Source organism: Sorex araneus, chromosome 1 (assembly GCF_027595985.1).
Source record: "Sorex araneus isolate mSorAra2 chromosome 1, mSorAra2.pri, whole genome shotgun sequence".
Classification (NCBI taxonomy): Eukaryota; Metazoa; Chordata; class Mammalia; order Eulipotyphla; family Soricidae; genus Sorex; species Sorex araneus.
Window position 1 is genome coordinate 377,977,650 of NC_073302.1, and position 144,179 is coordinate 378,121,828.

The following is a 144,179-nucleotide window of genomic DNA, read 5'->3' on the forward strand; positions in this document are numbered from 1 at the left end:
CTAATGTTTTGCTGCTTTAATAGCTGAGGTTTGGGATCACCTTTTCCGTATGATCTGCCTAACAGGAAATTGCAGTGAATTTTCTGAAATGAAAAACATTCAAATCCATGACCTCTTTAGCAAAATATATTCTACATCAACTTTCAGATTTATTAAACAAAGAATTTTTTAAGGTCAACAAACAGGCCCAAGTATTTTGCAACTATGCATATGGAAAGCAGTACATTAATACTAGAGATCCAGAATTTACCTTAGGTAAGCAGAGACACTATGAAATTGCAACTGACAATCAAATCTGATCAGAAATTAATTCGATCTACTTTCAATGGCTGAAGTCTTATAATAAGATTGTTAAGAAACAATATATGGTAATATATACTTTGAGAGAAGAAACATTTCTTCCTTACTTTTTAAAAATGCTATCAGAGAGTCATCTGCCTCCACCATTTTCATTTTGCAAAAATATTAGCCATTTCCATAATAAATTATATTCTTTGAAATAATCCTATTCACCAGTTTAGATAGCTTGTGAGTTCCATACCCTTGTCTAAATCAGCAGATTCTTACATATATTTATCTTTTTAATGTTCAAACAGTAACAAGTCTCACAATGGAGACATTACTGGTGCCCGCTCAAGCAAATCAATGAACAGTGGGACAACAGTGCTACAGTGCTAAAGTTCAAATAATTCCTAAACAATGGGTTCAAAAAGATAACCACTGTGAGTGAAGCAAGTCAGCATCCCTTTTATATGCATAGTTTTGACTAAGAATCTAAACATTGGGGCCAAAGAAATAGCACAGAAGGTAGGAGGCTGACCTTGTATATGTTTGACCCAGGTTTGATCCCTGATCCCAAGTATGGTTCCCTGAACCCTGCCAGGAGTTATCTTTGAGTACAGAAGTAACCCCTGAACACTGCTAGCTATGGCCTAAAAACCTATTTAAAACAAACAAACAAACAAACAAACCCTTTATTTTACTCCTCTACTTAATATGAAAACTTGTATGAGAGTAGAGTTTACCTGGGGCTGGAGCAATAGTACAGTGGATAGGGAATTTTTCTTACATGCAGCAGACCCGGTTTCGATCCCCAGCATCCCATATGTTCCCACTGAGCACCTCCAGGAGTAAGTCCTGAGTGCTGTGCCAGGAGTAACCTCGGAGCATTGCTGGGTGTGACCCGAAAAGATTTAAAAAAAAAAAAAAGAATACATTTTACCTAAATCGCAATCTTGGTATTAAAATCTCTTATTTTAAGGGGCTGTGAGGAGTATCATAAATATGTGTTCAGAAAAAAAGATTACAGATTTAGAAAAAGAAAATTTCATATCAAAAACCTCAGTGTATATGGTGCTGGAGTGATAGCACAGCAGGTAGGGCATTTGCCTTGCACGAGGCCGACCTGGTTTGATCCCCAGTATCCCGTATGGTCCCCTGAGCACCACCAGGAGTAATTCCTGAGTGCAAAGTCAGGAGTAACCCCTGTGCATCGCCAGGTGTGACCCAAAAAGCAAAAAAAAAAAAAAAAACCAAAAACCAAAAAACCTCAGTGTATAGGGTCAAATACCCAAGGAATCCTAAAGTTAATTTGCAATAGGAGAAACTACTGAAAATCATTCCTCTATTTCTTAAACCTTAATGCTCTCGAGGTTGCACAATTCATTTAAAAAGTTTTACTAGTATTCCAATCATATGATTATTGGTTCACTTCAATTTGGTTCATTATATAAACAATCTTGCAGGATCTCATAATTGGGAAACCAAGGAGCTCAGGTTGAAAATTTTAATTAGCAGGACCAAGTATTTATTTTACTTTAAAAAAAATAAGTTATTTGAGTTAGATTGTTTAGATTCATAAGACCTACATTTATCAAACATCAAATAAAAAGTGTGATTTGACCCAGGTGTGCAGGATTCAGTTTTCTCTTCAGTGAAATATTATCAGTTTTTTTTGAACAGTAATCTATGAACCCTGAACCTGTTCATGGCCTTTCCTAAATGGCACAGCAATTCATTTCTAAAAAACACCAACCTTATTAAACAGTGATGAACAGAAATGTCAGCTTATAAATGTCACACACATTTCATTTTTCAGTGCTTAAATAGGTTTTACACAGGGAAATCTAAACCTAAACTCTTTTGTTTCCACACCTGGAAGTGCTCAGGATTCCTGGTTCTGTGTTTAGGAATGACTGCTGGCAGTACTAGGAGGACCATATGCCTAGTTAGAGAACCAGCCAGAAATCATACAAGCAAAACATTTTAACTCCTGTACAATCTCTATGGCCCCAAACCCGTATTCTTAAGCACCTACCTCTGTATGATTGCTTGCAGTATCTGAGCTAATTTTTCTTCAAAAACTCTAGGTCCTTACTTCAAAGAGAAAGGATGCAATCACAACCTTTCTCTTCCTACCTCACCCCCCCATGATTGAGAAACACTCTTTGGAGTTAGGAAATTTATTTTAAAAAAGAAATCCCTAAAGCTTGCAGAGTAGAGTTGTGAGAAGCCCCTCTGGGAGAAGCTGCCTGGTTGCAGTTTAATGGCTCTGATGCGGTCAGAGCTCAGTCTTAGATTGTTGTGCCTCAGAGGCCTCCAGAGCCCCTGACCGGGCATTACTGGCCAATAGAGACTGCAATAGTGGCCTTCTTAAACCCTAGTGTCCTTGCTCTTCACTGCCACACGAAGAAAAGAATACTACTAACTCATTTTTCCGTGACTTTCTATACATGTGATGTATGTTCATGGTATGTTAGCCAGTTATGCGTACTTACTATCCTCTGCCATGAATATGTATGAGTTTCCTAGAAAACTCTTAGAATATGTATAAGCTTATTATATCACTATCTTTGGTGGGCATAAAAGCAGACCCCTACTTGCTCATTTGGAAGCTGTTCCCCAGTCGTTATGGGCAAACATCCTTCCCAGCTTCTTGTTTCTTAATAAACAATTTGTTTATTAACAGTTGTTTCTATGCAGTTGTTTCTAAGTTCATATGATATTTATAAATACTCAGCACAGGGTATGTCAGAAGTTTCAGGCCACCAGAGAAGGTGAATATCCTACCTGGAATTTTATAGTTTTTTTTCTTAATAACTGTACTAAAATGCAATTTTGAACAATACTTCTCTTAATTAAATTAGTAAAACCCATAAATCTCAAAAGGCCTAGTAACACTGGCACAACTATCAACCATTTCTTACTACAAATGTCTATTTCCAACTTCTATGGTTCCCTTTACTTTCTAACCACAATTTCAACTGCCTGATGCCATTTCATCTTGGCTTTTTCTTCCCCACTTTTACATGGAAGATTTTTAAAACATCAAACAAAAGAAAGAAAATAACAGATTTTTTTCTATCAATTTTACCACTTTTATCCAAGACTCATCTTTTAAATGCCTACATATGAAAATAGCAGTTTATGGCCTCACATGCTAGGGAAAAAGACAGCTGAGATAGAGAAGGGAACACCAACTAGAGGATATTGGGAGGACCCATTTGGGTTGAAAGATGCGTGCCGGAAGTAGACTATAGACCGAACATGGTGGCCACTCAATACCTCTATTGCAAACTACCACACCCCAAAGGAGAGAGAACAAAAAGGAATGCCCTGCCACAGAGGCAGATGGGGGGTAGGGTGGGAGTGGTGGGAGGGATATTGGGAACATTGATGGAGGTGAAAGAGCACTGGTGGAGGGATGGGTAAATGATCACTGTATGGCTGAAATGCAAACATGAAAGTTCTTAAATTTGTAACTATACCTCACGGTGATTCACTAATAAAAAACTTTTAAAAAAGAAAATAGCAGTTTATTATTTTATCATATTGTTTCTCACATCCAAACCTTCTCTTCTAGTCCTATCACTTGGGTCCATGCTCTCATTTCACAATCCCAACCAACTTTTGCACATACTTACACAATCAGCTCATCATTGTTTCTTTCATAACCAATGCAGTACATTTTATGAAGAACGTAATTTAAAGAAAGCTAAAACTGATTCTAGGTGCCTACAGAAATGTCAGATACAGGAACATTAAACTACATCTTTCAAGCACTACCCTCAGTTTATTTCATACTTAATTCATGTGACTCAAAATTTACTCTAATTTGCTTGTATCCTATATCATTTAAACACGAATATTCCACAATATATTCCTGATCCTATAACTCTCTTTACATTTTCTTAAATAAACCACTGCTCCTAGCAGCAAATCCTGATTCTGATCAAAAGAAACTGTGTGCTATCACCATCTGCATTTTATTCTGAAGAGTGAGCTTATCATTGCTGCTAAACTTTCCCATCTGATTTTCAAAACCCCTTCTGAATAACAGCTGCTCTTGGAAACATAACATTTGCACAAATTGTATAAATACATACAATATGCTAGAAGCTGCCAGGTACCTCACCAGATGCAGAATTAAAAGCAGAATATATCTTCTTGAGCAGAGTTCACACTGTAAAATTCAGAAACAGGTAACATATCTACGAATTTACTATCAATTTTTTTTGTTTTTGTTTTGGGTTGGGGGAACCACACCCAATCGTGTTCAGGATTTATTTCTGAATCTGCACTAAGCAATCACTCCATTTGGTGATCACGCTATATGCAGAATAGGGTATCAAATCTGGGTCAGCTGCACTTAAAGCAAGTGCTCTGGCCACCATATGATCACTCTGACCCAACTACCAATCTCCATGGTAATGCAACTGGCAATTGATTATGACATGATTTTTTGCACATATGTCAGTTAATGTTTTCATTTGTTCAGTAAATATTTATGGAATCCTTGCTACACAACTGGCACTGTTAGAGGTAATAAAGACATACCCCATGACCAAAGTATGTATCTAAAATAGGGCTTGAGCAATAGCACAGCAGGTAGGGCGTTTGCCTTGCACGTGGTTTACCTGGGTTTGATTCCTCCACCCCTCTCAGAGAGCCCGGCAAGCTACCGAGAGTATCTCGCCCACGAGGCAGAGCCTGGCAAGCTACCCGTGGCGTATTCGATATGCCAAAAACAGTAACAAGTCTCACAATGGAGACGTTACTGGTGCCCACTCGAGCAAATCGATGAGCAACGGGATGACAGTGATGCAGTGATTATGAAGAGATAACTAGTAAATAATACATTCATACATATATATATATATATATACACGAGTTTATGTAAGTGATACAGGGAAAAATAGAGCAAGGAGACAAATCAGAAAATACATATTTTGTAAGGTCAAAGGAACCCCTCACAGATATCTCAGAAAGTTGCCAGTGTGAGTTTGATATTTTCAAGATGACAAAGCGATGAGTGGGAAGTGAGAAGGAACTGAGAATGTGAAGCAAGTAATGGTGAGTCTAGAGGATTGGTGATTTCATCCTGATCCTGGTAGTTTTCTGAGTACAGAAATGTCTTACACATGACTTTTAGATATTCCATGTAATATGTGGGATTTTGTAAAGTCAATTGGTTCAAAAGCACTATGAGAAAATTTCCATTATAAACAAAAAATAATAATGCTGTCAGTTTCCTGATGCTCTTAAATAGTAATTTACCCACAGAAAAAAATGAGTTGCAGCTACAGTAACTGATCCTGTCTGACACAATTAGGTCAAGGCAGAAATTTGTTAATGATTTCTCTTTGCCCTATTTTCACCCAAAATTATTGTATTAATCTAAAGTTACTAGTTGTATTATCTTCCTAATGCTGCTAAGGAAATAACTGTGATCATAAACATCTGGAGTCTTAAAAGCTAATTTTACAAACAAAATTCAAGGATACACTCAGGAACTTAACTATTTTCATAGAAGAATATCACTCATCTTTGAAATATATAGAGAGATGAAATCAGGAAATAAACAATATATAAACAATGAAGGACAAAACATTAACTCTGGATTATAAAACATAGATTACCAAGCATAAACTAGAGAGGGCTGGGGGGAATGAGGACTGAACTAAAGGTGACAAAAGGACATGGTAGGCAGTCTTAGACTCTTTGGTAGGGATGGGACATGGTAAATTTGTACATCTATACCATATACTTTTTGGGGGGCTGGGGGGAGGCAGAGGGCACAAAAATAGTAAGGCAAGCACCTTCCTCACTATACTATCTCCTTGGACCTAATTACATATTTTTAACACTATTGTAATGATCTCACCTAAACTTTAATAAAATTATAGAATTCTTGGTAAAGAAAAAACTTACTAACTGTATTTTTAAACTTTTAATCATTACGACTTGAATCAATATTGTGATCCTATGTTTTTCTTTCTTCAGACATGTGATTTGTAAGTTCAGACTGTCCTATGGCTGAAAGTAATAGTATACAATCCATTGTACAGGTACTGACTCAGTACTGACTATGTACAGATGTTTATCTAGCATTAAGATAGAGAGGCAAGGCAAGAAGTATACCGGTGACATTGTTGGTGGGAAATGTACACTGGTGGAGGAATGGGTGTTGGAACATTGCAATATTGAAATTCAAACATGAAAGCTTTGTAACTTTATATCTGTGGTGATTCAATAAAAAAAATTAAAGATGAGTGGCATGGTGAATATTTTAGAATAGATACTGAAATCGGGGAATTTAGTTTGATTTGGAATCCCCTTAGTACCTAGGAGATCCAATTTTATAGGCATAACAAACTACAACAGCTCTAGTGAGACTAAGAAGTTCACATAGTTACTTACATAGTAAAAATCCCATGCACATTGAATATCATTTCGCTTTACTCATTTAGAAAGCAAATGAGAGGCACAACGTAACCTTTACTCTCAGTCCCTACATGCCACCTGAACTTTCTCCCCAGTTACATATACATCCATTCCTATATTGATCCAGGGTCTATAATCAATGATTCTGCTTAACACAACTTTCACCAAGTTGATAGTCTCAGCCAGAGTTTGATATGATAGCTAGTGTTTCTATTATTATCCTGTATCTGCAAAGCACTCAGAACTAAAGCAGGTACAGAAATAACTTTCTAAATGAACATGTCAGCTCTGGCCTTGCTCCCTCCTCTGATGTAAAAAGATCATCTGACATAATCTTGCTCTTGTTGGGCATTCCCCACAGTTAAACAAATTATAGTGCAGCCTGGAGCAGACTATAGACTGCAAGCAATTTACTTGCCCAGATAAGTCCCCAAGGGAATGATAATATTCCCCCAGTAATGCAGAGCCTTTACTGGTAGCAGTCTAATCTTATTTGTTGTATGACTGAATTAAATTTTTTAAATGCTAAGAAAAGGCATGCATTAAAATGTCAGGATGACCTAAAAAAGGAAATACTACCATTTACAGCATCTTGAACTTTAAGGACTTTATAAGTGAAATAAGGCAGACAGAGAAAGACAAATACCACATGATCCCATGCATGTATGATATTTTTAAAAATTGAATAAATCAGAGGGCAGAATAGAGGTTGATCGTGTGGGAGAGGTACAAAATCTTAGTTATAACATGAATAAATTCTGGAGCTCTAACTGGTCCTTAAATACTCTAATAGATCATGGCAATCTGTTCAAACATTTTTTTTATTTTTTATTTTTGCCAATTCTATAAAAATAAAAACTGTCTTCTGTTTATTTGGAATGTTTTTCACCAAAAGATGACAGGGAATATTTTTGATCATTGGTTTTGTTTTCTGTGTAGGTATAGTCCTCAGTTGAGTAAAGAATTTTCAAAACAGTAAAGGAGACCAGCCCCTGGTAATAAAGGCAAAATCAGACACAGGGAACCAGACCAAGTTAAAAGTTCCTTCACAGAAAAGAAAAGACAATGAACAGTAAAAAAACAAAAAAACACCGCTATTTACAGAAAGGAAACAAGCATCCTTAAACTACTGAGTTTTAGGGATTTCTTTATTCCAAAGGGTCAAAGAAAGGAATAATATCCAGACAGTCAAAGAAACTCCTAAAACTTTAATTTAACAAAGAAACACAGAAAATGACATAATTTTTAAGTAAGCTAAATACTTGAATGAGTGTTTCTCTTAAATATGGCATTAGCGATGTGAGTTGTCTGAACCTTGGATGGTCTTGATAATGTTCATAGGCCATAGACCATCCAGAACCTTTACCCAGTGCCCAAAAATAGGGAGAAAATTGAACCACTGTACAGATGTTCCTAAAACCATGAGTGACCTGCACCCTGTCCTGCTGCTCCAGCAAGACTGGTCTCCCATCCCCAGGGTACTGTATACTGAGTATCAGTGTGCCCACGTCTCACTGGAGACAGAAAGACAAATCAAATAAATGCCAGATGTCTGAACTCAGATGATGAGTATAAAAAAAAAACAAAGGAATCAGAAAATCCCCATTGGAAAAAAACCATTAGATGTGGTCAATAAACTGATCTGAGAATGCCAAGGGAATAGCGGTAAAGGGACCGTGGGAGAATGGACCAGAGATAGTTATACTCTGGAGGGAGACACAGTAAAGCTACAGCAAGCACCAGATAATAACATTTGTATGATTAAACATTTTTAGAACAAAATATATAGGAAAATATTTGATACATATGTGTAGTCTTAATAATGGAAGAAAGTCTTACAGTTCGGATGGATCCTGCAAGCACTATAAGGAATAAGTGGGTTAAAGGAAAAAATACTGATTCAATATAAACAAAGCATCAATAAAGGTGATTTTTTAACTGAATTCAGGAAAGTCTTTAGAGTAAGAAAAAGAAAGTGAAAAGAATGCAGAGTCAAGCCAGCGCTTGCTATGCATGGAGCCTACCTGGATTCAAACTCTAGCATACCAAATGGTTCCACAGTAATGTAATGCTAGTAATGATTCCTGAGCTCAGACCCAGTAGTAATACCTGACCACCACTGAGTGTGGCACTATAGCACTGTCGTCCCATTGTTCACAGATTTGCTCGAGCGGGCACCAGTAACATCTCCATTGTGAGACTTGTTACTGTTTTTGGCATATTGAATACACCGCGGGTAGCTTGCTAGGCTCTGCCATGCAGGTAGGCTACTCATAGTAGCTTGGTGGGCTCTCTGAGAGGGATGGAGGAATCAAACCCGAGTTGGCCATGTGCAAGGCAAATGCCCTACCCTCTGTGCTATCACTCCAGTCCGAAAACAACAACAACAAAAAAGAATTCATGGAAAACTCCAGATTCTGGGAAGGGTCTCCTAAAGCAGGATTCTGGATAGTGCTAAAGCCCTCCCCTTTTATAAGTTTTTAGCAAAGATTTAACAAAGGTGAGAATTTCTTTAAATGTCTCAAGAATGTTTACCATTAACAGAGGGGAGGATGCTGTCGTGATTCTATTCTGAAGTAGAGCTGGGCCTGGGTCATCCATGTTATCAGGTACCACCTAGTCCCATCCTCTTGACATTCCATGCTAGATATTGTTTCACTTAGGGCCAGACCCTTGATCTTGCCCTATCTGTTCCCCTTGTCCCTATTATTCCCCCCCCTCTTCAGGAGGATGATCCCTGGCAATAATAATTAGGAAGACCACAATAACAAAAACACTTCGAACAAAATCTAACTAGCCAGAGCCAACCCATTGCATGCTTTACAAGGGTCTGGCTGGATTTATTTTGGATTTTAACTACTAATTTTTTTTAGCCTTACATAGGACTAGAATTTGGTTTTACACACAGAGACGTGTCTCTGAAATGAAGCCTGGTTTTCTCTCCACCGTTACAATTAAAGTAATAGCTTGGCTTTAGTAAAGTAGCAGTCATTTTTGCTTAGGCTTAGTTAAGAACAGGGTAACCATAAGTAGCTTTAAAGTAACTTATAACTTTAAATTTAGCTAAATTAGAGCAAAGTGGTGGACTGGAGCAATAGCACAGAGGGTAGGGCATTTGCCTTGCACACAGCCGACCTGGGTTCAATTCCTCCGTCCTGATTATCAGAGAGCCCAGCAAGCTACCGAGAGTATCCTGCCCAAATGGCAGAGCCTGGCAAGCTATCCATGGCATATTCAATATGCCAAAAACAGTAACAACTTTCACAATGGAGATGTTACTGGTGCCCACTTGTGCAAATCGATGAACAACAATGCTACAGTGCTATAGAGCAAAGTGGTTACTCCCTGGAAGCATTTAGTCATACTTTCCAACTCAGGCATCAGATTTGTTTCACCTAGAATCAGAGGGTCCTTTCTTCTAGGCCTGGAAGGAGACAGAAGAAATATTTTCACCAATTTTTTCTGATTAGGGGCTAGCTCTTTAAGACATTGCCCTTGACCAGTATGACTTTTGAGTCCTTGGCCTGTGCCAAGTCACTTCTGTAGCAGGGGTGACACACACCTGCCCCGGGTCCCCCATAAGGACCACTATTTGGAGGTATTTGGTACTAAAGCCAATCAGACGGCAACTGAGGCTTAAATTCAGGCAGTATGTCAAATGTCCAGGCGTCCATAAGACCTACATGAAACATACAGTTTTAAGAGTTCTCCAATATCTACTTGAGAGTATTTTGTTGACTATTGGCATATAAACCCCTCTACAACTTCAGTAAGATACCTCCCACATTGGACCTATGTCTACGCAAAAGTATTGCCATGAACTATTAAATATATTAAAGGTGTCATGAAGAGAAAAGCAAGTGCTTCATTCTTCTGGTAAGATACGCTTTACCTGTTTTTTACGGCCAAACAGGTAAAGAGATAATTATTGAATCTGGAGGAACAATTATGAAATCTGTAGGGTCGAAAATCTGTAAGAGAAAAATACATGCAGTCTAAGCAGTAAAATGTCCATGCTTAGTCTATATCATCCTATGTAGAAAATCTCTATTTTTTTCATGTCAAATTTTTCTAAGAACACTGTAATGTCCTTATATCTATGTTGTCTTTGCTCTGGAAAATCCGTCTATAATGCCTCTTCAGATTTTCTTAAAACACATGTATTATAATATTTATGCAGGTAAAATTTAAAAGATCTCCTTGTAATAATCTAATTTGACCATACAGTTTCTTTTCCCCAAAATACAACCCTCAAGCCCTAGTACCTCAGAGATTTGGAAATTATTTGCTAATTATTCTTTCTCAATTAGCAAGACAAAGCTGTAATCCATAATACTTTTAAAAAATATTTTTCTAAAGACCTCTGAACAGGAGACATTAGATCAATTCAAAACATATTTCAATATAATCAGGAAGATAGAAATTGTATCAACTATCTTTTCAGACCACAGTGCACTGAAGATAGAAGTTAATTACACACATATGTGTTGAATCAAATCAAATACCTGGAAATTAAGCAAGTCAATGTTGAAGAATGAGAGGATCAGGGAGAAAATCAAGGAAGAAAACAAAAGACACCTGGAAACAAATGAGAATGAAAACATGAGCTACCAGAACTTGTGGAACGCTGCTAAAGCAGTGTTAAGGGGAAATTTTATAGCACTGCAAGCATTTCTCAGGAAGGAATAAAGGGCCCACATAAATAACTTGACTTCACAGCTCAAGGTCTTAGAAAAGGAACAATAAAAGGAGCCCAAACCAGGCAGGAGGAAAGAAATAAAACTTAGAGCAGAAATTAATGACATGGAAAACAAAAAGAAAAAATTCCGAAAGATCAGTGAAACCAAGAGCTTGTTCTTTGAGAAAATAAACAAGATTGATAAACCATCAGGAAGACCCACAAAGAGAGAGAGAATCTTAATAAGCCAGATCAGAAATGAAAGGGGGATATCACAACAGAAACCAAGAAATTCAAAAGATCATCTGAGATTACTTTGAAAGTCTTTATGCTACAAAACAAAAGAACCTAGAGGAAATGGATAAATTCCTGGATTTCTATAACCTCCCAAGGCTGAGCCAAGACGATTTGGAATACCTGAGTAGACCTATTACTATCAAGGAAATTGAAATAGTAATCAAAAGTCTTCCAAAAATCAAAAGTCCAGATCCAGATGGATTCACTAGGGAATTCTTCTAAACATTTAAAAAGGAACTATTGCCAGTTCTTTTCAAGCTTTTCCAGGATATTCAAGAGATAAAAACACTTCCAAACAGTTTTTATGAGGCACATATCACCCTAATACCAAAAGCAAACAGATACCACAAAAAAAGAAAATTATAGGCCGATATCCCTGATGAACACAGATCCTAAAATCCTCAACAAGAAATTAGCAAATAGAATCCAGCAACTCATCAAAAGATCATACTCCATGATCAGGTGGGATTCATCCCGGGGATGTGAGGATGGTTTAACATTCGCAAGTCAATCAACATAATCCATCATAAAAGAAAAGATAAAAACCATATGACCATATCAACAGATGCAGTGAAGCATTTGACAAGATCCAGCACCCATTTATGATGAAAACTCTCACCAAATGGGAATTGAAGAAACTTTCTTCAATATAGTCAAAGCCATTTACCACAAACCTATGGCAAGCATTATCCTCAATGGGGAAAAACTGAAAAGTTTTCCCCCAAAGATCAGGGACAAGACAGGATGTCCACTCTCACCTCTTCAATTCAATATAGTACTGGAAGTACTTGCCATAGCAGTTAGGCAAGAAAAAGACATTAAGGACATCCAGATACGAAGAAATCAAGTTCTCACTATTCACAGATTATATGATACTATATTTAGAGAACACTAAAGCCTCTACAAAGAAGCTCCTAGAAACAATAGACTTGTATAGTCAAGTTGCAGGCTATAAAATCAATATGCAAAAGTCCATGGATTTCCTATATTCAAATAATGGGAAGAAAGTGATATAAAAAAAAACAATCCCATTCACAAACATGCCTCAGAAAACAAAGTACCTCACAATCAGCTTAACTAAGGAGGTAAAAGACCTGTACAAAGAAAACTACAAAACATTGCTTCAAGAAATAAAAGACATGAGGAAATGGAAACACATCTCCTGCTTATGGATTGGGAGAATTAATATTGTCAAAATGGCAATGCTCCCCAAAGCATTATATGAGTTCGATGTGATCCCTATAAGTGTACCCATGACATTCTTCAAAGAAATTGATCAAGCACTCCTGAAATTCATATGGAACAAGTACCCACGAATAGCTAAAGCAATTATTGGGGGGGGGGGAAGATGAGAGGCATCACCTTCCCCAACCTCAAAAGGTACTACAAAGCAGTAATAATTAAAACAGCATGGTATTAGAACAAAGACAGATCCACAGAGCAATGGAATAGGATTGAATTTTCTTACACACACCTTCAAATATATTATCATCTAATCTTTGATAAGAGAGCAAGAAATGTGAAGTGGAGCAAGGAAATCCTCCTTAACAAGTGGTGCTGGCAAAACTGGACAGCTACATGCAGAAAAAATGGGCTCAGACCTCTATCTAACACCATGAACAAAAGTCAGACCAAAATGGATTAAAGACCTCAACATCAGATCAGAATCCAAAAAGTACATTGAAAAAAGGTTCATTTGCCCTCCATGACATTGAATCTAAAAGTTTCTTCAAAGATGAAATGCCACTGACCAAGCAAGTGGAAACAGATTAAAAAAAAATGAGACTATCTTAAACTAAGAAGCTTCTGTACCTCAAAAACAAACATTGACCAGAATACAAAGACAGTCTACAGAATGGGAAAGAATATTCACCCAATACCCATCTAAAAGGAGTTAATATTAAGGATATACAAGGCACTGGTTGAACTCTACAAGAAGAAAACATCCAACCCCATCAGAAAATGGGGCTAGGAAATGAACAGAAGCTTTCTCAAAGATGAAATCCGAATGGCCAAAAGACACATGAAAAAATGGCTCATCACTAATTATCAGGGAGATGCAGATCATAACAACAATGAGATACCATCTTACATCAGAGACTGGCATGCCAAAAGAATAAAAGCAACTGGTGTTGGAGTGGTTGCGGGGAGAATGGGACTCTCCTTCACTGCTGGTGGGAATGCCAACTGGTTTAGCCCTTTTGGAAAACAATACGGACATTTCTCAAAAAATTAGAAAATAAACTCCCATTTGACCCAGCAATACCACTTCTGGAAATACATCTGGGAGATTCAAAAAATTACAGAAATGATATCTGCACTTGTATGTTTATTGAAGCATTATTTTCAATAGCCAGAACCTTGAAAAAACCCAAGTGCCACAGAACAGGTAACTAGTTGAAGAAGCCCTGGTACATCTACACAATGGAATACAATGCAGCTGTTAGAAAAGATAAAGTCATGAAATTTGCATATCTGTGGATCGACATGGAGAATATCATCCTAAGTACAATGAACCAGAGAGAGAGAGACATAGAATCACTGCTCTCATTTGTGGAATATAAAGTAACAGAATGGGAGACTAACACTTAAGGATAGTAGAGATAAGGGCCAGTAGGATCACTCCAAGTCTTGGAAGCTGGCCTCACATGCTGGGGGAAGAAACAGCTGGGATTGCGAAGGGACCACTAAGTGAATGATGCTTGGAGGGCTCGCTCAGGATGGGAGATGCATACTGAAAGTAGACTATAGACCAAACATGGTGGCCACTTACTACCTGTATTGCAAACCATAACACCAAAAAAGGAGAAAGATAGTAAAAGGGAATGTGCCTGCCACAGACGCAGGGGAGAGGGGGAGGGGACTGTGGGGGGTGGGAGGAATACAGGGAACATTGGAGGTAGAGAATGGGCACTGGTGAAGGAATGGGTACTCGATCATTGTATGACTGAAGCATAATCACAAAAGTTTGTATGTCTGTAACTGTATCTTATGGTGATTCACTAAAAATATTTTAAGAAAAAAAAAGTCACTACATTTTTCAGAGAAAAAGAACAATTCTGACTTTATGTAACCACAAATACCCAAATAGCATATTCAATCAGAAGAAATAACAAAACTAGAGGCATTATTCCCTCATTTGAAACTCTATGACATAGTATAAGCAATCAACACTATGGTAGTTGGTGTAAAAACAGACACACAAATCAATATAACATAATAGAGAATGCAGAAATAAACACATTTACTTATGTTCAGTTATGTTTTGACAAGAATATACAACAGGGACATATTGACTCACACACTGACCCTGCTCTACCAATTCCCAACTAAGTCCCTGAAGAGATGCAAGCCCAACAAATATAATTCATGAAAACACCAGGTCTAGTAGCTGAAAACTCTGGAGAAGACAGGCTGATTAATCACCCTGCTTAAGCCCTGAGAGATGTTCCCACACCCCACCATTTTGACAAAACAATGGCTAAACTCCAGAACTCCACTAAATTTCTCTACAGAGGCACCACAAAACTGCGAAAATTTTCAGGTACACTGGTGCAGAGATCATAGATCCTGAAGTCTTTTAATTATGCAATTGCAAGATACCTCCTGATTCTTCAATACTGAAATTCCAGTACGTGCACACCAAATTAGATGGGAAAGTAATATAGAAACCAACTAAGCTCAACAAACAAAAACAGTAATTTAATAATTTAACTAGCAACAAACAGCTTAAATTCTTAGACAAGGACTTAACAACCCCTTGATGAGACATAAAAATTATCAATAAAAATTGGCATTTTATACTTTTAGATTTTTATATTGGAGCTTGTTATCTAATCAGTTTCAATTCTAGAATTGTATCAACAGTTGTGGCTTTTGTCTACACTAAAATAAATTTATAAAAGTTTTTTTCCATGAAGAAAATCTTATAATGAGGGTGAATCTTGCAAGCATTATGCAGAGTAAAGTAAGCAAGTTACAGAAAAAGTACTAGATGATTCTACTTAGAAGAGGTATCAGTAATGGGCAAATTCATTTTTCTTTTAACCAGAATTAAGTAAAGTATTTAGACTAAAGAAGAGAAATGAACAAGAAAAAATGCAGGCCCGAGAGATAGTACAGCATGCAGAGTGAGTGCCGTGCACAACCCAACCTGGGTTCAAACTCTGGCATCCCAAGCACCACCAGGAGTAATCCTTGAGCTCCGAGCTGGAAGTAACCCCAGACCACCACTGTGTGTGGCCAACCCTTCCCTGCTCTACTAATTCCCAACTAAATCTCCAAGAAAGTGCAAGCCAAAATTCAGCTAAAATTTATAGAAAAGCCAGTCCCCATGGCTGAAGACCCTGGGGTATCCTCAGGAGGTGACTGGGCCAAGCAACTCTGTCAAAGTCCACGCGGGTACACCCATACCCCACCACTGCAGCCATGTAAAGGGCTCCATTTCTTCAATAATATTCTCTGCAGAGATGCCAAACTTCTAATAACTTCAGGTACTCCAGTGCCCAGACTGAGAAATCTGGTGTCCTCTCAGTGTCAGTTTGGGTACCTAGCCCTCTCTACCACTCCCTCCCCCCAATATTTTCAAAGCCCTGGTAGCTACACCTACCTTCCATAGCCACTGCCATGTCAATCCATAGGCCTAGGCCATAGAGCTTGAAGTCTCTGGACTTCGGGACACCCTCTAACTCCTCAATACTGAAATGCTAATAGGAGCACACCAAATTAGATGAGGAAGTAGCATAGAAGCCAACTAAATTTAACAAGCAAAACGAATAACACAAACACCTCAACTAACAACAAATAGCTTAGTAATTTCTTAGAAAAATACAACTGCCTTGGGATGAGATATAACAATTCACATGAAATTGATTTTTAATATTTATTGCTTTAGTATGGAAGTTTTGTTATCTAATTTGATATCTAGAACTGCATCAACAGTTGTTCCTTTCATTTGTCTACACTAAAGAATATTTTTTAAGTATATATAATGGGGATAGGAGCGTCTTTTCAATAAATGTGTTGGGCCAATTGGACAGTCACATGGAAATTAATGATTCTGAATTACTATTATACATATATAAAATGTTAATACAGATTAAAGATTTGAATGACCTTACAAAAAGAACTTACAGGCAAACATAAATGGCAAAGTTTGACATAAGTCTTGGTGAGGATCTTTTGGATCTCAGACCTAAGGCAAAGATAGAAAAATACAAAATAATAAAGAAGAGCTAAAAACTTAAAAGCAAAGCTGCACATTTATCATTATCAAAATCTAATCCAGTACATGCCTTCAAAAAGCTCATATGATTCTAAGTTGAAAAAAAAAGAAGCTAATGATTAAGAAGATAGAAGATTAGAGATGAGTTTTCTTAATACTGTAAGGGACTAAAGGAGTACTTATTTGTTAGGGATATATAAACACCTTGGACAAGAAAATAAGTGGATATGAATGCATAAAAAATGCTGGGAGGAAGATAATAGGTGAGGAGATGAGTCCTGAGGTCTTCCATGTTTTAAATTATACCCTACTCCCAAATAAGAGGATAGAAGTAGACAGGGGATATGAGAGGATGTAAGAACAACAGAACAGATACTTGAATCTGGATGCAAGAAATGACCACGTATAAAGAAAACAATAGGTTTAACGGGTCAATGATATTTCTTTGATCAGTATCTTCGTTCAGTTAAGGTAAGACAAGAATCTTTTATGACTATATTCAGATTTATTAAGAAATCTACTCAAACATGAAAGCTTTGTATGTAATACACATTGGTTTGTCCTTTCTGCCTTGCCGCAGGGAGCTTAGGTTTATTGGGTTACTCCCACCACAGTGCTCCCATTTCTGTTTATTTGTAATTTCTTTCTTTGTGCTCTCTTGACTTTTAAATATTTTTTTCTCTTCTCCTTAAGTCCTTTGCATAGTGAATTCAGAGCAATGTCCTTTTTGTATGGGCACAAGAAGACAGTTTGTGCCCATACAAATGCTATGCTTTTGTAACTTGGGAGTTAATGGACTCTCAATATTTTCCTCCTGGACATCTGTTGTCTCAACTTAAGCCTCAGTTGCCCTTACTTCCTAGCATCCCAAAAGCAGGGTCCCAATGAGGGACTGGATGGACCCGAGGCAAACGGTGAGCTATGTGCTACCCTGGCATCGAAATGGGTCTGGCCAAAGTGCCAAAATGCTTAACTATAAGTTAAGAGCATGTCATGCACAAATTCTGTCATGATCCAAAAAGTAATAACTAGATTTGGACTCTGTTAGGGATTGGAAAGATTAATCTGGCCTGAGCACTGTAGTCTGAGTCTTTGGCAAGATGTTGCCAGGTGGGCTGCCCTACAAGCCTCAATGTATCTCTTACTGTGTCCATACAAAAATAACAGTGATTAAGATGTCAATTAAGATGCTAATTAAGTTATTGGACAGAGGAGAAGAGGAACACCCCTATGTGCTGTTTCCACCCTTGAGCCTGATGGGCAGTCAGAAAGGGCTTTCTTATGTCAATTTTGCTACTGGACTGTGTGTAGCATCTACCTCCAGTGCAAGGGGATGGACAGATGAGAGAGTGGGAGGAGAGAGACTAGAGAGAGAACAGGGAGCAAGTTGGAGCTTGGAGAGATGAGCAGAAGTGACAGGAGGAGATGGAAATTAGGGGCAGTGTGAGACTAGAAGCGGGGCTCAGAGAGACTGGAACAGGCCAGTGGGGAGAATGGAATAGACAGAAACTGATCAACCAACCAGCTTAGCCCTCGTTTCCTCCTTTGTCTGCCCCATGGCACGGGTCGCCCCTGCTGGGTGAGCAGGCCCAAGACCACCCAACCTAGGCAGTGAGGGGGAGAGCCGTCGGGCTTCCCTAGCTGCCCCAAGATTATGCAATTGCATCTCATGGTGATTCAATTAAAAAGAAGAAGAAGAAACCTCGAGGGGCCAGAGTAGCACAGGAGGTAAGGCACTGACCTTCTTTGTGACTGTAATGACCAAAACCCTGGTTGAATCCCCAGCACAGCAACAATAGCTCCTGAGTATGAGCCAAAAGCCCACAAACCAGAAAAGAAAAGAAAAAGAAAATTCTTTGATACACTATTCAACATTGTTATTTATTTTGGACTGGGGATAATTTAACAGATTAGGGTAGGGAAAAGCAGTTCACATCAGAAAAAATATATTCTTTTCTCAAAAATCCATGAAAAAAAATAGGTTTGTGCAAAGAAATGCTTTGACCAGGAAGGCATTTCAAAGTGCAGTAGAATTGCCTGCAACCTAAATGAATTATATGACCTCTTACATCAGTAAGTCTGATTGGTTTTCTTGAAACCAGAAATTAGATGCTATAGTCATTTTTTAGCATGGTAGTCCCCCAAACTGATGCAACAACATAAACATCAGTAGGAACAGAGACTAGGACAAACAAATTAAACTCTGATTTCTGGGGCCGGAGCAATAGCACAGCGGGTAGGGCGTCTGCCTTGCACGCGGCCGACCCGGGTTCAATCCCCGGCATCCCATATGGTCCCCAAAGCACTGCCAGGAGTGGTTCCTGAGAGCAAAGCCAGGAGTAACCCCTGAGCATCGCTGGGTGTGGCCCAAAATGCAAAAAAAAAAAAAAGTTAAACTCTGATTTCTGTGCACCTAAAATGGTTTACTTCTAAGGACTTTCTATTTGCAATTATGGTTACTGTGTGACTCTTGCCTATGTTATCACTTTTAATTTTTCACACCAACCTAGTGATATTTGCTTACTTCTGATTGTGACATTTGAAGAGAATTTTCATTTCCTGTGTCTACATGGATAATTACTGCATCACTGTATCACTGCCATCCCGTTGCTCATCGATTTGCTTAAGCGGGCACCAGTAACATCTCTATTGTAAGACTTCGATTGTTCTTACTGTTTTTGGCATATCAAATACAGAATGGGTAGCTTACCAGGCTCTGCTGTGCGGGCGAGATTCTCTCGGTAGCTTGCCGGGCTCTCTGAAAAGGGCGGAGCAATCAAACCTAGGTCAACTACGTGCAAGGCAAACACCCTACCCCCTGCACTATTTCTCCAGCCCATGGATAATTACTAGTAGGAAGAATTATAAGTACTTCATATTACTCAATGATTTGGGATTTTTTGAGGGGGGGTGTGTACAGCTGTCAATACTTAGTGTTTATTCCTTGACTCTACGCTCAGGAACACTTCTGGCAGGGCTCAGGGGACAATAGGAGTGATGCATCTGCCACAAGCAAGGCATGTGCCCTACATGCTATTCCATCACTTCAGCCCCACTACTGTTTTTCTTTCTCATAGCAATACTTTGAAGAAAACACCATTATAATCTGCTGGAAAAACCAGGTATGCAAGATTTGCGATCAAAATCTATAGGTTCTCACAGAGTCAGCAATGGGCGACTACCCCCCACTTCCCTGTGCTTCCAGGAGCCTGGAAGTTATGCCCATGAGCTGCCTCTGGTGACACATAACCCATTAATAGCCATGGCCCAGAGACTCAAATAAATCTTGAAAGAGAGCCACAAGCTGCAGAGATGTCTCCAGACCCCAAAGTCACCATCCAATTAAAAATTTAACTCCAGCTGTGATACCCTATTTAAAATTTTAGAATTCCTAGAGCGACATCTCATTCTCTAATGTACCAGGAGTAGTACACCTCATTTGATGGAGTGTAATGTAGAAGGCAACCAATCTCAATCAACATATAGATAGTACACAAGGCTCAACCTATAATTATAAGTTAGTAATCTCTTACACAAAAGCTTAATGTCTCAAGGCTAAGATACAAAAACTTTCACACATTTTCCTTTAAGAAAATTATTTTTTGATCATTTTTAGCAGGTTATTCATAACAAGCAATACAAAATATATTTTTTAGGCTCTCCCTTTGGGGCAGATTTGGGTGGTGGTGGAAAAATTCAAATTAATGGTGGAAGGGGGTGTAATGGTGGTGGAATTGGTGCTGGAATATTGAAGGTAATAAATAATTATGAACAACTCTATGAAAATAAAATAAATTTTAAAAAATAAAGCCAAGGGCAACAAAACCTGAAAAAAATAAAAGCACCATCATATCCCTATTGTATAGCTATGGAAAGGAGTTAAAGGTGAAAATGCCAGAGGTCATTGAAATTCTGGTTTTCTTCCTATCTAAACTCTCACTCTTCTAGATATGCCTATATAGAGAGCACTACAATTTTTGCAGCTCTGTGCTCTGAGTTTGGGACCTGGACCAGATCACAGTACAAATTATCCTCTGATTTCTATCCCACATCATCCTACTTCAAAGAGTATAAACCAGAGTGTGTCTATTATGTAAAAAAATATATATGTGTGAAACCAAATTTTCATAGCTAGTCATTCTTAATCAGGAAAGAATTTTTCCCAAGATGGAGATTTTAACCTATTTGAGGACTGGGAGAGAAAGCTAACACATCTGAAAACCTGAAAAGTTGTAGTAGTTATCTAGTAAAAGATATATTTTGGAGAAAGTAGTCCAAGGTATCAGGTAGTAGAGCTAAGAGTCCATTGTCTAAGAAACCTCCCATAAATCACTTTTCAGAAAAGCCTATGTATCTGTCACATAAGCCCATAGCACACATTTCTTATGAACTTCATGGTATCTGTCATAATGATTGGTATGCTCCACCCAGTTATGCTGAATATATTCATGCTCCTGGGGAATACCCCAGATATTATAAGCTCAGTGGAATATTCTCTGCCTCATTTAGTCATTCCAAACATCCTGCTGACATCTGAAATTAGAAATAAAAGGGTTGAAGCACTTCAAAGAAAAGAAATGCCACTGATATTCTTATTTCCTCATGAAAAAGAAATAGTATTGCAGCATGTCAGCTGCTCCAGATTCCTAACAGGCCACATGTTTGTGACAGCTGCTGACACAGGCAATTTCCTCAGAGTAAATCTTCCAATCTGTATCATACAAAAGCAGCCAAATCTTGGCCAGAAGACTAAAGTTTAACTTAGAAACGGTTCCATTCTGTTATTTCTGTTATTTTCAAGTGTATTTTTTGGGGGGAAACAAGTTTTATTAATGCTCTTAAGCAACCCATAGAAGGTCAGTGAAATACATAATACAAGATGATGAGAAATTAAAAAAATAATTTTGACTAGTTATACTAGTCACACTCCTTAAAACTATAGAAAAATGATTTCTGAAAATCCAGGCTGAGCAGCTACAACAGTGTGAAGCTCATTAATTCAGATCTGCACATTCAATCCTAATAAGGGCTCATAACTCATAAATAAATCAAATAATTAAAATAAATTTGCTTCAGTTTTTAAAAGATATTGAAGACCTTTTCAAGAGCACTAAATTAGTTACTAAAACACATGTATATATTGATACGCTTTAAACAAATCTCTCTTGCTCTTGAATATTGGAATAAACATAAAGTTACTTGGGGGTGGGCATGCCATGGCTCAGACAGAAGCAAAATACAGACTCAAAGGGAATACGGGCATATTTTTTTAAAAAAAATTGACACTCCAAAGGACATTCCAGAAGAAAACAACAGAAACACTGTCAAATGGGCATTATGACCTAGACAGGGTCCAGACAAGCTCAGGTGGTTATCTCCTTGGAAGTAGCCCTTCCTGTTATTATGATAATGAGTCAAACTTAATAGATGGCTTCAAGCTGAGCTTGTACCAATGCCCTTCCTATATTAACCTATCTCCCTCTTATCGTTTTTCTAGAAAGTAATCAGTCTTGGTTAGTGATAGTACCGAGCTGTATATTCCAGCAGTCCAAGACATTTTCTCAATGAATTTATTCCCTAGTGTTCTCAAATGCATATAAGAAGGTCATATTTTATATCAATTTCATTCTAGAATAGTATTCCAACATGTCAAGGTAATGCCAAAATTTTATCCCAGAAGTATTTCTGCTTAGCTTATATATGTACTAGCTAAATGACTGGCCCAAATAACTACTTTTCTTAGAGAAAAGAAGGAACAACAAATATAACTAAAAAGACAAAAGGTCTGGCAAGAATGTATATGGACATTTCTGAATTGAGAATATACCTTATTTAGGGTAAGGTAAAGAAAAGGAAAGGAATGCAGGGAAGCTACCAAGTTATAGAAGTAGTCTCCTGGAAAGTTTCCAGTGAAAGACAGAAGCCCTTCTCTTTTAATAACTTTTCAACAAAGGTGAGTGGGTTTGTCTTTATTATGTTCCAAGAATGCTAGCTGTTAAAACAGGGGGGAAGATGCTGAGATAATTCTCTTGGGGCATCCAGACTGTGCAAGGTCCAGGTCATTCATGTTCTGAGCCCACCCTTGTAATATTCCAAAGGTTGATTCCCTTTAAGGCCATATCTCTAATTTGCCTTGCCTGTTCCCCTTGTCCCTATCATTTTTCACTCTTCAGCCCAGGAATAAGGGTGAGAAATTACCTGTTTCTTGCTAAAAGTGGTCAAAGTTATGGGCCAGAGGTGCAAACCCATAAACAAAGGACGTATTCTATGGGCCATCTGTAGAAGTCAGATGGAATGTCCAGTACAGGGTACATCAGCATCGGTATTTAAAGGATTCTGAACAAAAGACAAGTTTTATTAAGGTATTTGAGGTGTGGCCCAAATATTTCAATATGGGTAATAAATGAAAGACCCAAAAGCTTATTTAATATTTGCCCTGTCCTTGAAGTAGTTCTTCATTTGATGTTCTGGTTAGCAGTGTTCCAGATGCCCAAAGAGTAGCAGAAAACCCGCACCATGTTTATCTGAGTTCCTATAGGGACTCACAATTTTGGGAAGATTAGGAATTAAGTTCAATATTTGGGCAACTGAAGTTTAAGTTAAGCCAATATGACTAATGTCCAGGGTTCCACAAAACCCACCTAGTGTTTGGATTTGGGAAATTATATTGTCTTGTGGTTTCAAAGCATACAAGTCACTACTTTTTCACCTTGTTAGTGGACAAACCTCTTTACCACAGTTGAGTAAGATACCCCATTTGACCTGTGTCTTTGCAAAGATACTGCCATAAAATATTAACTATGCTATAAATGTGAGGAAGAGAAAAGTGCTTCATTTGTATAGTAAGGTGCAATTTGCCTGTTTGCTATGGGTCACAGGTCAGAGGAATAGTTATTAAGATCTGTAATAGCAACACATACATGTGTGTTTATGCAGTAAGTGTTCTACACTTAGTCTATTTAATTTCATACAGAAAATCTTCATCTATAAATTTTTAAGTGTCTAAATTTTCTTAGAGCATTGTCATTTTATCCTTTGGTCTCTGATGAATCTATTCTCTGAACATCTATCTAGGGCTCTTTTCAGACTTTCTCAAAACATAAGTATTGCAACAATTTTTTTAGATGTAAAAAAAAATCTCCTCATAACAATCTAGTTTGTATATGGTCAAAATATTATGTGAGGCCTCTTTTATTTGTACTACTGAGCTGGTAGATAGAAATTATACCCCGGAATAAATATCCTTAGTAGTAGAAATAAATTGCCTACTTAGAATTATATAAATTAAAATAAAATTTAGTCATATTGATAAACATCTGTGAACTATACTGTCCCAGTTTTTAAAATAACAGTTTTTAGTATAAAGATAGCTTGAGGGGGAGGTAATCATGTACAGAAACTTACGTTTATCTCATATTAGAATTCCCGTATTGAAAGGCATTCTAAGATCATCTCGTTTATCTTCAATTCCATAATATACATCTGTTTTCTTTTTGTCTGTTTGGAGCCACAGCTGGTGGTGCTTGGGGCTTACTGCTATCTCTAAGCACAGGGATCACTCCTGACAGTGCTCAGGGAACTGTAAGGGTGCCAGGGATAGAATGCAGGTCAGCTGGCAAGTATACTGCTGTACTATAACTCTGACCTACAATATAAATCTGTTTTCAAACTTGTCCTTCAGAGTACTACCAAGCATACTTTTAATATATCTATTGATATATGTTTTGATATGAGCTTCTTAAAATATACTAGAAACCCAACTTTAATTAACTATACTGACAAAGATATTGTTACATATTACTAAAATTCAGAAGCAGGTGGCACTCAAATTGTAGAAGCAAACAAATGGGATTTCATTAAACTAAGAAGCTTCTGCAACTCAAAAGAAACAGTGACCAAAATACAGAAAGAGCCCACAGAATGGGAAAGAATAATTATCCAATACCCATCTGATAAGGGATTAATATCCAGGATATACAAGACACTAGTAGAATTGTACAAGAAAAAAACCTCCAACCCCATCATAAAATGGGGAGAAGAAATGAACAGAATTTTCCTCAAAAAAGAAACACAAATGGTCAAAAGGCACATAAAAAATGCTCCACATTGTTAGTCATCAGGGAGATGTAAATCAAAACAACAATGAGATATCATCTCATACCACAGAGACTGGCACACATTTAAAAGAACAAAAGCAACCAGTGCTCACATGGGTGTGGGGAAAAGGGGATGCTCTTTCACTGTTAGTGGTAATGCTAACTGGTCCAACCTTTCTGGAAAACCATATGGACAGTCCTTCAAAAACTAGAAATTGAGCTTCCATATGACCCTGCAATACCACTTCTGGGAATATATCCCGAGGATGCAAAAAAGCACAGTAGAAATGACATCTGTACCTATATATTCATTGTAGCATTGTTCACAATAGCCAAAATCTGAAGACAACCCGAGTGCCCTAGAACAGATGACTGGTTAAAGAGACTTCGGTACATCTACAAAATGGAATACTATGCAGCTTTTAGGAGAGCTGAAGTCATAAAGTTTGCTTATAAATGGATAGACATGGAGAATATCATGCTAAGTGAAATGAGTTAAAAAGAGAGGGACAGACATAGAAGGACTGCACTCATTATTGGAGTATAGAATAACAGCACATGAGGCTGACAGTTGATACAAGGGCCAGGAGGATTGCCCCATAGCTGGAAGCCTGCTTCATGAGTGGAGGGGAGAAGGCAGCTGGAATAGAGAAGGGATCACTAAGAAAAATGATGGCTGGAGAAATCAGTTGAGATGGGAGATGCGTGCCGAAAGTAGATAATGGACCAAACATGATGGCCTCTCAGTGTCTGTGCTGCAAACCATAATACCCAAAAGTACAGAGAGAGTATGGGGAATATTGTCTACCATGGAGGCAGGGAGAGGATGGGAAAATGGGGGTATACCGGGGATATTGGTGATGGGGAATGTGCACTGGTGGAGGGATGGGTTTTTTGTTCATTGTGTGATGGTAACCAAACATGAAAGCTTATAACTATCTCACAGTGATTTAATAAAATTTAAAAAATAAATAAATAAGTGGATGGACATGGAAGAGTATCATGCTAAGTGAAATGAGTCAGAAAGAAAGGGACAGACATAGCATGCACTCATTTGTGAAATATAAATAACATGAGACTGACACCCAAGGACAGCAGACACAAGGGCCAGCAATATTGCTCCACGGTTGGAAGCCTGCCTCAGGAGCTGGAGGAGAAGGCAGCTGGAATACAGAAAGGATCACTAAGTCAACGATGATTGGAGAGATCGTTTGGGATGGGAGATGTGTGCTGAAAGTAGATAAAGTACCAAATGTGATAGCCTCTCAGTATTTATATTGCAAACCATAAAGCTCCAAAGTAGAGAGGGAGTATGGGGGATATTGTCTGCCATAGAGGCAGGGGGCAGGGTTGGGATGGGTTGGGGGGATATTGGGACATTGGTGGTGGAAAACGTCCACTGGTGGAAGGATAGGTATTCGATCATTATATGACTGAAAGTCAAACATGAAAGCTTTGTAACTATCTCACAGTGATTCAATGAAAAAAATTAAAAGAAAAGAAATTGTGGAAAGGAAGTAAATGGATGCAAGCTTGCCTCAAGTGTGTTGGGGTGAAGGGCAGTTAGGATAAAGGAGTCAGTATGTCAATAATCATTTGAAATGATCACTTTGGACAGAAACTGAATGTTGAAAGTTGGTAAAGAAATATACCTGATAATCTTTCAGTATGTGTGTTGCAAACTATAATGCCCAAAATGAAGTAGAGCGAAAATAAAAGTGCCTATACTGGGGGTGGGTGGCGTCAGGGAAACCAGGGACATTGTTGATGGCAAATGTATATTGGTGAAGGGATGGGTGTTAGAATATTATATGACTGAAACCCAGTCATGAGCAACTTTGTAAATGTACATCTCACTGTGATTCAATTTAAAAAATTAATAATTTTTTTTAAAAAAATTAATATTTAAAAGAATTGTGGCAAAATAAATCTATTTTATATCCACATCTCCCTATTGTCCCCCATGGCATTACATATTCCAAAAGGCACTTCCTCTTATGATTAAAAGAGCAGAGTCACGGGACTGGAGCGATAGCACAGCAGGTAGGGCATTTTCCTTGCATGCAGCCAGCCCAGGTTCAATTCCCAGCATCCCATATGGTTCCCCGAGCACCACCAGGAGTAATTCCTGAGTGCATGAGCCAGGAGTAACCCCTGTGTAACACCAGGTGTGACCCCCGCCCCCCCAAAAAGAAATAAAAGAGCAGAGTCAGTAGTTCCTTCAGTAACATGCTACCTGGTTAGTGTCTGGAAAGAGAACGCTACCTCTTTTTCCTCTGAAAAGAACTTTATCCAACTAATTGAGGGAAATTCTTGTTATTAAAAGGCAGTTTTAAGTCACATGTGCACACAACAGTCAATTACTGTGACCAAAGGATTAAACCAACTATTAGCTTTAGACTTGTCTAAACCTTGTGATCTACTGTCAAAGCCAGAACTAAAATTAGCTTTCCAAACACTGTATGAATCATCAATGACAACTCAGGAGCTCTTAGACAATGTCAGTAAAAAGACAAGGCCACAATACTGAATATGTCCAGTGAAAGTGATCTCATCATTTCCCAAATAATTTCTTCTATGTCTGGCTAATTATGAGAGATAGAAAATATGATCAGTATTTATACACACTGTAAATAAAACCAAATTTTCCTACTTCAACTTAAAGAACATGGAAATAGTTTCACATTTTTCAATTTCTGATAATGTAAAAGAATCCTATTAATATAGTTTTGGCATGTAACTTTTAAATATTATTTTGTTATCAGAGGGATATGGCTAAACAATTGAGACTAACTGGTTAATTTAGAAGGTGCAAGAATTGTTTTCTATGGTTTGTCTCTATTAGAGATGTTGGTGAAGGTGCAGCTGACACTTGCAACTTAGAAGCTAACAGCCGAGTTTTAGTGAAGGCATAACAGATATGGCTTTAGAAAATGTACACACCCTCATAATATTCAGAGAATGTCACACTTGTCCTTGTACATGGTTATTCCCACATACCTCCTTGAGAAACCCAGAACTTCAAAGATGTTTTTCACAAGTTCTTATCTTAGTGTGACTCAAATGTTATGAACAAATATATACTTCTATTTGTTGTCTTGGAAGCCAAGCTTTGTTTTTATGACTGGTTAAACTAAACAATACTCCAAATTATCTGAAAACCACAAAACTGAATCTTCTCCCTTTGTCTCCATATATTTGGAGAATCTATTGCCTACTTGACATGTATTTTTTACTTGAAATTGGAGGTTTGTTTGTAACATTAGGAGTCTTTCTAAAATATACTTTATGAGTAAACACTAGAAAAGAATATTATTGGGGAGAAAAAAAGCTAAAGAATTTTTAAAGTTATTAAGCTCTCTAGATGAAATTGTCTTTATAACTGGTACAGCCACAATAGCTTGATCGTTCCTGAAAAGAGTATTATTTCTATTGTATTTAGGATTTAGCATAGAGGCAAGCACAAGGTTTGTCTTAATGCATATTAAATTAATAAATAAATTTGTCGGGGCTGGAGTGATAGCATAGCGGGTAGGGCGTTTGCCTTGCACGCGGCCGACCCGGGTTCAAATCCCAGCATCCCATATGGTCCCCTGAGCACCGCCAGGAGTAATTCCTGAGTGCAGAGCCAGGAGTAACCCCTGTGCATCACCAGGTGTGACCCAAAAACAAAAAAACAAAAAACAAAAAAAAATAAATAAATTTGTCAATCTTTTTGAGTTCATTTGTTTAGGGGCCACACCTGGCTCTATGCTCACAGATAACTCCTGACGGTGCCCAGGGTACCATCTAGGATGCCAGAGATCAAAATCCAGTCAGACATGTGCAAGGCAAATGCCATATCCCCTTACTATTGTTCCAGCCCCAAATTTGAGTCTTGACATATTGACAGCATATTTTAGCATACTTCCTCTCTCAAACTTTCTATACAAAAATATTGATCTGTAACTATTTCATAACTACAAACACAAAGGGAATTAAATTAATTTTGATTATTAAAAATTATTTCTTTCTACTGTAAAAGTTTCTTGAGAACAGCAATTAGATGGTGGATCTGGTGGAAATGATTTATCTCCTCTCTGGGGGCTCATTATGATAGATTTGATGGCATCTTTTTGGGTTTGTTTTTGAACCACACTCATTAGTGCTGGGGGCTCACTCCAGGCTCTGTACTCAAGGATAATCCTGGCGGGTCCAGAAAGCCAAATAAGATACTGAGGATGTAGCCTAAGTGGATTCCATGCAAGGCAAGCACCTTACCAACTGTACTATCACTCCAGGCCCCTGGTTTGAGGACATCTTTAAAGGACTGCTTCCTATAAATATCATTTAAGCTCTGTTATTATGCTCACACACTCGGTGGCAGCACTTTTGCATTGCAATATCAAAATTTCTCCTATTTTTTACTTCTCCATATCCTACAACATGTGAAACAAATGGGAGGGTGTGGAGGGGACAGGGAGCACGGCTGAGGTATTAAGAAATAACAAAATACAGAATGAGAAATGCTTCTACCAAAGCTTCTACCAAACTAAAGGAACATTTGGTTTTGACAAGTTTATAGATGAAAATGACTATTCCAAAGTTTATTAAATTAACTTCTTTCCAATCCCATTCTTGTTTCAACATTATAAAATTTAATGTAAGGTCAATATTAAAAGAAGGGATGGTTGACTTAATATAATAAATAACTCGAAACCATGTTGGGTAAATTCTATAATTCATTGTTTAATCATGGAACCATAATAACTTATGGTAAAAACTTTTTTCTTTAGTGTACTTAACCATTTAATAGATCATCTTATAAATTACAGTAGTTAACAATCTAATACCAATGAAAAATGTTTAAGTGTAATGAGGAACACTAACTTTCATTGTCTACCACCACACCTTTAATGCATTTACATTAATGTCTTGATTATATTTTGAGCTTGAAATTACATAAAAATAATTACCTACATACCATTCTACCTTCTGTTTTACTTGATCAAATCACAGTATTGTGTCATTACCATAAACAATTTTGTGCGATTATGTGCTATCTTTTATAGGACTAACCAATGATCCCCAAAATATATCTCATAACCACAATTTATGTTTTTATTACCAGAGTTTAAGTTTAAAAATTCAGTTCATACAGATCTACCGAAAAATGTATCTCAAGGATAATATTTGATGCTATTCTCTATTAACCATTATCCTTTCTAGAAAAATAAGCAGTTTGGAGTTTCAGGGTTTGAAGACTAACAATATTCATATGCCATCTGTCATTCAACTTCAGGTTGCTAATTATAACCAGAAAATTCATTCTCAGACCCTTGCGCCTTTACAAACTTATAACTTGTTTGAGCCAACAAAATGGGTTAGTACTTGTAGTCCTATCATTAATCCTCTTATGAGAAAACAAAACAAGTTTGTCTGGCTACTGAGAAACTCAAAGACAAGATAGACTCATTTTGTAGTGGGTGCATATTTATAAAGCTGCAGTGCTCAAAAAAAATCCTAAAACACCAATATCTCTTAGTAATTTTTTGTTGGCACTTTATATTCAGTCAATTTGTTCTTGTCACATTCTTGATGAGCCATGCAGATTAGAATACAGAGAGAACAGGAGCTGATGAAGATAGTGAAGAGAAGTGGGAAGAAATAAAACTGAGTTTCCATGGACTAAATCAAGTCCTAGGGAAATTTTTACATATTATTTTCAAATAAAATAAGTGACCCACAGGACATGAGGTACCTGTACTTTTCTTAGATGCAAAGAACACTGTGTTAGTTGAGATGTTTCTCCAACAATTCCTAGCAATGCTTTTTCAGTCATTAACTGTCTTGATAGGACACCATTTGTGTTTTGAGAATATCTTTATATTGTTTTCCTGAAAAAATTTTACACAAGTTCCTCATCACTGATTTTCACATATTGTAAGCACTTTTATGAATTAGAATCTTCACAGCATTCACTGTTAATATAAAATAATCTTCCCAGGTAAATTTACGTTTGTAAATTTAAAGTTACAAATTTTTACAATTATTTCTGCTACTATTACAGAAAATACATGCTTGCCAAATTTTCCAACTCTGGCCAAATTCTTCTTTAATTTCTATAATTTATTTTGTATATATAACTTTAACTACTTATAATCTTTCTAAACATTTTTCTAGTTACAGAATATGCTTTAAGATTATTCAGGTGGAGGTGAATGGGCACTGGTGGAGGGATGGGTAAACAATCACTGTATGAGTAAAATGCAAACACAAAAGTTCATAAGTTTTTTTTTCTTTTTTGGGTCACACCCAGCGATGCTCAGGGGTTACTCCTGGCTTTGCACTCAGGAATTACTCCTGGCAGTGCTTGGGGGACCATATGGGATGCCAGGGATTGAACCCAGGTCGGCCGCGTGCAAGGCAAACGCCCTACCCGCTATGCTATTGCTCCGGCCCCAAAAGTTCATAAGTTTTTAACTGTACATCACAGTGATTCTCTAATAAATTTTTTTAAAAAAAGATTATTCAGAGACTGGAGTTATAGCACAGCGGGTAGGGCCTTTGCCTTGCACGCGGCCGACTCAGGTTCGAATCCTAGCATCCCATATGGTCCCTTGAGCACCACCAGGGATAATTCCTGAGTGCATGAGCCAGGAATGACTCCTGTGCATTGCCAGGTGTGACCCAAAAAGCAAAAAAAAAAAATATTCAATAAATATATCAGTCTTAATATATCAGTCACTATTTTTCCATCATATCCCAAAATCAGTTATAAATTTCATAAAATCATCTTTTTAGAGACATAATTTCGAACTGTAGCACATATATCTAGTCATTTAAGAAAAGTCGGGCGCTCCCCACCCAGACGAGAACCGGAACAGCCACACACACGAAACAGCTCCTCTGCTCCTTAAAGACTATGATCCTGGAGGGCTACTAATCACTTTTGGCACCCAGCGGCTTCTTACAGAAATGCATCTAGACTATGAACCGAGCTACAACCCCAGGCCGCCCAGGGAGGGGAAAAGTTTTTTTCTCTCGGCCTTGTCTTCCAGTAACTTCTGGCAGAAATCTCTCTGGACTTAATTACTAAAGTATCAGAAATCCAAAACCATGCAGCCACAATAGGGGCGACGCAAGCTCATATATTCTTCACTCTCAGCAATGGAAAACAAATTATCAAATGATGCCTTTTCAGCAGGTTGGGGAAAAATTCTAAATAATAATAGTGAGTTCTCTGTTGAAATATTGAATGTACTCAAAGTATAGAGAGTAAAGTAAAGATCATTAGCCACTTAGATGCGGGGGCAGTGGGAGGGGGATATATCGGGGCCCTTGGTGGTGGAACATGTGCACTGGTGAAGGGATGGGGGTTTGATCATTATATGACTGAGACTTAAACCTGAAAGCTTTGTAACTTTTTTCACAGTGATTTAATAAAACAAAAATTAAAACTCAAAAAAAATTAAAATCAATTTTTTTCAGTCTTACTATAGATATGAAATGAGTTACTTTACTTCCTAGTAAAAGGCTTCATTAAAATAAAAGACATTGAGGCTGGAGCGATAGCTGAGTGGGTAGGACGCTTGCCTTGCAAACAGGTTCAATTCCCATCATCTCGTATGGTACTCCGAGCACCACCAGGAGTAATTCCTAAGTGCATGAGCCACAAGTAACCCTTGTGCATCGCTGGGTGGGACCCCCCCAAAAAAGCAAAAAAAAAAGTAAGAGACATTCCAAAATAGAATATGCTTTTAAATATTAATGCCCTATTACAATGACTAAACCAAGAAAAATTGAAAAGCTGGTAACCAAAACTTCATTTAAATTATTAAGCTAAGCTTATTATTGGAGCCTAGCACTAAATTCAGAAAAATAAATTTAATCACTTAAAATATTTATTAAATAAATCATAGAGCATTAAATTTTAAGTTCTATTTTTTATTTGTTCTGGGGACACACCCAGGAAGTGCTCAGGGTTTACTTCTGGATCTGTGCTCAACGATTTCTTCCAGCTGGGTGTAGGGGACCGTATGGGTGCTGGCTACATGCAAGGCAAGTGCCCTACCCATCTTAGCTTCAAACTCATAAGTTCTATTTTTGCAGTTTATTTTCTCTCAGTGAATAAAGTTTTTTATAGTTGTGGATCATAAGTGATATTCATTATGCTATCATTTATATATAAGGTAATTATGACATATAACAGCACCATTCTAGCTTTCAAAATTCCTATTAGTATTCATATACTAAAGCATTCTAGCTTTCAAAATTCCTATTAGTATTCAATTAGAGTTAGATATATGAATATTAAACAAATAAAATATCAAGGAAAGGCTCAATATATACCCAAAATTCTCAATGTAATCCATAGCAGGATTACATAGATATAAAGCCCTAAAAACAAATTAAATATTCATGGATAATTGAATATTTATCTGAACTAGACCTCTTCTGCCCAGATTCCCCATTTTCCAGTAGCTAGACAGTCACACTCAGAAACTGCCCCCTGCACCGTATAATCCCATCAATGACCAATATCCAGAGACTATAAACCAAGCTCCTGGAAAAGAATGACACAGAGTGTCAATTGCCCCACGCCTGGCTGTCCTCATCAGGGCCCCTTGGAGGTGATGAGTTGAGTTTCCCTCCCCACCCCGAGCACAGCCCCAGCAGCTGTAGGAAGACCTCCGGAACCCAGCCACAGCCATGCTCAAGGCCCCTCTCCACAGGTTTGGACAAGCCTCACACATGAAGTAACCGGCAGAGGCACCCAGGTGTGTGGGACCTGGGCCTGAGACCTCCAAGCCTGCTCCTATTGGGACTGGGCCTCTTCTGCCCAGATACCCCATTTTCCAGTAGCTAGGTGGTCACACCCAGAAACTGCCCTCAGTGCCGTGTAATCCCATCAACGGCCAACATCCAGAGATTATAAAACCAAGCTCACAGAAGACATCTTATAGCCTAGTTCTCCTTCTCGGAGAACTTGGCAGCTACCAAGAGTTTCTTGCCCACATGGGAGAGCCTCAAAAACTCCACGTGGCGGATTCACATGCCAAAACCAGTAACAACGATGAGTCTCATTCCCTGACCCTGAAAGAGCCTCCAATGGGGCACCATTGGGAAGGACGAGTAAAGAGAGGCTTCTAAAATCCCAGGGCTAGGATGAATGGAGACATTGCTGAGACCACTTGAGAAATTCAATGATCAATGGGATGATGCTGCTGCTGCTGCTGCTGATGATGATGATGATGATGGATAACTGAATATTGTAAATACATATTGTTGTAGTCATACAATAGAATCTCCAAATTTAATAACAGAACATATTACTCTGTAAACTTTAAATTTGCAAAACTGAAAAATTTTGCAAATAAGATCATCTGATGCATACATTTATGTGTACATCATTATTGTATAGTTATGTATTACTTTAAAAGTGACTATAATAATTTATGTATTTCAACTAATGGAAAATTTTTTCTAAAATCAAGCAATGAAGCAAATTTACAGAAATTTAAATAATTATTGAGGAATAATTACCTTACCAGTAAGATAATGAATCGCATAAAGGAACAGAGACAGGCCAAAAGACTGAGTACATGATATACATGTAGAAGCCAAGGTTTGACCCCTGACACCACATGATTCACAGAACACAGTGTGCCCATAGATGGTCCCCAAACCAAAATTACTGTATTAGTAACATTAAATATTTTGTGTTTGCTATATAAGAGAATAAAAAGACTAAGAAAATACTTCAATATATGAGATAGTTATTAAACACCATTAAGCATCCTTCCATTTATTTGAGTTGTTGTTTTTTTTGGGTTTTGGGGGGTTTTTTTTGATGGAGGGGGCCATACTCAGCCATGCTCAAAATTCACTTCTGGTGCTGTGCTCAGGAGACCAGATGGGGTGTCAGGGACTGAACTTGAAACAGCTATGTGCCTGTCAAGTGCCCTGCCCTTTGTCCTATCTCTCCCACTACTTTAAGCATTTTAAATTTAGACTAATCCTAAACACTCCAATAAAGGTATTAAGAATCATCAGAAATATACAGTTAAGGAAGACCTATAAATTTTTTTCTTTTCATGACTTCTTAGTTTTAACTTTCCTAAGGTTACAATCAAAGAATCACACTGGTAGTAAATAGACTTAAAATGTATACATCATCTTAGTTATGTGGCTTCAGATTTTATCCATCCGTTAAGGAGAAAAGTCAGTAAATATCAACTGGCTCTTACTACTAATCCAGAGAGAAAATAGACCAATAATTTTGCTTAATATTATGTTTGCTTCTATTCCCTTTCTCTTGGCAAAGGGAAATATTCTTGTGAGAGGAGATGACCTCAAACATCACTATAATTCCATGATATATAAGAGAAACTTTCCATAGTTGTGTCATTAAATTGGATTACCAAAAAAAAAATCACAGTAGTGTTTTACTTTATTATCTCATGGATTATCCTGGGAGAAAACTACCACTCTGTCCTTCAGAGGCAAATTAAATTATGGTAATTGTGCAGAAAGAACTTCAAATTATACATCAGAATTCTGAACTCCTGAAGAAAACATTTGACTTTACTTTGAGTAAAAGATCTAGTGCTCAAAAATGAAGTTCAAGATGTGAAAACATTTAGATTTAACTTTGAGTAAAAGGTTTTTCCAGTGTTCAAAAAAGAATCTTTAAGTAGTGAAGGTAATTTAATAAGTGAAGTTTATAACTGCAGTTTATCAGAGAAAGTGTAGTGGAAGGATATTGACCTACCAACAATACCCTACCTTCTGGGTAGAGAAGAATTGGGGGTAAAAAAATCTTTTAATAAAAGAGGCCCTCCCTTTCCTCTGAGATCAGGCACAAGACAAGGATGCCCACTCTCACCACTCCTCTTCAATATAGTACTGGAAGTACTTGCGATAGCTATTAGACAAGAAAAAGAGATTAAGGGAATCCAGATAGGAAAGGAAGAAATCAAACTCTCACTATTTGCAGACGATATGATACTATATCTAGAGAAGCCTAAAGCCTCTACTAAGAAACTCTTAGAAACAATAGACTAATACAGAAAAGTTGCAGGCTACAAAATCAATACCCAAAAATCCATGGCCTTCATATATGCAAACAATGAGGCAGAGGAAAGGGACATGAAAAAAACAATCCCATTGACAATTGTGCCCCAGAAAATCAAGTACATCGGAATCAGCTTAACCAAGGAAGTAAAAGACCTCTACAAAGAAAACTACAAAACGCTACTCCATGAAATCAAAGAGGACATGAGGAAATGGAAACATATACCCTCCTCGTGGATAGGGAGAGTCAATGTTGTCAAAATGGTAATACTCCCCAAAGCATTATACAGATTCAACGCGATCCCTATAAGGATACCCATGACATTCTTCAAAGAAATGGATCAAGCAAGCTTAAAATTCATATGGAACAACAAACGTCCAAGGATAGCTAAAACAATTCTTGGGAAAAAGACGATGGGAGGCATCACCCTCCCCAACCTCAAACTTTACTACAAAGCAGTAACAATTAAAACAGCATGGTACTGGAACAAAGGCAGAGCCATAGACCAATGGAACAGGGTGGAATATCCTTACACACAACCCCAAATGTATGATCATCTAATCTTTGATAAGGGAGCAAGAGATGTGAAGTGGAGCAAGGAAAGCCTCTTTAACAAATGCTGCTGGCACAACTGGACAACCACATGCAAAAAAATGGGTTTAGACCTTGACCTGACACCATGCACAAAAGTCAGATCAAAATGGATTAAAGACCTCAACATCAGACCACAAGCCATAAGGTACATTGAAGACAAGGTCAGCGAAACCCTCCACGATATTGAAGATAAAGGTATCTTCAAAGGCAACACGGAACTAAGCAATCTAGTAAAAACAGAGATCAACAAATGGGACTACATTAAACTAAAAAGCTTCTGCACCGCAAGAGATACAGTGACCAGAATCCAAAGACTATACACAGAATGGGAAAGGATATTTACACAATACCCAGCAGATAAGGGGTTGATATCAATGGTATATAAAGCACTGGTTGAACTCTACAAGAAGAAAACATCCAACCCCATCAAAAAATGGGGCGAAGAAATGAACAGAACCTTTACCAAGGAAGAAATACGAATGGCCAAAAGGCACATGAAAAAGTGCTCTACATCACTAATCATCAGAGAGATGCAGATCAAAACAACCACGAGATACCACCTCACACCACAGAGACTAGCACACATCCAAAAGAACAAAAGCAACCGCTGTTGGAGAGGATGTGGGGCGAAAGGGACCCTTCTACACTGCTGGTGGGAATGCCGACTGGTTCAGCCCTTCTGGAAAACAATATGGACGATTCTCAAAAAATTAGAAATTGAGCTCCCATTTGACCCAGCAATACCACTGCTGGGAATATATCCCAGAGAGGCAAAAAAGTATAATCGAAATGGCATCTGCACATGTATGTTCATCGCAGCACTGTTTACAATAGCAAGAATCTGGAAAAAACCCGAATGTCCTAGAACGGATGACTGGTTGAGGAAACTTTGGTACATCTATACAATGGAATACTATGCAGCTGTTAGAAAAAAGGAGGTCACAAATTTTTTATTTAAGTGGATCGGCATGAAAAGTTCCATGCTAAGTGAAATGAGTCAGAAAGAGAGAGACAGACATAGAAAGATTGCACTCATCTGTGACATATAGAATAACAGAGTGGGAGACTAACACCCAAGAATTGTAGAAACAACTACCAGGAGGTTGACTCCATGGCTAGGAGGCTGGCCTCACATTCTGGGGAAAGGGCAACTCAGAGAAGGGATCACCAACTATAATGTAGTCGAAGTCCATGTGGGAGAAGGGAGTTGCGGGCTGAATGAGGGCTAGAGACTGAGCACAGTGGCCACTCAACACCTTTATTGCAAACCACAACAGCTAATTAGAGGGAGAGAACAGAAGGGAATGCCCTGTCACAGTGACAGGGTGGGGTGGGGGGAGATGGGATTGGGAGGATGGGAGGGATGCTGGGTTTACTGGTGGTGGAGTATGGGCACTGATGAAGGGATGGGTTCCCGAACTTTGTATGGGGGAAGCATAAGCACAGATGTGTACAAATCCATAACTGTACCCTCATGGTGATTCATTAATTAAAAATAAATGAATTTATTATTTAAAAAAACTATTTTAAAATTATTATTTTATTAAATTTATTAAAAATAAAATTTATTAATAAAATCAAATTTATTGATTTTGTGTTTTATAACGTTTATTAAAATTTATGAATTTTATATTTATATTTGTTGTATATTATATAAATTATGTAAAATTTTATGAATTCTACGTTTATATTTTAAAATTTAAAAATTAATAAAATTAAAAATTATTAAAAATAAAAAAATAAAATTTTTAAAAAGAGAACATCTAAGATGAGCATATTAATTAATATCTTGGAGTCACCTGGCTGCAGCAATTTCTGACCATTAAAGACTTGGCCTACATCTGCACTTATTTTATGATTCTTATTTTAAGTTCAGTCTTTTTACAGCCTATGTCAATTATTCTTTGGACCAGACCAACCAAACACTAATAAATCCAGATGAAGAAATAGAAACAAAACATTAACATAACTAATATTTATCTGCCTTTAAATGTATGTAGGACATAATCACTTGCCAACTGCTTTTACCTACATTAATTATTCACTTACCCTTGCATTCATCATTTAAGGTAGAAAGAAGTCAAGTCATTATACCCATACTAAAGACAAATGCAATAGAATCAATATTGAGTTGTCCCAAGTCAAACTGTATGATGAATAACAACTCAGTTATATTTATATTATTTGAAGGGAAAAAACTCTCCCAAGCAGTGCTCAGAAGGCCCAGAGTCACATCCCAGTGTTTCTTGACAAACTAGGCTAGTGGCTCAGTGTGGAGTCTTTAGAATGCTGTGTGCCAGGGATTACCCAGGCCACCCAGAGATGCTCAGGGACCTGCAGGGCTACACCCAGGTGCTCTAATCAGTAACATACTGATTTAAGTATGAGTTGTTTAAATTATTACTGCCCACATTGTATCTAAATGGCATCTACGTCCTGAAGTAATTGATATGCTTGTTTCAATAGGACATTGTTTACTAAATTCACTTAAAATTCTGGGCTTTGTTTTGTGTCACAACTGGCAGTATTCAGGGCTTACCCCTAGCTCTGCACTCAGAGATCATCCCTGGCAAGGCTCACGGGACCATATTTGGAATTCAGGTTGGCCACATGCAAGGCAAATACCTTACCCACTATACTATCTCTCAAGTACCATAAGCTTATTTAAAATTCTGTAATTTATTTTAGAGTATTTAAGGTAGTGAAAATTGTTTGGGGGAACAAATGCCAAAAAGTATTTTTAAATAATGGTCATGGTGTAACTTTCTTAGAGCTAAATCTTAAAATAACATATTTAATCTACTGCTTAAACAACTTGATCAATTTCAAGATATAATGCAAAGACAGTGACATTTTTATCATGGTCAAAAAATTGTATTGTTTTATACCTTTTCAAGAGAAAAGAGACCAAATATTTCCTTTACATTTGTCTTGAATGGAAAATGGTATGAACTTATATCTTAGTTGACATATTTATTGCTATATTTTCTAAACTATCAATTTTCTTGGGAAGCAAACACACTGAAAAACATATCTGACTTTTTGACTCATTAATGTTATCCAAGTGTCTAAGCAGATAAGGTGACTCTGGCTTTGGGCATATGCCCTCACAGATAATTTAGGACTGTGTCAAGGCTCTTGAGATATTAAGATTTTGGTGGATTAAACTTGAGCGGATGACTCTTATTTTCTTGTTCTTATGAGAACCCACAGGTAAATAACTCCCAGTTATGTGAAGATATTTTAAGTCAGGTTCACGTGGGACTAGGTGTATAGACTTGTTGAGCTCCTGGCTGAGCCTGCACGCATCCTTCATTAAGTGCGAGGATCAGCCTGAAGGGGATCCAGTTCTACTTGTGCAATTTGGTGTGTTTATATCTTTCTGCTTGACAATGGAAATGATTGTTGTCGATCTCTGCCTGTTCATACAAGTATAGAACAGATAGAATCTTTCAAACTCAAGCACACAGCCAAAAGAGAAAACAAAATCAGAATATCCAAATGTAGACTATGACTTCCCACCTTGAGTTTTCATGTAACTGCACTATATCTATTATTTAACAGAATCATAGAGATGTTATTAATATGTTTGTAGAAAGCAGCAATATATGCAAAATCATGCTGATGCACTCTCCTTACTTATGGTCTTCTTCAAATACTATGAAATATTTTTATTAGACAATTAAATAAACTTTTGAATATCCATATTTTAAAATGTCCTAATCATTCATATCAAATCATGGTGATTTTTTTTAACTTTTTTGGAAACATTTTCTATGCAAATATTTTGTCATTTTTTCATACTGTATCATGTTAAATTATCAAATATAATACATCCAGAGCCAAATTTCTCCTCACTGATCACTTAAATGCTAGATACTTTTATATCACTGTATCACTCTCATCCCATTGTTCATCGATTTGCTCAAGTGGGCACCAGTAACATCTCCACTGTGAGACTTGTTACTGTTTTTGGTATATCAAATACATCATGGATAGCTTGCCAGGCTCTGCCGTGTGGGTGAGATACTCTCAGTAGCTTGCCGGGCTCTCTGAGAGGGACGGAGGAGTCAAACGCGGGTTGGCCATGTGCAAATGTCTTACCCACTGTGCTATCGTTCCAGACACTAAATACTTAAATACTAAAGAGTCTCTAGAATATAGTGAGAACTAAGGAAACTTGAAATTCCTTACTTTAAAATGTTCTAATCTTATCACTTATATCAAATCATGGTGATATTTTTTAACTTTTCTTTCCAAACTTTTTCTATGCGAATATTTTGCAAATTGACTTTAAGTCAATTTACTATTTCACAATGCTTTACTCATCATGCAAAAATATTAATATATAAATTTTACAACTTCTAAAGTTAAAAAGCAAGAGAATTCTCAGAACAATTTTTATCTCACCCTTTACTCACAAAGATCATTTTAGTGTACCTGAAAAAAACTAATGCATTTTAATTATTATGACTACTATATTTTCACTTTTGCTCTTTTGACATTAATACTTGAATATACCATTATAAAATAATCACTAAAATGCTATATAAAGTAAAATATTAAGTACACTACTACAAATCATACTCATTTTCTTGAAAAAAATCAATGGCATAAATTTAGGATGTCTATACTATATGGTTAATATCATAGATATTATATTTCATGATATAGTTCATATTAGCTGCAAGCTATTATATATATTTTATTATAATTTCTAAAACTCAATCAATATTTTGAATACATTAAAAGATTAAAGCATAAAATTCACTTTTTATACCCACCCTTTTGCTTAAGCACTGAAACACTACTAATATACTTTAAAACTTGTGGAGCCCCATTTTAAAACACTAACTCTATTCACAAATCCTGATGTAATAACTCTTATGAAACTGTAATGTTTCATCTCTCTGCATTATTTATAGTTGTAGAAAGATTATTCATCACTAAAAATATGCATTTTCAAAGAGGACACACAGATGGCTGATAGGTATATTAGAAAAATGATCATCACTGATCATCAGATACATGCAAATTCAGAGCCCAAAAATATATCACCTCACACCTGTGAGGATGGCTTACATTTGCTGCATACACACACACACACACACACACACACACACACACACACACAAACAAACCACTTATTTCCACCAATTTTTAGAATTGGGAAGATCATTTGAAGAAAATACATCTTTAAAAACCTTAAAACGAACGGCCCCTATGGCTACTGATCAAGCTGTTTAATGGGCATGATCCCAGAGACTCAGAAACAAATCTTGGAACCCAGCAGCTTTTGGCAGAAATCCCTCCAGATTTAATTATTAAAATTTCAAAATTCAAAAATCGCACGGCCACAATGCTATTCATAATCAGCAATAGAAAACAAATTGTCTAATGTTGCCTTTTCAGCAGATCTGAGTGTTAGGGTAAAATCCCAAATAATAGTGGTGGTTCTGGTGTCGAAATACTGAATGTAATCAAAGTAGAGAGAGAGTAATGTGGAAATCATCTGCCACATAGGTAGGGAGAGGGTGTGGGATGGGGGTATATTGGGGTTTTTGGTGGTGGAAAATGTGCACTGGTGAAGGGATGGGTGTTTCATTATTGTATGACCAAGACTTAAACCCGAAAGCTTTGTAACTGGTCTCAGGGTGATTTAATAAATAAATTTATAAAAAATAAATAAAAACTAAAAAATTAAAAGCTTACAAACTAGAATTTTAGAAAAAGGCTTTTCTTTTGTTTATATATATATACATATATATATATATATATTTTAGAGGTAAGGGAGGCACACCCAATAATGCTCAGAGTTATGCTCAAAGATCACTACCGCTCTGGCCTCCAGGAAAAAAACACTCTAACGAGTGAATCAATTTCTACTATTAATGTTAGTTCACGTGCAAAGCTAAAATTCATAAATAAGCATGAATTGCTTTAGCTATTTTGCATTTTTGCATTGTTTTAGAAGTACTTTGATTTAAATTTATGAGCAGCTGCACTTTCAGGTACCTGTACGATGTTCTAATCAAATGATTTCTCACATACATACAGCATCATATTTTTAGTTTCAGTACTCCCTGTAAATAATTCACCAGTAATACTGAATAAACAACATTTAAATTTGTTTTCCAGACAGAAATTAGCATGGCACCATAATCCTACATACACTATAAATAATAATGCTTTGGTTAATAAGGTGAATCTCAGAATTAATTATACCTAAGTGAAAGAAAACTCTGGTTAGAGATTGTTTTAGCAAAACAAAATGCAGACCTTATTTTCTATTATTAATAGTGAGAAATACATTTTAAAATAAATACTGTTTTGTTATTACATTGGTGTGGAGGAATTTGGATCACAACAAGTTATGCTCAGGGCTTAATCCTGGCTCTGTGCTCAAGGTTCATTCCTCATTGTTTTTGGGTGACTGTATTTAGTGCCAGGGGAAAAAAACCAAGGTCTTCTGAGTCCAAGGTGAGCACCTTAACCCCTGTACTATCTCTTCATATCCCTATTACGACTTATTTTGAATACACTACAACTGAATTATTGTGCCATGCTAATTACTATGTGAATTTCAAGAAGCTCTGTATTTTATGTTTTATTATTTATATACATCAAGTGTTTTTCAAAAATCAAATTAGGCTGGAGCAATAGCACAGCGGGTAGTGCGTTGGCCTTGCATGCGGCAGACCCGGGTTCAAGTCTCAGCATCCCATATGGTCCCCCAAGCACCACCAGGAGTAATTCCTGAGTGCATAAGACAGGAGTAACCCCTGTGCATTGCTAGATGTGACCCAAAAAGCAAAAAAAAAAAGAAAGAAATCAAGCAATCAGCCAAATTATTAAAAATACTTTATCTTTTCCATGACAAAAATCATTGCATAAGCAAAATGTACTGGACATATTGTGTGTATGTACAGAGAGTATGTCTTATTTACCATTAAGTATAATTATCTCTATAAAGTCTTCTTTTATTAGAAAATTTCCTATATTTTAAAGCTTTTGTATCAAAGTGTCATAATTTCATAGGATATTAATTCTATGTATAAAAATACCCTTAAAATTAGTTAATGCAGATATAGAGAAATCCATTTTAATTTGCCTTCTCTATAAATACAACATGGCATACAGTAAAGCAAACCTTTACCCAGTGAACCAGGAACGCACACTTGAGATTTCTCCTACAGGAGAAATTTAGTACTTTCTTTTAAATTCATATCAGTGTCATTGCCATAAATGTTTTACCTCTTATTACAAGAATAACCTTCTATATATTTGTGACTTAGCAGTAATTTAAAAAAAGATAAGAATGTTTTGTGGGGCCAGAGAGATAGTACAGGTTTAGGATTCACGCCCTGTGTGCTTCTAACACCAGTTAGATTCTCAGCACCATATGGGCCCCCAAGGATCACCATGTGAGCCCCTGGACGCCCCCAAGCATCACCAGGTAATCCCCTGCAGACCAGATTGGAGCAGCATCACATACATAGGCCCTCAAGGTAAGCAACCCGTCCAGTTGGCCAAGTATTTCAAGGAGATACCTCCAAAGCTTTTGAAGAACTCATAGGAGTCCCCTAAAGAATGTTTTGGATAAAACTTCCCTCATTTTATTGAGAAAAAAAGCAAGAGGTAGAGAATTTTGGTGACTTTATCAAAATGGCCCACACAAATCACTTTCCTGTTCTATACCTCTATTCTTGTTACATTATGCAGATCTTTTTTTTTTTTTTGGCGGAAGAGAGGGGGGTCAAACCTGGCAATGCACAGGGGTTACTCCTGACTCTACACTCAGGAATTACTCCTGGAATTGCTCAGGGGACAATATGGGATGCTGGGAATCAAACCCGGGTCGGTCGCATGCAAGACAAATGCCCTCCCTGCTGTGCTATCACTTCAGCCCCAATATTTAAGTATGATCTTCCGACTCCCATTGATCCTAAATATTAATAAAAGCTCTATAAATCAACATACCTATAAGTTTTTATTTTAATCTTTTTCTAAGCTAATAATTAATAGGAAATTACATAATTTTCTCATCTGCAAGACAAATATTGGGCCTTGTTCCATTAATCCATTATTAATCAACTATTTCACATATAATCTATCAGAGATAACACTATAAAAAATATGCTAAATTTTTGAGACTCCATGGGAGAACTAGAAAAAATTATTAACTTATCATGTAGAACACATGAGCTAGATTCCCCCAAGTCTGTTTCTCTTTAAGAGATTTTACACATGAGAGATGAACATACTTTATTGATGAATTCTTTAAAAGCACTATAGCTTTATCCATCACATTAACCTCTGATACATTGTTGATAACAGCAAGCAACTGAACCACATACTTTGGTGTTTATTATTAAAGTCTTTGATGCTGAACTGACGCAGAGTTTTGTGAAGCAAACCTATCACCCTTATTTCTGGAAGATTTTTTGTGAAAAAAATCTACAAATCTTTTTTTATTAATCTATTTTTTCCTACTTTTGACCTTCCTTCCTAAGAAGAGTAAGACATCAAATAGGAATAGATGCCAAGTGAAAAAAAGACAGCAATTCACAATTTTATGAAAGTAAGTTGAAAATTGTGGATTGCTATTTAAATATCAAGGGTTATAAACCTGATCATAAGCATGTTTTTAAAAAAGTATCAATGCCATTCTTTTCCAGTGCACATGGAACATTTTCTAAAATAGACCATGTACTGGGCCCCAGAACATACCTCAATAGAATCGGAAAAATAGAAATTGTATCAACCATCTTTTCAGACCATGATGCGCTGAAGATAGAAGCTAACCACTCACAAACACGGAAAATCAAATCAAACACCTGGAAATTAAACAATTCAATGTTGAACAATGAGTGGGTCAGGAAGGAAATCAAGGAAGAAATCAAAAGATACTTAGAAACAAATGAGAATGAAGACACGAGCTACCAAAACCTATGGGACGCAGCTAAAGCCGTGTTAAGGGGAAAATTTATAGCTCTCCAAGCATTCCTCAGGAAGGAATAAAGGTCCCACATAGATAGCTTGACTTCACGACTCAAGACCTTAGAAAAGGACCAGAAAAAGGACTCCAAACCAGACCGAAGGAAAGAAATAATAAAAATTAGAGCAGAAATTAATGACATCGAAACCAAAAAAACAATCCGAAAGATCAATGAAACAAAGAGTTGGTTCTTTGAGAAAATAAATAAGATTGATAAACCGCTAGCAAGTCTCACAAAGAAAGAAAGAGAGAAAACTCTAATAAATCGAATCAGAAATGAAAAGGGGGACATCATAACAGAAACCAGTGAGATTCAAAAGATCATTAGAGACTACTTTGAAGGTCTTTACGCCACAAAAAAGGAGAACCTAAAAGAAATGGATGGATTCCTTGATTCCTACAATCTCCCAACACTGAAGAAAGAAGACCTGGAATACCTGAATAGACCCATCAATGTTAAGGAAATTGAAATGGTAATCAAAAACCTCCCCAAAAACAAAAGCCCAGGCCCAGATGGTTTCACTGGCGAATTCTTCCAAACATTTAAAGAAGACCTATTGCCTGTTTTCCTCAAACTTTTCCAGGAAATTGAAAAAACAGGAACTCTCCCACACAGTTTTTATGAAGCACATATCTCCCTAATACCAAAAGCAAACAAAGACACCACTAAGAAAGAAAATTACAGACCAATTTCCCTGATGAACACCGATGCGAAGATCCTCAACAAAATACTAGCAAATAGGATCCAACAACTCATCAAAAAGATCATACATCACGACCAAGTGGGATTCATCCCAGGGATGCAAGGATGGTTTAACATTCGGAAATCAATCAACATAATCCAGCATATCAACAAAAGTAAAGACAAAAACCATATGATCATATCAATAGATGCAGAGAAAGCATTTGACAAGATCCAACATCCTTTCATGATGAAAACCCTTGCCAAAATGGGGTTCGGAGGAACTTTCCTCAAGATAGTCGAAACCATCTATCACAAGCCTACGGCAAGCATTATCCTCAACGGGGAAAAACTAAGGGCCTTTCCTCTGAGATCGGGCACAAGACAAGGATGCCCACTCTCACCACTCCTCTTCAATATAGTACTGGAAATACTTGCGATAGCTATTAGACAAGAAAAAGAGATTAAGGGCATCCAGATAGGAAAGGAAGAAATCAAACTCTCACTATTTGCAGACGACATGATACTATATCTAGAGAAGCCTAAAACCTCTACTAAGAAACTCTTAGAAACAATAGACTTATACAGTAAAGTTGCAGGCTACAAAATCAATACCCAAAAATCCATGGCCTTCATATATGCAAACAATGAGGCAGAGGAAAGGGACATGAAAAGAGCAATCCCATTCACAATCGTGCCCCAGAAAATCAAGTACCTCGGAATCAGCTTAACCAAGGAAGTAAAAGACCTTTACAAAGAAAACTACAAAACGCTACTCCATGAAATCAAAGAGGACATGAGGAAATGGAAACATATACCCTGCTCGTGGATAGGGAGAATCAATGTTGTCAAAATGGCAATACTCCCTAAAGCATTATACAGATTCAATGCGATCCCTATAAGTATACCCATGACATTCTTCAAAGAAATGGATCAAGCAATCCTAAAATTCATATGGAATAACAAACGTCCAAGGATAGCTAAAACAATTCTTGGGAAAAAGATGATGGGAGGCATCACCCTCCCCAACCTCAAACTTTACTACAAAGCAGTAACAATTAAAACAGCATGGTACTGGAACAAAGGCAGAGCCATAGACCAATGGAACAGGGTGGAATATCCCTACACACAACCCCAAATGTATGATCATCTAATCTTTGATAAGGGAGCAAGAGATGTGAAGTGGAGCAAGGAAAGCCTCTTTAACAAATGCTGCTGGCACAACTGGACAACCACATGCAAAAAAATGGGTTTAGACCTTGACCTGACACCATGCACAAAAGTCAGATCAAAATGGATTAAAGACCTCAACATTAGACCACAAACCATAAGGTACATTGAAGACAAGGTCGGCGAAACCCTCCACGATATTGAAGATAAAGGTATCTTCAAAGGTGACACGGAACTAAGCAATCTAGTAAAAACAGAGATCAACAAATGGGACTACATTAAACTAAAAAGCTTCTGCACCGCAAGAGATACAGTGACCAGAATCCAAAGACTATCCACAGAATGGGAAAGGATATTTACACAATACCCAGCAGATAAGGGGTTGATATCAATGGTATATAAAGCACTGGTTGAACTCTACAAGAAGAAAACATCCAACCCCATCAAAAAATGGGGCGAAGAAATGAACAGAAACTTTACCAAGGAAGAAATACGAATGGCCAAAAGGCACATGAAAAAGTGCTCTGCATCACTAATCATCAGAGAGATGCAGATCAAAACAACCATGAGATACCACCTCACACCTCAGAGACTAGCACACATCCAAAAGAACAAAAGCAACCGCTGTTGGAGAGGATGTGGGGAGAAAGGGACCCTTCTTCACTGCTGGTGGGAATGCCGACTGGTTCAGCCCTTCTGGAAAACAATTTGGACGACTCTCAAAAAATTAGATATTGAATTCCCATTTGACCCAGCAATACCACTGCTGGGAATATATCCCAGAGAGGCAAAAAAGTATAATCGAAATGGCATCTGCACATGTATGTTCATCACAGCACTGTTTACAATAGCCAGAATCTGGAAAAAACCCGAATGCCCCAGAACGGATGACTGGTTGAGGAAACTTTGGTACATCTATACAATGGAATACTATGCAGCTGTTAGAAAAAAGGAGGTCAAGAATTTTGTAATTAAGTGGATGGGCATGAAAAGTTTCATGCTGAGTGAAATGAGTCAGAAAGAGAGAGACAGACATAGAAAGATTGCACTCATCTATGGTATATAGAATAACAGAGTGGGAGACTAACACCCAAGAACTGTAGAAATAAGTACCAGGAGGTTGATTCCATGGCTTCGAGGCTGGCCTCACGTTCCGGGGAAAGGTCAACTCAGAGAAGCGATCACCAACTACATTGTAGTTGAAGGCCATGTGGGGGAAGGGAGTTGCGGGCTGAATGAGGGCTAGAGACTGAGCACAGCGGCCACTGAACACCTTTATTGCAAACCACAACAGCTAATTAGAGAGAGAGAACAGAAGGGAATGCCTTGCCACAGTGGCAGGGTGGGGTGGGGGGGAGATGGGATTGGGGAGGGTGGGAGGGACGCTGGGTTTACGGGTGGTGGAGAATGGGCACAGGTGAAGGGATGAGTTCCCGAACTTTGTATGAGGGAAGTATAAGCACAAAAGTGTATAAATCTGTAACTGTACCCTCACGGTGATTCTCTAATTAAAAATAAATAAATTTAAAAAAATAATAAAAATAAAAATAAAAATAAAATAAAATAAATGTCAAAAAAAAAGTATCAATGCTTTGATTCCTCAACACTCACAAACTTCCAACTACATTCACCATTACATAAATCACAAATTTATTTAAATTATTTCAATCCTTTCCAAACAGTCATATTTCCTGAAATTGAAAAAAAATGGCTTCAAAGCTACCTTCCTAACACCACATAATATCTACTAAAATATAAACATAAAACAAAAACAGTAAGATCCAACTCTGATACACAAAGATATTCATAGGGCTGCATCAAATATTGTAGTCAAAGAAGCTGGCCAAGGACCTCAGATATGACAAGGTGCCTGGGAAGGTGTCTTGAGTATCTATCTTCTGTGTCCACAAGCCATGACTTCTCAGCACTGAATCTAGATCTATCCTGGTAGGTATTTTGTTTAAAAGCTCATATGATAAATTTTGGGGTCAGATCTAGCCAGTTATCTTGCTGATCCTCCTCCAGGCCCTATTTCTATCCAAGGTCAGATATAGAAGCCAATAGGTTAAAGGCCATTGTATAATTTTATCTTCAATTAAAAGTAATGAAAGTTTAGAATAGCCTTTGACCAGAGATTTTTCAGGTTCCACAAGATACATTTGTTATCAGAAGCCTCTGGGAATCTACAAGTCTACAGTCTTGCATTTGTGACTTACTTCAGCTTACCTCCATGTCAATAGATATCTCCTTTCTGGAGATCAGGGACTGCATTAAATTATTAACCTCCATGAGGAAAAAAAAATAACATTAATGGTGGAAAAATACAGAAAAGTAAAATTAAGAAAAATATTCCATGGAAATTTAGGCAATAATTCCAAATAGTATAGAAAGTTTAATATTCATTTGTTGGATTCTAAAACAAGAATATCTGCCTCTATACTCTAATAAGAGTCCCAGTTTTCATCATGTCTCAGTTTCTTTGGGAGAGGTAAGGGGTGTGTGAGCACCGCATGGTTATGGGCAAGGACCATTCTCTGGGGACCATAGGTGGTGTCAGAAATCATGATTGACAAAGTTCAAGGCAAGTACCCTGCCCACTGTACTATCCCTCCTGCTGCTCACATAGGTTTTTTGTTGGTTTTGTTGTTCTTCTTCTTCTGTTTTTTGTGTGTGCACTACACTGCGGTGATGCTCAGCACTTACTCCTGGCTCTGTGCTCTGGGATAACTACTGGCAGGCTAAGAGATCATAGGAGGTGGCAGGGATCAAACCTGGGTCAGTTGCCTGCTGTACTATTTTTCCAGCCATCTTGTCTCAGCGTTTCTCTGCTATATTCCTCCTCATCTTTTATTGCTTTCTAGCTTTATCTTTGTATCACTGTTTTTGTTTATAAGTTATAATCTCCTTTAAGATGGACTTCTAGCAGCAAACTCAGTATAATTCCTGAGATACCAAACTGACCACTGTGGAGAATGCAACAAGTGAAGAGAAAGGACTGATTTACTTTTGCTTCCATTTTCGGTATAAAGCCAGGGACTTCAGAAATCTTACCACCTTATGCTTAATTTTTTTTATTATATCATGCTCATATTTCTGTATGACTTGTTTTATGTGTCAAGCAACTTTAAGTCCTACAATGCTTATCTTTCAGAAAACAAGTTAATGGCCCTTTGAGGCTGCAGAGGAAGAAAGCCTGAGACGGGAAGGAAGGGCAAAAGGTGGTGTGAGAAATGCTGGTGTAGGGGCTGGAGCGATAGCACAGCGGGTAGGGCATTTGCCTTGTATGCGGCTGACCTGGGTTCGATTCCCAGCATTCCATATGGTCCCCTGAGCACTGCTAGGAGTTAATTCCTGAGCGCATGAGCCAGGAGTAGCCCCTGTGCATTGCCGGGTGTGACCCAAAAAGGAAAAAGAAAAAGAAAGAAATGCTGGTGTAGTAAGGAGGTAGAGCATTGTCTTAAACACAGACCACCCTTGACCTTTACAATTCAGACACATATCCTTTGTCCAAGATTCATCAATATGATAAAATTCTCTTATTTTATATATGTATTGTATAGTACAGTGTATAAAGCACTTGCCTCGCATGCAGTCAACCTTAGTCCTATCTCTGGTACCATACATAGTTCCCTGAGCATTGCAAAGAGTGATCCCTGCACTCAGAGACAGGAATAAGGCAATGTGACCCAAAATACAGAAAAGTAAATAATGATATCATCAACTATAATATTGGAAGAAGTAATTTTGAAGTGAGATATTTGCAAGTAAACAGACCTAAGTAAATGATTCTTAGCAAAAAGTAAACAAATGGAAATTAGAGGATAGTCTACTTTATCATTCAAAATGCAAAGAAAGTTGGCAGTCACTTTTTTTGGGGGGGAAGGGAGAAGGTTATGGTAGAAAGAATACAAGATAAATTTCAGAATGGACACAGCTCACTAACCAGTAATGAAAAATGATAAAGCAACATAGGAAGTTCTAATTTCGCCCGAGCCTTGGCAGTAGCCCTTCACCTATTGGCTAGTGATTATTTAATTTCATCTAACTTTATGTCAACCTTTCCCAACCTCTCTTTAGAAAAATGCTTCTCTAACTGTTGTGTTTGTAATGGGAGTACCAGCCTTTCAACTCTGAAACCTGAGAGACTACTATAATTGTTAAGCTCTGCTGAATTTATTAATTCCTGCCCCTACACACAAACACACAGACACACATAAATGATGGTTCAGACACTGGCAAAGAATCAAAACAGTTGGAATACTCCACTTATTTCCAGTCTGGATGTGTGTATGTGTGGGGAGGGGGGCGGGAGAGGGCTGTCTATTTCTTTTCTAACAGCAAGCCTGTAAAAGTGAGCTTTAGAGATGCAAACAAAGATAACAATCACTTCATAGAAACACAGAGAGAAAGAAAAGGGAGGAAAAAAAGAAAGCACAGATATAAAGATAGTCTGCCAGGGTTTTGACATCTAAGTGACCTATAATTCTAGGGTTAAATAAAAGCAACTCAACACTTTTCTTCCTACAGTTTGGTCATGTGAGTCAACAATTACCCTTTTCTTCATTTTGATTTTCAGTCCTTTATTTACAAATATATGTGGAACATCTCATTCAGTCCTCACTACTTTAAACTTCAGTCTTATCTATGAAGAAATGACAACTGTGTGTTTGCCATTTTGTTTTGCTTTTGTCTTTGAGTCCTCCCAGTAGTGCTCAGAGAAATATGAAGTGTGGGAAATTGAACCCCAGACTCTTCCTGCACCTAAACATGCACATCAGTTCATCGAACCATCTCACCAGTCCTAGAAATAGCAACTCTATAAGGGTCACTGTCACTGTCACTGACATCCTGCTGCTCATCGATTTGCTCGAGCGGGCACCAGTAACGTCTCCATTTTGAGACTTGTTACTGTTTTTGGCATATTGAATATACCACGGGTAGCTTGCCAGGCTCTGCCATGTGGGCAAGATACTCTTGGTAGCTTGCCAGGCTCTCCGAGAGGGGCACTATCAGAGTAAATATCTAAATAACTTTCTGAATTATGCAAGTAGTAAATTATAGCCAAGGTCAACTTGCACGCCCTCAGCTCCTAACTAGTTTTATCCATAAGAATCCTTCACCATCCCGAGACTTTGCTTTTTATAGTCAATTTCATTGACCTTTTTAATCTGAGGGTGATCAAATGAGATAACCTAAGGAAAATTACTTTGACAACTGCAAGATGCAAAATGCCATAAGCAAAAGCATTTTCCTAGCAGTGGAGGCTGACTTGAAACTCAGTCTATTATTTAAATTAGTTTTGCTGTATTGTTTAGCAATTTTAACACATATCTTGCTTGCTTAAAGGCTTAATTTATTTATAATTGACATAATATGTATTTTAGATAATAAAAACTACAATATTGATTTAAACTACAGCAGAAAGAGAATATTCTTAGGTCAGGGCACATACATTTAAACCTTTGTAATCAATATAAAAGATATGAGCAATCTACAAAGGGTTTCAGAATACCCTACAAAATTAATGACAACTCTCATAATTCTCAGGGTAAAAAAATTAACACTGTTATTCCAAGAAAAATATAAAATGTGTCAAATAATACCAATAGCAATGTGAAATGATAAAAGAGACAACATATCTAACAAATGTTTAATTCAAGAGAAGAATACTGTTTCATAACACTTGTGTCTGATAATATTCTGAAGCAGTTTATTGTTCACCGGAATGTCAGCAATTTTAGATCACTAAAATACTAGTTCATATTCTACCCAATAAAACAAAGTTATTGCACATGCAAATTTCTGATGGACTCAAATCATATACAACATGGCTAGGCTCTGCTCACTTTAACCATGGTGTATGATTGATTAATCATATTCCCTTACCAAAAAGAAGTGTTTTTGTATTTGTAATCTCTAAGCAGATCAAATCAAAGCTAAATTTTATTGCAAATTTAAGCATAATCATAAAGTGTAAAATAATGTAATCATTAGAAGCAAAGTTTACCTTAGATTTGTGAAAAATCAAACTTGACCTGAATAAATAAATAAGCAAACTTCCTCTAATTGTAACTGAAAATGCCAGCCTTTCTTGGGCCCACATGCCTCTTATCTGTAAAATCCAGAATAGTGTAATGAAATCCTCTTATTCTTTCTCAGCCAGGTACAAGTTAAAGGTAACATCAGACAGCTATAATATAGTTTCCAGAGGGAGGAATTCAATGCCTTCAACTCCTCTGGAAAGCCGATAACTTTTCATCAGAGACAGCAGGGGATCCTGCCCAGATTCCTTTCTCTTTGGGTTACATGCAAAGATGCTGCTAGGTTGAATAAAGGTACTCAGGTTAGGAAAGTAGGGCAGCATTCTCTAATGAGAAACTATACAAAAAGGAAAGTCTCTCTGTATTTCTATTTCAGTGTCTCCCTTATTTGACTGTTTTAAATCAGTATGGTTAATGACATATGTGTGGCTTATGTCACTCTTATTGTCATAGTAAAATTTAAAACATTAAATGTAATAATTTTTTTCATTTTTCAGAATTGAAACTATTTTTGAAATGAAAACAAAATGTTTCAAAGATACAATCACTTATTTTTCTGATATCTCTGTCTTATTAGTCCTGGGTATTACTTAAAGTTGGAAATCTCAGATTTTAAGATATTCTGTGTTTACCTGGGGAAACATATAAGGCAAGCTCTTCACAAAATCAAGCTAGTTTAGTGACCCAAGCATAGAGTCAAAAATAGTATCTGTATTTTAGGAATTTGTTAGCTTTTGATAAATTTATGCTCTGTTGAAACCTTTTATTTTTTTCCCTTTTTGGGTCACACCCAGCAATGCACAGGGGTTACTCCTGGCTCATGCACTCAGGAATTACTCCTGGCAGTGCTCAGGGGACCATATGGGATGCTGGGAATCGAACTCAGGTCGGCTGCGTGCAAGGCAAACGCCCTACCCGCTGTGCTATCCCTCCAGCCCCATCTGTTGAAATCTTAATACATGTTCAAGGAAGTTTAAGAAACAATCTATTTCACTCATATTCAAGGCCAAAGTCTTGAAATCTGTTCACATAAGCACACACATATACAAACACTGGAAATCGAAAACAAACAGGGGCTGGAGCGATAGGACAGCAGGTAGGGTGTTTGCCTTGCAAGCGGCCGACCAGGGTTCGATTCCCAGCATCCCACATGGTCCCCTGAGCACCACCAGCGTTGATTCCTGAGTGCAGAGCCAGGAGTAACCCCTGTGCATTGCCAGGTGTGACCCAAAAAGCAAAAAAACAAACAAACAAGCAAGTAAGCAAACAAAAATATGCTTTTCTGGGACGCCACAGAGTTTCATCCAGAGAACTGAAATCTTCACTTTCAATAGGTATCATGATGCAGAGGATCACACTTGAACAACCAGTGCTGGTTTTCTTAAGCTTCCATTCATTTATAAATCATATCAGAGAAACTTAATAAGGATTCATTATTGTAATTTGCTTAAGAAATGCCTTCCAAAATTTTAATTTGCTTTCCTGATTTCTGATAAAGCTTATTATGTGAAATGACGACATGAGAAAAATTTGTATTCTGTGAACTCAGATTGACAACACTATGCAATTTGGCCCAGTGTATTTTTTATATAAGTAGTGATATATTTCTCCTAGCATTTGATTTCAGAATGTACTTTTCTACTCTCTCAGAGTTATATGATTTGTCATAACAGTATTAGCTTTCCCTGACTACAAACAGGAATACATTAATCTTAATATTTGTGTTTGTTCCTGAGTATATCAAATACCTACGTGAAATTATTAAACTTATTTTAAAAAAGTAAAATGGCAAAGTCACACTATCAAGTTGCAATAAATTTATTTTTATTAGGACAGTACGGGGTTTCAAATAAACTTGTTGGTCCACTCATTTATAGAGGTACTCAAAAACCACAAATTAAAGAAGGAAGAATGCAAAATGAAGACAACCACTAGAGCTAGTATTAGGCTTCAAATATTTATAAAGGGGCTGGAGCGATAGCACTGTGGGTAGGGCATTTGCCTTGCATGCTGCCAACTGGATTTGAATCCCAGAATCCCATATATTCCCCTAAGCACCACCAGGGGTAATTCCTGAGTACATGAGCCAGGAGTGAACCCTGTGCATCACCGAATGTGACCCAAAAAGCAAAAACAAAAAAGCAAGTATTTGTAAAATTTGGTGCACTAACTCTAATAATGCCATGACTATAATTCCCTGCTTAACTCTTGTAATATATTTTATTAAGTCAAATAAGTAATTGTTTGTCACTCAGTCCTTTAATTCAAATTGAATTTTATACCACTTTTCAGTATGTCATCAATTGTATCTAAGGTGTGTTACAAGTTAGTATCTTCACTGAAATGTCAAGCTCATACCATTTTTTCCTAACCCAAAACTATTTATATACTACCTAGAGATTAATCTTCCTAAATACTAATTCCAAAAACTTTAAATGATATTGCCTAGAATCCAAGGTCTTTGATGGTACTGATACAACTAATCTTTCAAAGTCAATTTCCCACTACACCTCTCATAAGCATTTTTCACTCTAGCTAAACTAGTTTTCTGTGTTATTCCCCTTTTATGATCCCATTCCTGGGTAGAGTATCATTTAGGTGGTCATCGAAGCTCTTTGCCAAAAACCTGTCTGCAGCAAAATCAATTTCTTCCCCTCTAATAACTGTAAAGACCTTTTATAGTTTTCCTTAAAATGCATCCCTTATCATCATTACTAAGGGATAGTTATTTTTCCTTGCATAATACTAAACATTGAATTTGTTATTACCATAAGACAGTCTCAAGATATTCTATATCACATGGTTACCAGAGATTCAACCACTTGTAGAATTGGATAAGTTACTTCATTATTGAGATTATTTAGCATCTATATCTGTCACAGCAACACAACATAAAAGGTGTGAAGTAATCTAAATAACATTACACAAATAAATCAGTAGAGAAGAGGATATATATACATAGATATATATGTATATATACATATATCTGATGTGTATATACATATATCTGACCTGTTGAAGAATTTTTCACTGAATTATCAGTAGCTCTGATGTATTCATGGATTTATGAGTAGTAGCAAGTATGACAGTTTACTTTGTCCCAGCACACTCTAGAAGCGTATGCTGCTGCTAACATCGGACTGCAAGATCTATGCCTCGCAGCATTGTTGTGCTGAGAGGCTTTTAAGAATCGTATGCCTTAGAAGAATATTTGTCTGCCAGCTCTAACATGCTACATAAGTAAACATGGTGCTAGGTCAAAACATTAGGCACTAAAAGATTAGTCGCCAAAGCCTTAAAATTAAAATTATAGAACAACTGTGCATGCAGTAGGATTCATTATATCAGGAAACCTGATGTGATGGCATGATTATCATGTCATGTCAGGGCACTAGCAGTGTGTGTGGAGGAGGGGAGTGGGGGGTGGACAATGGGGAGAGGGTGCCATTGTATTATTGCCCAAGCCAGGTGACTGGCCAGAGCCATCAAAGTGAGTCATAACAGATTTCTATAGGATTTTTCAGGTGTCAGTTCTTTCAGTTCAGTCTTTGACAAATTCATCCTTACTTGTATAGATACTTAAAAGAAATCTTAATGTTATTTGTTATCCAAAGTATACTATTTAGGAAGTGGTCCAAGTGTATACCATGTAATCTCTGTGTGTGTGTGTGTGTGTGTGTGTGTGTAAAACACTAGATATTCTGCATGAATCTCTTAACTAAAGTTGACAGATGCATTAGTGAGCAAAAAACCAAATAGGATTAATACCCCAGGAATTCTGGCACTCCATTTCCAAGGTCTCCTGGGTGACATTTCTCAACAGTCTTCCTTAAGAATTAACTGAAGGAGACTATCTTCTACATAGGTGTATAACTCAGAAAAATAGTAATATTTTCCTAGGCAAGAGAACATATAAGTCCAAAGGATTCCATTAAGTATGGAAAAGCATGATTCTTGTTTTCACTTTATGGAGTAAAGATCAAGGTGAAAACCAAACTAAGTCCACCACATATCAACTGGTTTAGTGAGGAAAAAGAAAATAACAAAAAGGATATAGATTATTAATCAAAGAGATGGAGTAAGGAGCTCAAAAATATTGTGTAAGTTCATCTTTTATCAAATCCTTTCCTCAAAAATGAATGGCTCTGAAGACCAAGAAGAATTGCTCTATCATTTCATAGCTAGGAGGTACATGCAAAACAACCACCCCCTCCAGGCCTCCTAGAGGCAAGATTGAAAAGGCAAGACAAAAAATTACTTTTCAGCCTGAAGTGGAGTGGAGCATAGGGGTTAGAAATGCAAGTCACCAAAGGGCAGAAGCATTACCCCTGCTCTTCAAGACCTGGACTGCTTCTCACTGAGGGAGGAGAAGACTCGGGAGAAAAGGAGGACAACACATCTGAATCAATTTCTTTGACATGAACGGGGGAGGGTAGAGGAAAAGATTTAGGGTAGGGAGAGAGACCTCAATTTAGACACCTTCCCCCCACCCACCCAATCTGGATGATAGGCTGAAGGATGTGCTCGTACAGAGTTCTACTTCAGCCGAGAGATAGGGTTAACACTACAGTAGCTGAAAGGCTATCCCACCTCAGTCCCAGGAACAGCTGGTTCTACACAGAACCTTTGCTCTGCATAGCTATTCAGTAGATTTGGAAAATGTGAGTTTTCAAAACCCACTTATTGTTTAAGTTCCTACATCTGAAAAAAATGAAATTATTAGTAACGATTTAGAATATAGTTTTCATAGAGATCATAGGTTCAATAAATATTCTACAAAACTATGTTACAGAGCTCACGGCAGGGGCTATGAAGGTAATTTTAAGGAAGAAGTAAAAGGGAATTTTTATTTAAGGTATGATTTTTTAATAAAATCACTGGCTCCACATTAGCCATAATTCATGTAGTACAAATTTTGTTATATATGATCCTGAAAAAACTAAGTTTATAAAATGGAAGCATATAGTCTAGTGCTATTACTGAATACAGTACTTTTTTTCCTTGATAAACAGATTCTGTAAAATTGTACAGCTTGACCACAGTAGAATACAAATTATTAAGATAACCTACATCCCAGATTGATGTTTTGTTACTTCTGAGAAGGTAATAAATGCCATCATATTATTGTGGTTTACCAAGTTTTTCTTCCAGGATTTGGGGGTTCATTACACTATTATTTTAAAGTCCATGTTCTGTGTAAACTGACAATATTTCATTTTAAAAGAGGAAGACATATTCCTTAACTGATTTACTAGCTGTCAGGAATTTTTTTAAAAAACCTATTACCAAACATCTCCACCACTTAGTCACAGTAGTCTGAGACTTCATTTATATATTTTTCTTAACAGAAAAGATCGTTTACTAATAAAATCTTGAGAATTATAAGACAAATCAAAGATGTCTGAGCACCGAGGCCAACAATTTCTCTGGTCTTTAACAAATAGGCTATTTGAGATTATATAGGAAACTTCTCCTTGACAGTTACTCAAGAACTGAAAACACCCTAATGAATAAATTATTTACTTTCTACCAGATTATACTTACTTTACAAAAATAATAATAACCAGTGAATTAATTAACCAAGCTATTTAATGCTTCCTTTATAAAATTTAAATCAATCCATAGGTTTGAATATTTGATATTGTGCTCTCCTTGCCATTTTACCATTCCTCATAGTGCCTGTTAATGTGGTTTCACAGTGACAGCAATTAATATGAATGAGCATAAGACAAAAAAAAGGAGATGAAATATTAAGATAATGGATATACAGAATAAACAGGAACACAGACGGAAGGATGGACCGGAAGATGGCCAAAAGGACAAGATTTGCAGTATGAACACAGCTATTCATGCTCAGTTGCCTAGCAACTTCAAATGGTCTCAACCTTTTGACAATTCCTCATACTGTGAATCTCAACTTCACAAAATAGAAGTAATAATAGAACTTTTGGTATGTTACAAGCTCTATGAGCAAGCTTGCAAGGCCAGAGATAATTGCACACCCAACTCTGGACCATTTCTCTAGGTCAGTCTGCTTCACCTATGAGTTCACTTTGCCAAAACAAAGATCCTGACTTTCAAACATTGTTCATTTACAGTTCTCATATGTATTTTGTTTAGTATTTCTGTAGGCCATTTTATCCAGGCCAAAAATAAAAAGATCTAGCCTTTGGGGGTGGGGGAGGGAGTTTAGTTTGTGCCACACCCACTTACTACTTTGTGCTCTGGGTTTACTAGCTCTGTCCTCCAGGGATTACTCTTGGAAGGCTCAGTGGTCCTGGGGATCGAAGCAGGTCAACTGTGTCCAAAGCTAACACTCTATCCACTGTATTATCTCTCTGGACCAATGATCTGAACTCTTAATGCACAACAATTACTTTGGAAATATCAATTCAGACGAGACAGTCTCCCAACTATTGCAAATTTTAATGCCAATCTTTTTCATAACTTCATGCAGGAATAAACACAGAAGGAATGACTGTGATAAATCAAATGAGCTTTTAGACTAACAGCCATAAATAATTAATGTCCTCTTTTCAGGCAGCTGATGGTGTATTTACACAGTTTGAAATCATTGTCCTTTCTCAATTATTCTTTTTTATCACTACCAGGGCCCAAACAAAATTGGAATAAAAAATATGCAGTAAACATGTGTCATATGAATATATTTGCACTAAAATATACTGAGTATCACATATAACATCAGTATTTTGTCATATTAGATAGCAACCATTTGAGCAGTTCAAATGATTTAAGGGGAAAGTTCAATCATTAAAGTGAAGAGGAGACCCTTTTACTTTCATGATCCTTAATTAGGTGGATCAATCGAATAGCTGACACATTATGGAAGGTCATTAAAATCTGCTAATTATTCAAGAGCAAAGCTCATCAAAGCTCGGAGTACATTTATTGTACTTCATTTTCTACCATTAGCAGTTAGGAAACTGAAGAGCTTTCATTTCTAATTATACTCTTGTCTAATTAACTCAATGATGCCACAGTCTTGTTTTTATCACAAAGCAGTTACACACAATACCTCTAACCACTAACACCGAGAAGGCACCAGGGTCTGGTGCTTCAGACTAAATTAAGACCTGTCTCCTTGGATCTGGGCCCATTATTCATCCCTGACCTCAGTTTTTTTCTGCACTGAGGAGAGTGGAAGTTAATTAGCAGTTTAGAAAGCCCTCTGAAAGCAAGAATCTGCTGAGTAGTATCTTGAGATTGTGGGAGATTATGGTGATAAAGTATTCGAGAATCAACCAACTGGAAGGATAACTAGAAGGCAAAAGGCATTTTTTGAAGAATACATGGAAGAATATTGCTAATTCCTTATATTTGTTTTGTTAACTTTTTCTCTGACCCCTGTCCCTTAAAAAATGATAATAAACTCTATATAAACTCTAAATGTTCAAGTTCTAGGAGAAAATGTATCCATGCAAGAAATACTTAACAGCTTTATATCAAATAAAACCGTGGATACTAATTCAGAAACACCTTGAGTATAACCTTTTGCCTAACGCCTGCCATAATACATACCTTACTTAGTCCATAAAAATCTTTAAGCACAAGCTAGGTCTGAGTATATAAATAGTTATTAAAGAACTTTGTCCCTATTTTCAAGTAACAGAGAGGCCATCAAGGAAGCAGTGAGATAAGAATGGTAATAATGTAAAAGGGTAGTATGATGATAAGGAAAGACACACTTAACTTGAATGGTTTCATGAAAGGCATTTCTTACATCTTAAGATAAAGAATTGTGGGGCTCTTTTCAGAGTCAGGATGGGATGGGCAACCTCCCTGTGCTTCCCAGAAGACCTGATAGCCACATCCAACGCCCCACCCTGCTCCCATGTAAACTCATACCAGTCTTGTTTCAGAGATTCATAAATAAATCTAGACAGAGATCAACATCAGCTACCCACAAAAATTTCTTAGGGACCTTGACCCTACTGAGACCTCCAGGGCAATCCCAGGAGGGAAGGAGGCCGAGTTCCCACCCTACCTGGCAGATGTACTCATGCACCAAAGCCAGAACCATGCCTCCAGTCTGAATGCCTAGTTTAATATTCTGGATTTTCTGAGCAAAATCTCCCAACTCTAAAACACAGACCTCCCAGTAGAAGTATACCAGATTGGATGAGATTGTAACATAGAAGCCAACCAATCTTACACAGCACAGTAGCACACTCGTCCCATTGTTCATCGATTTGCTTAAGCATAAAATCAGTAACGACTCCATTGTGAGACTTGTTGTTACTGTTTTTGGCATATCCAATACGCCATGGGTAGCTTGCCAGGCTCTGCCATGCCGGTGGATACTCTCGGTAGCTTGCTGGGCTCTCCAAGAAGGACAGAGGAATCAAATCTGGGTCTGCTGTGTGCAAGGCAAACGCCCAACCCACTATACTATCTTTCCAGTCCAATCTTGACTAACAAAAATAGTAATACAGAAGGCTTAACTTTCAACAATGTAGTAAAACCTTACAATCAAGTACATAATGTCCAAATGATGAAATATAGAAATTTTCACTTATCTTCTTTTAAGAAAATATTATTTGATGACTCCATTAGCCATTTAGAGGTATTAAGCAATATTAATATATATAGAAATATATATATGTAATACATATATGGTCTGCTATGGGGGCAGGGTTGAGGGGTGGTTGGGAAGATGGACACGATGGTGGAGGAAAGGTGACAGTGGTGGTGGTGTTGGTCGTTGAATACTGACCAACAAATTATCATGAACAACTTTGTAAAACAGTGTTAAAACAGTGTTTAAAAATGGGAAAACAAATTCCTGGCTCTGTTGGTTAGAGCATGGTGCTGATAAAATGAGAAAAAATATTTTGGTACCCAAAAATAATGTTAGAATCAAAAATAAATAATTTAATGGGAAGCTCCATTAGTGTTAATATGCATCTTATGTGAAAAAAATTTGTAGAATCACTGAAAGTCATTCCTTATGACTGTTAATATTAACCTGGTGAGGAAGTTAAAATTTATGTTTTGGAAAATTCATGAATTACATTGGATCAATCAAGTTTTCAACTGAAAAATTTATGTCAATTGGACCTAAATTGTATACAAAGCTGATATTTTTTATTAAAAATTTTGACCTGTGGCCTGGTGCAATAGCACAGCGGTTAGGGCATTTGCCCTGCACATAGACCCGCAGTCGATTCCTAGCATCCCATATGGTCCCCTGAGCATAGAGCCAGGAGTAACCCCTGAGTATCACTGGTGTGACCCAAAACGCAAAAATTTAAAAAAAAAATTGACCTGTTTGTATGCAAATAAAAAAAGAATTACAGGGCCTAAACAATAGTACAGAGGTTATGGCACATCCTTGCCTTGGTTGTGGTGTTGCCTGGATTGATCCCTAGTACCACTGTTGGGAGTGGTCCCAGAGGGCCCATGCGCACAACTGGGGTGGCCTGGGTGCACTGCAGTGCTCAAGAAACACTGCATTCTCAGCCTCCTATTTGAACCACCAGCCTACTTGGCCAAGAAGCCCTTGGAGGGGCTCCAGGGCCTCCTGAGCACTTCTTGGGAGGCCTTTGAAAGGAAGAATTAGCCATGCAAACACCTAAGATGGGGGTTGCAAAAGGTAAGAAGGTCATTCCAGGAGGCAGGGTCACCTGATGAAAATGCTCAAAGGCTTGCCAAAGAGAAGCGATTGCATGATACCCTGTAGATGGATAAAGCCATCTTTATCCATGGTGGGGGGTCGGGGAGTAAAGCAGTGGGGTTGAATTTGTGTCTCATATTTCAAGCAACTTTGTGTCCAAAATAGCTTATGCTTTATGAAAAAAATTTTAAAAGAATGTTACTTTTATCACTACACTATGGATCTATTTCTGACTTACAGCTTGGGAGAATCACTGTCACTGTATCACTGTCATCCCGTTGTCAAGCGGGCACCAGGAATGTCTCCATTTTGAGACTTGTTGTTACTGTCTTTGGCATATTGAATACGCCACCGGTAGCTTGCCATGCTCTGCCGTGAGGGCGAGATACTCTCAGTAGCTTGCTGGGCTCTCCAAGAGGGGCAAAGGAATCAAACCCAGGCCAGCTGTGTGCAAGGCAAATGTCCTACAGCTGCGATATTGCTCTAGCCCAAGGCTTGGGAGAATATGAAGAAAATTAATTTGAATGCTGACTATGTTCCAGGCAGGAGGTCCCATCCACAGTGCATTTGTTATGAATGAGTATCTTTATATATACCATTGTTACCTCATTTAGGTGATCCTTGGATCTGATTTTATGCAAATCTTTGCTTACTCTATTATCATAGCTTCCATAGGAAACTTCACATTGAAATTGTTTTGTTTCCTAATGAGTTCAGAAATCTAATAAATCACACTTCATGTATTAAAAGTTTTTAATTCAATGATAGAACTCAAAGGTATTCAGCCTATACCTTTGAGCTAAACTGTGTTTCTCTTTTATGTTTGGGGGCTGGGACACACCTAGCTATGCTCAGGGATCACTCCTCAACTCCTCGAGGGGCTGAAGGAACCATATGTGGTGCTAGCAATTGAACCTATAGCATAGGCATGTGTGGAAAGTACCACATACTCTTCAGCACAGTGAGGTTTTTCCACGTGCTCAGAGCGCCATTCTGAGTCCTATTTTGTTGTTAATTATGGGACTCTCCCACAGTCATGCTCAGAAGCCAGCAAAGTCATTGTAGATAATACCTAGAGGGCCGTTATGAGATATTTTGAAGAATGCAAGACATGAGGTTAAGCAGGGGGGATTTCCAAGGAGTGGCAGTTTTAGCATAATTACTCTATTTATCATCACATATTACTACAATGCCAAAAATAGAAGAACAAAGTGTCTATCATGGAAAAGAAAATGCACTGTGTGTCTCTTCACTATCATCCTGTGGTCATTTTTTTCTTAAAGTTTTTAATGCAAATCCCACATCTAAAAACCATTAACAATTTGCTGAATAAGTACTATGATCTAACTCTGGGAATGAGGCAATATAAAAAGAAAGCCAGAAAGACATGCCAAGGACTGAAGATGTAAAAAAAGAAAGGACAGAAGAAATGATACCTTTGAGAAGAAAAAATCCAAGGCTTTTTTTTTCTGGTCGTGAAATCAGCAGGCTGCATACATTATCAGAATATGCTATTTAGTGCTGTACGAGGTCAGAAGAAAAAGTGGCTTCATTAAAATCTAAATGTTTGTAAACATTTACTTATTCAGAATATCAATTTTGAAGAGAATATTGTCAAATGACATTCTGTTACTTTTTGTTTTTGAAAACTTTGCTATTTTAAATATATCACTTGAAAACAACTAATCAGAAAAAGCAATTCACTCTGGGCATGGGCACTGACAAGGTTAGAGGCCAGAATTCAACTAAATAAGTCAATTAGCTCTTAAGATTCTCTGTGACAACCTCCCAAAGAGCAACTTACCAGAACCTATACTCCCTTAGCACTGTCTTATAAATAATGGGGGGGGGGGGGGGAGGAAAGTGTGGGAGACACATACCTTATAAATGTTTTGGGGATTAAGGACTGTGAAAACCATGACCAGGAATAGCTGAATCAATATCGATATAGTGATGGTCTCTAGGATTAAAAAAAAAAAGTAGCCTTGAATCTTACCTCTGATCACATCTAAAACATATATCATCTAAAACGAAATAATATTTTTGAGGAACAAAAGAAATAAAGTCCTATCTGGAGGTGCTCAGAGGCTACTCCCAGCTCTGTGACCCAGGACCTATTTTTGCAGTGGGGTCAGGAACTTTACCATCTCTGCAGCATCCTGGATTTCTTCAGGGATACCATGTGCTCTCCTACCTCTTATCAAGAAGATATAATCAAATATCTCCTGTATCTGTTACAGAAGCTTTTTCTGTTTCTTTGAATGTAGCCTATCTAGAAGTCATGAACTTTGTATATAAGTGGATCAACATGGAAAGTATCATGCTAAGTGAAATGAGCCAGAAAGAGGGGCCGGAGCGATAGCACAGCGGGTAGGGCGTTTGTCTTGCACGCGGCCGACCTGGGTTCGATCCCCGGCATCCCATATGGTCCCCCAAGCACCGCCAGGAGTAGTTCCTGAGTGCAAAGCCAGGAGTAACCCCTGAGCATCGCTGGGTGTGACCCAAAAAGCAAAAAAAAAAAAAAAAGAAAGAAATGAGCCAGAAAGAGAGGGACAGACATACAAAGATTGCACTCACCTGTGGAATAAAAAATAACAGAGTAGGAGACTAACACCCAAGAATAATTGTATATAATACCAGGAGGTTGGCTCCATAGCTTGGAAACTGGCCTCACGTGCTGGGGGAAAGGCATCCCGGATAGAGAAGGGAACATCAAGTAAAATGTGATAGGAGATCCCACACAGGAAGGGAGATGCGTGCTGAAAGTAGACTAGAAACTGAACAGTATAACCACAACATCCAAAAGGAGAGAGAGAGAGAACAAATTGGAATGCCCTGCCACAGAGGCGGGGTGGGGTGGGGGAATGGGATTGGGGGGTGGGAGGGATACTGGGTTCATTGCTGGTGGAGAATGGACACTGGTGGAGGGATGGGCTTTCGAACATTGTATGAGGGAAACACAAGCACAAAAATGGGTAAATCTGTAACTGTACCCTCACGGTAACTCACTAATTAAAAAATAAATATTTTTTTTTAAAAAAAGAATGTAGCCTATCTAACAAAATATTATACAAGATGTAAATAAATCTCTTATAATGTAGAAATCACACTCAACAAAATTGAAGACTGTCTCCCCAGGACAAGATCCTAAGATTGATATGTTAAACTCTTTAATAAATTTCTCTTTGAAATGCTTCACAATGCTGCTTATTTCAGTAAATAGAACATTCTTGATTCCTTTGTCTTAATATTCCATGTGTATGTGGTTTTATTTATTGTGTCTTTTTCTCTACTAATCTACACATCTATTCTTATGTCAATACCTTATATTGGTCATTGTAATTTACAACAGATTGAAATAAAAAAACAGTGATGCTTCTGGTTTTGTTCTTTTTGTTTTGTTTTGGGGGCTATACCTGGACTACTCAGAGGCTCCTCCTGGCTCTGTACTTGGGATTGACCACTGGTGATGCTAGAGATTGAACTGTAGTAAATAGTGTGGAAAATAACAACCTTACCTCCTCTACTGGACTGGAGTGATAGCACAGTGGGTTGGGTGTTTGCCTACCTAGGTTTGATTCCTCCATCCCTCTCGGAGAGCCCAGTAAGCTACTGAGAGTATCCCGCCTGCCCAGCAGAGGCTGGCAGGCTACCTGTGGTGTATTCAATATGCCAAAAATAGTAACAAGTCTCACAATGGAGACATTACTGGTGCCAACTCAAGCAAATCAATGAACAATGGGAGGCAGTGCTACAGTGCTCCTCTACTATCTCTCTGGTCCTACATGTTTGTCCTATTTCAATACTACTTTGCCTATTTAGTCTCTTGTGGTTCCAAATAAGTTTCAGAATCAAATTACTTTATTTCTGTGTAAAATTTCCATCAAGTTTTTGATAAGCATTGCATTATGTTATGATATGGACATTTTAGCAATACAAATCCTTTTAATTCATGAACATGGAATATTTATTTTATTCTGCTCTACTTAGTCAAATGTTACTTTTCAAAAGTCATAAGACTTTTTTTTTTAAACAACTTGTGAGTTTTATTTATTTATTTTATTTGCTTTTTGGGTCACACCCAGCGATGCTCAGGGGTTACTCCTGGCTTTGTACTCAGAAATTACTCCTGGCAGTGCTTGGGGGACCATATGGGATGCCGGGGATCGAACCCGGGTCAGCCGCGTGCAAGGCAAACGCCCTACCCGCTGTGCTATCGCTCCGGCCCCAGTCATAAGACTTTTTTAAAGCAACATCTAATCAACTCACTGGCTTTGCAAAATTGGGTTTTCAGCCATTGATATTGAACCAATGATACCTTGATTCAAATATATTCAAGCTAATTGATAAAATAATAACATAGTTTTTAAATTACAAAAAGATACATCTAACCTTGATACCTTGGTTTCCTCTTACAAGTTAACAGTGATTTAACTAGGACTAACTTTCCATCGGAGCATTGAGAGACTAACTTAACTTAATAAATGCCAAATATTTTCAGTTTCATGTTCCTTCCTTTGTCAGAAAAATTTGTGACTAGTTATTTCTGAAGTATTTTAATAAAAACTCTACTAAATTTTTTATTCATTTTTTCAAAATCCCTGATGTTTACTTATTTACTTATTTTCATTGTAATTTATAAACTCAAATAGAAAACAGAAAATTCTTATATTTACCTCACCTAACATTGCATCTATAAACATAAACTACCAAGCATATAGTCCTTTTCACAGTTTTTCTCTCTCTATTTTCTTCAAAATGTCAACTTTCCATGGACATTTTTATCTAACATTTGTCATACTTTCCAATAATTTCATTAAAAAATAACATACATATAATGACTTCTCTCTGTACAAAAAAAGATAGAAATATAGAAAGCTGCATTTCTTAGTTCTTTAGAACAAGGGAATTTAAATATGACTTTTAGAAGAAAATTTAGCAATAAAGTTCAGCTGACTCCACTGTGTTCCTTGTGTAAAGACAGTTTAATTCTTAATTTAACAAAAAATTATTAGGAAAAAGTCAGAAAAAGAACTTATAATTCTTTCCCTCTCATTACAACTTTCAGGGTCAGCTAAAAATCATTAATTTGAATAGTAATGAAAAGTGAGGTCAGACCTCTCGCAGGATTCTTTTAATGTCTGCTCAACTTTTGTGAGTAAATTTTTTTCTTAGGCTTTTTAAAGCAGAAGACCAAGTTGCTAATTTTCCCCTTACTTTCAGATGAAGGCCTTAAATCATTTCATGAACATCACACTATTATTGTTATGCTAATTTATACATGATTGAAAATTGGATAAAAGCTTAAAATATCTAATACCTATTTAACATATAGCATGTTTGACATGTATTCTAATATAAACCTTTGTCTTAATTCTCAATTTCAGAAGGCTTCAAAAGAATAAAAAAGGAAAGAAAAGGGATAAATGGAGAGACGATGATCTCCAGGACTAAGATGCATAATACTGTTTCTTAAAATATAATCATGCTTGGGGCTAGAGCCATAGCACAGCGAGTAGGGCGTTTGCCTTGCACGCGGCCGACCCGGGTTCGATTCCCAGCATCCCATATGGTCCCCTGAGCACCGCCAGTGCAGAGCCAGGAGTGACCCCTATGTATTGCCAGGTGTGACCCAAAAAGCTATATATATATATATATATATATGTATATATATATATATATATATATATATATATATATATATATAAAATCATGCTAGAACAGTCAGAAGGAAAGGGACGGATACAGAATGATCTCTTATATGTGGGATGTAAAGAAACTGAGGGCCAAAGTGGAAAAATTCAATACATACAACTACAGGACTGAGCTTACCTGGGGGTAGAGGGGAGTGATGAATAGAGTGCCTGGGATACTGGTGGATGGAGCAGGCAGTCTGGTTGTGGGTAATGTTGGAAGGATAGATGCATGAGTTGATCATTTATTAGTATTATAAACTATAAACCATGGTGTCTCAATTAAAATGGGGAAAAAATAATCTTGGGGGCACTTCAATTGTGTGCTTTCTGAAGAAAAACCTGAAAATAACTCTTCACTGAGAGCTAATTATTCTATTTCTTACTTGTCAGTAAGAAGTAGAACACTTTGTAAGAAATGTCTCCAACTTCCTTCTAGGCTTGCTCTAGTTTCAGGATTTGGGCCCCATTCATGCCTTAGATAACATTTGTAAGATAGGGCTTTCCAACGATTAGGACCTCATGCTCTCGTGCACTAAATTGCTTATGAAATTCAGGCTAGATACTGTAAACTTGGCCAAGTATCTCTCTGGTTGAAAATACACATACACATATTTACACCATTAGAAAGCCTGTAATTTTGAATATGTGTGCAATTTCCATGAGCCTTGACATAACTGGTTCAGTGCCTGGGGCGAAATCAAAGTCAAAAGAATAGTCTGTGAAAATGTCATAACTTTCATCATTTAGTTGCATTCATTGAGTGTCATATAGTAGACAACTCCCTACAGCAGTATCTTGTAATATTTCCCCTGCTATTCTTCTCTTCCACTAACCACAAATGCTCTAGTATCGAATCTCCATTCCTTCAAACATATTTGAAACTCTATTCTAAATGTGTTATGATAGTCCCTCTTTTCTCCTATTTTTGGTATTCTATTCTCTTCCCCTTTACTCCTAGGAAATTTCTATCCCTTTATCTATCTTGCAATTTTTTTTTTCTTTTTGGGTTACACGTGGTGATGCACAGGGGTTACTCCTGGCTCTGCACTCAGGAGTTACTCCTGGCGGTGCTCGGGGGACCATATGGGATGTTGGGAATCGAACCCAGGTTGGCTGCATGCAAGGCAACTGCCCTACCTGTCGTGCTATTGCTCCAGCCCCATCTTGCAACTCTTATTACCTATCTATCTCTGGCATTCTCAGCCTGCCCTCTGATTCACTATCACAAAATTACAAAAGCCTGTGTGATGAAGAAAACTAATAGAAAATCGTGGGGGTCAGATTAGGGGGAAATTGTTAATTTTAGATAACTAAGGAAAGTCAGGAAACATGTAAATATTTTTATCCTTCCATATAAGATCAATTTTTACTGTAAACTTAACAGGTTAAGAAAGTGAGTAGTAAATGAAGTCATAAAATTTTCTTATACGTGGATGTACATGGGTAGTGTCATGCTGAGTGAAAGTCAGGAGAGAGACAGATATAGAATGATTGCACTCAACTATAACACCCAAAAGGAGAGAGAACAAAAGGAAATGCCCTGACGCAGAGGTAGGGTGGGGTGGTGGGGGATGGAGTGACGGTGCTGGGAGGGATACTGGGATCATTGGTGGAGGAGAATGGGCACTGATGGAGGGATGAGTAAATGATCACTGTATGAGTAAAATGCAAACACGAAAGTTCTTAAGTTTGTAACTGTCCTTCATGGTGATTCACTAATAAAAAAAAATTTGAATCCAAAGAAACAAACAAACAAAAAGAATGATTGCACTCATTTGTGGAATATAAAAATATCTATATTATGTACTAATATCCAAGGCCAGGAATAACAGGGGCTAGGAGGACTGGTCAAAGTTTGGAAGCTTGCCCCAAGTGTGTGTGTGTGTGTGTGTGTGTGTGTGTGTGTGTGTGTGTGTGTGTTGGGGGGAGTGGGTAAAAAAGAGGGGTAAGGGCAGTTAGGATAGAGAAGGGACCAGTATGACTATGATAGTTAAATATGATCACTCTCCACAAGAACTGAATGTTGAAAGTAGGCAAAGGAATATACACAGGAACGTTTCAGTATCTGTGCTGCAAACCAAATGAGCAAAAGAGAGAAAGAGACAGAGAAGAAAAGTGCCTGTCATAAAAGTAGGAGGGGCAGCAGGAGGGAAACTGGGAGGGAGGGACATTGGTGGTGGGAAATATACCCTGGTGAAGGGATGGGTGTTGGAACTGAAAACCAACCAAACAATTCTAACTGTGAAAAAACAAAAAAAGCCATGCATACACACACACAAAAAAAATAAAGAATGCTACATTATCAATTTGTACAGGTCAAGCTTTGGATTTAGAGAAGAAAAGATGAACTACATATACAGTGAACGGGAATTTTCATTTGGGCATGAGGAATCTTTTTAAACATCACTGTCTTTAGAAAGATATGCATTTTCCCTCATTATGAATTTTAATTTCACTTCTTTGGAAGCTATCTTTTTATCTAAAAGTAGGCATATGCATTTTTCCTAATTATAGAAATACCGAATATGCATAAGCTGCTAATAAATAGCTGAGGAAAAAAGCAATGCTGATAAAAACTCAAGGACTGAAGTATCTGAACTCTACATTGTGAGCTATATGTAATCTTGTAGATTTTATTTAGCCTCTTTATTATTCACATTCTATTTTTAATAGCTGCCTTAAGAGAATTAAAAGTAATATGTATAAAATGTTAAGAACTTTTTTAAAAAAGTAATCCTAAGGAAAATAAAATTTAGGATGTAGTACTGTTGTCCTGTTGTTCATCAGTTTGCTCGAGCAGGCACCAGTAACATCTCCATTGTGAGACTTGTTATTACTATTTTTGGCATCTCGAATACAACATGGGTAGCTTGCCAGGCTCTGCTGTGCAAGCAGGATACTCTCGGTAGGTTGCCAGGTTCTGCGAGAGGGACAGAGAATCGAACCCGGGTTGGCCACATGCAATGCTAATGCCCTACCCACTATGCTATTGCTCCGGTACCAAAAAAATCCACAATAAGTCTTGGTGGTTATACTTGTTTCAGACAAAATTTAGGATATGTGGGGAAAAAAACCTTTTCAAAAATATCAGAGTAACTTGAAATAAAGCTAGAGAAAATGTTCCACAAACTGGCTAAAAGACACATGAGAAAATGCTCTACATCACTAATCATCAGGGAGATGCATATCAAAACAACAGTGAGATATCATTTCACACCACAGAGACTGGTATACATCCAAAAGAACAGAAGCAACCGGTGTTGGCACGGATGTAAGGAGAAAGGGATTCTCCTTCACTGCTGGTGGAAATGCCGACTGGTTCAGCTTTTTTGGAAAACAATATGGACAATTCTCAAAAAGTTAGAAATTCAGCTCCCATTTGAGTCAGCAATACCACTCCTGGGAATATATCCCAGACAGGCAAAAAGGTATAGTAGAAATGACATCTGCATTTGTATATTCATTGCTTCACTGTTTAAATAGCCAAAATCTGGTGGGGGGAGGAAACGGAGTGCCCAAAAACAGGGGCTGGAGCGATAGCACAGCGTGTAGGTCATTTGCCTTGCACGCGGCCGACCCAGGTTCGGATCCCAGCATCCCATATGGTCCCCTGAGTACCGCCAGGAGTAATTCCTGAGTGCAGAGCCAGGAGTAACCCCTGTGCATCGCCGGGTGTGACCCAAGAAAAAAAGCAAAAAACAAAAACAGATAACTGGTTAAAGAAACTTTGATACATCTACACAATAGAATACTATGCACCTGCTAGAAAAGATGAAGTCATGAAATTTGCATATAGGTGGGTCAACATGGAAAGTATCATGTAAAGTGAAATGAGTCAGAAAGAGAGACATAGAAAAATTGCACTCATCTGTGGAATATAAAGTAACAGAATGGGAGACTAACACCCAAGATTAGTAGAGATAAGGACCAGGAGGTCTGCTCTATGGCTTGGAAACTGGCCTCACATGCTGGGCGAAAAGACAGCAGGGATGAAGGGAACACCAAGTAGAGGATGTTGGGAAGACCCATTCAGGTTGGAAGATGCGTGACAAAAGTAGATTATAGACCAAACACTATGGCTACTCAATACCTCTATTGCAAACTACAGCACCCCAAAGGAGAGAGAACAAAAGGGAATGCCTTGCTGCAGAAGCAGCGTGGCTCCCAAGTACAGGAATATGCCCTGAGCACAGCCTTATATGGCACAAAACAAAACCAAGTGTTAGCAATCGGTAATAATTTTTTTTTTTGCTTTTTGGGTCACACCTGGCGATGCACAGGGGTTACTCCTGGCTCTGCACTCAGGAATTACTCCTGGCGGTGCTCAGGGGACCATATGGGATGCTGGGAATCAAACCCAGGTTGGCCACGTGCAAGCCTTACCCGCTGTGCTATCGCTTCAGCCCCGCATTCGGTAATAAAATTTTAACATTAGATATTGGTGAATTTTTTCTGTAATGGGGATACAGAACTATAAATCAAATAGCTACTTTATGTATCCATGTGATTCCTATAAATTCTAAAGAACATTTTTCTAAGTGTCAAGAATTTGATTTGATAATAAAATTTTTTGATTATCCACATAATTTTCAGACTCAAGATATCCAGAGATAGATTCAGTGCTAGTTATTTGCAGTTTTAACCTTTCTATGTAATGAAAGTTTGATATTTAAATGATATTTTATAATGAAAAGTTGATTTCTATGTATGAAATCTATAACACTTAAGTTTCTTTTATTCTTTCTATAATAATAGAATATCATTGTCCATGCTTCTAATAAGAGGTGGGACTACAAAAAATGGTTGCAATTATGTCCAATTCCAGTCTTAAGAACTATCAGGAAGTTCATAATACAGTGAATAGAAATGAACCCTGGAATCACCTAAGCTCTCTCTTTTGAGAAGCCCTGAGAAATTGAGCCAGTTGGTTAAATTATTTACGAAACAGAAGGGCTGACATGGATGAGATGATCCATTCTGTGTCTAGGGATAATAATGGCTCTTAATTTGCCCCAACCATCCTGATTCTGCTTAATATTCTATATATTAGGAATTACGTCAGTATCTGGAAATGGGAAATCTGATAAATAAATCTTAGGTTAAATTTTTTCAAAAACCATAAAAAAAAATCTTCCTCCCTCCAGCCCACCCCCTCCCCCAAAAAACCCACTATTTTATTTGCCCTTTAGACCCTCGGCTATTATTTCTTCCACCAATTATTCCCTTTTCCTTCCTCTCCTAGAATTTCTCCAATACAGAGGATGTTGCTCTCTAAATTCTGTCCTATAAATCTTCAGTTTTATTCTTTGGGTGTGGGGAATGTGGGGAATTTCTGGGCCATACTCGGCAGTGCTCAGAGTTACTCCCTACTCTGCTCTGGGGTCACTTCTGTGGGTGCTCAGGGAACTAGGTGGGGCCCAGAGTAAACAGGGCCTCCAGAATGCAAAGCATGGGTTCCAGCCCATTCAGCTGTCTCTCCTACACTGGATTATTGGGTGGAGGGGGAGGAGGTTGGCCACCAAGCAATGCTTATGCCCAGGGACCTTTACTGGGAATTGTTGGCCAACTGCTCTGGTGTTTCAGTGCTCCTGCCTGAGGGTGCAGTTCTGTGGTGCCAAAGATCACCTGACCCACTGTGGCAGTGCTTAGGGTCTTCCAGGACTGGACCCAAGGACTCTCAGGGGCCTTGCAGAGAAGGAGAATTGAACTGAAGTCAATCACCTGTAAGACCTGTATCCTAACACTTGTACTATTGTTATAGCAGATCCTGGATGTTCAAGGTGATATGGCTATAGATTATTATAGCAGATACTGGCCCTCAGATTCTTGTCTTCAAGCAGTTAAGATTGGAAGCAAGTGGCAGCAGATTGTAAGGTCAAATCTTGAAAAAAGTTGGAAGAGGGGAGGGATTTTTTTTTCCCTCTCCACCCCATTTTTCTGAGCGAAAATGGCGGCAGCGGCAGCAGCCACGCGGTGAGAGCCACCCTCTAAGACCCCTCCACCAGGAGGTAGGACTCTCTTTAGTGACGTAGCCCGTAGGTGATCCTGGGAGGGGAGGTGTTCCCGGCGCGCCTTCCGCCCAGAGATGAACCAAGAGCCGCGGCACGAGAAGCAGAGCCTCCGCGCCTACTGACTGTGATCCTGAGGTCTCCTAACCCATTTTGGCACCAGAGCAGATTCTTGCAGCCATGCATTTTGACTGTGAACTGAGCTAAAATATTAGAAACCCAAAACCCAAGACTCAAAGTCTTCACTCTTACCAAGGAAGAGAAATTATTAGATGATGCTTATTCAGCAGGCCTGATTGTTGGGGAAAATTTCCAATCAACAATAGTGAGTTCTGTATGGAAATATGAAATGTACTCAATATATAGAGATAATAATGGAATATCATTAGCTACTTAGATGGGGGGTGGGGTGGGAGGGGGGTGTATTGGGGTTCTTGGTGGTGGAACGGGTGCACTGGTGAAGGGATGGTGGTTTAATCAGTATTTGACTGTGACTTAAACCTGAAAAAAAAAAAAAGCAAAACCTTTCTTTATAAAAGACTCAATTTGAGCAAGAATTAGTTGATTAATAAAAAGAAATAAAAGGAAAAAAAAAGTTGGAAGAGGTTGAAGGGGATTTGGAGTCACATAGGTAGTGCATAGAGATTACTCTTGATTCTGTGCTGAGGGATCACTCCCACGGGGACAAGGGGGATCAAACCCTGTTCGCTGTGTGATAGGAAAATGCCCTACATGCTGTACTATATCTCTGGCTTCCAGAAAAGATTTTAAGGTAAGGAAAAGGAAGCAAAAGGAAGACATGACTAATTAGAGTGTTAGGGGGAAGTCTTGGGTCTAGATTACCAAAATCCAAACACCACTGCATTTTTTTTTTGCTTTTTGGGTCACACCCAGCGATGCTCAGGGGTTACTCCTGGCTTTGCACTCAGGACTTACTCCTGGCGGTGCTTGGGGGACCATATGGGATGCCGGGGATCGAACCCAGGTCGGCCGCGTGCAAGGCAAACGCCCTACCCGCTGTGCTATTGCTCCGGCCCCAACACCACTGCACTTTAATGTAATTCTTGACTAACACTGTCACTCTTGACATGTATGAGTCACCAGGCTGACCAGAGAGGCAAGCCATGGCAGCTCTCCTGCTGCTTTTGTTGCACAGCATCCGTGAAGGAGCGCAGCAGCCTTTTAGAGGGAGGATGAGTATGCAAAGGCACAAGAAAGATAAGCACAGAGAGAGTAAGAGGGATTGTGCCTGCCACAGAGGCAGGAGGTGGAAAGGGGTGGTGGTGGTGGGAGGGACGCTGAGACATTGGTGGTGGAGAATGGGCACTGGTGGAGGGATGGGTACTCGAGCATTATTTGACTGAAACACAATCATGAAAGTCTGTAAGTCTGTAAAAGTATCTCACTATCATCCTGTTTATCATCCAATTTCTTGAGCGGTCTCAGTAATGTCTCCATTCGTCCTAGCCCTGAGATTTTAGAAGCCACTCTTTACTCGTCCTTTCCAATGGTGCCACATTGGAGGCTCTTTCAGGGTCGGGGTAGCAGTATCTCTCGATAATTCATTAAAATAAAAAAAAAGACAAGCACTTTGGGAGTGCTTCGAAGGGACAGCTCATTCATTTGTTGCAAGCAGGGTCAACCTTATATACTATCAGGTGCAAAAAAACAAACATCTTAGGAAGACTTCCAAAACATACTTAAACAACGTAAAGCAAGCACTTGCACAAATTAAGAACAAGGTAAGACAGGATGTTGGTTCCTTTTGTTGGGGCCTGTTTGCTCAACCGTCCCCTGCCTTGTTCTACTAAGGACACATTTACCAGAAGGGAGAGAGACCATGGCTGGGAAGTCAGAAGAGGAGTGTCCAGGGAGGGCCTACCTACTGGTTGTCCTGTTTGGGTCAAGTCTCCAGGGCTTGATCCTCAGCCCTATCTGCTACCCAACTATGCCTCGCAAACTGTCCCACATACCACCAACTTTATATTCTTTTATAAGCAAATACATATTATATACTTATCTACTGATGGTGCTTTAACCTGAGAGTGAAAATTCATTTTTTTACTAACACTCAAGAAATCACCCGTTTCCTTAATCAAACAGTTTTCCTGTCTTTGAATCTGATTATTCACCAATAGATGACTCTGAAAGTTATTGCTATTATATGTTTTTGAAGAAATATTATTTTGTCCTCCACCAAGGTTAAGGGCTATTGGGGCTGAGCCCACTCAAAGAAGAATTGTGTATAATTATGCACATAACACAAGAAAATTAGTGTGATTAATCTGCCCTTGCTTCCTAGTAGCCAAGAGAAATAAAGATGATTTCAATGAAGACTCAGTGACACAGGACAACTAGTTTATTATTCATTCACCTTGTAAAATTAGGTCAAGTTATCTGACTTCCTGCTTTTTGAAATGTCAAACTTTTCTTCTAAAATGCAGCCAATTTGTAATTGTGTGTGTGTGGGGGGGGGGTGTCAGTGGAGGTAATAGTAATTGGGCTTGATTTTCCCTAAGGCAAGTCAGATCAGCTCATAAGATTCCAGGAACTGTACTTTGATTCCTTTCCTACCTCCTAAATGTTCATCTGGAGATACCCTCTAGCAGAAGAAATCAGAAAGCTCACCTCATTTTTCCCAAGGACCCGGGGACCTTCTCAACCTGCATCCCTTTCAGAAATTACACTTTGGAATCTGAGATGCAACTCCATCATATAGAGTACTTACCTTTGGTGTGTGAGGCACTGGGTCCAGTCTCCAGCACTGGAAAAGAGCGAAACTTTAATTTTGAATCCAGAAATATTTTATGTATCATTGTTTATAGATACCATTCTCCATACATCAGTCCTTCTCTTGAAAGGGGACACTTACCTGTTTCATTCAGCTCTAACAGATTTATTTCCTGCATTTTTCATTTTCTATCTCTAAATTAACTGAGGAAGTCCCCTATTTTCTTCAAAGACCACATGGATTTTCTCCTTGGAACTTTTTACATTCACTCCATTTTGTTATTTTCTCTTACAACTCTGTAGCTTTTTCTGTTCAAGATGAATTACCCCCTGCCTCTAAGGCAGACCCAAGACAACAAACTATGGAAAACTTATTTTTCTCTTCCCTGGATCGTTGACAAATTTGCACTAAAACTTACATCACTGTACACAGAGGATGACCTGAAACCACAATATAGAGCTTCCATGGCAAGAGATGAAAGGATAGCCCCTTGGGGGACTAGAAACAAGCTCACCTTAGCTTGACAGTCACACCCACAAACTGCCCCGAGTGCCATATAATCTCATCAACCGCCAAAATCCGGACTATGAAATTAAGCTCCTGGAAGAGAGCAACACGGAACGTCCTGGAGTGAGGGAGTGAGCAGCAAGGACCTCTTATACTCTAGCCCGCTGATGTGCCAAAAGTAGCACACATTTGTTTGGTTTTAACATATATGCTTGTATTCTCTTATATAAGCACCTAAATGGTTCCAGGATTAAATACAACAATCTTCACACACTTTTCTCTTACGGTGGTGGGAAGGTGCATGGTTGGTTGTGGGATTAGTGTCTGGATGAATATTATCTGTAATGAACTATTGTGAACAACTTTATAAAAATGTTATGTATATATATGTGTGTGTGTATATATATATATACACACACACATATATTTATATATATGTGTATATATGTGTGTGTGTGTATATATATATATATGAAAAAAAATTTTAAAGGCTCACCTAGAAGAAAAGCCCACTTTCCACTATGGAGCAGCAAGATATGATAAGGAACAGTTTCTAAGATGTGGAACTTGATCCTGGAGAATGGTGGGGTGTGACACCCAACAGCCAATATCCCAATCCTGAATTCTTATACAACACTGGAATGGGAGGGAAGAAACTATTAGCGTAAAATGAAGACCAGAGATGACAGCAAGTGCCATGTTGACAAACTCGCTAATGCTATGCTGTATGCCCTGTATGAATCTCAGTCTCCCTAGTCTCAGTCTCGTAGGCAAACCCGAGGAGAAAATCCCAGAGAAGAGCTTTGCCAATCATCAGCAAAAAACTAGGCTGTGAGAACTTCAAGAGTGCTTTATTCTTAGTGGACAAATACCTGGGCTCTGCATGTTCATATTTGATTACTGGAAAGTATTCCGGCCTTTACAATCTAAAAATGTAGATTATAAAGCTGTAGAGCTCCCAAAGCTTAACCAAGTACCAAGTGAGGCACACTCTGTGCCCAGCCCCAGTTTCCAACCCCTCCCCTCAGCCAACTCAGCAGTGCATTGAAACAGCCTTGTACATGCCCAGCGCCATGACCAGCTAAATCAATCCAAATTTAGTCATCATATAAGATTTATATTTTCTTTTTCCTTTTTTTTTTTTTGCTTTTTGGGTCACACCCAGCGATGCTCAGGGGTTACTCCTGGCTTTGCACTCAGGAATTACTCCTGGCAGTGCTTGGGGGACCATATGGGATGCTGGGGATCAAACCTGGGTCTGCCGCGTGCAAGCCAAACGCCCTACCCGCTGTGCTATCGCTCTGACCCCAAGATTTATATTTTCTATGAAAAAAAAAGTTTCTATTTATATATCCTCAGCCATCAGAAACCACTAGCATCAAACCAACGTTAGACAAGTTTGAGGCTCGGAAAATACCATATTGTTACAAGTTCTCAAAACCACATTTCCCAAAGTGAGACTGCCCTTCACTGGGTAGCAGTAGTATCCCCAAGGTACAATTTGGAGGCTCTTTTCTTTCTTTAATAAATTCAATTTTCAAAGGCAGTAGGCCAGATTAGTTTGGCCTACTCTACCTCTGTTTTGGATAGACACAGGCAGCCCCAGGCAGGTACAGGAGGCCACTTTCAATGAGCTGCTGAGTTTGCTGAGGGGAAAAGGAAGGAAACTGCCAGCTTATCTGATATTACCACTATTGTTTCCATCTAGCTTCCAGAGATCATTTACATGAGAGCACTTTCTCTGACAGAAGCATCAGTGAGAGAATAATGAAAACTTTTATCACTGGCTTTCATACTTCCAGTTCTCTCTTCTGGAGTTTGTCTCCGCCACGCCCTCCCGCCCCGCCCCCAATCCTTACACATTCTGTAGTCATTGATTAAAGCATTTGATATCTATTATGTAATTATAACATTGAAATTGTAGGAACATGGCAAAGGAAGAAACTTTTACTTTAACTGCACTAATGGAAACATCTGTAATTTCTACAATTAGAGGGAAATGTTGATCAGAGCAAAGAGGAAAAGGATTTCAAGTATCAGAAAAAGAGACTAGCATTGAAAAAGGGATCGAGGGCTGGAGCGATAGCACAGCAGGTAGGGCGTTTGCCTTGCATGCAGCCGACCCGGGTTCAATTCCCAGCATCCCATATGGTCCTCTGAGCACCGCCATGAGTAAGTCCTGAGTGCAAAGTCAGGAGTAAGTCCTGAGTGCAAAGCCAGGAGTAAACCCTGTGTGTCGTCAAGTGTGACCCAAAAAAGAGAAAGAAAAAAGAAAGAAAAGAAAAAGGGAGTGAGGTCAAGCAATGAGCAATCGCTGCTGTGATACACATATTCAGAATTTATAAAATGATCGTGAAGAAAATAAAGTTTTTGGAAAAGGTAGATTTTTCAGTAAGTAAAAATTAAGTTAGTTCAAGGATTAGGAAATATGGACTTTAAGGCTGGATGTAGCTCAGCAAAAATTTACCTTGCACATGGAAGATCATGGGTAAAACCTCTGCCATCCCATAATAATAATAATAATAAGCCTGTTAAAAGTATGTATTTTAAGTGAGGCATAAAATGGCATTTTGCTTCAATTTAGCCTTCTTTTAATCAGAGTAGTAGAGACTATATTTAACTGAATATAAATTATCCAATATCTAGTTAAATTACACCATGGAAAATGAAAGTGTGACTGTAAAGTATAACTATTTATCAGCTACTTAAGGGACATTTCTTAAAATTGACTGCAGCTGTTTTAAATAGTTATAAACCTATTTTAAAAGACACATTTCATGTTCCTTTGACTGTGAGAGTCATTTATGAAACAAAGAATTCCTTAGAGTCAGATAAAAGAATGTTTCCAAAAGCCAATTTCAGAATTCTGGAGAAGACACATTGGTTCATCATAAAATTTTTTGAGCACTTGAATCACAGTCAATGGTCAGCTAGAATTTTGACAATTTAATTTTGAACAGTTTGTTCTACTGAGAAAGAAGAGCATACTAAATGATAATTAAATTTGTTAGAAAAGTCAGCCAAGAAATAGAACTCTTCAACTAATAATGCTCAAGGCCATGGGATCCCAGACTTTGCCATATTTGGGTCCAGGAGGATGATTTCCTCTCAGATGAACTATGGGATTATTCCCATTTAAAGATCTGTGAAGACACAGCGGGTAGGGCGTTTGCCTTGCACGTGGCCGACCCGGGTTCGATCCCCGGCATCCCATATGGTCCCCCAAGCACTACCAGGAGTAATTCCTGAGTGCAAAACCAGGAGTAACCCCTGAGCATCGCTGGGTGTGACCCAAAAAGCAAGAAAAATAAATAAAATAAATAAATAAATAAAGATCTGTGAAGAACTCTCCTAAAGTTCATGTGCATCATGTTATTTAATACATCTTTCTAAAGCAGAATATACAGCACGTTCCAGGTTTCTAGAGAATATAAACTTCAATTAAAGTTTACAAAGTACAAAACTGAAGAAAAATTATATAATCGAGATTTTTCCGCCCCCACCAAACAATCCATTACTACTTTCTACTTTCTTATTCAGTTCTTGGACATTTCTAAATTTATCATAACTTTGGGGATATTTCCCTATGAGATCACTCATTCAAAAGAATCTGAAATAATTCATCATACAGAGCAAAAGATAGAAAAAGTTACATGAGTCATTCTATGCATCACATAGACATACTTTGAATATATAAATGAAAATGGCTAATCTACAATTTTTCTTTGCGTTTACACACATTTATTAAATTCATGGATCACAGGTATACATAGCAACACCAATCTATTATTTTGTCTTTAGTATCTATAAACAGTAATGTTATACTCTGCATGTTTGAGGATTTCATGTTATCTTTTATTATCTCATGAAAGATGGCCAATATTGCATAACTTAGCTTTCCCTAGATTGAGGACAACATGTTCTGAGCACAAATCTCAATATTCTACAAGCTCAGACCTGAAACAAAAGCATGAGTAAAAGAAAATATGTAAGAGAAATTCTATGTGTTCTATATAAATACCAGCTCATTACAGGGTAAATACACTCTCTATTAGGAAAATTAGCATTCAATTTCAAGTAGATTTGATTAAAAAACCATACTGTATGCTTTTATATTGTATGGACAATATAGTTGTTGTCATTGAGAAAGAAAAAAAGGTAGAGAAATTGAAAAGTTTCAACTGTATAAGGGATCTTTATGTGCATTTTATAGCATTGATACTTACATATCAACTTTTTGTTAGGCATCTTATTTGATTTAAATCAAATCCACCCTAACTTTAGGTCTTAAGTAGCTAAGCATTTAAAATTCACAGTTAAGAATAGATAGCATGTAACTGATTTTATATGAGATGGTCATTTTTAACCTCCATTGTGATGATCACTTAATATACTAGTATCTTGAGTCTACAGCATATGAATTATCTTGATTTTTTTCACCAACTTTGTCTTGTGAGATTTTCAGGTAGCCTGAGAACGCTGTTATCACTGATCAGAGTTGTTTCTTAATGAGAGTCATGATGTCTAGCCAACTAGAGATATTTCACTTAGATGAACTAATGTCAATTTAAAATCACATCAATTATTAGGATTAGAATTCCCAATAAGTCACTACACACTTCATTAACTCAATTACACAGAAGTTTACAACATAGTTAAGTTACAGCATGCTCTACGAGGAAAGATATCAAAGGTTTTCCCACTAGCAAGTCATGTATAATATTACTGTTCTAAATGAGAAGACAGTTTCAAAGTTTACTAATCAAGTGTATAATTTACTAGCTCACATTTACATGTGAGAAGAGATCCAGAGTGAAAAATCTAAGTTCTCTAACTACAAATGAGGGCATTATTTGGTCAGATACACCAGCAGCCTGACAATGAAGAGGAGATTCCTTCCACTCCTTTGAGATCTTTGCAATATCACAATCTCATATGGATTCTGCTCAACATCACAATCTTATACAGATTCTGCTGACATTTGGAACTCCAATACCCCAAATTTACACTAGAAAGTAGAATAAGCATTCTACCCTACTAAGTAATTCTGGCACCACCCATAATTCCTGAGAAACTAAAACTTCATTTTCAGGTTTTTTTCCAGAGGAAGTGGGAGTGGAGGGGGAGTGAGAAAGAGAAATACTGATTTTAGTATTTTCTTTAAATATAAAAAACAATGGGCTCATTATCATCACAAATTCATACTTTATTTTGATTATTTCAAACCAGGAAATGAGAAATGACAAAATTCAAATGTACTGTTTGAAAAACTATTTCGACAACCAATTTTTTTTCTTTTTGGGTCACACCCAGTGATGGACAGGGGCTACTCCTGGCTCTGCACTCAGGAATTACTCCTGGTGGTGCTCAGAGGACCATATGGGATCCTGGGAATTGGACCCGGATCGGCCTCGAGCCAGGCAAATGCCCCACCCGCTGTGCTATGACTCCAGCCCTCGCTCCCTTTTTAAAAGCCAAAATATATATTTTCCAAAAAGTCAAAAATTAGTAACAGCACGTTACTAGTTACTCTTAGAAAAAACAAAACAAAAAAATTTATTTTCTAATAGTACAATATAGTACTTATTTGCAGTAAGTGAAGATAAAGTAACAGCTTTTTAGAAGCAAATCACACAACTGTCATTCTTTCATAGTAATCTATTAACCACTTATTGAGGGAAGGTGGCTAGAGGAGAGTGGGGTCATTGATGGTGAGAAATGTACACTGGAGGAGAGATAGGTGTTGGAACATCCTATGACTAAAACTCAATCAACAGCTTTGTAATTGTGTATCTCATAGTGGCTCAAAAAATAAATTAAAAGAAGAAAAACAAACATATCAACCACTTATCAGAATATTGGCTAGGTCATCTGTAAGACTCAAATAAGGAATGATTTCAATAAATCCTCATCAGCTTCCAATTTACTTCATTCTCTCTGATGCAGTTATTGTCCCCTTCCTACCCTTACCCAACAATTGAAGTACCAATAGCTATAGATATAAGGGATCTAAATAACTGTTAAACGTTGTTCAAAGGGGCTGAAGCAATAGCGGGTAGGGCGTTTGCCTTGCACACCGCCAACCCGGGTTCAATTCCCAGCATCCCATATGGTCCCCTGAGCACCGCCAGGAGTAGTTCTTGAGTGCAGAGCTAGGAGTAACCCCTGAGTATTGCTGGGTGTGACCCAAAAAGCAAAAAAAAAAAAAAAGCTGTTCAAAGCTTATTTGTCAGTTTTTTTCAGTAGAGTGGTTTTATTTCAAAAGCCATTTGTGCAAAACCATTTCATAAGTCATGGAAATCTAAACACCATGGTAAATAAAAATAGAACTCTTCCACATATGTTAAATTCAAAATATACTGTAAGAAATACTCACTGAGATGACTATAAGAATTGCACCTTATATAGTAGAAATGACATCTGCATTTCTATGTTCATTGCAGCACTGTTTACAATAGCCACAATCTGGAAAAAAACAGAGTGCTCAAAAACAGATGACTGGTTAAAGAAACTTTGGTACATCTACACAATGGAATACTATGCAGCTGTCAGAAAATATGAAGTCATGAAATTTGCATAAGTGGATCAACACGGAAAGTATCATGTGGAGTGAAATGAGTCAGAAAGAAAGAGACAAACATAGAAAGATTACACTCATATGTGGAATATAAAGTAGCTGAGAGGTACAAGCTTGTAATTATGCAATTTCTGGCAGATATTTCTCTGGACTTAGTTACTAAAATACTAAAATACAGAAACCCAAAACCGTAAGGCTGCTAGTGTGGCTGCTTGACCTCATATCTCTTCATTCTCAGCAATAGAAAACAAATTATCAGATGCTTCCTTTTCAGTAGGTCCAACTTTAGTGGAGAGAAACTCCAAACAATAATAGTGAGGTTTTTGTTGAAATACTGAATGTAATCAAAGTAAAGTGAAAGTAAAGTGAAATTTATCAGTTACACAGGCAGGGTGGGGGGCTGGGGAGGTGGGGAGCTGGGGGGAGGTATACTGTGATTCTTGGTGGTGGAATATGTGCACTGGTGAAGGGATGGGTGTTCAAGCATTGTATTACTGAGACTTAAATCTGAAAGCTTTGTAACTTTCCACATGGTGATTCAATAAAAGAATAAATTAAAAATTAAAAAATTAAGAAAAAAGAATTGTACCTTAAAAGATATAAGTGATACAATTATATGTTCTATTCAAATGATCATTGACCAGCACTTTCCCAAAGAACATTCACATCAGGTTCAGAAACTGTTGTTTGTAAATCACTAAGGAATACCATTTGTGAAACTAAGATTACTCTTTGGTTCTACTGAATGTCCTAGGAAATGTCCCTACATGACATTTCTCCCTACATGACACTTCATTCTCGTAAATATATTTCAGAAATCCTTGCAATTTCCCTTATAAATTTCTTTCAAATGGAACTGAGTCCATTAAAAAGTCTTTTCAGTAAACATGCAAAATTTAAAATTTTAACAAATTGCAGCATATTTGTTCCCTAAAGTGATCTATATTGGATTTCCCAATTAAACCATGATTTAAAAAAATAGGTACAGAGTGGCTAAGATTATTTAAAATAGTAAAATAATTAACTCTACAAGTAAATTGGCTTTGTTCTCTATGTTTATTAAATATATTGCATTTACTGTCAATTTCAATTTCTATACTCTTCAGATAAAGTAAATTCATCTCTGGTATTTCCATCACAGAACTCTGAAATCTAAGAATAATAGCAATATCAGAATAACTAGTGTAATAAAAATGCATCTCAAAAAAATAGCATCTCGAGATAATAACAAAAGTTATTTTTTGTTTTAAAAAAAGAAATTTTTGAAAGAATTCTGAGAATTGCTAACAATCTATATGGCAATAAAACTGGGGAGTGAAACCCAGGCACTATGTACTCATTTGGTATAATATCAGAGACCTAGGAATGTTAGCATTCCTTCTTTTTTTTTTTTTGACTCTTTGGGTAACACCTTGCAATGATTTTGGGGTTTCTCCTGGTTCTGCACTCAGAAATTAATCCTGGTGGTGCTATGAGAACCATAAAGGATGCTAGGGATAGAACGCAGACTGGCCACATATCTGCTGTATTGTTACTCCAGCTTCAGAATTATTCTTCTTAATCAGAAAGCCTAGAAAGAGTTTTTCTGTTTGTAGACTATGTTTAAAAGAGACCTTTTATCTTAGTTGTTAAAATGACCTAATAACTAGGTACTACGTTATGGTTTTCAGTCCCCAAATTATAATTTAGTCCTCTTTATCTAAAACTTCTAGCCCAAATGTACATATTGGAATATTGCTCTGCCCATGATAACTTGTCAATGATAGGCTATTCACAAATTTCTGGAGATCACTAAACTGTAGTGAATTGATTTGTTATGCTGATCCTATACTGAGCAACTAGTTACCTATTTTTTTATGGACATGATGAGAAAGGCAAAATATACATATATATTTTTATAGATTATATATATACACATATATATCTTATTCTTGGGGTCACACCTGGAAGTGCCCAGGGGTTATCACTGGCTCTAGATTCAAAAATCACCCTGGTGATGCTTGGTGGACCAAATGGGATGCCCGGGATCAAACCTGAGACAGGCACACATAAGTGCCTTACTCATTGTACTACCTATCCAGCCCAAGGAAAATAAAAAAGAAATCTAGTTCTCATACTTTCTGGGTATCCATAATGGCATGCCAGCTTCACAAACTTGATGACTGTCCTTGAAGGAGAGTGGTTGCCAAGGAAGTCAAGATGAGAAACATTTCCAACCGTACCTAAGGTTAGCCAAAATGAGAACCCTGGATACTTAAGCAATTTTGACTATTATCTAGGAAGCAGTGGCTCCCATGTCAGGTCCTTGATGAGCCTGTATTTATCTGCATTACAATTTTAAAAATTGTTTAATTTGGCCTCAGTACCAGGAAAAACAAATCAAAATGACAATGAGGAACCACCTCACACTACTGACAATGGCAATTGTCACCCAAAAAAAGGGGGGGGGGGAGGTGGAAGGAGGCAGGAGGAAAAGAAACTGAAAACAACAACATTGGTGGGGATGTGGTGAAAAAGGGCCCCTAAATTATAGCTGGTAGGAATGTCACCTGGCTCTGTGTCTACAGCAAACAATTATTAAAAAAAAAAAAAAGCAGAAATGGAACTCCCATTTGACCCAGCTATACCACTTCTAGGTTATCTACCTTACAAATACAGAAGCATTAATATGAAAAGATAAATTCATATCTCTGTTCATTGCACCTCTTAGTGAAATAGCCAAGATATGGAAGCAACATATATGTCCAGCAACAGACGAGTGAATAAGGAATTTGTGGTACATATGCACAATGGAATATTAAGCAGCTCCTAGGAAAAAAATTAAGCCATGCAATAAAATTGGGGAGTATCCAAGCTGTGTCAAGTGAATTAGAGGAAGGAAGACAAATACAGGATGATCTCACTCATCCATGGCATATAAGCAATAAAAGGTATGAAAATATCAATTGATACTAAGCCTTGAAGTCTAGAATGCTAGGTTAAGGAGGCAAGGGGAAGCAGAACGGACAGGCTGAGAACATAAACAGGTCTCAAGAACATGAGTGGTGCTAAGTAGCAGTCCACTAAAACCATAACTGTCAATTCAAGAAAAGAATGGGAGCACGGGTGGGAGGGATGGAAATGCCGGACCCTTGTAGACACGGGATTAGTTGGCAGAAACATCATGAGCACTTTTTTTGACACAAATGGGCAGTATCTTTTGCATCAATAGTAGAAACTTTAGGGGCTGGAGCGATAGCACAGCGGGTAGGGCATTTGCCTTGCATGCGGCCAACCCGGGTTCGATTCGCAGCATCCCATATGGTCCCCCGAGCACCGCCAGGAGTAATTCCTGAGTGCAGAGCCAAGAGTAACCCCTGAGTATCACCGGGTGTGAACCAAAAAAGCAAAACAAAAAAATAGTAGAAACTTGAGCACGACTGTAACCCTGTCACCTAAGTTATGTGCATATATAAGGAATTGTGATTTGGTGACAATTACCTTACTATGTTAAAACATAAGGAAAAACAGTTGAATTTTAAAGCTCTAATACATTTTAAATGTTCTACTCATTATTCCATTTTTTACATTGTTATAAATCTTAAGGCCAGTTTACATTCTACCATGATCTAAGATCACAGCCCACTCATGTATATTAATAACCACAGTCCTGGCATAGATTTCATATGTATGATGCAAGTATTAGCTATAGAGAAACTAAATATAAATAAACATCAAATCCACAGTACCTTTTGTACCAAAGAACAATTTTTATTTAGGAACATTTGTCTCAACATATGATTTTAGGAATAGATGTAGAAATGGGTCCAATTTTCCCCAGTCACTTTCCTTTGTGCTGTTTTGCTTCTTGCAAGAGTTTTCATAGCACTAAACATCATGCTCTAAGTACCAAAGATGAGGAGGGGGAAATTCTATGCTTTCTATTTAAGGGCTACCACTAAAGAAATGGTGTAGATAGTGAGGTATGTATGTAGCTTAATGGGCTGGATGCACACTTTGCATGCAGGAGGTCTGGGTATGATCCCACCACCACCCCGTGCACTCCCAAGAGTGACTCCTGAGCACCAAGCCAAAGTGGCCCAAACTAAAGAAATTTCAGAAACAGTAATTAGCTTTACTCTTCTCTATGTAATTAATACAAATTTAATTACAAATTCTTTACTGTATGGAACCTTCAATTAAACACTGCAAGTTCAGGGGGTTGGAGAGGTAGCTTCTGGGGTCACATCCAGTGATTCTCAGAGGTTCCTCCTGGAAGTGTTCAGGGGACCATATGGGATGCTGTGGATTGAACCCAGGTCAGCGACGTGTAAGACAAATGTCCTCCACACTTTAATATCACTCCAGCCCACTGCTTTTTTTAAAAAAAAAAATAACTATTCACTTTAAATTTATCCCAGAGGAGGAATTCAAATGGCACCCATTATATTACCATTTAAAAAATATGAACCCATAGATAACTGTAGTAACTAAATTAGACATATAGTATGTACATATAGTATAATGTTTTTTTAGAATGGTATCTTTCTTTATATGTGCCATTTTAAGTTAAATTTTAGTGGCACAATAAAAAAGATTTGTCATACATTTCTGAATCTTCTGCATTTGTTATGAAGAATGATGTTTCCATAGTCAATGAAATTTGATAAATTTTGGTATTTCAAACAGATTTTGGTTATTCAATACTATTGACATTGTCTTTGTACTTTATGGAAAAATAGTATTTTAGGGGCCAGAAAAATAGTACAATATGTAGGATGCTTTCCTTGCATGCAGCCCACTTTGGTTCAATCCCTGCTACCCGATATGGCCCCCCCCAAGTCTCTTCAAAAATAATCCCTGATCAAAGAGTCAGGAGTAAGCCCCAAACAATGTCAGGTGTGGTTCAAAATCAAAAATTAAATAACAACAAAAAGAAATTTTATTTTTTTAATATAAAAGGAATTTATTACTTCCCACTCCATTACCAGCATGTTGGGGAATATTATACATGTTCATTTTAGCAATTTGGAAAGCATTTTCTACATTTAAAAAAAGCTTAATTTTCATTCTTTCTAGATCCAGAGCATTAGTACAGCAGGTAGGGCACTTGCCTTGCACACAGCCCACCTGGGTTAGATCCCCAGCACCCCATATTGCCCCTCAAGCATTGCCAGGAGTAATTCCTGAGTGTAGGGCCAGGGGCAACCCCTGAGCATTGCCCAGTGTACCTCAAAACAAAAAAACAAGCAAACAAAAAGGAACAATTATTTCTTAGTATCCTAACCAGAAAATTATAATTTATCAATTCGTTGTTACTGAAAGTGGTTTGGAATAGTGTGTCTCATATCTCATCTTTTAAATATGCAGGTAAAATGAACATGATGCTCTAATTCATATACTTAGTAACATAGTTTCCATATTTAAGTGACAGTGATATACTTTTGAGGGGAGTTGGGGACACACTGGGTGTTGGTTGGGTCATTCTTGTGTCTATGTGTGTTGAGTGGAGGAACTATATCTGGAGCTGGGGATAGAATGGGGTCAGCCACATGCAAGGCAAGTGCCCTGTGCCCTGTACTATCTCTCTGGGCCCAATGACACACATTTTAATTTATTTCCATTTTTATTGAGTAATACTGAGTAAGACTGGAGCGATAGCATTAGCAGGTAGGGCGTTTGCCTTGCACTCGGCCAACCCGGGTTTGATTCCTCCATCCGTCTCAGAGAGCCCAGCAAGCTACTGGGAGTATCCTGCCCACACGGTAGAGCCTGGCAAGCTACCCATGGCTCGAGCGGGCACCAGTAATGTCTCCATTGTGAGGCTTGTTACTGTTTTTGGCATATACAAAAAGAAATTTTAGCTATGCCTTTCCTTTTCTACTTATTCCAACAAAATTTCCAGAGGTTTTTTTTTAATTTTAATTTTATTTTTTAAATTTATTTATTTTTAATTAGTGAATCACCATGAGGGTACAGTTACAGATTTATACATTTTTGTGCTCATGTTTCCCCCATACAAAGCTCAAGAACCCATCCCTTCACCAGTGCCCGTTCTCCACCACCAGTAAACCCAGCATCCCTCCCACCCTCCCCAATCCCATCTCCCCCCACCCCACACTGCCACTATGGTAGGGTATTCCCTTTTGTTCTCTCTCTCTGATTAGGTGTTGTGGTTTGCAATAAAGGTGTTGAGTGGCCATTGTGTTCAGTCTCTAGTCTACATTCGGCACGCATCACCCTTCCCTCGCATGACCTCTGACCACATTTTACTTGGTATTCCCTTCTCTGAGTTGCCCAGAATGAGAGACCAGCCTCCAAGCCATGGAGACAACCTCCTGGTACTTATTTCTACTATTCTTGGGTGTTAGTCTCCTAGTCTATTATTCTATATTCCACAGATGAGTGCGATCTTTCTATGTCTGTCTCTCTCTTTCTGACTCATTTCACTTAGCATGATACTTTCCATGCCAATCCACCTATACGCAAATTTCATGACTTCCTTTTTTCTAACAGCTGCATAGTATTCCATTGTATAGATGTATCAAAGTTTCTTCAATCAGTCATCTGTTCTAAGGCACTTGGTTTTTTTCCAGATTCTGGCTATTGTAAACAGTGCTGTGATGAACATGTAAGTGCAGATGTCATTTCGACTATACTTTTTTGCTCCTTTGGGATATATTCCCAGAAGTGGTATTGCCGGGTCAAATGGGAGCTCAATTTCTAGTTTTTTGAGAATCGTCCATATTGTTTTCCAAAAGGACTGAACCAGTCAGCATTCTCACCAGCAGTGTAGAAGGGTCCCTTTCTCCCCACATCCTCTCCAACAGCGGTTGCTTTTGTTCTTTTGGATGTGTGCTAGACTCTGTGATGTGAGGTGGTATCTCATGGTTGTTTTGATCTGCATCTCTCTGATGATTAGTGATGTAGAGTACTTTTTCATGTGCCTTTTGGCCATTTGTATCTCTTCCTTGGAAAAGTTTCTGTTCATTTCTTCGCCCCATTTTCTGATGGGGTTGGATGGTTTCTTCTTGTAGAGTTCAACCAGTGCTTTATATACCCTTGATATTAACCCCTTATCTGATGGGTATTGTGTAAATATCCTTTCCCATTCTGTAGATAGTCTGTATTCTGGTCACTGTATCTTTTGCGGTGCAGAAGCTTTTTAGTTTAATGTAGTCCCATTTGTTGATCTCTGTTTCCACTTGGTTGGCCAGTTGCATGTCATCTTTGAAGATAACTTTATCTTCAATATCCTGGAGGGTTTTGCCGACCTTGTCTTCAATGTACCTTATGGTTTGTGGTCTGATGTTGAGGTCTTTAATCCATTTTGACCTGACTTTTGTGCATGGTGCCAGGTCAAGGTCTAAGCCCATTCTTTGCATGCGGTTGTCCAGTTGTGCCAGCACCATTTGTTAAAGAGGCTTTCCTTGCTCCACTTCACATCTCTTGCTCCCTTATCAAAGAATAGATGATCATACATTTGAGGTTGTGTGTAGGGATATTCCACCCTGTTCCATTGGTCTGCGGCTCTGCCTTTGTTCCAGTACCATGCTGTTTTAATTGTTACTGCTTTGTAATAAAGTTTGAGGTTGGGGAGGGTGATGCCTCCCATCTTCTTTTTCCCAAGAATTGTTTTAGCTATCGGTGGGCGATTGTTGTTCCATGTGAATTTTAGGATTGTTTGATCCATTTCTTTGAAGAATGTCATGGGTATCCTTATAGGGATCGCATTGAATCTGTATAATGCTTTGGGAAGTATTGCCATTTTGACAACATTGATTCTCCCTATCCACAAGCAGGGTATATGTTTCCATTTCCTCATGTCCTCTTTGATTTCATGGAGTAGCGTTTTATAGTTTTCTTTGTAGAGGTCTTTTACTTCCTTGGTTAAGCTGATTCCGAGGTACTTGATTTTCTGGGGCACGATTGTGAATGGGATTGCTTTTTTCATGTCCCTTTCCTCTGCCTCATTGTTTGTGTATAGGAAGGCCATGGATTTTTGGGTATTGATTTTGTAGACTGCAACTTTACTGTATAAGTCTATTGTTTCTAAGAGTTTCTTTGTAGAGGCTTTAGGTTTCTCTAGATATCGTATCATATCATCTGCAAATAGTGAGATTGATTTCTTCCTTTCCTATCTGGATGCCCTTTATCTCTTTTTCTTGTCTAATGTCTATCGCAAGTACTTCCAGTACTATATTGAAGAGAAGTGGTTAGAGTGGGCATCCTTGTCTTGTGCCTGATCTTAGAGAAAAGGCCCATAGTTTTTCCCCATTGAGAATAATGCTTGCCGTAGGCTTGTGGTTCCTCCAAACTCCATTTTGGTGAGGGTTTTCATCTTGAACGAATGTTGGATCTTATCAAATGCTTTCTCTGCATCTATTGATATGATCATATGGTTTTTATCTTTACTTTTGTTGATATGATGGATTATGTTGATTGATTTCCGAATGTTAAACCATCCTTACATCCCCGGGATGAATCCCACTTAGTCATGATATATGATCTTTTTGATGAGTTTTTGGATCCTATTTGCTAATATTTTGTTGAGGGGCTGGTCTAAGTACCTGGTGAGAAGGCTGGTATTGGGGAGCCAGGCGGGAAGACTGGGGATGCTGGACGCGGGCGGGAAGGCTACAGGACTCAGGGAGCCAGGGCGGCCGAGGTAAGCAGGGACCCGAGGAGGCGTGGTCGGCGTGGTACCTGATGAGAAGGCCAGTATTGGGTAGCCAGGCGGGAAGACGGGGGACGCTGGGCACGAGGCGGGGTGGCTACAGGACTTCTGGGAGCCCGAGCTGCCGTGGGAATCGTGGACCCGAGGAGGCATGGTGGGGGGCTGGTCTCAGTACCTGGTGAGAAGGCCGGTATTTGAGAGCCAGGCGGAAAGATAGGGGACTCTGGATGCAGGGCAGGATGGCTACAGGACTTCGGGGAGCCAGAAGTCTGTGGGAAGCAGGGACCCGAGGAGGCATAGCGAGGGGCTGGTCTCAGTACCTGGTGAGAAGGTCAGTATTGGGGAGCCAGGGAGAAAGACAGGGAACGCTGGACGTAGGACGGGTAGCTACGGGACTTCTGGGAGCCCAGGAGGCCGCGGGAAGCGGGGACCCAAGGAGATGTAGCCGGGGGCTGGTCTCAACCTGGTGCGAAGGCCGGTATTGGGGAGCCGGTATTGGGCAGCCAGGAGGAAAGATGGGGGACGCTGCACGCAGGGCGGGACGGCTACAGGACGTCTGGGAGCCTGGGCGGCCGCGGAAAGCTTGACCCAAGGAGGCATGGCCGGGGGCTGGTCTCAGTACCTGGAGAGAAGGCCGGTATTGGGGAGCCAGGCGGGAAGACGGGGGATGCTGGACGTGGGGCGGCTGCAGGACATGGGGGAGCGGGGCCGGGGGGCAGGAATTGGGGACCCGAGGAAGCGTGGTCGGGGGCTGGTCTCAGTACCTGGTGCGAAGGCCGGGTTTTGGGAGCCAGTCGGGAAGACGGGGACGCTGGACCCGGGGCGGCTGAAAAATTTCCAGAGGTTTTAGGAAGGTAATTCTGTGAAAGACTTATGAAATCTCAATTTATTAATCTTGATTTACATAGACTTAAAATTTAAATGTTCTAGTTATTATTCCATATTTTTACATTGTTATAAATCTCTAGCCCAGTTTACATTCTACCATGATCTAAGATCAGAGCCCACTCATGTATATTAATAAGCATACTCTTGGCATAGATTTCATATATATGATGCAAGTATTAGCTATAGAAAAACTAAATATAAATAAACATGAAGTCCACATAATTCCACAATGGTGCTTCATGAGTTTTATTAATGTTCCATTCGAATTTTTTAATTATTGACTTGTTAAGGGCTAGAGCACATGCCTGGCATGCATGAGGCCCCAAGTTTTATCTTGTACCACATTGATCCCTACCCCTTTCCCCGCCGTGGTTTCAATACAGCCAGCCTAAGCAGCACATCATTGGGCTAAATTCCAAAATACATTATGCCTGCAGGATTGAACTGTTTATCACAGAAAAGTGGTCCTTGGTATTGGGGACAATACCACTGACGAGTGCCCTCCAAAAATGCATCTCTATTTTGAACTTGTAAGTTATTGAAAGCATTAGAAAACTTCACCATTATTCAGTGGTTTATATTAACTTACTAGACTTATTCTGCAGTAGGAAAATGTTGTAAATTACTTGTGATTTCCTACATATATGTGAGAGTCATGTAAATATTTCCTTTATTGAAAAGACTGTCAATGTGCAACAACTTTTTTTACACTTAAACTTGAGTTTGTACCCTTACACTTGACATGCCAAATTTTTTACAATGTTTGGTTAAATATTTTCCTAATTGAAAAGACTGTCAGCGTGCAACAGCTTTTTTCCTTTTAATTCAAACCTGAGTTTGCAACCTACACTTAACATGCCAAAATTTTTTTTTATTAGTGAATCACCGTGAGGTACAGTTACAAACTTATGAACTTTCATTTTTGGATTTGGTTTACATTCCTCCACCAGTGCCCATTCTACTCCACTAATGTTCCCAGTATCCCACCCACCACCCCAACCCCCACCACCCCACCCTGCTTCTGCAGCAGGGCATTCCCTTTTGTTCTCTCTCCTGTTGGATGTTGCAGTTTGCAATAGAGTTATTAAGCGAACATGCCAAAATTTTTACAGTGTTTGGCTAAATACCAAACACAACTCAATGTAAAACTGTTAAAACTTTTCCAGTGGGGGACTAAACAAAGGCTTGCAGGGGAGGGTTGTAGTGGGGAGGTCGAGAAGGGTGCACTGGTGGAGTCACTCTGAAGACTGAAAGCTGAAAGGAAGTACAAAGTGCCTGCCATAGAGACAGACTTGGTGAAGGGAGGGAAACTGGGGACGTTGGTGGAGGGAAGTGGCCTCTGGTGAAAGGATTGGTGTCAGAACACTTTCCAACTGAAATTAAATCATAAAGAACTTTGTAATTTTCTAATTCATGGTGATTCAATAAAATAAATTTTGAAAAGTTTTTTTATTGAATCACCATGAGCTACAGTTACAAAGCTTTATTGTTGAGTTTCCGTCATACAATGATAGAACACAAATTTTAAAAATGTTTTCACATATTCAACACATACAATAATACCAAACATTAAAATGTGTCTTATCCTGAGATAACACATGAGCAGTTTTGTTCTTACAAGATTATGATTTTTCTTCAGTTACACTTATTTTTGTGAGATGTATTGTATTCCTTGAAATCAACCACTATTACTGAAATCAAATAGAAAAGTCATGTTTTATATAAAAAATCAGTTATACTAAAGAAAAGTATGAATGATGAGCTTTTAAAATATCAACTTTTGAGGTAATTATTTGTAATGAGTTCCATAATTCACTTTACTGAGTTCACTCCTCATTGGTTATCTGAAAGATGCCAGTTGAAATTTTTCAAATGTTATCAATGATCACTCTTGTATTCTGTTAAAGCACCACATATTAGTTAATTTTCTCATTACTGCATAGCTATATTAGCTTGATGTGCATAATTATGCTTCTGAAAAATAAAATTGGCTACAGAGATCATACAGGCGTTAAAGGCCAGCAACATATATGGCTCCCTGAGAACCATCAGGAGTAGTTTCTGAATGCAGAACCAGGAGCAAGTCCTCAGGACAACCAGCTGTGGCTCAAATTCCGGGGTGCATGTTTGTGTTTGTGTATATACATATATGTATATGTATGTATGTCTATACATACACATATATATGCACACACAAGTATTTGCAGATTGAGAAGGCAGACATTTAACTAAGTTAAATCCACTAACAAGATTTAACTGACATGCCTCCCCAAATGGATAGTGGTCAGAGAACACTAAGATATTACTCAAGACTCTTTCCTTAGATATTTTATGAGCATATTAACATGTAACAAATAGAAATATATATTCACTATATATAGTTTACTAAGTATACTTAACTTTTTTACTATTTATGTGCACAACATATATCCATTTAACAACATGTTATATAGTATTATACACTGTAATATAATATAAAAACAAAATATAGGAGGTATACTGTGATTCTTGGTGGTGGAATATGTGCTCTGGTGAAGGGATGGATGTTCGGGCATCGTATAACTGAGACTTAAACCTGAAAGCTTTGTAACTTTCCACATGGTGATTCAATAAAAGAATAAATTAATTTAAAATATATATAACAGCTATTAAACCAGTTATACATGGTGTACAGCATGAATTAAGTAAAATATTGTGGCTGAAAATTCAGGTTTGGCTAGAGAAATTGTACAGAGGGCAAGGCTGATTGCCTAGCATACAGTTGACATGGCTGTGATCCCCAGCATCCCAAATGGTCCCTTGAGTACCACCAGGAATCATTCCTAAGCAGAGAAAGGAGTAACCTCTGAGAGTTGTCAGAGGTGACCCCCCTCAAAAAAAATAAAAGATAATTCAGGTAGATCTTGCATAACTTGAAAGGAAAGTTTCCCATAATATGACTAGCTGCTTGATACACAGAATAAATGACATTCCATAATATTTCCTCATATTAAAGGTTCTGTGTAAATCCTAAATTTGTGGGGGTCCTTAGAAACAACACACTGTATAGCTGACATTTAAAGACTCCACATGACAAGCTCATGTGACATTTAGGCCTGTCATTCTTATTTCACAGCAAATTTTTCCTCAGAAATGAGCCCACTGACTTAACACCAAGAAAATACTATGAACTCATTAATTCCAAGAAGATCTAAAAGGAAAAAAATCAGTAATACCTTAAAATATTTTGCTTCCCAGAAATATCCTGTTCCAAGTTACTTTGATGAAAGATCACCCAGAATTATTTTCAGTAAGGCTACTCCAAAAAATCTAATATTATTAAAGCAGTTTTAAAGCTTATTAAAGCTGTGTTCTGAAACAGCCATAAAATATGATGAATAGATTAAGTTAGAGAGAAATATATTTAAAACATAATTGAAAACAAACTACATCTCTCATGTAAACTTGTGGCATTATTGGAGAACATCTGATTAACCCAAAATGAAGGGGCGAGAGCAATTGTACAGCAGGCATGGTGTTTGCCTTGTACAAGGATGGTCCGGGTTTGATCAGTCACCCCATAGTGTCTCCAGAGTCCACCAGGAGTGATCCCTGAATATAGAGCCAGGAGTAAGCCCCGAGGGCACCAGACATGCCCTCCCACAAAAAAGAAATCTCAAAATGAAGCACTTGAGAGAACTCAATGATTAAACCCAGGGTCTTCCGTATATGAGTCATTTTCTTTTACCCCGAGAAATACATCTAGTCACTCTTCTGCATTTTGAATGAATTTTTGTAAAACTGCTCATCCCAACAGTTTTTGTGAGTTCCATCATCAGGCAAAGAAACATCCACACAGTTACCCAAGTCTGCGTGCAGTGACCAAAGTCCCCCCTCCCCCTCCCTCTGCTATTAACCAGACACTGAACCCCACTGATGGGAGAAAGCACAGCCTGAAAACAAACCTTCCACCAAAGCCAGGAATGTGGCTCCAAATGATGTGGCCTTGCACAAGACTTGGTTTCAATCCCTGGCACTGGAAAAAGTTCTCCAGGACAGTTCAATAAAAGATGGTAATGAAAAGCATGTACTTTGTAGGAAGCATCCTAGTTTATTAACAAGTTTGGACTCTAAATTAAAGCAATATTAGTGATATGGAAATTAGAAAAAAACTTTAAGGGATTAAATCAGGAAATTATTTTTCAAAATAATAAAAGAAAAATCCTTGGTTAGACTCATGAAGGAAAAAAACTAGAAACTAAATCAGATCAGAGATAAAAGGGGAAAAATTACAAATGATATCTTAGAAATATAAAAGATCATAATAAGTTTCTATTAGTGATTCTAAGCCAAGAATCTGGAAAACCTAGAAAAAAATGCATAAATTTGTTGAATCATACAGCTTTTCTAAATTGAATTAGCAGAAAGAAGAATACCTGAACAGAACAATCACAATTAAGGAAACTGAAACCAGGGCCCGAGTGATAGTACAGCAGGTAGGGCTTGCATTTCCTTGCAGGCGGCTGACCTGGGTTCGATCCTGGCCATCCCATATAGTCTCCCAAGCACTGCCAGGAGTAATTCCTGAGTGCAGAGCCAGGAGTAGCCCCTGAGCATTGCTGGGTGTGACCCAAAAAGCAAAACTAAATAAGAAAACTGAAACAGTAATTAATAATCTCCCCAGGAACAGAAGCCTAGGTCCAGGTGAGTTGACCAGTTGACCAGTGACTTCTAGAAGCTAGTCAACTGGGAACTTCAAAGATTTTCTATCTATACTCAATGTCTTCCAAAATCTCAAAGAAACTGGAATACTTTTTAATAATTTCTATGAAATCAACATTACCCTATTTTCAAAAGCAGGCATATATAACTTAAGAAAAATTAAAAGCCAATATCCTTCATGAACACTATAAAATTTATCATAGAAATTTAAATAAATGCAGTTTTTATTTTTTCCCTTTTCATGCTTAGTGTTAATGAAAAAGTAACTCCTTGAATATGGGAGGGGGAAATATATAATATTCTAAAATTGCATCATTTTCTATACTTTCCCAATTCATTCCAATAAACATCTTATTCTTTCACAGATCAAGGTTTATATGCAAACCAAAATCTGCTATAGCATTGTCCTAGTATCACAGTATTATCCATAAAGATGATGGCAACCAAAATTTCTCATGTTTACTTCAAAGGCACGTATGCTAAACTTAGAACTTTTAACTGGAGGTGGTAATGGAAACTTGAAAAAGAATAAGGAAAAAATAAATGTACTTACAGCCAAAGTCAGAACATTTCAGACAATTATCTCTCACATTATGCACACCTAACCACAGAATTGGCTTTCTATGGCTCCTATAACAAATTGTCACGAAATTAGGACACAAAATATAAATTGATTAGCTTACAGTTCTGAAGTTAGCATTCCAAAATGGATTTCTTCGCACAAAGGTGAGGCCCAATTCCTTCTGGCCAATGTAAAGGCATTTTGTTAGTTTGGTTTACTTTTTCTGGCTTTTAAAATCTTTCGATGCCAGAAAGTTCGTTTTTAGGTATCACAAACCCCTTATCTCCATTTCCAAGATCTGCAGCCATGGGTGGAATCTTTCTCTAAAGGCTTCTCCCGAAGGCTCCACCCTCCATCTTATTTATAAACTCTGGTGGTTCTATTGGGCCCACCTGGAAAACCCAGGCTGCCTGCATCTCAGAATCAGTTGTAATTAATAACCTTAATTAACTTAACCTGCAACCTCAATGGCCTTTTGTCTTACAAAATCTAGTTTCAAAAACTGTGTGTCACAGCCCCAGGAGGGGTGCCAGGATTCATGAAAATATGTTTTGAAATAAATTGTGATATTAGGAAATGTTTGACTGAGAAGCTATTTGATATATCCAGAATCATGTAAAAAATTATCTAACAAAAAGGGGTCATGAAAAGAAAAGATTTAGGAAATCCAATTATAATATAAAGTATACACAGGTTCTGGTAATTAGGATGTGGCGTCTTTGGGGGAGAGATAGTAATGTTCTGTCCAATAGTATTTGTTTAGAAGCTGTTTTGTTATTGTCACTTTCAAATAACAAAAATTAAGTAATAGAAGCCTATAGATTTTCCTTTTCTCCGTACACTGTAAGATTTCAGCTTGCTCAGTACTTTTCTGGAGTATCCCAAAATCCAAACTCTATCTTTATTTCTCTTTCTCTAAGAAAAAATTTACAAGAAATGTTATAGAATTACTAGTAGGTTTTTCATTAATTGGTAAAACAAAAATTAATGATTAAGAGAAACGACTGACTTTAAAATTAAATGTTTTATTCATTTGTATTCATATGCATTTTAAATCATGTAAGATATGGGAGAATAATTACAGATAAAGAAAAATAATAAAACTAAATTCATATTTACCCTATTATAATGAAAGGCAATTATAACACAGGTCATAATATCATTGAAATGTTAATGCTTTTAAGTATGAATACCTATGGGTTTAAAATATGACTGAATAATATTTCATCATGTACTGTATGTTTATGGAGTTTGAGGTGACTTGCAAAAGATTTGATAAATATCATGATATGACTATATTTTATTCTTTAAATTGTTAAGTATAGCTGCTAGATTTCAGATTATTCTTTTTTAGTTGTGATTATTCACATGTTTCGCTATGTATTATGCTTGTTTATGGGTGTAGTTTGTTTTAAATAAGGGACCTCCACTAATTCCTTAGTTTAATTTTAAAGAATTAAAGTTTTCTAACATTGGAGGCCAGTGAGACAGTCCAGTAGCTAAGACACTCCCCTTGCAAGTGGCAAACCCAGAATTGAGCCTAGACCCCTCCCAACTTCCCCAGGACTGATCCCTGAGCACCCTGGATGTGCATTTCTTCAGAAACTCCTATTTTAAAATAAAATAAAATTTCTCTAATTTGTGATTTCAATAAACATTTTAAGTGGCAGCACTATAAACGTGTTCAATGTTGAGTAAAGAATGCAGCATACAGTGAATAGTCAATAAGTGTTTTATTCTGAGAACACAGATGAATAACCATGTTTGCTTAGAGTTAAGCAGAGCTGCAAAACTTAATCAGCCCCGATGGTCTGAGCAATCTGACTTGCATACACTGTGCGGTGCCAAATATCTGCGTGCTTCCTTAATATTTTGTCTGAGAGATTATATTGCTGGAGCAATGATTCTCAGCTGCAAAACCACATCTTTTTGAGAAGTGTCAAGAACTATTTTAGTTAGGGTATTGATTTTTTAAAACTCCAGGTAATTGTACTGTAAAGTTTAGGCTTTATAGTCTACTGCTCAAACTTTGCTCCAGACCATTTCGTTAAATTAAAATCTCCAAAAGCTGAGGATGGGCAACACCACTCTCTAAAGGTTTCCAGTTGAATGCCATGTGCAGACAATACTGAGAACCACTAAAAGGATTTTAAGGATTAATTTGCCAAAGCATTCTCTTTACAGGTGAAAAATCATTGAAACCTGAGTGCTCACTATCCTTTCCCAGAGTGAACTCACTCATTTGCAGTGCCTGTTACAAGGACATTTAGCATAGAGATTCAAAGTAACGAAGTGATCATTTTTAAATATATACATTTCAGAAGGGCTGGAGCAATAGCACAGCCATAGGGAGTTTGCCTTTCACGCAGCTGACCCGTGTTCGATTCCTCCACCCCTCTGGGAGAATCCGGCAAGCTACCAAGAGTATCGCGCCCGCACGGCAGAGCCTGGCAAGCTACCCGTGGTGTATTCAATATGCCAAAAACAGTAACAATAAGTCTCACAATGAGAGACGTTACTGGTACCCACTCGAACAAATCGATGAGCAACGGGATGACAGTGACGGTGACATTTCAGAACTGAAAAGCTAGTCCAGCATGTAAGGTGCTTGCCTTGCACACAGCCAAACATGACTCTGTCCCCAGAACCACATTTGTCTCCTGAACTCCACCACAAGTGATCACTGACGGCAGAGCTAGGAATAAGCCCTTGCACAGCTGGGTGTGGTACCAAAACAAAATACCAATAATAATAATCACTGTATCACTGTCATCTTGTTGCTCATCGATTTGCTCGAGCAAGCACCAGTAATGTCTCCATTGTGAGACTTGCTGTTACTGTTTTTGGTATATTGAATACGCCAAGGGAAGATATGCCAAGGGAAGCTTGCCAGGTTCTGCCATGTGGGTGGGATACTCTCGATAGCTTGCCGGGCTCTCCGAGAGGGGCAGAGGAATCGAACCCAGGTCGACTTCATGCAAGACAAATGCCCTACCCACTGTGCTATTGCTCCAGCCTAATAATAATAACAATAATAATACTACACATTTCAGACTACAAAAAATTGATAAAAGTATGGAATCACTTAGAATTTTGAGACTATTCTGTTGCCATCCAGGCCTAATGGAAGGGATCCTGAAGGGCCTCTGGTTTGGGGGACTTTAATTTTGTTTTTGTGGTACCAAATTCAGTATCACACATACAAAGCGGGCGCTCTACCAGTAAGTTATCTCTCCAGCCCAAATTTTGAAGGTCCTTTGAATGTGACTTGGGGAGAGTCTTGGGACAATGGGTATAAATCTCTAAAGGGTTCCAGGTCCCAGTAATTGGTCCATTAATGTGTTAATGGGGCTGCAGGGATAGCAAAGCGGGTAGGGCATTTGCCTTTAACACGGCCGACCCAGGTTTGATTTCTCCGCCCCTCTCGGAGAGCCCTGCAAGCTCCTGAGAGTATCTCACCCGAGCAGCAGAACCTGGCAAGCTACCCATGGCGTATTCGATATGCCAAAAACAGTAACAAGTCTCACAATGGAGACATTACTGGTGCCCGCTCGAGCAAATCTATGAGCAGTGGGATGACAGTGATACAGTGAATGTGTTAATGGTTGGAGTGTAACCGAATGAAAACAATAGGAAAAGAGAAGATACATCTACAGAGAACTGACTGTTCTGTATTGAGTTTCCTGTGTGGAAAATCAAACGACTTGGAGCTAATTGTTTGTGTGCAAAGTCTTTGGTATGGATGCCAACAAAAGCACTGGCTAGTGTGTCTGCTCAAAGCAAAACAAGTTGAATTATGTATTCAGCAAATCCTTATTATCAGAATTCTGCTCATGTGAACTCTGCTTTTTAGTTAGGCTTCAGGAGGCCTTTCCTGTGAACAGAACTCCTGGCTGATTAAACCCAGAGCTGCCAAGATAGAGCCACAGGTGGCCATGACTTGGCAAGTGATGAAACACCAGTCATACTGAAGATAATAAAAACTGGACAGAATTTTCCGTCTGATTTTCAATATGCATATATAATGCAAAAGTCTTCTTAAAGAAAATAGAGATTTACTCTTTAACATTATGCCCAGTATATTTTCTTACATTACATGTAAGATTTGGGTCTTTTTATTTTCCAATTCAAAAGTAACTGATTTAAAATTCAGATTTAAAGCTTACTGTCTCAAAGAACAGTATTTTAGCTGAATAATAAGCAGCTATATTTTTTCATGTTTTCTTTTAAAGAATTCACTGTTGATGTTTACACTTTGTAAGGAACCCTTAAGAAGAGGCATGTGGACTGTGTGGGCTAAGAATTTTTACAAGTACATGGTCAAACTTCACTTGTTTTCCACCTGGTCACAACACACAACGTCAGAGTTGCCAACAATATGTTATTCATCTAACAATCTAGAGCTTTGTGTTCATTTTCTCTTCACAATATGTTTGTTATGCTTATTAGTCTGATCCTTCCCAAGCTCCTGAGTGTTATTGCTGCTATCATTTTAATTTCATCCTACATTTTGCTCTAAATATGATCCCATTTTGATACATTTCTCTCTTGTGGTTTCTCCAAATTCATATATTTATACATAAAATGAAAGACAGGAACAAGCCTTTGCCATCTGTGTCTGGATGTTTATTTGCCACTATAACTCTCCAGGGCTATAGACATCAGTCCCTGAGAAATAATGAATGAAAACCAGCAACAATGTCAAGAAAACTATACCTAGTCCAGGCTCTGCCACTTTGTTAACTAGTCAGATACCATAAATCAGTTCTTATCTTCTTTATTCATAAAATTAAAATTTTATAAGTATTTTTCCAAGTGGTTGTTGGCATCAGTAAATCCCATGAAAATATTATCTTAATTGGCATATGATTTATTTTTTGATATGTAGTATAATATCTATGATTCTAAATTGAAATAACTTATCCCTAGAGAAAAATTTAAAATACAACACTCTATCATATTTTAACACAAGAAATGCATTCTGAATCTCTAGTAGAAAGACAACTTCTGTTTGAATACATCTTGTGATATAAACTTGTTACATCTGAAAGTATCTTATGCCAAACTTAATAATATGTATTTTACAATAATAGTGATTTGATAACTCTACTTACAATTAATAAATAATAATTTTAACAATTAGCATGGGCTGGAGCGATAGCACAGCGAGTAGGGCGTTTGCCTTACACTCAGCTGACCCGGGTTCAATTCCTCCATCCTTCTCGGAGAGCCCGGCAAGCTACCAAGAATATCTGGCTTGCATGGCAGAGCCAGGCAAGCTACCTATGGCATATTTGATATACCCAAAACAATAATAACAAGTCTCACAGTTGAGACATTACTAGTGCCCGCTCGAGCAAATCAATGAACAATGAGACAACAGTGCTACAGTGCTACAATTAGCACATTGGGGCCTAAAGATAGCTCAGTGAACTGGAGTGTGGACTGCAGGCAGGAGATCAGTTCTCAGCACCACAGGGTCCTCTGAGCACTACCAGGACCAACTCTCTAAGCAAGAGGTTGGAAGGCCCCAGTGCAGCACAGGGGTGGCCTCCAAAACAAAAAAATAAATGACCATATCTAATAAAGATTATGATTTCACTATCTCTTACCACAAAAAAAAACTAGGAAAACAAAAGAAGGTAATTTATTTTCTTCATTTGAGATGTGAGAGGATTGTCTCTAATTTTTTTCAGAATGGGAATTAATTCTAGTTTCCCATTTTTTAAAAAATTGGTAATGTCAGACCATAAGCATGACAATCATTTTCTGTTAATAGTTTTCATTTTTTCCTCTCTCAGGTATTAGAAGGTTCTGTGCTTTCTAAATTTAGCAAATTTAAATTTATCTTGAAAGCAATTAATTAAAAGCTAACGTGACAAGAATATAAGTAGTAAGATAATAAAGACAAATAAAGGTAAGGGTGAGTAATCATGGCTACCTAAAGCACCTAAAGCAACAATATCCCAGCTGAGCATAAAGGGTTCTCAACACACCAGTTTTCAGGGGAAAGAAAATTAATAGTAAAATAATGTATCAAAACACACAGCAAATTGTTCAACATGTTCATTGACAATATAAAATGACAGTGTGTTAAGGAAACTCTTATCCCCAGAACCCTGACACGAGACATTGCACACCGGTACGGGCAGGAACCTGTTCGTGGGCAAAGGAGGACGGGCTCGGGAGAACCACGCCCTGGAGCAGATTCAGTGACACAGCTTAACTTTCTTGCCAAATACACACCTTCTTATGAGAGTCTTGGCTTACAGGACGTTCAATCACATAGAACTTAGCCCTATTGCCCTATCACTTTTTCCTCTCTGCTTCATCTCTGGTTCAATCTCCTTCATGGCTATATGTCATGGTTAGGATGACTTGCTTAAAGTGTATGTGATGGTCTCTGGGCTTTCGGCCTTACTTGACGAGGGTGGAATGAGGCTCAAGGCCAGACACAAGATGCAGGCACCCTGTTTGCTTATCTCTGTCCTGTTACTCCGCTTTTCGAGGTTTCACTTCAGGGCCATGTGTTTTCCCTGTTCCAGCGCCTGTCGCCCTGCTCCACAACAATGAAAATATGGGGTGACTAAGAACTGTTAAACATTGTTGGTGTGTGTACAAATTGATACAACTTTAAAAAAAAATGGACCCTCGGGGCTAGAGAGTTAGGACAACAGGGAAGTCTCTTACATTGTTCATAGCCACCCATGTCCCATCCCCAGCTACACAGACGGTTCCCAGGGCACCACCAGGGTGATCCTTCAGCAGATCCAGGAGTAAGCCCTGAGAACCACTGGCCAAAAAACATTTTTAAAAAGTGAATCCTTTAGTGTAATTCTGTGTGTATGTGTGTTCCTGCAAGTCTGAACCTGAAAACGTATCAACAATAATGAGTCCTTATATATCTTTATATTCTCAACTAAGAAACAAGCAGGCTATAATACAGTCATTTTGAAAAAAAAAGTCTTGATTTAGATCAGAGCTTCTCAGACTTAATTGATCTGCCAGCCCCTTTCAGGAAAAATTACCCAGTGCCCCCTTGGAAATTTACCTTCATTCATCAAACAAGTAGATATTGGCCCCCAGTTGCACCTGATGGTCCAGTATGAATGTCCCACAGCAGGTAAATTGTCCCTACTGAGAAACACTGATTTAGATACACAAGAGAGGGAAATATCCCAATGTATGATCCAGAGTAGTCAGGGCATAAAGGAGAGTTAAAGGGTTCGGGAGATTAGGTGAAGAAATGATACACAGTCCAGCCATCTGTGAACTGCGTATTATATCAATCAAAACTTTTGAAGTAATTCTTCGATCCATTTGTCTATCTCTAATTAGTGGAGCCAGGGAATTGCCTCAAGTAATAACAATTAAGTCACTGAATAGATGATCAGACTGTTTAATTTTTGCTTAGAAGTCTCAATGTGTCAGTTAAAGGCAAGATGAAATCTCTTTGGGGCTGGAGCGATAGCATTGCAGGTAGGACATTTGCCTTGCACGCGGCTGACCCTGGTTTGATTCCCAGGATCCCATATGGTCCCCCGAGCTCTACCACGAGTAATTCCTCAGTTCATGAGCCAGAAGTAACCTCTGTGTATCACTGGGTGTGACCCAAAAAATAAAGATAAAATCTCTTCAATTCAAAACAGACTTCACAGTCTCCATCAGAAGCCAATTACAAAATTTGGGGTCCTTTATTTATAATTCTTAAACAATAAGTTTAACTAAAAAATGTATCAATACTAGAATGGATAATAAATTGAAAAGAATAATTAAATATAACTATGTACCACTTGAGTTATTACTACACACAACAATTTAAGTGGCTCTGCTAAGCAGAATGTTCAGCCAAAGAAGATAGGCACAGAGGAGGAAATAGGAAATAGCTTGTGATTCCACTTATGTGAAGTACAAGAATAGGAAAACTAACTCTTAAGAAATAAGGGCAGAGGCTCTCCGCTGAGATGTGACCTGGGTGGCCACACTTTTGTGCGGCTGCTCTGCTGCTGATCGACCACGATCTGGAGGCCAGCTAGGCTACTTTTGGTACCAGCCACTTGCAGCAATGTCTCTTGACTGTGAACTAAGCCTTAGCCCCACACCGACCGAGGAGGGGAAAGGTCTTCCTTTCTCGGTTTTTTTTTTCCTTTTTCAGGGAAAAATGGTGTGGTGTCCGCCATTTTATAAGGACCATTAAGGAGGTACGAACTTGGTGGCAAGGGAAGGAAAAAAAAAAGGGATGAACTTGTAACAGCGGGACACATGGGCAATCTCATGCCGGCGTGCTCTTCGCCAAGATTCAACCCGGGTGGCCACTCATTTGTGTGGTTACTCTGCTGCTGATCTACCACGATCTGGAGGCCAGCTAGAGGACTTTTGGTACCAGCAGCTGCTTGCAGAAATGTCTCCAGACTGTGAACTAAGCCATAGCCCCATGCTGCCCCAGGAAGGGAAATGATGCAATTTCTAACATAAATCTCCCAGGACTTAGTAAAATACTAAAATCCAGAACTCCTAAACCATGCTATCGCAGCCGCTCAACTTCATATCTCTTTATTCTCAGCAATGGAAAACTAATTATCAAATGCTTCCTTGTCAGCAGGGCTGTTTTGGGGAGGGAAACTCCAACAACAATAGTGAGTTTTGTGTTGAAATATGGAATGTAATCAAGGTAAAGAGAAAGTGAAGTGAAATTTATCAGCTATGTGGGAGGGGGGGTGTGGGGGGGTAGGAGTTATATTGGGGTTTTTGGTGGTGGAATATGTGCACTGGTGAAGGGACGGGTGTTTGAGCATTGTATAACTGAGACATAAGCCTGAAAGCTTTGTAACTTTCCAGATGGTGATTCAATAAAATAAAATAAAATAAAATAAAATAAATTATTAAGTCAGAGTAATTAAGTTTAAAGATTACTTATCTAAACCATCAAACAAAGAAATAAGGGCAGAGACTCAGCAGTGAATCCTGGAAGACAGTAGCTCGCGGGAGATCTCTCCAGACCCCATACCAAGCCAATTCCACAAGGGCACCTCAGATGGAGCAAGGGTCCCCTCTCCACCCACTCCAGATGAAATTCCGGTAGCCATGAGCTTTCAGAAGAAAAACCCAAGTACACGGCATCAGTTTCTAAGACTCCAGGCCACAAGGCAGCAGGGGAGAAGGGCTGGTCCTTTCCATCTCCCTGCTTGCTCGCTTGGGGTCCGGGCTGTCACACCCACAAACTGCCTCTGGGTGCCATCTCAGCTTATCAACAGACTTGACCCAGAGATTCACAAATGAATCTCAAAATGGATTAACTCCCTACAGAGATGTCTCTGGGCTGCAGTCATTTAAAATTTTAGAATCCCAGAAGTGCATGGCTGCTTGCAACCTCTCAGGATATTCATAATAAGCAATATAAAATAAATTGTCTAGCCCATGGCAGGCAGATTTGAATAGTGGTGGGAAAATTCAAATTAATGATAGTGCAAAGGTGAAATGGTGGTGGGATTTGTGTTGAAATATTGAATGTAATCAATTGTGAAGAAACTTATGAAAATAAAATTAAGAACAAAAAGAAATAAGGGATATAGCAATGGTTACCATTGTAGGCTGGCAAGGAGAGGAACTTGTGGAGGTCCTGTGAATAACTAAATTTTCATTACATAGGCAATCCATATGTAAAAATAATTTTCATATTTAAGAACTGTTCACCGAAAACTACAATATAGGCTTGAGAGAAGCAATGACATATTCAAAACACTATTATCTTTCTTTTTCCATCTTGACTAGTTTAGAATAAACCAAAAATTGGTGACAATGTCAAGCTGGAAAGGTGTGCTAAGAGTTTAATTTGAATTTATCGTATTGTTTCTTTAAAAGGGCTGGAACAATAGCACAGCGGGTAGGGCATTTGCCTTGCATGAGGCCAACCCTGGTTCAATTCCTCCATCCCTCTCAGAGAGCCCAGCAAGCTGCCGAGAATATCTTGCCTGCACAGCAGAGCCTTGCAAGCTACCCGTGGCATATTCGGTATACCAAAAACATTAACAACAAGTCTCACAATGGAGATATTACTGGTGCCCGCTCGAGCAAATTGATGAGCAACGGGATGACAGTGACAATGATACAGTTTCTTTTTTTTAAAAAAAGTGCTCTATGATTGTATATCTTGTATATCTTGACAGGATTAAAATATATTTAGCTTTCTGGAAATGTCCTCTATTTACATAACATAGCAGTTTATTAAAATGAGTTGCAAAGTCCCATTGACAAAAAGCATTCTTTTCAAGAATTAGTGTATTTTAAGTAACAGTTACTTTATTCACTACTAAAGCAAATTAGGTATGAGCTAGATGAACAAATTTAATAGAGAAAGAATGTCTTGTAATTTTTAGAATTGCATAACCAATTGAATTAAAACGTCTTCTACCATGCAACTCTCAAAAAAGTACATTTTTACTAAGAAATCAGTGACATAGAATTCTAATACTGTGTGCCTGTGTAACATAAACATAAGAACCTAACATTTCTAACCACTAATCCCCAAGACAAACACTCTGAGAGGAAGGGAGTGGTTCATCCTTCTCATAACTGCCCTACTTTGAAAACTAAATTGCCTGTGCACCCAGGTGCACTGAAAACATTCATTTATTCAAAAGTATTCTAATACCATCTACCTCCATTAGAGAGGGATATAAAAACAAAATTTGCCTTAATCTCCTTATGTTAATAAGATAAAAAATAAAGAAAAATAGACTGACTACTTAAAATATATAGTATGTTTTAAATCACACAAACACAGACACACACACACCCGTACTCACAAAACGGATAGAGAAAAAACACAAAAACAACCTCTAATGCCTTCCGTGAGAATTTTTTTCAGCTGAGGAAGGAGAAATAAATCAAAGAAAGGAGAACGGATCTGTTACAGAATTAAATATCAAATGCTTACATTTTACATTATGACTTTACCTAAGTTGAGTATATGAGAAAAAGGGAATTATTTCTGAGACGGGTGCAGAAACCCAACTCCATGGGAAAGCAAGTAACTTAAGTCATCATGTCTTAGAGTGAAGCCCAAGTCCTATCGGAAAGAAAACTTGTGGAATTTTCACTAATAGGGTTTTCTCAATTTTATTATTTCTATTTACCGCTACTCTAGTGCCCTTTCACTTCACATTCCCAGGTTATCTCAGGATTGTTATATATGTCATATATATATGTAACTATATATATGTATATATATATATATATATCACTGTCACTGTCACTGTCATCCCATTGTTCATCAATTTACTCGAGCAGGCACCAATTCCTCCCAGCCCTGAGATTTTAGCAGTCTCTCCTTACTCATCTTTCCCAATGATTAGAGGCTCTTTCAGGGTCAGGGGAATGAGACCTATCGTTACTATTTTTGGCATATAGAATATGCCACAGGTAGATTGGCAGGCTCTACCCGTGTGGGCAGGATACTCTCAGTAGCTTGCCACGCTCTCAGAGAGGTATGTATATATATGTATATATACATATATATGTCTATGATTTGTTGCCTACTGTCTGAACTCCATCAAATATGGTGTGGTAATTATGGAAATGGAAATGTCTTGTAATGTGTCCAGAAAGTGGCCTGGAGCGAGGCGGCATTTGGGTAGTGATTGGTTGGCTGCCAGGGCTGGGCCCCTTGGGGCAGGGAGGTTTCTACCCCCGCCCCGTCACCCCAAGTGAAAACAGCTTGGCACGGTGTCCCCGAGTTATATATATACATATACATGTATATAATATATAATATAATATAATAATTTATAAATATATATAATATATGAAGTAGAAGGTACATTCTGCAGAATCTCACATGGCAGACCCTGGCAAGCTACCCCCCATGACATATTCCATATGCCAAAAACAGTAACAATAATGGGTTTCATTCCCTGACAAGGACAAATGAGACATTACTGGTGCCCACTCGAGCAAATCGATGAGCAATGGGACAACAGTGATACAATGATACTGAAGGTACATCCTAAGATGAAAGGAAATTCTATCAATTCAGAAGAACAGTTCAGGGGCCAGAGTGCTATCACTCCAGTCCACTGTGTACGTATCAATTCTAAAACTAAAAGTCACTCATTTCTGTATGTTTTTGTTATCACCAGTTTTTTTAATGATTTGAATTTGAACTTAAAGGGATAGGGGCCACACCTGGCAGTGCTCAGGATCCACATGTAGCTTTTGTGCTGAGGGGACACTCCTGACTGTACCAAGGGCCTCTTGACTGAGGACCGCATGGTGCCAGTATCCCAATCAGGGTCATGGCGCCACCCACACTTTAGGTAAGTGTCTTAATCTTTCTACTCTTTCTTTAGCTCATAACAGTGATTTTTTTTTTAAAGCAAAATAGATGTTTTACTTTTTTTTTTTTGCTTTTTTGGGGGGTCACACCTGGTGATGCACAGGAGTTACTCCTGGCTCTGCACTCAGGAATCACTCCTGGCGATGCTCAGGGGACCATATGGGATGCTGGAATCGAACCCGGGCCAGCCGAGTGCAAGGCAAACGCCCTACCCGCTGTGCCATCGCTCCAGCCCTGATCTTTTTCTTGAAGACTCAAGTATTCATTAAATAAAATTTTTGACTCTGGAGTCTAAATTCGAAGTGTGTAAATTGTCTTTACATGCCATGGAATTTGATTGTCAGATAATTTTAATTGAAGAAAATTATAAAAGCAAAGTAGACTTCCATTCAATTGACAGTCTATAAATTTAAAAATAGAAAAACCATAATAGCATAATGTTCAAATAAAAAACTTATTTTAAAAACGTCTATCAGACATACAAATGCAAACATGAGAACTAGTATAAAAATGAAAATACTTGGGGCTGGAGTGATAGCACAGCGGGTAAGCGTTTGCCTTGCATGCGGCTGACCCGGGTTCAATTCCCAGCATCCCATATGGTCCCCCTGAGCACCGCCAGGAGTAATTCCTGAGTGCAGAGCCAGGAGTAACCCCTTTGCATCGCCGGGAGTGACACAAAAAGCAAAAAAAAAAAAAAAAAAAAACCACTTTCATTCAAATATCTTGCATTCAAATATTTCTTTCAAAACAAATAGAGATATACACTAAAATTAATTCAAATATTTTTATTATTTATTTATTTATTTATATTATTATACAAGTACTGCAATTCCTTTTTTAAAATTAGCTCTTGGTGCCACAGAAAGAGTATAGGAATGAGAGGTTTACCTTGCACATGGCTGACCCTGGTTTGATATCCAGCACCACATAAGGTCTTCAAGTACTAATTGGAATGACCTCTGAGCACAGCTGGATGTGACCCAGACTTCCCAAATAAATAATTTTTCAAATTTTAAGTAAAGGTAAAAATATCTCTTGAAAATAACCATAGACTAAGAAAAGCAAATTATTAGTGTTTAATGAAATGTTGCTCCATATTTCTTTTGAGAATTAATAGTAAAAGTAGTAAAAAAATTAGGTTGGAGGGGGAATTCAATAGCCAGAGTGCATCCTTTGCATGTAGAGAGGCCTCAGTTTGATCCTGCGTACCACATGGTCTTCCAAACACCACCAGAAGTAACCCCTAAGCACAGAACCAGGGCTATCCTGAATATCAACTGGTATGGTCTAAAAGTTAACATAAGTTGATAGTATATGAATATGCATACATATAACAGATACAGAATTTTAATTTCCATTAAACCAGACAAGTAACAGATAAATACTAGAGATCGATAATGATGGATAAATCAGAGAACAAAGAGACCATACAGCAGATAAGGTGCTTGCCTTGCAAGGAGCTGACTGGTTTAATTCCTAGCACTGCATTTGATCTCTGAACACCATCAGGAGTGATCTCTGAACCCAAAAGAGCCAAGAGTAAGTCCTGAGCACAATCTCATGTGCCCCTCCACCAGCAAAAAAAAAAAAATGATAAATCATGTCTTTATTTTAAGAGTCTTGAGGAGGTGACATAAAGATGATAGAAAGAGAGCAAAATGAGTCAAGACCCTGGGTAGCACTGTAGCTCTGTCATCTCGTTGTTCATTGATTTGCCGAGCGGGCATCAGTAACATCTCCATTGTGAGACTTGCTGTTATGGTTTTTTGCATATCGAATGTGTCATGGGTAGCTTGCCAGGCTCTGCTGTGTGGGCAGGATACTCTCGGTAGCTTGCCAGGCTCTCCGAGAGGGACAGAGGAATCAAACCTGGGTCGGCCATGTGCAAGGCAAATGCCCTACCTGCTGTGATATCGCTCTTACAACTAAAAAACAATCTTATGTGGGGTCTGGAGAGATACTTTAGAAGGTGAAACACTTGTTTTTGAATGAAACTGATCCCTGTTGCATTTCCGGCACTGTGTGTGATCCACTGAGCACAGCAAGGTGTAAACCAGGACATACAGCAGGGACTGTATTCCACCACCAAGAATCACAGTATACTTCCCTCCACCACCTCCCCAGCCCCTCACCCTGCCTGTGTGTAACTGATAAATTTCACTGAGAATTATAAAGAATTTTTTAAAGGACTTTCAGTTAGGTGAATTGGTTGATAAATTTTTAAAAATCTGCCGCATATACCAGTCCTGCAGTGTGACAAGGTCCATGCATGGTGGAAAAACATGCAAGGAATGTCACATTTGTTTGTTCGCTTTGCTTTGCTCTTTAGGCTAGATCCAGCGATGCACAGGGGTTATGCCTGACTTTGCACTCAGGAATCACTCTTGGTGGTGCTCGGGGGACTGTACGGGATGCTGGGAATAGAAGCCAGGTTGGCCGTGTGCAAGGCAAACACCCTACCTGGTGTGCTATTGCTCCAGTCCCTCAAGGAATGTTTCTTCCTGGAATTAGACAACAACCTCTCTCCCCTCCCCCCAATTCTTGAAATCAATGTACTTACATATGTGCGTTGTAGCTGATCCATAAGTTTAGTCCTGGGAGTTCCAGAAAAATGATGATTGGAGACTCGGCCCTTACAAAATGTGTGACAGGATGTAAACTAGATGGACCAGTAAGGAAATTTATGAATGGCTAACAGAAATATGAATTAACATTTACACAAATATCAATGTGTTAGGCACCCTGAAAGTGGAAGATAAATTAGAAACTAAAAAGCCCCCTACAGACCCCAAATTAGGAGTGTAGTGCCCACCATCATATATGACACATTGAACCTTTGGCAAATAGTAAGGCGCAGTGGGCCGTTGTGGCATTTGTTAAGTATAAAACAAAAGGCTGATTTTATAAGGCAAATTAGATCCTGAAATCATCGGTGGGGAAAGAATTTGTTACAATTAAACGAAAAAGAACATAGGGACCGGGATATCCTAAAAGCCTTAAAAAGCATCCTAGGATATGAAATGAAAAATATTATTGAAAATATAGTTAGATATAAATCAATGTCTAATGAATCTTTGTACTAATTTGACGCAATATATGAGTTGTATTTGTGAACCCTGCATGCTATGCTTGAGCAATTTATTTTTAATTCTGTGCAACCGCAACAAGTGAGGCAGAAAGCTTCTTGCTTATCTGCTGTAATGAAGTTGTAAGTTAGATGCATACGCAGAAAATGAATATAAATATAGACACAATATAGGAATAAAGAGAGATCTCCTTCAACACCTGAAAAAGTTTGTGTTCTTTTGCCAACTCCACCAACCCACATTCAAGGGTCCTGAACATTTGCTGCAGCTGGACTGCAGCATAAATCCTTGGGTTTGAGTGGCTGGAGAGGTAGTACAGAGTGTAAGGTGTTTGCCCAGCACACACCCAATCCAGGTTCAGTCCCTGGCATCCGGTATGGTCCCCCAAGCAGCCCAAGTGTGGTGTAATTCCTCATAAGAATTACATGAAATAAATAAAGTCTTTGGTTTAGGAAGATGAAAGGTACTCATTAAGGATATATATTTTTTATAAAACTGTACTCGAACTCAGATTATTTTGATATAGAATCTAATCCTGCATCTTAATGATTTCCATTCTTGAACAAACTATCCCACTTGTTAACTTAAGATTGCCAATTAATTAATAGTCTCGAAGGATACACACTGTAGAAAGATGCTTTGTGGTCTGTTTTGTTTTTCTGAAATATTGTTAACAATTTCAAAGCCCTGAGTTGTGAAGCTATTGAAGAAGAAGAACTAGGAAACAGCTTATTCACCCTCAATTCTCTGGGTTTGAGTTGGACAGGTTGGTGAGGGAGTACAAGAGGGGGACTCATTGTTTACAGATCATGAGCTGAACTGCTCTGGCTGTGAGCTGCCTTTGCCCTTGATGTACTACATAAATAAGACTCAGTCTACGTGTGCTTCCAGAACATAGTTAAGGACCAATATTTCTTTAATGGGAGTCCTTCCCACGGCCCTACTAATGAAAGGGGGTATTCTAGTTGTCAGGACTTGATCGGTTGCAGTAACACATAGAGTTCCAGGAAGGTAATCATAGTCCATAAACTACTGAATATATATGTAGAGATGTGGAGCTAACCAAACCCAGGGAAATCTCCTGACAGCAGCAAAGACATCCTTCCAGTTCAGTCTGTGGCAGCTGGGTAATCATGAAGTTTTCTTAATTATGCACAAGGTCCTTTTTTTTTCAAATTTCCTCGGAAATTTTGGCATGTTCTGTTTTTATTGTTTTTACAGTAAAATGCCAATGTAATATGAGGGAAAGAAGATAGTCAAAGGTATTCCATCTGAGTTTAAAAGTGTAATAAAATGAATGTAACTTTATTAGACTCTACAAAAAGGCCTTTGGAACCTTCAAGTCACCTGCAGAGGAGGTCAAACTTCTGATATTACAAATCAGGCAAAACTTAGAAAAGCGAGATTCCATTTCTTTGAGGAATTCAGCAGGTAGTCTCAGCTAAGAACAGGACAGTAAGTTCCATACAATTCCACTTCAGAGATGGAAGTTGCTTTCTGGAAGGTCATAGTCACTCAAAGAGACATCACAGTCACTCCAGTTCCAAGTGACTGGCGCCAAATTATTTTTAAGACAATATACAAAACTATAGGATGATAATAGAGGAAAATACTTAATGATTTTGAAGAAAACATTCTTTTTCAGAAAGCTAGAACTGTGTGCCTGAGGATTGACTAAATAAGAGGAAAAGGTGTTGGATGCAAAAGACAGAGAACACATCAAGACACAAGAGAGCAGATTGTGGAAGACAACACGGACGTTGACATCCATGGCTGAATCTGTGATCACTAAAGTAAACTTACCTCCTCTTTTCTTTCCTGGATTACATAATGATGAGCAATTGGGAAAATGAATGAGTGAGAAAATGAAGACCAAGATTACACGAAGTGATCTGGTGAAGCTCTTTGATGATGTAAAGATAAATGCTTCCTCAAAGAAACCAAAAAGTAAAAAGACATGAGAAGGTTTACACATCGTATAAAGGATAGTATGCACGAAAAGCTTCTAGTTCAAATCAACGTCTCCAAACAGAGCAATGTGAACATTCACAATTTTAAACTGAGATTCATAGGCTTTGGCTATAATTCCAGGCACAGATATACTGAACTATATCTTGAACACCAAATGTTCATTTTGCAGATAATCAGCAGAGGGAATTAGCAGCTTAGAAATAGATGACAAACTTCTACAGAAAGACAACAAAAAACATAGAGAGAAAAATAAGGGCATATTCTTCAAACAAAGGTGGATCAGCTCTTATAAGGTTAAAATTAAGGAAAGTTGCTTGCAATCTGTTGATCAAGAAGCCAAAGTACTTACAAAAAGGAAAGCTAACTGCACAGTAATAAACCAAAATAGAATTTGAAGTTTAATTTTTTTCCAAAGGGCTCATTAGTAGCTGTTATGCCACAAGAGCCCTCACAGGGCCAATGCAGCCTCAAGTACCTGTGGGATCATGGGTGTGGTTAGACTCTGAAGTCCCCTGAGTGCAAAGAGACCCTCCAGGTTTGATTCTTGCTTAGGACAGGAGGTGTCTTCCTCTACTCCCTTCCCACATTCATAAATGTGGCTGGATATCAGCTGTTTTCTTTTTTTTTAATTCTGTGTGATGCCCTTTCTTTTTTGTTACTTAACTGATGTTATGTTTGGTCTCATGGACACTGTTTATAATGTATTTCTAGCATATTTCCAGGCTTTAAGATAATATTTAAATTTTTTTTGTATAAGGGACTCAAACCCAGATCTTTATACATGTAAGTTAAGGGCTTTATCACTGAACTATGTACCTAGTGTTTAGTACGATTATTAACATAATTTATAACTCATTTGACTCTGTAATAAGCATAGTATTCTAATGAATTGATTCACCAGTACTTAAATTTAATCAAAATATGGCTTGACTAGGTAGAGAAGAGTAAATAAAACATACAACACATATTTTATCTACTCTAAGTTATGACAAGAAATCTGTCACAAAATTAGTCATCTCATACTCATTTTAACAATGTTGTTTACTCTTAAAAACAAAAACAAATCAATGATTACCACATCCCTTGCTAATTTACTAACAGTTATATTCGTTTAGTCCTAAATTCATGCATTATTCTTGTCGAATTCACATTTGACAAGCCTTTCCCCACATACACAAGCTCTATCCTACCCCCACTGTTTAAATATTTTGTTATAGTAATTGTAGAACTGGTGCTCTTACATTTTCTTAACTGTATACTGTAAAAATAAAATCTAAGGAGATTGCTTCTAGTATTTTTGTTGTTGTTGTTTTAACTTGGACATAATCTCCTGTAACATCTTATTTCCTCTTTAATATCTTGGAGAATTCAAGTAGGTACATTTAAAAATTTGATGCCACTGTGTTTACATAAGGAAGAAAGTAGAAAAATCCATTGCCCTTTTCCAACATCACCTGCCAATTTTCAATTAAATTTATGAGATAATTTATGTTTTCTAATTATTTGAAGTGGTACTTCAACTAGTTATTATTTTCCCCATAAATAGCTCTATTTCCTCTATTCATCATTGATCATAAGTATTTTGAAAAATAATATAAATTGGCTTTTATATTTTTCTCTTTCCCAATGTTTCATACATAATTAACATTTTAATTGACTTTAATAGCATTTGATCAAGGTATTGGCACAACCTAGAATACAAAAATGCATAAGTTCACTTAAGGGAAATGGACTTTCCTTAAAATCTTCATATCCAGGAAAAAAGAATACGTTTATATTTATGTGTGTTCTCATTCAAATTTTAGAGTTTTTCCAGACATGTAGTACATACTTATTTGTAGGGGATTTGGTGTGTGGGAAGGAAGTGTTGTTTTGGTTTGGTTTTTGGGTCACGCCTGAATGTGTTCAGGGCTTACTCACTCGTGGTTCTGTGCTGAGGGATCTCTCCTGGTGGTGCTTAGAGGACCACGGAGGGGCCAAGAATGCAAGACAAGTGCCAACCTGCTGCACTATCTGTCCCGGTTTTATTTTCAGACTTGTCTTAGACATTTAAAACCTGCTACAATTATGATAAGATGTGATAATGATATTTTAGATCTGAATTTTGACTTTATCCTTTATCTTCTGCGTTCTGTTCTTTCATTATGTGCTGAGTGTGCTGCCTTAGAAAAGGAATATACAAACCGAAACATGCAGGATATTTTTGCCTTTCATTTGGAAAAAACTCACATACTCGGAGAATAATTTCTTTTTAAAAAATATTTATTTATTTATTTTGCATTTTGGGTCACACCCAGCGATGCTCAGCGGTTACTCCTGGCTCTGCACTCAGGAATTAACACCTGGCGGTACTTGGTGGACTATTTGGGATGCCGAAGATTGTACCCAGGTCGGCTGAGTGCAAGGCAAACGCCCAACCTACTGTATTATCACTCTGAGCCCCAAGAATAATTTCTGAGTACAGAGTGAGGAGCAAACCCTGACCATCACTGGGTGTGGCCCAAAAACAAAAACAAAAGAAATTTAAACTCAAAATCCCACATAAACAGTAATTTTGTGGTTGATGTTGTTTCCATTATTATTTAGGCACCCTGATTTACAGTACTGTTAAAAACTGAATTTCAAGCATTTGATGTTCTAACACCACACCCTTCACCAGCATGTCAGTGTCCCATAACCAGTCACTCAAGGTCTGACCCACCCTATACTACCCACCCACCTTGGCAGACTCGCTCTCAAGATAACAGTTTATGTTTTGAAAGAAATAGTTCTAAATTAGAGAGCGTATGTTTATGTTTAAAAGCACACGTCTTCCATCATAGTTCATCACATTAAAAAAATGTAAATCAAAGTTTTATGGGGCTTATTGCATTTATTTAAAATAAAGTAAAATATATCCTGACAGCTATATAAGAATACTTTAATGTTGGGGCCGGAGCGATAGCACAGCGGGTAGGGCGTTTGCCTTGCACTCGGCCGACCCGGGTTCGATCCTCGGCATCCCATATGGTCCCCCAAGCACCGCCAGGAGTAATTCCTCAATGCAAAGCCAGGAGTAACCCCTGAGCATCGCTGGGTGTGACCCAAAAAGCAAAAAAAAAAAAAAAAAAGAATACTTTAATGTTAAAAGAATTCTATGTCAATAAGTTTAGTACAATTTATGTTTTATATATATATCATTACATATTAAATTAGACTATAGTATATTACATATATATCATACTGTTCAATATCAGGCAAAATAATTAAAGAATAAGACACCACAGTAAAGTTAATTAATTGCCCTGCAATTATTTCAAGAAATATTTAATGTTTTTACCTTTCATTTTATTAGTTCTATCAAACATTTTTTAAAAACCTTATAATTGGGGGCTGGAGTGATAGCATAGCGGGTGGGGCGTTTGCCTTGCATGCGGCCTACCCGGGTTCAAATCCCAGCATCCCATATGGTCCCCTGAGCACCGCCAGGAGTAATTCCTGAGTGCAGAGCCAGGAGTAACCCCTGTGCATCGCCAGGTGTGACCCAAAAACCAAAAAAAAAAAAAAAAAACCTTATAATTGTTTGATTCATAAGCTATTATACCCATCAGGATTCTATACATTGTAAATGGAAGATGCTAAACTAAAATTGGATTAGGCAATATGGGGACCTCAGTGAATTATTAATCAAATTAATCAAACTGTAGGTCTTGGGATAAGTACACTATAAACATACTGATCAGAACCACAGCATCAATGGGTCTGCCTGGTCAATTGCCTTTACAGGTGTGAACATGGAGCAAAATAAAAATATTACTAATAAAAATGACACTGAGAAATGAGAAACATACTGACAAGAACCATGCTTACCCTACCTTCCAACTCGTACTGCCTAGCCAAAAGAGAAAAAAAACATCAAGAGGTAGTGAGGTATGGGGAGAGAGAAGAGGAGGAAGAAGGGAAAGTGACATACACAAATAAACAAAAATTACATCATACATACAATAAACTTTCAAGACTTTGATCGTTATCTTGGAAGTTATAACCCATTAACTGCTCACTTTGCCTATTTTGTTAAAAGGAGGCACTGACTTTTCCCAAAAAAGTAAGCAGGGATGAAAGGAATAACAATAGTCAGCATTTGTTCAAGTATTTACTCCGTGCCAGTTACATGGATTACCCCATTTGAAATACACAACAATGTAGGGTGATTGGTGACATTAAATACCTGGATTTTCTGGCTGAGGAAATAAAAACTTGGAGAGGTTAGATTACTCGCCCTGAATATGAATCTGGTTGTTTTATTCAAAGTCCTATGTTAATGAGAAGCTCTTTCAACTCAGTACAGTGCTGCCTTCTCAAATAAAAGGAATTAAACTGCTTTCATAATAACTATAAAACCTAGAAAATAGGTTACAATAATTACACATCCCTGGGAAAGTATCTTACTGAAGATGATTCACAACTAACATCCCCCCAGATGGAATTGGCAATTCAGTGGAGGAAATTTCTTTCATTCTTTTATGCTTCATGAAACATTAGCAAAATAAGTAAACTTATCTCTTCCTTCATATATTAGTTCATCTTTAGTGTGAATGTCTAAAATATACTCAAGTTCCCAGTTTTTTGTTATAAATATTATGCATATTTGTATATATATTTTATGTGTTACGCATCTCAACCTACTTTCGAGAATCATGAACTTAAAACGTCTTCACTTAGAAAGCTATAAATAATAGCAACAGAAATATTTTTGGTATTCATCAAAACTGAATAACTTACAAAAAGTATTTCATCGCTAAATAGATTGAGATTTTCAACATTGTTTTATATTTCTACTTTTTTTTTCAGCTTTGTAAATCACACCAGGAGGTACTCAGGGCTTACTCCGGGCTCTGCACTCAGAAATTACTCCTGATGGTGCATGGGGGACTATATGGGATGGAACCCAGCTTGGCCATGTTTAAGACAAGCATTTTATTCACTGTACTACTGCTCAGCACCCCTATTTATACTTTAAAACTAGGCCAAGGGGTGAAGAAGAAAGAAGAAAAAGAAAACCTTAAAAATCATGCTGCCAATATACAAGTCAAATAAATGTGTCGGTGGCAATTTTCTTATTATTCATAACCACTCCCCTTTTTCCTAAGGGTTTCCTCACACTCTTGAAATTTCATTCTCAAATGAACCAGACTCGCTTATATGTTAATCCTCAGAGGTGACGGCTCTAGCTAAAAAAATACATTTCAAAACGCACACTGATTCATTTTAAAAAATCATCTCTAGGAATTTCAAATTCCATGAAGTTTGGGATGGATGTTGTAATGTCAACAACTCAAAGGTGTTTTAGATTCTAAAACAAGAAAAAGAAAACATTTTTGAAGGGCAAATTAATTAGTATAAGAAAAAATTACCATGCTATTCATCCATGTTTCTAGGAATAAATTTAATAGTGTTAACTGTGCACTACATATCTTTCTACTAGAAATGAAAATTAAAATAACTAAAATACAATTTTGTTTTCAGAGAAGTCCCAGAAGAAACCACACAGCAATCACTACACTGGCGCTCCATGTTCCACTTGAGCAATGTGACAATAAAAATATGAAGGTACTGGGGCTGGAGCGATACCACAGCGGGTAGGGTGTTTGCCTTGCACGCGGCCGACCCCGGTTCTAATCCCAGCATCCCATATGGTCCCCTGAGCACCGCCAGGGGTAATTCCTGAGTGAAGAGCCAGGAGTAACCCCTGTGCATCGCCGGGTGTGACCCAAAAACCAAAATATATATATATATATATATATGAAGGTACAAAGAGTAGAAGTCAAAGTATTTCAAGTAGCAGCAGAATAAGAAACATCATGAAAGTAATAGAATCATGAAAATATTACTTTAGTTTTAAAGACAAGAATGTGTGTGTGTGTGTGTGTGTGTATGTGGTGGGCAGCCAGGCATTCTCTTGATGTCCCTCGGAATCCATTCAGTAGCAGCTCTAATCCAGCGGTCTTCTCCTAGGCCTATGAGATGGTTAGACTTATTCATCAAATAGTTTATATTAAATAAACAAATAGTTTGATGCTCTCCATGTTCCTGGAGCAAACAGATGCCATTGGGCTATACTAGCATGCGACAGGGTTGAATTGAGACTACTGGCGCCTGCTGGAGCAAATTGATGAGCAACGGGAGACAAGTGATACAAGTATATGTGGGATAGTGGTGTGACTTTTAGTATAGATTCTGCACTGTAGAGAAAGCATCAAGTTTCATGGCTGGGAAAGACATTTATGCATAGTTCACAAGAGTTACAATTATGGGTGGTTTAGAACAAGAGCAGATGAAGTTAAAGAACTAGAGATGATGAAAATCTGTGTGTGCATATGTGTGTGTGTGTCTGTGTCTGTGCGTGTCTGTGTATGTCTGTTTGTGTGTTTTCTGTGTGTTTGTGTTTGTGTGTGTCTGTGTGTATGTATCTGTGTGTGTTAGGGGTGGAGTTTTCCTGTCTCTGTGCTTAGGGGCTATTCCTGCTTCTGGTGGTGCTCATGAACCTATACAGGGTGCCAGGGACAGAACCAGGGTCAGCAACATGTAAGGCAAGTACCTTACTCTCTGTACCAGCAATCTGCCCCCATGTAAAGAGTTAAAAATTAAAAAAAAAATTATTCCCTGAGAAATAATTCAGTGATTAATTTCAGTTGTCAAGTTGTCATTCTGTCACAACCCAAAAACTAAAACTTGGATTTCCTGCCTGTGATTATCTAATACCTACCTTCTAAACTGTCAGGCCAATACGGGGTCTAATAACTGAATGTAAAAAACAATATTGATTTCTTTTCAGTATTCCATTTGAATACCTAATTTATGTACTTAAATACCCAAGAGCACATAAAAATTTCTCAGGCAAAAAAAGCATGTTCATGAATGGATAAAGTCTAAGAAGCTTTGATTAGTAAAACCATGACTAATTCCCTGATTGCAACATAGAGTATGGCACCAGAGCAGAAAAAATTAAATAGGACTATGGCAGAAAAAGAGACATAAGAGGACTGAAAACCACAGCTCAGAAAGCAGTCACCTTGCCAATAATTTAACTGCCAGCGCATTGATAATGACTGTTCTTTTTACTGCAAGAATGATACAACATGTGTCAGAGGAAATAGCAAATTTTTTCTGTTTAGACAAACCTGGGTTTTAGGCATTGCCTTGCTATTAATTTAGAAAGTGATCCACAGAACACATGTTAACTCCCTAAGTCTGTTTTCCCATCTGCAAAGAAAAAAGAGAGAGAGAGAGATTTAAAAACTCTATATAGTGGTATCTGAGATATTGGAAGAACTGTATAAACCATAAAGTCACTCAAAGATGAGGTACTTTGAGTACTTTGAAAGGAACCAGAGTTTATTATGCTATTGCTGTATACATGATCTAGTTTATAATATTATTCTTTTAGGAGGAGAAGTGGGGTCTCCCTAGCAGTACTCAGAGGGCCCTGAGGATACTTCCCAAGATTATTAGTCAACCAGGTTAAACAATTCCGTGTTTGGGTCCGGCAATAATGGTGTTAGATACCTAGAACATTCCCCAGGAGATTTCAAGAACCTCAAGAGACCATAAGGTCAAATTCAGGTCCATGCATGTACAAAGTCCTGCCCTCTGAGCTCTTTTCCTGTACTTGATTGCACAATTCTGAATATAAACTGTAGGTAATACAAAAAGTTTTTTTCACTTTGAGATAGGCCATATTTCATTTGCACTTACACGTAGAGCAATATTTCTTAACTATGCATGCAAAAATGCTTACTTGTATTTTACTGCCAAAATATGTCATTTTGATTATTCAGCTACCATTAATGGTTTTCAAACACCATACTAGTTTAAAAAGATTGGAAGTCACTGTTGTGTATTGTCCTTTAATTTTGATAATTTTCAGCTTTTTCCCCAATGGCTTGGTTTTGTTTCTCACTTTTATTTCACCACCCACAAGTGTGTTATTGTTGGTATCACTGTTCACTGTATGACTGTCACCCCGTTGCTCATCGATTTGCTCAAGCGGGCACCAGTAACGTCTCCATCGTAAGACTTGTTGTTACTGTTTCTGGCATATTGAATACGCCACGGGTAGCTTGCCAGGCTCTGCTGTGCGGGTGAGATGCTCTCAGTAGCTTGCCAGGGTCTCCGAGAGGGGTGAAGGAATTGAATCCAGGTCAGCCACATGCAAGGCAAATGCCCTACCCACTGTGCTATTGCACCAGCCCTTTAGTGTTGGTAGCTTATATTATTTCTTATGTTGTTGTTTTTTACCCCTATCCCAAATCTCTCTTTCCCCATTCCCTTTCCCTTACAGATTACTACTGTAATATGTGTTCACTGGTTTGTCTTATTTTCTTTTGACTGTTTATCCATTTTGTATTTTTATATATACAGAGGTGAAGTTATTCAACAACTATCTTTTCCATTCTACTGACTTGGTTTCAAATAATTCCTTCAAATTTCCTCCATTTTGTAGTGAATTGCAAACTTCTAACTTTTTGTAGTTGAATGGTGTTTTATTTTATAAGCACATCATAACTATACAATTATCCATCAATGCTCAGTTACAGTCTTAACCTCTTCACGCTATTAATACTACCTCACAATGCCAATATATTTCCATTGAAAACTGGAAACAAGAGTTTATGAAGAGCATTTTGTGCTACTGGTGGTGTAGTCATGTGAATACTAGGAAGAGAACAATAATACAAGCTTTGTTGATGACAAAATGTGAACATATCAAGATTGTACCTCAGAAAATCAAGTACCTTGGAATCAGTTTAACCAAAGAGGTGAAGGACCTATACAAGAAAAATTATAAAACACTACTTCAAGAAATAGAAGAGGATTCTAGGAAATGGAGACACACCCCCTGCTCATGAATAGGGAGAATTAGCATTATCAAAATGGCAATACTGCCCAAAGCACTAAACAAATTTAATGCTGTCCCTATCAGGATACCCATGACATTTTTCAAAGGAATAGACAAAACACTCCTGAAAATCATATGGAAAATAAACCCCTATGAATAGCTAAAGCAATCCTTGGGAAAAGGAAGATGGGTGTTGTCACCTTCCCCAACTTCAAACTCTACTACAAAGCAGTAGTAATTAAAACAGCATGGTATTAGCTAAAAACAGACCTGCAGACCAATGGAAAAGAGTTGAATATTCTGTCACAGACCCCCAAATATATGGCCACTTAATCTTTGACAAAGGAGCGAGAAATGTAAAGTGGAACAAGGAAAGCCTCTTTGACAAGTGGTGTTGGGAAAACTGGATAGCTACCTGCAAAAAAAATGAACTCTGACCTTTATCTAATGTCAGGCACAATAGTCAAATCAAAGTGGATTAAAGACCTTAATATCAAACATGAATTAATAAGATACATAGAGGAAAATGTAGGTAGAACCCTCCATGGCATTGAAGGTAAAAGCATCTTTGAGGATGAAACAGCACTGACCATGCAAGTGGAAGCAAACATAAACAAATGGGACTGCATCAAACTAAGAAGCTTCTACACTTCAAAACAAACACTGATCAAATTAGAGAAAGAGTCCACAGAATAGGAAAAAATAGTGACCCAATACCCATCTGATAAGGGTAATCCCTTATTTTTATGTATATTATATTATATTATAATTGTATTATATATTAATATACAGGATATACAAGACACTAGTAGAATTCTATAAGGAAAAAAACCAAAAAAAAAAAAAACCTCCAACCCCATCAAAAAATGGGGAGAAGAAAGGACAGAAGTTTCCTCAAAAAAGAAATACAAATGGCCAAAAGGCACATGAAAAAATGCTGCACGTCGCTATTCATCAGGGAGATACAAATCAAAACAACAATGAGATATCATTCACACCACAGAGACTGGCACACATTCAAAGGAACAAAAGCAACCAGTGCTGGCGTGGATGTGGGGAGAAAGGGATGCTCTTTCACTGTTAGTGGGAATGCCGACTGGTCCAGCATTTCTGGAAAACAATAAGTACAGTCCTTCAAAGACTAGAAATTGAGCTTCCATATGACCCTGCAATACCACTTCTGGGAATATATCCCAAGGATGCAAAAAAGCACAGTAGAAATGACATCTGTACCTATATGTTCATTGCAGCACTGTTCACAATAGCCAAAAATCTGGTAACAACCCGAGTGCCCTAGAACAGATGACTGGTTAAAGAAACGTTGGTACATCTACACAATATAATACTATGCAGATGGTAGGAGAGATGTAGACATAAAATTTGCTTATAAATGGATAGATATGGACAGTATCTTGCTAAGTGAAATGAGTCAGAAAGAAAGGGACAGACATAGAAGAACTGCACTCACTTATGGAGTATAGAATAACATCTCATGAAGCTGACACCCAAGCACAGTAGATACAAGGCCCAGGAGGATTGCCCCTTAGTTGGAAGACTGCTTCATGAGCAGAGGGGAGAATAGAGAAGGAATCACTAAGAAAATGATGGCAGAAGGAATCAGTCAGGATGGGAGATGCATGCCAAAAGTAGATAATGGACCAAACATGATGACCTCTCAGTGTCTGTGTTGCAAAAGTAGAGAGAGATTATGGGGAATATTGTCTGCCATGGAGGCAGGGAGGGTGGGAAAGGGGGGCTATACCAGGCATATTGGTGGCGGGGAATATGCACTGGTGGAGGGATGGGTGTTTCATCATTGTGTGATTGTAACCCAAACATAAAAGCTTGTAACTATTTCACAGTGATTCAATAAAATTTTTTTAAAATTTTAAAAATAAAAAAAAAAGTGAACATAAAATCTGCAGGTGACTCTTTAGAAATCTACCCAGTGATCACACTAATCTTGTAATGAAATGCTTTCCATTAATGCTATTAATCTTCTCTGGAGATTTTATTAAAGAGTATGAACTCAGATCAAATAGTGATTTTTTAAAAATACTTTTATATTATTATTTCTGTTTACCCAGTGCTTCACACATGCAAGGCAAGTTCTTTGTTGCTGAGCTATTCACAGTCCATATGTGAGAGTTTTTTATTTGAAGATTAGAAGTTGATATTACCTTGGTAATATAATTTTGTATGCAATTAAGCAGAATAACAAACTCAGAAGTATTTCTGACATACTGGGAGAATACTGTGAACCAGATATATTTAAATTTTTTTAGATATGATTATTCTCTAGCTATTATATTTTTAATGTACCTATATATTTGTTTACTAGATTAATTTAAGGCACTTACCAATTCCTTCAAATACAATTTAAAATGCTTTGTTAGTATTGGAGAGAGAGTGAACTAGAGTGCATGTTTCACATGGAGGAGTCTAAGTTTGATCCCCAGTCCTGCATAGTCCCCTGAGTACCATTGAGAGAGTGATCCCAGAGTAAGTAGTAACTCCTGAGCACTATGGGTGTGGCTGCAAAGCCAAAAAAAAAAAGTCTATTATATTTTACCTAAAATCTATCCCTGGATCTAAGAAAAACCTATCAATAAGTAAACAGATAAAGAAAAAATATCTTAGGATATGTTTACTAAAGTTTAAATGAACTATACCCACCATTTTGTTGAACTTTGAAGATAGCCTATAGTAGAGGACATTACATCAACTCATTGTGAATTATTAATAATATTCTTTAGGGCAATGAAGAATAACAAACTATGCAATCTCAAACTTGAATGTAGCTGACATGGATTTGTTCACTGATACTCTACGTGGATCCCTAAGTAACTCCAGAAGTTTTCCCTGAATTCACAGTCAGGAGTAAGCCTTGAGCACTGTCAGGTATGACCCAAAAACAAAACAAAACAAACCAGAAACATTTAAACCTGATTTCTCCCATCCAACTGCATCACCATTAAAAAAAAAAAAAACTTACAGCAAATGGTGGCATTAATTAAAAAATAGTCTACAAATAGGCCAAAGATTTCTGAAAAGCTAGCTCAGACAGAGGAATCTCTAAAAGACATGAGACTAATGCCCGACCCTGCTTAGCTTCCAAGATCAGATTAGATAGGGCATGTTCAAGGGTGGTATGGCTGTAGACTAGACCTGATTTCTAAATCATCTCTGAGTTATTCATTTTATTTTGTTACCTCCCATTATACATGATGTTTACATACGCATTTTATTATTAATATATCTTTATCATAGGGGTCTTAGAAGGGTAGAGGAACAGTTATTTTTCTCCTAGCAGGCAACAGAAAAATTGTATTAAATAATAACATCACTTAGATTGATCAAGTTAAATATTGATGATATCTGGCAAGTGTTCTTAAAATTTCATTACTGATTCTATATAGAATTAGTATAGGATGTATTTGATAAAAAGAACCACCTATATCTTTATGAGGGAATTTTTCTCTATTTATAGATTATTGCACCTCTACCCCAAAAGGTAGACACCTATAATTAAAATAGAATTATTCTTGGTATCTTTTAGGATAATACAAGGAAATACTGATGATATTTTCTCCCCTCTGGAATCATTTAACAACACAACTGAATCTCTTTTAATTTTTCATGATAGTAAAAATTAAAAAAAAATAGTAAGAAAATGATCATAGTACACTTCAAACTCTTGAGAAAATAAAACCCCAAAATCCCCCTTACCCCAAACAATCTATTGCTTGACTCCATAAAGTTTAATACCACTTATAGTTTCCTGAATTTTTCCAAAATTGTTAGGAATCACGAATCACAAAAATCCCGTTAATCACTGATTTCTTGGGCGGGCTCAGTTACCTCTCATTTTGTCCTTTCCCTGAGATTCTTACAGCTTGCATTAATTTTTAACTTCCCTAAAAGGATATTATTTAGTCACATGCTAAATAAAAAGAAATCAGCAATGAGCACAATTAAATTAATGTATTAATTAACAACTTTCCTATGTAGAAATTTTTGATTTGTGTATATATATGCACTATCAGAGAAATTGACCACATAGGAAGATGTTACTATAACAAATGATCCAAACTTACTCAAATGAAAAAATTAAAAATTTCCAGAGATTATTGTTTGCCCCTTGCAGTTTTTCTTATATTATAAAATTTGTAATTGTCTTAGTATCAATTTTAGAAAATTCGGTGTGATTATACTTATCATCATTATGTTTTTAGAGCTTATAAACACTATCAGTGAAAAGCAACAGCAATTGTTTAGTGATTAGAAAAAAAATACTGTTTTGAATGTAGTTTATGGAAATTCTGGCTGTTTAATAAATGTTTGCCCATTCAAGCCATCTGCATCACCATTTTAAAAAAACTTGCAGCAAATGGTGGCATTAATTAAAAAATAGTCTACAAATAGGCCAAAGATTTCTGAAAAGCTAGCTCAGAGGAATCTCTAAAAGACATGAGACTAATACCCAAAGACAGTAGAAATGAGGGCCAGAAGGACTGGTCCATGGTTGGAAGCTTGCCACAAGCTGGGTCATGGAAGGCAGTTAGGACAGAGAAGGAACCACTATGACAATGATAGTTAGAAATTATCACTCTGAGATATTGAGTACTGAAAGGAGGTAAAGTGATATATATGATAACCACTTCAGAACCTATATAGCAAATAATAGAGCATAATGCCTAAAAGGAGAGAGAGAGGGGGGGGGGAGGAAGTGTTTGCCATAGAGGCAGCTGGGGGTAGTGGCAGGGGAGAAACTGGGGACATTGGTGGTGGGAAATGTACACTATTGAAGAGACATATGTTGGAACATTGTATGACTTGCTGTGTATCTCATGATGATTCAACTAAAAATAATAATAATCAAATTAAGAAAATAAAATGAAATGACCAAAACTATCTCAAAGAAAACATTTTTAACCTTAACTTAAACAGAGAAGAAATGTTTGGTAAGAAAGAATTGTTACAGGCCAGAACAATAGTACAGTGAGTAGGGCGTTTACCTTGAATGCAGCCAACATGGGTTCAATCCCCGGCATTCCATATGGTTCCCTGAGCACCATCAGGAGTAATTTCTCAGTGCAGGGCCAGAAGTAACCCATGAGCATTTCTGGGTGTGACCCAAAAAAAGACAAAGGAAAGAAGAAAGAAAGAAAGTAAGAAAGAAAGAAAGAAAGAAAGAAAGAAAGAAAGAAAGAAAGAAAGAAAGAAAGAAAGAAAGAAAGAAAGAAAGAAAGAAAGAAAGAAAGAAAGAAAGAAAGAAAGAGAGAGAGAGACGGAGGGAGGGAGGGAGGGAGGGAGGGAGGGAGGGAGAGGGAGGGAGAGAGAGGGAGGGAGGGAGGGAGAGGGAGGGAGGGAGGGAGGGAGGGAGGGAGGGAGGGAGAGAGACTGACGGAGGGAGGAAGGGAGGGAGGAAGGAAGGAAGGAAGGAAGGAAGGAAGGAAGGAAGGAAGGAAGGAAGGAAGGAAGGAAGGAAGGAAGGAAGGAAGGAAGGAAGGAAGGAAGGAAAAAAAATAGAATGTGTGGGATTCCAAGTCACTTAATCATATCTAATTTAGCTTTCTCTCTATATTATTTCTATAAACTTCAGAAAGTTCTTCATATTGAAACCAAGTTTTCTCAATCTTACTAATAACTATCTCCCCAAATAGCATAAATGAATGCTATTAATAGGTATTCACTGGCTTTCTATATGTTAAAAGTAAATTACTTGACAATACGGATAAAACGTTCAATGATCAAAAGTAAAAAAATAATTTTATAAACATGCCCCTGCCTTGAAAGAATATTTTCAAGACAGATACAATCATTTTTCAAAGAATGTAGTTTCAGTTCCCCACACTCCCCATCTTGTTGAAGGGTTTTTGTAACAGATAAATTTAAGATAGCTTTTTCTCTGCTGGAGCGATAGCACAGTAGATGGGGCATTTGCCTTGCACATGGCAGATCCGGGTTCTATTCCTCTGTCCCTCTCGGAGAGCCCAGCAAGCTACTGAGAGTATCCCGCCTGCACGGAAGAGCCTGGCAAGCTACCTGTGGTGTATTCGATATGCCAAAAATAGTAACAAGTCTCACAATGAAGATGTTACTGGTGCCTGCTCGAGCAAATCAATGAACAATGGGACGACAGTGCTACAGTGCTTTCTCTGCTAATCTTAAAAAGAACATATTTGGAAATTTTATCATATGTATATAATCACATATTTGTCTATATTCTTATTCTTTTATTCCAGAATGTCACTAAGAATCACGTGTTGCTGTTTGCCAGGATACAGAAATACCTGAACTTCAAGACTGTATCTGATTCCAAACACAACTCATCTGAATAGGAAAAATGTCTAAAGAGCAAAACTCGAATGTGGAAAATTCAAGTTATCCAAATCATGTTTTGCCTTTCACTTCAAAGCACTCCTATATGGAATAAGCATAATGAAATATAAAAGAAAGAGGAGGATTTGGCCTAGGAAATAGAAGGATCAAAGTACAAAGTTGTGAGAAAGCCCATAAAAGACTTGATTGCCCTCAGTCATTGGCTATGCACTTTGAACAAAATCAAATGCACCCACCCAGACTTGTCAGTCAAGTCAGGAACCAAGTGAAACTTAAGGAGGACATTTTCATTGTTTTAATAAAATGATGAATTTATGTAAGGACAAGAATTTTTTTTTATTTCACATGCTTAGTCAAAGTAAACGCCTGTATATTTATGAATACTGCAAATTTCTAATTAAGAAAATTTGAGCTGTGTAGATTAATGATTCAAGTAATCTTGAGTCAAGAAAAAATATGCTCATCATCATGTTAAAGGTAAATCAACATTTTACACATAAATATAGTCTAAATATAACATGTCTACTTTAAGTTGTCATGTAATTATTATTCCAATAATCTCAATATCATTAACAATCCTTTTTAAAAATTCTCTTTCCAGAGAGACAGACATAGAAAGATTGCACTCATCTGTGGAATATAGAATAATAGACTAGGAAACTAACACCGAAGAATAGTAGAAATATGTACCAGGAGGTTGACTCCATGGCTTGGAGGCTGGTCTCTCATTCTGGGCAACTCAGAGAATGGAACACCAAGTAAAATGTGATCGGAGGTCATGCGGGGGAAGGGTGATGCGTGCTGAATGTAGGCTAGAGAATGAACACAATGGCCACTCAACACCTTTATTGCAAACCACAACACCTAATCAGAGAGAGAGAATGAAAGGGAATACCCTGCCATAGTGGCAGTGTGGGGTGGGGGGAGACGGGACTGGGGAGGGTGGGAGGAATGCTGGGTTTACTGGTGGTAGAGAATGGGCACTGGTGAAGGGATGGGCTCTCGAAATCTGTATGGGGGAAACATGAGCACAAAAATGTATAAATCTGTAGCTGTACCCTCACGCAGACTCACTAATTAAAAATAAATAAAGTATAAAAAATAAAATAAATAAATAATAAAAATTCTCTTTCCAGTGAAATTGTGAGTGACTCAAGAAAATCATTCCCACTATTTCCACATTTTTTAACTGAAATATTTTATTCTGGCTACAAAGTATATCCCTTGAATAAAGTTATTAAAAATAAATCAAATTGTGTTCAATCCCCAGCATCCAGTATCGGCCACCGACCCCAGCCAGGAGTGATCTGTACAGAGCCAGGAGTAAGGGAGTAAGTGCTGAGCATCATTGGGTGTAGTTATACCCTCCTCACCCTTCCCCCCACACGTACACACAATCCTATAAACTAAAATGCCTAAAATACTTTCAGTTCCCAGAGCCCCACCAGGAGTGATCTCTGAACACAGATCCAGGAATAAGCCATAAGTACTACCAGATATGGCTCCCGAAACAAGCAGACAAACAAACAAAAACCAAGAAAAGAAATTAAAATGTCATAGATATAAAATATATTCAATAAAATTACTCATAACTTATTTACATCAACCTTTTAATATGCGTCTTTACAGGGACCAGGAATGTGGTTTAGAGACAGAGTATATGCCTTGCTTGTGAGAGGCCCTGGGCCCAGTTCTGGGTACAACTTGCTCCTCTAAGCACCACTGCGAGCAACCCACAAGCACTGAGCTGGGAGTAGGCCTTAAGCACAATTGTGCAAGGACCAAAATTAAAATCAAATAAACACCTAAATAAAATTTTATAAATAAATAAAATAAAATACATTCTGCCAGAATTTTTTTAATTTTTCACACAGAAAATATTCTATAAATTTGTTAATATAGAATACATATTCTATATATGACATGTAAATAATTATATAAAATATAGTACATACTATATCACTTGTATCACTTGTCATCCCTTTGCTCATCAATTTCCTTGAGCAGGTGCCAGTAAATCTCATTCGTCCCTGTCTCTAGTGTAGCCCAATGGTGTCTGCTCGTTCCAGAAACACAAAGAGCCTCAAAACATTCGATCAGGGGCTCGATCTTCTAGGTGGGCAGCCAGGCGTTCTTTTGACGTCCTGTGGAAACCAATCGGTAATAGCTCTAGTCCAGCAGTCGTCTCTAAATCGAATTACGTGTCCGGCCCATCTGATTTTTGACACCTTGGCAAAAGAGACAGCATCCCTGATCCTCCATCATCGACGGAGGTCAAAACTCCAGATTCCTTCTCTCACTTGAGTGAAATGTGATATTCCAAGCATAGCTCTTTCGATTCCTCTCTGGGATACCCGAATAGCATTCTCATCCTGTTTTTACAGAACCCAGGTCTCTGAGGCATATGTTAGTGCAGGAAGAATGGTGGAGTCAAAAAGATGTGCCCAGAGCCAGAGGTTCTTCATCCTCTTAACAAGTTCTCCGATGCTCTTGAAGTCGTTCCACGCTGCTCTCGTCCTCCTGCGCACTTCTGGTGCCAAGTCATTTGTCGTGTTGTGTTCTCGACCCAGGTACACATAACTGCTGCATTCGCAGATGTTTCTTCAGTTGAGAGCAAATGGAATGTCAGGAACTAGTTTGTTTCTCATGAACATTGTCTTCGTGAGATTCAGCTGCAGTCTGACCTTTCCACACTTACAGTCAAAGTCGGCCAGCATTAGTGCCACTTGGCTAATGTTTGGTGTTATTATTTACGGTTGGTCAGTTACACCAACCGTAACTACACGGTTGGTGTAGTTACCAACTGTCTATGTTCACCCCCATTCCTTCTCATTCCAGTCATCACATGATGTTCTCAAGGGTTGCACTGAAGAGCTTTAGTGTAATGGTGTATTATATATAATATGTATACTGTCTTATACATCTATATCATGTAATAGATGTGTACATGTTATAAATAATTAGTAATGAGATTGAATATATTGCTGCAACTTCATATGCTCATAAATGTGCCTCATTACATTCTTTGTTAATGAACAGAGTTTTACTGAATAAAATTAACACAAATTTTAAATACCCCATTTTTGAAACTTCTTTTATTTATTGATTGATTGATTGATTTTTGCTTTTTGGGTCACACCCGGCTATGCACAGGGGTCATCCCTGGCTCTGCACTCAAGAATTACTCCTGGCTGTGCTCAGGGGACTATATGGAATGCTGAGAATCGAACCCGGATCGGCCGCATGCAAGGCAAATGCCCTACCCACTATGCTATCATTCCAACCCCTATTTTTGCTTTTTAGGTCACACCCGGTGATGCACAGGGCTTACTCCTGGCTCTGTGCTCAGGAATTACTCGTGGCGGTGCCAGGGGACCATATGAAATGCTGGGAATTGAACCCGGGTCGGCCGCGTGCAAGGCAAACACCCTCCCCACTGTGCTATTGCTGCAATCCATTTTTGAAACTTACTATTGAAAATTTTTTCATGATGGGGCCCGGAATGATAGTAGAGTGAGTAGGGCACTTGCCATGCACATCAGCAGACCCGGATTTTATCTCTGGGGTTGCATAAAGTTCCTCGAACCCACTGGGAATGAACCGAGTGCAGAGCCAGGAGTAAGGCCTGAGCACAGCTTGTTTTGGCCAAAGAAGAAAAAAGAAAAGAAGAAAAGTTTTCTGTAATGTTCCAAATCATTGAGAGGGAGGAAGTAAATAACCTAGACCAAACAAAGTTAAAAGAGTTGTAAAAATATCTAAGACATCTTTAGACTATATATCTAAAATATAATTTTGTATATATAGTCTTATATACAAAACCTAAATTTACATGTCTTTGTTTATTACAAATGTTGAAAGTATGATATTTTATGACACACTTATAAAAAAGAAATAGGCACTGGTCTTTTCATTTGCTAAATTTATATTAGTATTCTGAATATAACTCAAATTTCAGTGTAAATACCTGGGAAATTCTTATTTAATCATTGTCCTCTGCTGGGTTTTCACACCCTTTAACTTTAACTTCTGCTAACAGTTCTTTCAATCCATGGTCAAAATTAAAATACAACCTATTATACGAAGAAAATATTTATACAACATGTATCTGACAAAGTAATATTATTAAAAATATTAAAAGCTCCTATAAAACTCAATGAGAAAATTGCAAATAACCTCATCCAAAAATGAAAAGAAAACCTAATATATGTTTGGAAAAAAGACATGCAAATGGCCAACAAGCATATGAAAAGTGTTCACTATCACTGAATATCAATGAAATGTAAATCAGCACCTCAAAACTACAATGATTCCTTGTGGAATATGAAATAACATAATATGCAACTAACACCAGAGGACAGTAGAGACGAGGGCTTGGAGGATCGCTCTGTGGTTTGAAACCTGCGTCATGTGCTGAGGGAGAAGGGAATTGGGATGGAGAAGAGACCACTAACTCAATGATGGTGGAGGGATAACCACCATCCCTCCATGGGACATGTGTGCTAAAAGTACACTAAGGACCAAACATGATGTCCTCTCAGTAGCTGTATTGCAAACCATAATGCCCAAAAGTAGAGAGAGAGGAAGAAGGAAGGTGCCTGCCACAGAGGTAGGGGGTGAAATAGGGTGGGAGTTGTGGGAGGGCTGCTGGGGACACTGGTGGTAGGAAATGTGCACTGGTGGAGAGATGGGTGTTCAATCATTGTATGGCTGAAACTCAATCATGAAAGCTTTGTAACTGTATCTCATGGTGATTCAAATAAAATAAATTTTTAAATAAACTACAATGAATCCATAATACCTCAGCATACATACATCAAAACACCAAAACAACCTATGCTGCAGAGACTCAGGGCAAAAGGAGCCTGCAATTATTCTTTGTAGGACAGCCATCTTGTTTAACTTCTTTTGAAAACAGTATGGAAGATTTTCCAAAATATTGAAAATAGTACTACCATGTGATCCAATAATTCCACTTCTTGGTATCTATCCCCCAAACACAAAAACATTAATTTAAGAAGATAGGTGCAAACTTGTTTTCATTGCAGTGTTATTTACAGTAATCAAAATCTGGAAACAACTCAAATACACAGCAATGAATGCATGAATTAAAAAGAGATGTGATATGTATATTCAGCTAAAAGAAAAATAAAATTCTGCAGTTTGAGTTCTATAAGAAAAATAGGAGTAGAGAGTGTCATGTTAAGTAAAATAGATGAGAAGGAGAAAAACAAATACTGGATGATATCATATGCCGTTCGAAGAAATCATATAAGGAAGAGACAAAATCCAATAACAAATCTTGAAACAATGACTAAAGAATTAAGACCAAACCTGAAAAAAATTATTACCATCTTCCTCCCACACATTCCATTAACTACAAATCTTCCCATGTTCTCCAATCCTGAGAGTTCACTGAGGCTCCTCTTTGGAGGAGTTTTATGGAAGTTTCATTACATACACACGATTGATTAAATCATCAGTTGTTGGCAATCAAGCTTTATCTCCAGCCCCTGTCCCATTTCCAAGGTTTGGGGGTGGGAATGGAAATTCCGCCTCTAATCAGATGGTTGGTTATTGTTACCAGACCTCCTTATGTGAATTCTCTCCTTTGCTTTATGGCATTCTACCCTGTAGTTGCCAGTGACCTTAGAGCACAACATTTCCTGTCATCTGTCTCTGGCTCTGTATTTCTCTCTGTGTCTGTCTCTCTCATATCCCACTAAGACTTTATATCCCCCCCAATAAAAATATTTTATTTATAAATAAAATAAAATACAAATACAAAATATTCATAATATTAATTATGCCCTAGGATTTTTCTTAGAATAGAATTCTATAGGATAGAGCCTGTGTATTACAGGTTATAGATTTTTATTATTCTATACTGACAAATACATAGAGCTATTACAAGTTTCTCCAGGTGTGGGGAATGGAGTTGGGGAGTGGGAGGCAGACCTGTAAGAAATCTCATTTGTTGTGGAACTTTGAGAATCTTCCCAGTCACTTTTCTCTGCTGTTTCACCCGGAGGAGCAAGTCATCAACTAAACTAACTGGTTGCATGAACTAGCTCTATAGGTCCACAAAGGTGTGAAAATAAAAATCACCATTATGCCTTAGAATATCTTAGGCAACATCTTCAGTGAGGGCATCTGTACCTGCCCTCAAAATTTATCCTTTTTTGAAACTTAATCCTGAACATAATTTCTAAAGGTGAGTGCAGATAGAGATAGAGAATAATCTATCATTGCAAAGTTACTTAGAATAAGAAAGCTACTTGGGAATGATGGATAGCATAGGCCTTGTGTCATATTCAGCCAGAAAAAGCAGGGCTACTCTTCACACATGAACCTCAATATTTCTGCCTTCTAAATGCTTATTTATATAAAAACAAAATGTTTACAAACCCTTACCTGGTCATCTCAGAAAGGAGTTTTGAATAAGGGTATGCGTAATTTAATTCTACGTATAACTGTTCTTACTCATGGTAAGGAAAAGGATTGGCTTCATGGAAGGCAAGAACTTACTTGTCCTTAAAAAATTCTTCCAAGGGCTTGTCATGGCACCACCTCCCCTTTTACCTGACTCCAGACTGCCTTTCCTAGTCATGGCTAAGAAATTGGTGTGAACAGCTGAGAGCAGGCAGGGCGGGAGAAGTTAGCACACAGAGCAACAATGAAATACCTTTTATGCTGCCAGAAAACATCATGGACAGGAAGTGAAGCCCTTCTGTTCCACTTGCCACCATGGAACATCAATAACTAACTTAGAACAAACGGGGTACTAGGGAATAATAGACAGGGTAGAGTGAGTGTATGAATGTAAATATTTGACAAACTGGCTTGGATTGAAGGAGAAGAGATATGAAGCACTTTATCTTGGGTTCAGCTCTTGCTAGAGGCTGTAATTAATTTTGATCATTTCAAAAACCATTCTGCTAAATTATTTTCTCTTGTTTTTTACTTCACCTTGTCTTAAGTAGTGCTGATTCATCAAGAGTAATTCCACCCCTGGATTTTTCTAAGATTCATCTCCTAAATGAATAGGTCGACATCATGTAAAAGGACTTAATATCTAGAAAATAATCTCGCTGTTGAAAGAAAGTAGTACAAGCTTGTCAAAATTCACAGTAATGAGCATAATTGCATTTTAGTCCCCAGTATTCTTAGCATAATCACCATCTCCACCTCATATTGCTTCTGTAACAAGCAAAAAGAGAGGGAAAAAAAGCACAGCAAAATTATTCCCAGATATAAAAGCAGGACAGAGAGACACAGGGTCAATTAAAAAAAGAAAAGTTTTAAATCATTATACAAAGCAGAGAAAGAAGTTAATTTTTATCCAAACATATCTAAGTACCACACAAAAAAATTTTGTGTTAGTGGCCATCAATAACTGAAGGAATAAGAGGATCCCTGTTTAAGACAGAATGCTAGGCAAGTGACAGCTAAATTGATTCATGATGAATTACATTGTCAAGTCCAAGTGTCTTTGTGTTCCCTTGAGAGCCATTTGGAATCCATGCAGACAATTGGATTTGAATGATTTACATAATACTCAATGAACTCTATTGACTCTGTGGATAAATTTTTGACACATTAAAATATAAAGTCATTTCTATGAAATTACTTCACAAAAAATATTTATTGTAGTTATTTTTGTGGGTCTGTTCATCAATAATTTGTATGGTCACCTTTAACTTGTGTGTAATCACATTCAGTTGCTTTTGCAAGAATTTTCTGTCATTCAAATATCATTATGCTTTTTTTGTCATAAGCTGGCAACTTATGAAGAATTAGTGAGGTTCCCAATTGAAAGAAAAAACTTTAAATTCACTTTATAGATGTGCATTTTCTTTAAAAATATTTATTTACCCTATTGAAAGCACAGTTTAAACCTCTAGTTAAAAATAGTTCAGGGGCTGGAACAATAGCACAGTAGGTAGGGCGTTTGCCTTGCAGGAGTTCGACCCAGGTTTGATTCCCAGCATCCCATATGCTCCCATGAGCACCAACAGGAGTAATTCCTGAGTGCAGAACCAGGAGTAACCCCTGTGCATCGCCGGATGTGATCCAAAAAGAAAAAGAACTAGTTCATAGTTTTTAACTTTTTATTCTTTTCTATTCTTTTGCTTTATTACTTGTCATTAATAACACTGATTGACAAGAATGATTCCATCCCTGGAGTTACCTGATTTTTTTTCTCCTAAGTGAACATACTAACATCACGCAAATGACTTACTAACTTAAAAAAAGAAAAAGAAACAAAAAACCTGAATTAAAGCACTTGACTTATAAACCCAAGAGAAAAACAAAGAACAACCAAGTAAACATATACCTTCCCAAAGTAGTTAAAATGATACTTTCTTTGTTTTAGTTTTACTATTACTTCCTAGAAAAAGTTCTAGTTTTCAGCTAAGCTTACAAAATTTTCTAAAATACTGGGCCCAAAGCAGAAATACTAAAATGACTTATTATATGCTCTATGTCCTGATGTGACCTTAAACTTTCTATTAACTTTACAAAACAGCCATGCTACAACATGTTTTCAGAACTACTTTTTAATTAATGAATTTGACTGGGATATGCAATAGCATATAAAACTTAAATGCTACAACCTGTAGATTTTTTTATTGACCTCCTATGCCAGGACTAACTACAGTCCTCTGAAGAAAATGAAAGTCTCCACATAGCTTGAAAAAAAAAAGGCAATTACTTGTCTATTGCATACCCACAGGCATTTGTTAAAATTCTAGAACCATCTGCATGCAAAAGAAATTACACATAATACATGGAAACACTGTAACATTCAGAAAAATTACCTCAAATTGGAACATCCTCTTAAATAATAAGAGCTAAAACTGTCGAGATCATCAAAAGCACAAGTAACAGAAGAAAAAAATAGATAAACTGAACTTCATCAAATTTAAAAATGTTTCTGTTGCAATAAATTAGTTTTTCATTTTAAAAAAAGGTGTGTTGGAGAGATAGTATAGTGGGTAAGATGCTTGCACACAGCCTATTTGAGTTCAATTTCTGACACTCCATATGATCCCCTGAAACCCTGCCAGGAGTGATTCCAGAGAGAGAGCAGGAGTAACCTTCAAACAAAAAGAGAGAAAGAAAGAAGAAAGGGAGGGAGAGAGAGAGAGAGGGAGGGAGAGAGGAAAGACACACAGAATGGGGTAAACTAAATATAATTCATACGTGTGAGAAGTGTCTACCATACAGAAAACAAAAGAACACTTAAGAACACTTAAGAATTAAGTTGATTCCAATTAAAAATGAACAAATAATTCAAATAATTCAAAAGTCTCTTGGAAAATCAAAACCATACAGAAAATCCATTTCACAATTATTAAAATGACTACAATGTGTTTTATTTTACCTCATTTTGGGGCCATACCTGGAAGTGCTCAGGGGTTACTTCTGGCAGACTCAGGAGATCAATGGGATGCCAGTTATTGACCTCAGGTTAGTCACATGCAAGGCTAGCACCTAACCCCCCTGTATTATCTCTCCAGTCCCAAGACAGATAAATTTTTCACGACAACACAGAGAAGTTAGAATTATCATATATCACTAGTGAGAATGTCAAATTGGGGGCTGGAGTGATAGCACAACAGGTAGGGCGTTTGCCTTGCACGAGGCCGATCCGGATTCAATTCCTGGCATCCCATATGGTCCCCCGAGCACTGCCAGGAGAAATTCCTGAGTGCAGAACCAGGAGTAACCCCTATGCATCACCGGGTGTGACCCAAAAAGAAAAAAAAAAAGAGAATGTCAAATTTTATAGCTACTCTCACAAACACCATTTTCTCACAATTAAAACACACAGAGTGAGGACACACCCAACAATTAAATTCTTGAATAATAAGTCCAAGAGAATGAAGAACATATTCACATCAAGGTATATATTTGAATATTTATCACAGCATTATTTGTCATAGCAAAAAAAGTTCAAATAACTCAACTGTATAAAAATAAATAAATGATAAATAAATGCTATATACTTATTTCCAGATCATATTTGTCAACAGAAATACATGCCACCTCATGAACAAATTTTAGAAAAAAATATCTAACAATCAAAAATAACCATATGTTGTGTTTTTTTAATATGATATGTGCAGAATTAGCAAACTATTAAGACAGAAAGTAGAATAATGATTCTCCTAACCTGGCTAGCAGGAGAGGAGAGGGAATAGATGGGAGCTGATGAGAGTCAACTGTTAAAGATCTTGGAGAAGGTTTAATGAAAATGCTCTAAAATTTTACTTGACAATGATTATAGTTACGCAAATATACTAAAAGCACTGTAGCACTGTAGCACTGTCGTCCCGTTGTTCATCGATTTGCTCGAGCGGGCACCAGTAACGTCTCCATTTTGAGACTTGATATTGCTTTTGGCATTTCGAATACACCACGGGTAGCTTGCCGGCTCTGTCATGTGGGTGGGATCCTCTCAGTAGCTTGCTGGGCTCTCCGAGAAGGACGGAGGAATCAAACCCGGGTCAGCCATGTGCAAGTCAAACGCCCTACCCACTGAAAGCAATATACTAAATCACTGTATCACTGTCTCACTGTCATCCCTTTGCTCATCCATCTGCTCGAGAAGGCACCAGTAACGTCTCCATTGTGAAACTTGTTGTTACTGTTTTTGGCATATTGAATAAAAGCACTATGTTAAATATAAGGTATGTGCATAAAATTATATAATCAATAAATCTGTTTTTTAAAGGCATGCACCTCCCACAAAAAAATAAAAAACAAGTAAAATGAGGGGTGGAAGAGCTGGAGAGATAATACAGTATGCATGGTTCCTGCCTTGCATACAACAAACGTGGCTCAATCCTTGGCATCCTATGTGATTCCCTGAGTAATTCCTGAGTGCAGAACCAGGAGTGACCCCTGAGCATCACCAGGTATGGCAAAGAAAATTTTAAAAGAGGGGTGGAGAGACAATTGCACGCTTTTGCCTTACATGCAACTAACCCAGGTTCAGCCCTTGATACCACATTATGGTCCTCCAAATCTAAAAGTGATCCATGAGCAGAGTCAGGAGTAAGCCCTGAGTACTGCTGGACATAGCCTAAAATGCTCATGTTTGTGCCTCCACACCAAAAGAAGGGTATGCATTAAATTTTTTTTAATTAGATCACCATGCCCTGCATTAAAAACACACATACACACATTCTGATATTGCTTGCTGAGTCACAGAATGCTGAGCACGTGGAATTCAATTCAGTGATACATCTGGTGTCCCTAAAACTTTGTTACTCCGTGAAACACAAATTGTTCTGCTCTTCAAGTATTAAGCAGAACTAAACTCCTTTGCTCTAAAAAAAAAAAAAAGAAAGAAAGTAAAATAGAAGTCACATTCATTCCTAAATTTTGTGTCAAGAACACAGCTGAAGGGGAAGTAAGAGGAGACTCATGCCGCTGCGTGATGGGCTGTTATGGCTGAAGGCAGAGTGGCCATATTTCTGCAAATGCTCTGATGGCATCCTGGGGAGAGTTGGGCCTGAGTAGGCAATGACACTGTTGGAATGTTCACCTGCAGTCATTCACAAACACATACTGATTGTTGTGTGTGCCAGTTGGCACTCTTACATGGCCAAACCCACAAATGTGGTCAGAGGATCCAGTTATGTCTGGACATGGATGACAGGTCACTTCCTTGGCCTCATAGAAAGTGAGTAGTTCTGTGGAAGGAATCCAAAGGGAAGAGACTTTAGACAGGCTGGGTCTGGCGCAATAACTAGGGCAGTGGATAAGATAGTTAAGCAAAATACTCCAAAGTCTCTGACATTTTGATTAATCTTCAACTCCCTGCAGCCAGGGATTTATGTCTGACATCTATGGCTATGGGTAAAAATTGAAAAAAAATATATACACACCAAGAACGAATCATTAATATTTTGAACCGTACTTTTATTTTCTTCATCCATGGATTTCTACCCTCCAAATAAAGTGCAAAATAGTGTGTACAACTTACCATCATTTGTATAAAAAGTAAATGCCTTTTTTTGGTATTTGTTTGTAC